Below are 144,179 nucleotides of genomic sequence, written 5' to 3' on the forward strand. Positions count from 1 at the left end.
AAGGGTGGATACAGCCTGATCCCACCCATCCTGCATCCAAGTTTATTGTGCAAGCTTAGAACAGTGTTCTGTTCTTGATTAACTGTCTAGAGAAAAAAACAGCCTCTCCCATCCTGATTCAAGCATGGACCAAAGGTCTGCAGAGTGTTACATACAGGGCCCCTGGAGAATATAAATAGGTGAACAGAGAGTAATTTTCTTCTTCTATAATATATCTTGCCATAGAGAACAGTGGAAAAACACATTTTGACCTTCAGTACGTCTTGGAATTTAAACTAACTGACCTTGATATTGCCATAGAAGGAGGAGAGAAGTAGAAAATTCAGCCTGTATTCAGTACGGACCAAGCCAGGCAAATCCTCGAAACCTCATAAACAAATCCTTCCTAGAAATGTATGCATCCTTTAAGCTTTGTTTTGTTTCCTTGTATTAGTGTGAAATTAATAACAAACTCTAAAATACTAGAATAAATTGGATTCTATATTTGGAAAGTAAGGTACACATGTCAAGGGAGTTGCCTGTGAGGAAACTAGCTGACATCTAACCTGTTAAAAGTTGTGTGAAAAAAAAGGGACTATTTGATCTGTATTCAATGTGGAAACTGAAATTCTATAAGGATCTGCAGCACAATAAAAGGAATGGGTAACATTGTAATAGTCTGAATACAAGCAGGTCTGTGATTTGATGGAGGTTTTAATTAATCTTGCACATTCACACCAAAGACATTGCAGCTCCAGCTTCAGCTTTCACCCTGGGCTGACCCTGGGAGAGCCCAGCATCCTGAGCTTGGATGATGTTACACCCCTGCACTCCTATCAGCACTGCAGTGCCTCTGTCTGGCCCTCAGTGCCTTTGGGAGAGACTGGACACAGCAACCCTGATGATGCCCAGGGGATCAGAAACCAGAATGGTGGAGAGGAAGGACTCAAATGCGGGAAGAAGAATATATAGAAACAAATCTCCACTGAACTTCAACAATATCGAATACTGTATCAGGAGGCTGCAGTTCTTACCCATTATCCCACCCAACAAGAGCACTACCACTCCCAGAAGAGCATTAAGAGCTGTTGTGGAGCAGCAAGTAGGGCTGGAAACACTGCATCCAAGGCATGAACAGATCAACAGCAGAAGAAGGGAGCAGCTGCAGCTTTAACTCATTGCCACAGCAACCCCAGCACCCTGCTGTCTGGATGAAGTCACTGCCAGCTCCTGATATGCCACTTGGGGACAAAAGAGACACAAAAAGATGCTGAGCTATCAGACAAGAAACATGAAGACCATGATTTGTGGATGTTCAAAAAATTGCTATATGATTTTTTCATGTCATGACTACTAGGATCTTGAGTCTGTAGGAGGTGAGCACTCACAGGGTGGATTCAGCAAGGGGTGAAGGAACTTTGTTCTCTCCCTAGTGTGCTGAGGGGCCATCCAACTGGAGGAGGCTGTGGAGGTTTCATCTCCTGCTCCCAGCTCCAGGCAGGGGTGCCCAGGTTAGGACAGGTTGCTCAACCCCATCCATCAGGGAGCTGAGAATAGTCAGGAAGGAGATGTGGGCAGCCAGCGCTTCACCTCTTCCTGAGGAGGTTTCTCATTTCCAGTGGAGTCAATCTCACTGCAGCTTGGGTCCTCTGCCTCTTGTCTTTGTGCACTCGAGGGAGAGTCTGGCTCTGTGCTCTCCAGACCCCACATCTGCTTGGCACCACGGTGCAGTGCACAAGAGTTCATCTGTCAGTACAAAAACTGACAATCTTTGGGGTGTTTAATTTGTTCTCTAATGACTCTGGGGTACTGGTGACAAGCAGGTTGAAGAGCACCCTCAGTCCAAATCTTACCAATGCTGACCCTTCAAGTAAAAAAAGAAAAAAAGAGACCAAATCAAACCAAACCAAGAAACCCAACTGCTCAGTTTCTCAACAGCCCTCCTTTGTTAGGGTGAGGAAGCTGAAGCTCTGGATGTGGATCATTTGAAGGAGCCATGGAGTGGGGGGATGAGTGAGCAGCTGAGGAGAACCCAGCATGGGCTGCTTGGGCCAGAGTGACTGACACTGTCCCCACTCAACAGTGCTACTCGTTGGAGGAGCAGAGATTCAATTGCTGTCAATGTACAAGAATAATTTGCTCCTTTTTGCACTGCACAATTATTTCATGTCCATTTCCCCAGCCTCCCTTGGGCTGGGAAATAAAACTGCAGTGTATTCCCATTAGTCCTAACATCCACCTTCATTTTTCTCCTGCCCTCCTGTGAATCTCTGTGTGTAGGCATGGTTCTGGTAACAGGTACAGCTAACTCCCTGTTTGCTGAGTTAGCAAACAAGTGCTTCAGGTAGCCCTAAGTGAGCAATTTCAAAGTAATATGTGTAAATTTTGAAGGCTAAGGTATCTTGATTCTTACAGTCAAAGTTATGTTTTCATTTTCAATAATGCTTCCATAAAATCCCTACATGTCCACGATGGGTATGAAGTAAAGCATAAGAAAAAGTTCCAGAGTGGGAATATTTTAAAATATAGATGCATATAGAGGCTTGGTGTATTTTGGGGTTTTTTTCAAATTGGATATCAAAACATTGAAACTATTACATTCTAAGATGTCCCCTATTTTACACAGTCCAAACTAGTACACGGTTTCATTTTAAAGCTGGAGAGGAGGGTATTTTCTATCATCAGCACAATGGGAGAAATATAATTTGCACTCACTTTCTGGTGTATTTCACAGGCAGAGGCTCACCCCACAGAAGGAGAAGGAGCAGAAGAAGCTCTGAGCTGGGTCATGGCGAATTCCTTTCCCCAAGCCACAGCAGCTTTGAGCATCGTTTCTCTGAAGCCACAGCTCGAGAGAGGCAGCAGCTGCCCCTCACCCTCCTTCTGCCTGGGCCCAGCCAGCTCCAAGTTCTCTCAAGTACCTGTAAGTACCAGCAGCCAGTGTTTCCCAGCAACTCGTGGGAAAAATTCTGTAGGTAAGAAGGAACAAAAGAAAAAAAACCTCACCCCCAACAGTGTGCAAGTCACAGAGTGCAGGGGAAGTGTGTGGAATTAGCTATTGATGTGGTTTTTTGTACATCCAAATATTCACATAAATATATGTATAAAAAGGGAAACATCTTTCATTGCATTATATGCCCAGCCTGGCTTAGATTCAAATCAGAGTCATTTAGAAAAGGAAAAATTTGCTGTTCTATACACACTTCCTGTTTTTTTAAATTAACCTGTATTTGCTTCACGTTAGGAGAAAAAAAGAGGTTGAGACCAAATAAGAAATTTTTCTTAAATCAGTAGGTAAGAAATACAAACTTAAGTTATTTTCAACATTTTGAATTACATTCTGCCTAAGCTGAGGTTCCATGAACAAAGTCTTAGCCTTACCCCATTTGAAATGGATGTAATATTAAACCTCAGATAGGAAGGATTATCTTGAAAGCCTCATGTCACAATTGGCTAAAGGAAGTAAGTGTTGCAGATCAGTGACTTACTGGACAAGAGGGGTCCAACATGAAAGGGAGCTGCTGCCTTGCTAAGATTCCGTGTCTCTTTAGGAGACCTCTCCAGCCTGGACAGCACTGCAGGTGAGCCTGCTCCTCCTTTTACTGTCAAATTAACTTCTATTTAATATTCAAAGCCCTCCCTGTACATTAGTATTTGCAATCTTTTACAGACTCACTCCTACCAGTACACACCAGTTCTCCTCCGTTACCACTCACTTTAATGTCAAGCAGGAGTTTCTGCAGAGCTAATTCCAGCTCTGACATGGAAGGGAGATGATTAAATACTGTTGCTTGTGCTGTTTTTTTCACAATAAATTCTGGGCTTGCACTGACAAACCAATTAATTTCATTCTGCTCTGGAGAAAAAATAAAAAAGTAAACAACCGAACTTGGGGACACAAAGAAAATAGATTGACCCCTGGCTGTTACCATTTAAAATTGGACAATGCTCTCAGTCACATGGTGTGATTCTTGGGGTTGTTCTGTGCAGGGCCAGGACTTGGTGTGAGGGATTTGTGTTCTCAGCTTACAGCACAGTCAGGATTTCATTTTGCTGCACTATGGTATGGGGAAAACATGAAGAGGTCAGGGACTTGTCCTCAACACTGACATCTCTCTACAGCACCCTGATGTCTACATTGATATCTCCATCTACAGGAGCAGCACCACACCAGTTTTGGGGTGTTTCAAACTCCCCATCACCCTCTCAGCTGCTGCTACAACTTTCTGCTATAATTCACTCATGCAGCCAGCACCTCTTCAGGGTTTGAGGTGGCATCACTGTGGCAGCTTGTATGAAACACCATGTGTCCATTTGAGCAGTGGATTTGAAAATAAATTATGTGTCTCGAGACACAGGAAGCCAGGCTACATGATTATTTCTCTTTATTACCCTTATAATGTTGGAAAAACTATTTTATTAGTAAGCAACTGCCTGTCCTATGGGGAAAGTACAGTGCTGTCTTGAAGCTTATACACAAAATCTATGTTTCTTCATAGAAAGCTGCACATTCCACTTAGATTTTTCTTGAGAATAAGGCATGCTGGGTTAAAAACGAGAGACTGATTATGTATAATAGCAGGTAACAGAATAAAATGGTAATAAAAAACAAATCAAAAGCCCTGAAAACTGTATAATGTATTACTGCCAAGCAATTGATTTGTAAGATGTGGCCCCATAGATTTCTGGGTCCAGCTCTGCTGCTACATCTCCCTTGTGACCTGAAGAAAGTAATTTCTCTCTGAGTGTGGGCTTTTGTCTTTTACATTTTGTCTAAGTACTTACATTGTACTAACCAGAACTAAACTTGAGGTTAGTAAACAAGGTTTTTTAGTTTTTTTTTTTCCATTACAGTGAAGTAGCAGCAAAGCAGAGATAAGACTGCATAAAAATATTGTATTTCCTGTGGGCTAGGAATAAGAGTTCTAGCCTTTCTCTCAAAAAATCCAGAACAAAGGGAAGAAAAAACGCACAAGGAGTTGAAATGTTCTGTGCTATTGCAGCTTATAGTGAAGAATTATGTTTAGAAATATACAAAAACTATAAAACCAATTTCTTTTAAATGGATTAGTAAGGTTCCATATTTTATAAAAATGCTTTACAAAAAAGTGTATGCACTGCAGAAGAATCCCAAGCACTTGTGGTAAAAATATAACTAACAAACCATAAAATGCATCCATATAAAATAAGGATGATACAAATGTATTTACGTCTTTACAAAGCCATTGAATTTTGTTTCATGCATATTGATCTTTGGAGACTAGACTGAACATTCCCTTTAGTAACAATAAATCATCCCCAAATCATTCAGCCCCTCATGGTGAAGGAGCTAAGAGGCCTGCCTTGCTCTATGGGGATTTTGCTAATTATTTAAATGTTCGACCAGAACAACTGATTTATAGGGATTTGTGGTTTAACATAGTCTATGTCATGTTCAGCTACAAGCTGTAAATATGCCACTAATGGGAAATTGTGATGCTGGCAACAACAGGACACCTCTTCCATCAGAAAGATGAACAGCTTATAGGGCCATGATATTTATCTCCAGAAAATAGTGATGTACAAAGGAATTGTACTTTAAAGAGATGCAGGTGGAGCTAATAAGGGAAAATATGTATCACGTTTTTTATGGAGAAAAAGAGCTTCAGGAAAAAGTTGTTTAAGGATGAACTCTCCTGTGAAAACACACCTTGTAAGTGGATTACCAAAATGGTGCAATTTTTCTTACTGAGAGTGTTTTGTTCTTAAAGTCCTTCTTATTACTCTTCAAACTTCATGAAATTACATTTATGGATAAAGAACATTCTCTAAAAACGCAGCTTGCTGTCCCCTGTGGCCATCATCCTTTCATTCTGAATCCTGGGAAGTTTCTTCTGGACCCCCTCACTCATGGCACTGTTACCAACCAACAGCCAGAGAGGAAAATAGAGCCCAAGAAAAACAAGTGATGCAAAGAAAACCACCCACTGACTGTAATGCAATTCACGTTTCTTCAGAAGGCATAAACCTTTTACAGCTTTTTTGAAACCTTAGTTTTAACTTCTTAGTACCCAGGAAGAGTGAGGAGCTTAATGTATGCCCAAGCAAAGACAGTTCAGGCTGTCACTGATCACTAATACAAGTAACCAGTACAGAACTCTGGCATTAACTGGAAAGTTCTTTTTGGAATCCTCCTTTGGCAACTCCATTAGCAAATTCAGGCCACCTATCTAAGAGATGGTAAGAAAGGGAAAATAATTTGTGAAATGGCCATTTAAGAAATACATTTAGATAGATTGTTGAAAATTGACTGAATAAATCAAAAAGATGCTCTGAAAAATCTGACCACATCTAAAAAGCAATTTGCATGTATTCCACAGGTTCATCAACATGGATTATGTATTCAAGGGCTGTATATGCCATCAAGATTAGCAATGCAAAGAGAAGGGCTCCTTTTGAATTTACTTACTCCTGAAGGAGATACTTTCCCCTTTTCATCACTCACTGTGGCACATTCTGTTTCTCTGTGCAGGCAGACAGCTAAAGAAGAAAAAGAACAGCAGAAATCACAACAAATCAGGAGCTCTACTTTTCACTCCTTGCTGCTTGGCCACGTGCTCTCCTCTCTCCAGTGCCATTATTTCCCATTCCTGCATCAGTGCTATTTTCCTTCCTCTCCCTCTCACTGAACCTGCTGCTAGTTCTGGTTGTTCCTCAGTGTTTCTCCTGGAGTGAAGTCCTAATAGTGACTGCCTGTGTCCCACAAAAACATCTTTGGTGTCCTTCCCACTGGGTCAGCAACGCTCAGTGAAAGCCACTAACTCAAAAATTAGGAAAAGAGACAAAAAAGTTTCTGTTCTCTGTCTGGAAGATCTCAAGAAATGGTCCATAGAGGTAATAGTTGATCTGTTATAATAAGATACCATAATATCCATCTCAGTGCTCTGAGCACCCATGCCACATCACAGGGAACTTTTCTGTGATACACTCTAAAATATCAGCCTAGACAACAGTGCATTTCTGAGGCTGGATGTTTAGTGGGGTTTGCAGACATATTCCAATACCAAAATTATTCTGTCTCCCAGTGTTTTCCGCTGATTTTTGAAACTAGGTGTTCAGAATGGACTTTATTTAAAATGCCTTGTTAATGGAAACACATTAAAAACAAGGCATTATTAGAAAAACAAACCAAACCAAACAAAAATCAAAGACAAAAAACCACCGGAACCAAAATAAAAACAAAACAAACAACACTCCCCCCACCCCTCCATATTAAAATTACAAATATCCAATCCCTCTACATACTCTTAAACTGCATTCTGCAGAGGTGAGAAGGCTCAAACTGACCCCAGCAGTTTCCCTGTTCTGAGCAGTTCTGGATGTGCAAAACATATGTGTGTATGACCTGATATCCCACAAAATTACCTTCAAGATGACTAACCAGTGGAAAAAAACCCTAAGAGCTGAATCTGCAGATGAATGCAAGACCCCTCCTAAATCTGTGGCTCTTTTGGAACAAACCAGTTCTTGTGCCCTGAAGTTTCAGACCTAGAGAAGTTAATTCTAACCTGCATTCTTCCTGGATGAATGACATGTCCTCTAAAATAAACCTGGTCAAAATGACCTCACTCTTTCCCCTAAGTTTAGACAAACTGTGTCCAGCAAATATGTACAGATCCTGTAAGGCTTCTGATTTCTAAAATCAGTTTGTGACTCATGCAGACACTCGCACCAGGCACACGCTGAAAGAGAGCCGTGCAGAGCACAGCAGCAAAAAAGGCCTCTAAAAATATTCAGACCTCTGCCTTGGATATATTTATGTAGAAGCTGCAATGAGCAGGCTTTCTTGTGTGCTTTGATGTGCACAGTTCTCATGCACCAGCCACCAGAAGAGGCTTTGCTGGGGTTGTTTAAAGATGATATTTCAAGGTGGAGATATGTCAGATGCCTGAAGCTGTGTTCTGTGTCTCCATAAGCCCCCTCAGGCTTATGGCTGAGAACATTTCCTCCCTCTAGAAAACACTGAGAAACATCTTCCTGAAAATCCCTGGCTTTCTCTCTTCAATGAAAAGGAGACGTTGCCCTTTATACAGCAGGATGGGGACGTGGCCGCTATTATAACCACAATCATACCCAATCCACGCATTGCCAGTGGAACCAGAAGCAAGGCTAATGTATGTATAGCTCTGGATTTATTCTCAGAGAATCACCCTTCCGTGTTTGCCCTTTGGTGGGAACATCATTCAGCTCAAGAAATGCATCTGAATTTTATGAGCTTTCCTGGATATGTACCTTGGACTGAAATCAGCTTTCACTCCCTGGCGTTATTTATAGCCCAGTCACAGTAAATAGTGACTGCAAGTAGGATGGGAAAGGAAGGAAAACAACATCACTAAAATACACGGTTCTGCTAACTCCGGGAATGGGTTGGTGGATCTCTTTTCTCTCCTACTGACAGAGCATCCTGGCTTGGCTCATCTCCTCTGCAGCCACATTTTCCTGCTTTCCTTGAAACCTATTGTCAGTCTGTTAGCAAGCAGTAACTACTTTTGGATGGTTTCTTCTCACACCTCTGTGTGATGGCCACCTGTCACAGCACAAGTAAAAGCTTTCTAATTCTCCAAACCTGCCAACTAACCTTCTTGAGCTTTATAGAGCTGTGAGGGACAAGCTGTACCCACTTGCAAACAAGCAAAATGGCAAAGCTTGACTTAGTCGCCTTCAACTTCCCAGCTGGAAGGATCCTCCTCTGGGCTCTCTTGTGACAGCAGAGGTGGAAAACCACCCAGGAGAGGAGAGGGAGATGCTGATACAGGAAGCCAGAGGAGAGATTCCAAGAGAACAGGAGATGGACCAACCCCAGATGGAGGGCTGGGAAGTGTCAGCCAGGTCATGGCCCTCCAGGCACAGTCCTTGGCTTGGCCCATGCTCCAGTGACGTGGCAGAGCTGCCCAGGTGAGCAGGAGGGAGCAGGAGGGAGCAGGAGGGAGCAGGAGGGAGCAGGGACAGCTTTCTGCTGGCTCCTGCAAACACCCGGTGCGCACGACAGGACAGAGCAGGGAATTTTGGTGCACCCAGTCTGTGACACCTGGCTGAATGTTCCTGCCTATTGCCTTGTAAAAGTGATTTGGAAAAGGATGCAACACTTAGAGGCCCTTTTCTTTGCAGTCTCCCACAGTAACACTCAGCCATGCTCCTCTCTTGCACAGACTATTTATTCTTCCTCTTATCAGTGTTCTCTCATTTGAAATAAAGGCCACTAAGATGGAAAATGTGTTTGCTCTTTGCTCACAAAGAAACAGGCAAGGTGCATTTCAAAAAGGTCTATGAGCATCAGAGGGAAAAAGTAATTTATTGTGGGATACAAAGGCAAAGGAAGAAATCCTGGCTGGTTTATTGTAGTCATGTATTCAGCTGAAATTCATGGGATATAAAGAAAACTCAATTACAAGTTATTTTCTTTAAAGACTTTGAGACAAAGACAGGAAAACTCCTCCTCCCATTTTTCACTGCAATTACAGTAATAAAGATGACCATAGCTTTTTTTTTCTTTAATTCACCTGCTATCCATACCCCTGTACTCTTGAAAGGGTTTAGTATAAGATACATCCAAGATCAAAACGAAGTTACAGCCTTTATCTTCTCTTTCAGAAAAGGGGAAATTTGGGCTAAAATCCATCTCTGCTTTGCTCAGAGCTCTCATCATAGCATTTATGGTGTTACTCTAAACAGCCTCTCAGAGATCTGTGCCATGTTTTCTAATGTTCCTCTAAGTGCCATTGCACAGCCTGTTACTCCAGAGCTCAAATTCACTGTAATACAGCTGGCTGTGTGATTTTTCAAAGCAAAATAATCCGTATTTGCTGACCTGCTGAGCAGTCGTGTGCAAGTTTTGGTTTTTTCTCCAAATTTTCTTTAAAATAATGAAGCTCCTCCTCTGTCCAAAGGCCAGACTGACTTCATCCACCTCAAAAATGTGACATTAGCTTTCCTATTCTGCCCTAAGTTCCCTCTAACCAGCATAATAGATATATTCAAAATTCCAAAGGCTTTTTTTGGAAGATTCATTCCATGTCTTTAATATACATTTCCATTTTCCTTATCCTGATAATCACCAAAACTTTAAAATTACTTGCTTAATGTTCTCCATATTTCTGGCAAAGACAATTATAAAACAGCTGTGGATGGAGGGGCTTGTTTAGGATACTGACATAATTTCTGATACTACCTACATGGCTGATATTTTCAACAGCACTTAGCTGTTTTTAAGTCTGTACTCTTTTGACTCTCTGCAGCTAAAATATCCACTAAGCCTGATCTTGAATCTCTTGTGTGTTTTTCCCACTCTTCTCACAAAAGTATCTGTCATTTCTGCCTAACTTACTGTTCCCTGCTTTTTTATTAAAGCCAGAGTGGAAATAGCAGCAGTAGAATGAGCCAAACATGGATTTGAAAGTGGTGTTATAACACAAGAAAATTCAGCCCTCATTCAGCACCCTTTGCAACAATTTAAAGAAAAAGAAAAAGGAACTGCTATTCATTCAAAATGGATAATGAAATCTTGGGCTCCTCAGCATTACAGTTTGACATGGAGTCAACTACTAGACCATGTAAATTGCCTGTGTTGGCTTTTCCTATTAATGCATAAATCACCACCTTCACACAGAACAAATCCAATAAATCCACAAAGAAGCACAGCACAGTGCTGAGTGACCTTGGTGTCACTATTGCACCTACATGCAATAATGCAAAAGGTTTCCATTCACTCATATACATGCTCATCAAAGGGAGCACCATGGAGTTCAGCCTTTGGGAAAACTTACTACATAACTAAATTCATAAAATTAATGAAAGAAAATTAAATGAAGAGTGGAAAAGCTCAGAGAAAAAAATGGGAAATCTTTACCATTCTGGTATTAACATCAAGGGTACTGCTGATTTTCATGAAAACATATTTTATACTCTGAAATGCTAGGAGTCATTCCTTACCGATAAATCCATTTTATTCAAAGAGATTCCCAAGACTGAAATCCTTCTTAATGCAACGGAGTGTTTGATTTCAATATCTTGCATTGATAAGTGTCATGTCCAAAAGCAAATCAGTGAACACAGACGAATTACATGGTTCACTTTAGGCTTCAGTTCCATGAGAGCACTGTTTGAAGTCAGCTCTGTGCTTATTGCTTTGTAACTTTGAAGACTTTTTTCTTCTTGTGCAAAATGTACATGCTTTTCTTATCTAAATACTTTACTATTTCTAAAGTTGCTTGCAAAGTAGCTTTTCCTGCTGAAATACTTTGGCCAAGTCGAAACCAGGGCAACCAGGACACACTTTCCTAACCTGATTGTCTCCCATATATTTGGCAATCTTCTTTACAAGCTGTGTTTGTTGGTGATTTTTTTTTAATATCCTTCAGAAGGGAAACATAATTCTGGGTCTAGTCATCTCCACAGAGATTTGTTATCAGCTCCCTGGTGTGCTCGCTCTGAGCAAGCAGCTCTGTCGATGCTGACATGAGCAAAGAATAATGTCCCAGGCTAACAGAGATATAACACATTGTTTGTGAGCTCCCTTCTGCATGTGTGGGTCAGCCTCATCAATCACTTCTGTGGGTGACAGCAGCAGAAATAATTAGAGGAGGTCTTTCTAAGATGGAATCCAAGTCCATATTTACTGCAATGGGATAATACATGGGGGAAAAAATACCATGCCCTGTATGATTTCTAAGGAAACAGGGATACTTTCTGTAACCAAATTATTCAAAACCAGGCAGGGGTTGTGCAGGAAAGCAGGACCACTGCCAGCCTTTCCCTGTAGCAGCAGGGGAGTTGGGCAACCCAAGGAGAAAATGTTTTTACACTCTGCAGAAAGCTCTGGCTCCAATGAATGTGTTTGCCCCGAAATACTTAGGTTTCATCAAATCACCTTTTTTTTTTTTTTTTTCTGTGAAAATCACTCTGAGGGAAATGTTATTCTTTTTCTGTTTCATGCCACGCAGCCATGTTGTTTAGGATCTTCACACTCAGGAATTATTTTAGTCCCTCACCATATGAAATGTTTCCTGTTTAAAACAAAGTGGGCTGATAAGAAGAAGGCAGTAGAATATTAACATAAGTATATAATAGTCTGTAAAGAGATATATTAGGTAACAAAGGGTAGTTACAATTAACATATGACTGAGTTTTATGTAATTAGGAAGTAACATGAAAATATGTCTCCTAAGGTAATGCGATGAAACACACAAGCTCCTTTCCTAACAAAATTTTCCTTGCCCTTATAACTTGCAATATCACAAAAAAAATCTCCTAACCAGGACACAGGCTAAGCATTCATCAAAGTCTGGTTTACAAAGCAGAGCAGCTAAAAGTTGAGGTCCCCGTTCATATCTCACTTGTTATGCTCACAAAAATATGATAACACTCCTCTGAAGAGAAATGTCAGAAATCTGCCTGCTTGCTTTTTTGCTCACACTGCTAACGTCAGAGTGAGCCCTGAAATCTGTCTTTCCCCTTGTCATTTTTCATTCTTAATGCAGAGAAGTGCACTGAAGCTCTGGGAGAAACTTAAAAGCTGAGAAATTAAATAATGCTGAGGCACTTTTCCAATGAAAGCAATAATGAATTCAGAAAAAAAGTGAAGGTCCGTATCTTGAAATGCTGTAAAAATATTGTATAGTATATCATAATTACAATAGTGTAATAAAAGTGCACTGCCTATTGATTTGAAACTACTTCAAAACGTTTTCTGTTCCAGTGAAACAGTAAAAGCTGTTGCAAAATTATCACTTGGAAGGCCTGTAAAATAGAAGTACTATTTTCTTATTCTTCGCCAAAAACCTGCATATGCCAGCGCTGCCATGAGGCACATTTTGTAGAAATATGAAGTTGTGCACAAGCTCCAACAACCCAGGAGTCTCCCCTGAAGTGGCATTTGCTTAGTCTGGGTCCCATTTCTCCAGCTGCAAGCTGAAAGCCCACAGCATCCAGAACTTGGGGGCAGGGAGGCTAAAAAAGTACCAAATACAGTGTGTCTTATTCTCCTCATAAACACGAGAAGCATCAGACACATTCCCTTTTCTACATCCACACGTGAGAAGAGTCCTGGGAGGTAAAACAAGAACAAACATGAACATTTTAGGTACAATCCATTCTGTTTCAATTTGGCTTTTTATGCTATTGATAATAACTAGCAATACCTAAGCCCTTCCATGCTGTATTGTCATTTGAAGTTACTGCCTTCCTTGAAAAAGCACACACAGTGTTTTCATAAGCAATACACTGCAGATACATTTTTGGCTGTGGTGTGTGTTTTTATTGGGAAAACAGCCCCTTGAAGAACACCTTGCTTTCTGAATAGAGCCTACTGAATTTCAGATGGTGCTCAGATTTTTGTACAAATCTGTTCTACAGCCAGAGAGCAGTCTCCAAGGAAATGTTTGATTCTGTACCAGTGAGTTCTGTACTTGCAGAGAAGGGATCTGCTGTGTCTGAGGAATGAAGTGGTCAAGCACAATGATGGTCCTTCAGGTGATGTTTTAAGCATTTGGAGCTTGGTCACTTTTGATTTTAAATATATGGAAGATATATAAAATATTCTGTGGTAGGCAGATTAATAAACTCATAGTAGCTTATGCAGCAAAATTCTGTGCTAGCTGTTATTTTTTCAACTCTGGTGGCTCTGTGCCCAGATGTATTTTGGTGCTGCTGGGAGGTGATAAAGGCAAGCATTACCAAGTCCTTTCAAGTCTTGACTAAACCACAACCCCCCAGAAATGAATTATTATGATTTAATTCCAGTATATGATAGCACTTAAGTCATGGGATTGGTGTTAGATCGATGCATAATGCAAGTTTATTTAAAGGAGTGGAAGCAGACCAGATTATTTAAAAGACACTGACTGCCAGGGCTGAATATAAATTTTTCCAAATGTCTTCATCTGTTAACAGAGCTGTAATCAGAAGCACAAGGAAATACTAGTTTTGTTGTGTATTATGAATGACAGAGGAGTTGCTGTTTACCAGCATGGGAGCTGATCTCCTACCCCAGCAGAAGCAGTGGGAGATGCTGCTGCAGACATCACGGATGGACAGTTTGCTATAAATATGGAACTCTGTATTTATAAACTGCAGACCACACTGACTCATTTAGCTGAGCATCTTTTGGTTTCTTTACCAAATTGCTGAGGTACAAATAATTTGATCCACAGACATCACTGGATCTCTTCCTTGGTGTTTGTTTAATCAGACATGTTTCCTCTGATTGAAAGTGGCAGTTTTGGTCTGGAGAAACATTGTTTGAGCTGCTCTTAATCAGAAGTGCACAGCTCAGACCTGCAGATGTGGAACAAGTATCCTGCCTGATACTGCATTTTGTAGACATGAGCTGAACCATGGGAATGAAGAGGCTGAACAACGAGGTGAACTGAATCCATCTGACCCTAAAGAATTCCTGCATTCAAGAACACGTTTTAAGAGAGGGATGACAAAACAGTTTTGGATTTTTTAGAGCAGGATATTCTGTAAATAACATACTAAAGATCTTTGGAGATGTTTTGATTTTACTATAGAGACCAAGAATTCTCATGTGATGTGTATCAGAGTATTGGCATCTTTTTTTCAATACATCTGATTTCAGATGGACCTTTTGGCCTTTATTCCACAGCTTGCAGTGGAATAGTTTCACTGTGTATAAATACTTTATTTTCACCAAGTCATTTGCTACAATGGGGAAAGCATTTCTATTGCTTCCTTGCCACTCTACAATTTATTTCATCCTCTCTAGCTTTCTCCTACAGTTCTGCAGAATATACTATGGGTATTCCTCTACAGGAGTGTGCAATTTTTAATGATTTTTTTATTATTATTATTATGTTGCCCTTCCATGAAAAAATGGGGAATGAAGAGGGATTTCCTTCTCACATCTTTTGCACCTTCTCAAAAGAGCTGCCATATGCACTCCTCCTTCCTGCACCAGGGAAGGAAATATTTGGCAGGAGCAGCAACAGGAAGCACACTAGGTCCCTTTTTTTGTGAAAGCAAATGGAGGATTGGCAAAAGATAGGACAGGGTGCTAAAAAAATTAACAGCTTCCAGGGCAAACTCCAGAGTTTGTACAACTGCCAAATGTTTTATGGCAGCACTAGCAGTGTTGGGATACCAGCTGAAAGTCAGTGGTTTGTTATAAATGTTCCATCAGGAGAATGTTTAACAGTGCCTTCTGCTTTGCCCCAGTTGTTTTAATGAAAAACACCAATGAGAAGCGTGTCATTGATATCTATAGATTGTTGTCATCATCACAGCAGTGATGCTCTACAAGGCACCATCATTGCTCCAGTGCATCTATTATCAATGGCTGGTGCTGGTATCTCTACTGATGGCATTTAATAACACAGAAAGAAGTCCAGGCTTCATTGACTTAATTTTCCCCTTGGAGAGCACTAACGGTTTTGGCATTTTCAATTCATTGCAAAAGCGGCTTTCCTCCTTTTTGATGAAGTTACTCAAAATGCTTCACCCATGAATTGCAGAACTCTCCATTAACCAAAATTGCTTTAAACATTGGAGGGAGCTCCTGAAGTGTGAATATTTTTCTGAAGGACACTGACATTGGGAAAACCATAGGAGCACCTCTCCTATGATGAAAGGCTGAGAGAACTGGGTTTGCTCAACCTAAAAACGAGAAAGCTTTGAGGTGATCCAGTCGTGGCCTTCCAGTACCTGAACAGAGCCAACAAGAAAGCTGGAAAGAAAGTATTTAAAAGGTCCTGTAGTGACAGGACCAAGGAGGAATGCCTTCAAACTGGGAGCAGGTTTAGATTAGCTATTAGGAAGAAATTCTTTACTGTGAGAGTGGTGAGGCCCTGGCACTGGTTTCCCAGAGAAGTTGTGGATGCCCCACCCTGGAAGTGTTCAAGACCATGTTGGGTAGAGCTCTGAGCAACCTGGCCTAGTGAAAGGTGTCTCTGCCCATGCAGGGGGGTGGGTATTAGATGATCTTTAAGACCTCTTCCAACCCACACCATTCTATGATTCTAATTCACGTTGCTTCATTTTAGGAACTCCACACTCTCCACATCCTGACACATGATGTGTGAATTGATCCTAATCCACTGGCTGCTTTCATTTTCAATTTTTTTGTTTCTTAGTCTTTCTTTGAAAGATCTTTTATTAATGAAGACCAACTGAAGGAAAACAAAATATTTTTTTCCCTCCAAGATTCACGTGATTCATTGAAAATAAGGTTAAAACTTCTTTTCTTGATATTGATTCTTTAGCGCTAGTTCCTGGTTTTTTGGTTTGTTGTTTTTTTTTTTTCTGATGATCATCTAATCCATCTTCCTCTGGGCAATACACTATTTCTGGCTCCTAAAATAAACTTCAACTTTCTCTCTGTTTATTTGGCTGCTGTTTTTGCTGACTTGGAATTTCATTAACAGCTGTTCAACCTATCCCTTGAAACAGTTGTTCAGCTGAGATACAAATTGATAACTGTCTTCCTAAAAATGAATGCACTTCAACAAAATGGATCCTTTTGTACACTTTAAGTCTGGTTCTGCGTTTAATACAAATATCAGATCTGATCTCTGATTCTACCTTTGGCTGCATGACACCGATTTGTGAGCTAAATCCAGGTGGAGAGGACAAAATGTGGACATTGCTTTCAGAAGAACAGTACAGAATTTAACTCTACTGAAGCAAGTCTGGGATTAGAGGTGAGTTTGAGAGGGAAGGAAAACCTTCCTACTACAGAATCATTCTGGAAATGAGGGTATACTTTGCCAGGGCATGACAAACAGCCCTGCCAGCCAGGAGCTGAGAATGTAGCAGAGAGAAAACCACACTGGTTTTGCTCAGTCTCCATTTTTACACCCAAAATCCTGCATGCAGCAATGATACCAGTGAGGAGCAAGGCTATGATCCTGCCTGGTGTTTTGGATGGAGTCCTTGCAAACACCGATGGTGAGAAGCTGAAGTGATTGGTGAGGCCACCACCAGGCATGTTCATCTATTTTACACTTTGCCTTATTGTTTCTCACCTCTCTGTTATTCCTGTGGCTGTGCTTGGCCCTCACTGAGACCAGCTCACGAAGGTAAAGTCACACTGGTGTCAAGACAAAGCCACAAAGCTCAGTACCTGGCTCTGTTATCAAATACTTCTGAGTGTATTCACATCTTATAACAATATCAAAGATCTGGAAATGTTAAAAAAGAAAAAGGGCAAATATTGCAAGTAGTTTATGATGTTGTCCTGCAGTTTTGAACATTTTGAGGAAAAGGGAAATAATCTTTTTTAAAAAGAGAGAAGATTCATTGAACATCAATATTCATAATGGTATCTTGGCTTGAATGCTCTTGTCTCATGGCTAATTTATGATCCACTGCTGGCAATCAATAAACACTGCTGCCATACTCCTGCCTCTGGGGACACCCACTTTCCTCCCCAGCCACTTGGTGTTTGTGCTTGTGGAACCCCCCAGTGCCAGAAATGCCCTCAGTGGGCTCAGCCCCAGCCTGGTCACACCAAGGAAAGGAAAAGCATCACACTGATGGGCACACTGACTGTACTGGCTTGAAATGCATCCTTCATTAAGTTACATAAGCAGAGAGATCATGTAGGAGGACTGGAAATAATAAGCTGTTAGGATGATTTGCTGAAGCTACTCTTCACCTCAGCTCCCACGGAAACACAGAAATAAAAGTCCAATTTCCTCCATAGACAAGAGATTACTGAGGGCAGAAAAATTACAGAATGAAAAAGAAACATTTCCCTTTGGTATTTGCTGCCAATGAAAGTGATGCTGAAGAAGATACAGACTTATAGACACACGGATGTAAGGTCAAAATTAGGTGAAAACTTCAGTCGGCAAAGAGACAATGTAGCACCTGTCTGCAAGCTGTGAGGCTGGGAAGAGCATGCCCAGTTTCTACAAATAAGATGGAATAGGAAAAGTTGAAAATCCTCTTCTTTAAACAACTAAGGAGAAATTTGAGAACTATACATTTAATAAATTAGAAATCATTTTTAAACTTTATAAGGAGCACATATTTAAAGTATATCTATAATATCTGTTCAGAGCTTCCAAATAGTGATATCTACCAATTGCTTAAAATTAGGGTTAGCTTAATATTGATATTCACATGCTCAAATATGTTAATTTTTTTGAAAGATATATTGACCAGTCCAATTTCTATATAAAGACTAAAGGGCAACTGATAATGTCATACTCCATTTGCTGACCATTCCATTCTTGGAGAGATATAGCAGAGCCAGAGAGCTACATCCTAAATTTTATTAACTGTGAAAGACATGATTTATTTTGTGGTGTAATAGAAGCATCAGTGATAACAATGCCTCAGAGAAAGCCACATTGTGAATGCCTCCTGCTGTCTTCTCCTTGGTGCAGATAGGTTTATTTATGTAAGACCTCACAATTGGAATTGGAGTAAGAATTGGAATTTCTTCTGCCTTTACTCTAAATTTAGAGTTAATTTAGACATTGCAAACTGCATTTACTGTGGTATTCCCTGGATAACAAAGTGAAGTGAACAGATGTGCTGTGGATAGTGAAAGGGTAGCGGGGCTAAGTCTGGCCAGGAACTGAGCTAGGAATTGCCCACCCTTCAGACTTGAACCTTGTTGGAAACTCAGCTACCGCACCCCAGCAATGATCCTGTTCCTTATCAAATTGTGCTTCTGTGTTCCTTACATTGCCTTTACCTACTTTATCCATTAGACAGCCTGAGAAGAACACCACTCTAAATAGCTGCCAAACTTGAAATCGCAGCAATTTAACAAAACTTTAACAAAATCAGCTAGAACCCTCTTAAGGCCAGGTCAGGATTCTCACCACACTCCCAGCTGTGTGTGAGGTTTTCCCCACGCTGTGTGACCCTACAAGGTCCAGCATCGTGTCTCACACAACCAGACTCACTCCAAGCATCACTTCTGGGCGTGGCACTATAATTTTCTCCTAGATTAGCTGCTCAATGGGCAGGGCAGCAGGGCTGCTCACCTTGGCAGCTTCACAAAATTAAACACGTGACCAAAATGCTTTATCATCTTCCTGGCAAACAACAAGCATCAGAGCAAATTTAGAACCTAGAGTGCCTTCCAGCTGAATGGCATTGCCATTTTATCAGGGCTGGGGATCAGACAATAATTTCTCCTCAATAACTTCATTAATTTGTCCCAAGTCATAAGCTTTTGCCAGCTCATCCTTAGCTGATTCATCAAATTCACACAGAAGAGCCTGAGTTAATGTTGCTCTGTTTTTACCATCATAGCAATACCACTGTCAGGGGTCATCTACCTTTTGTGTTGCCACCTCAGCTGCTTTGGGAGGGACTGAAAGGTAGCTCCAGGACAGAAGAGGAGGGGATTATGGAGACTCCTGCATTGAATCAGTCAGAATATGACCACAGCACTGTACTAAATTCAAGAATGTCCCAGATACTTTGTATGCACTTATACAGCACTATCTAATTCCAACGACCGTTTTTATTTCATACATTTACCCCGTCTTTCTTGGCGCATACCAGGAACAAAGACCATGGTCTTAAATTAATTTTACTTTGATGGGGGAAGGTCCGAGCAGATGTTGAAAGCAGAGTATTTTTCTTTGATGTTGTAAGGTCCTGAAACTTCTGAGCAAGGTTTAGCTGCAGAATCCTTGGGAAAAGGATTGATTTCGGTGAATATTTCAAGTTTTAATGGTAGTGAAAGAGATGGTATTCCATTCTTTTTCCATCATAAATCACATTTATTGTCACCTGGAAACTGCCTTGTGTTTCTCTGGCAGGAATTTACTCAGTAGTCTGGGAGCAGCACCTGGCACTGCAGAGCTCATCTGAACTGTGCTGACAAAAAAGCCCTTGGAAACAGGTGTCAGTGCAGGGTGCTGCACCCTGTCAGGCTACAAAACCACTGCTCTTCCTGGGAAGTGTAATTTTCCCTTCATGCAAATGTATCGAGATAAGTAGCACAGCAAACCACCATTTGCAGTTTCAGCTGACACATTTCAGCAGCACCAGCTCGTGGTCCATTCCCTATTCCTCCCACACAGCAGCTTTCCTGGCGATAACCCTTCCCACATCTACCTAACTTTACCTAATTGAACGTATTTAGGACAAGCACACAGGGACTGGAAGTTCCAGGTCCCTCCTGTGGGCACCTAGAAGCTGCAATCTTTTTTGGGAAGATGCCAGGGAGAGTGGTGCCTTCTGGTCACTTTGTTCCCAGAAAGATTTTGGACTTGGCTTTGAACCAGTGGTGGTGGGACACCACATGACAAATGCTTCCCAACAGGAATGTGGCAGGAATGCAGAAAATCCTGCTGCAGTCCTGAGGACTGAAAGTGCTCCAGGACTTGTCCCCGTGGGAGGAAATGGTGTTTATTGAGTTAGCTACTGCTTATAAAATGCTGTTCATGTTCGTGTCATCAAACCTCTAGTGATAAAATGCACCATGAGATAAATTCTCATGGAGCCAAGAGTAATAAAGTTCTTTGGCTTGTCCAACTGACTGAAAAACTTTTTCTCTCCCATCTGCTCTTCACTAAGTGGGAAAAATCAGTACAATTCCTGAGAGGGGTTTGAGTCCTCCCAACTTTCTCCATTTCAGCCGGCTGATGATATCTCTGCAATATACTCTTTGGGTTGCTTTCTTCTGAATGAGGTTACTTGTTTACCTGGTGTGTTTATAGACTATTAGATCTTCTCTCATTCCTGTTCTTCTACGCTAAGCAAAGCACGCTTTTAATCTTTTCCTGTGCTGCATTTTCACTCACTTCCCTACATCACCTTGGAAGATCTCTGGGCTTGCTCCAGTGTCAATCATCAGTTTTGCAAACTGATGAAGAGGATGCCCAAAGCATCCACAGGAGGACTTTGTCAATGGTTTTGTAAAATTGCTGAAACAGAGATGAGACTGTCCATCTTATTATATAGAGGAATTCTGAGAGGATCAACATGTCCTGCTGTGTGCTCCCAAAGACGAGTGCCTTTTCCCTGCACTCCAGCTGGAAACCAAGCCTGCACTTTATACCCTTACCTTCTAGCAAAGAGTCTGGGAAGACATTGAATTTTAGCTGCACCTCCTGTGGGTGTGGGGCACTTCTGTCCACTTGCAGAAGACTCACAGTCTCAATGGAGAAACCCTCCATAAATATAGTAGCATATCAGCACTTCACAGCTCTTCAGCACATAAATATCTCAGACAGATTTGAGTATCAGAGAAATGTCACTTTTGCAAACAGGTCTTGGCTAATCCCTCCACTGTAGCTAACACACCCAGAGTACAGTATCCTCTCAGATTACCATTATCCATTGAAGTTTCACTGGAATGGGCCAATAATAAATTGCATGGACTAATTTTTAAAAATACTTTTCCAGAATCTTCCTCGTTTTCGACAGCACAGAAGAGCTTGATGGAGGTTGGATCTGCTTCCCAACAGTCACAATTTGCTCTTTCCTTGAGCAATTAATCTTCTTTGGTGGAGCCCCTTTTTTATTTCCATGTTCTTAAAAATCCTGATTCTTACTGTCCAGAAGAAGCAAGATAACTGAAAAATATGCCTAAGCTATGAAACTTCATTAAATTTTTCACATGACAATGATATTGAACATTATTAGAGGCAAGAAAGTAAATAACAAAAAAAGAACTGATATTGTTTGGATATTCTTCCATTATTTTTTCTTAATGTCATGCCAGCATTCAGACATCAGCACTCCTGAGCTGCTCTGTTGGATACATTGGCTTTTTCTGTTGTCAGCTGGTAAGGAGAGACACCTGCATAAGAAAAACACCATCAAATTATACTTTTTGTCAGGCCAGCAGGATGATTCAAATTTTTACTTCTAAAGGAATCCTGAGCCATCCCAGTTCTGGCTTCTGGCACTACTTTCAACAGCCAATTGAAAAACAAAGTTACAATTCATTGTCTGAGTGAAGACGAGTTTTTTCTCTTCTTGTGGCCGCAGAATGATTGTGCTGCCTGTGAGAGCCATCCTGGCTCCCAGAGAAAGTGAGCCATCACCAGATCCTGCCCTCAGGCAGTGTCCAAGCTGGACACAGTCCCTGCATCCAGCAGAGCAGCTGTGTGTCACAACCGCAGCATGAGACAGCCAGGGTTACAATTTTTGGTGTCTCTGAATGTTGTTGCAATGTGGAAGTGAAAGCAGGAGCTAAGTGTCCCCCCCGCGGCCCGTGCTGGTTTTGCTGGGACAAAGACATTGCTCCTCTGTGAATTGCTGATGAGGTCTGGTCAGCATTTTTGCATTCATGGCATGGGACATAAAAAGTGTTCTTCTCTCCTTATATCAGCTACATAGCTATAACAGCATATCTTATACTTACTTACACACATCAAAGTTCTTTGCATTGAGAAACATCTAGAACTCCTGTGTCTCCTGTGGCTGTTGCATTCCAATTGAGGACCATCTGTTTCCCCTCTGTAAAAACCTCGTGGGCTCTTTTCTTTAATTGCACATCATTGTTTTAACTGTAAACAGAGTTCAACCCTGCAGGCTGAAGTTTGAATTACTCCAAAGAGTAAAGCTGGCTCTCCAATCACCAGTATCACTTCCAGCCCAGCATGGCTGCAGCTCCTGATGGATGTGGGTGACAGCAAAGTGACCCTGCAGAGTTTCAAATCTCAGAGTAAGGCCACATGCAAGGGATGGGGACAGCAGAGGGGGTGGCTCAAAATGCTCACATGATTTGTGCCACCATCACAAGCAAGCTGTGGTCCTCGCTCCTTCCATCTCCAATCCCAGCACCCCTAGGAGAGCAAATGCCTAACCCTGGGATAATCCCACTAATAGGCTGGGCTTTGCACTGATTTGGAAATGGACTTGTTGCCATTTCAGAAGCTAGGAAATTGCAGCAGCAATAATTTTTTCCTAGCAACTTCGCAAGGAGGGATGTGTGAATCTCCTGGTTTTGCCTCTGAAACAAACAGGGAGAGGGCAATCAAACACCAATTTGAACCTGATTTTTCAGCGTGAGCTGCTAAAAAGTTATCTAAGTGGCAAACCATCAATAGAAGTAAGGCAGAGGAAGAAACAGGAAGAAGGAAATAATGACGTGCTGTCTGAATTCTGAAAAACAATTTAGGTAACTATGCTTCCTCAACAATACATGCAATTTCTTCATGAGCACTTTGGAAAGCTGTGGTATGATGTGTGCTCATGGGTGTCAACATGTCTATTATTTTGACAAGGAATTCACCTAATTGACTGCATCATATTGATCTGGGAAATAAAATTCTGGTGTTGTTTTACCACTGGCTCAATTTCGGCTGGAATGATTTGGACCCTGCTCTCAGTAGCACTGAACAAGCACTGCTGGAGAGCAGCCAGACTTGGTCTGAGCTCCTGTTAGGTACAGAGACTGGCAGCCCAATGTATGCTAACTGCAATTGGAAGGAATAGCAATAATAATAATAATAATAATAATAATAATAATAATAATAATAATAATAATAATAATAATAATAATAATAATATCATGTTTTTGCTGGAAGGCATCACACTGTGACAGAATATGATTCCAGAGAACAACCCAAGGTCATGGAAAAAGTATCAGAGCTCTTCCTCCCTTTCCTCAATGGATGAATGCAAAACTATGTATGTGGTGTAGTAAGAAGAGCAGGCTAACATAGCAAAATAATATTTTTTTTAAATTAAAGGTAAAAAATAAAATTAAAAAAAAAAAAGAAAGAAAGAAAAGAAGGAGAAGAAAAAAAAGAAAATGAAGAGAACTCACCTATCAGCATTAATATACAGCAACAAAAAAATCAGCCAGCCAAAAAGTCAAAGAACACAATGTATAATTCCAAGCCAATCACTTCCCAACTGCTCTATGCTTCATTATCCATAACTCAGTAGTTCACACGACACCCTGAACTTACCTCTTAGAAAAGATAAAATAAAGAGGCACATCACATGGTCTATTTACAAAACTGTTCTGACCCGTGACAGGTTGGCTGGAGGGACAGACACATAATTTCTCAGGGGATGTTTGATGATGCCAGAGTGGTTGCCTCACGCTTACCCCTTGTGAAATGTATGGAGTGATGTGAGTTTGTTCCAGCTGCTGAATCCCTTGCACAGCTGGCACTGACCGGATCAGCAGAGCATGTGGAACAGCATAACTGGGAGAAATGGATCTTTTGCCACCACACATGCCAGGCAAGAGCAGTGGCAGTGTGGAAAAAACTCCAGCTGTTACTCTCCATGCTACTCCTGCTCCAGGCATCAGCATAAGACTAGACCTTCACAGCCCATCCGTCTGCTGTGGCACTTGAGTGCTGAAAGTTAAACATTAAAATTCAAAAGTGCAAAGAAATCCTCCATGTGTATCTTGGCTGTATTCAGGAGTATCAATACTTTATCCGCTTGTGTCTGCTGAGCTGGGAAATATTGACACGCAAAGCCAGATTAAACATTTCCCCACTTCAACAGTCTTCAGGCAGCTGAGAGAGCAGGAAATAAAGGCAGCTGAGACACACTCTCCTTTTAGCAGCTCAAGCTCAATTCCTCTGGATTTCACAGCAGGTTTCCTCTCTCTAGCTATTTAACAGGCATGCTTGATAAAATCCAGTCATTCCAGGTACACTGCACACACCACTGCCTGCTCTATAACCCTGAACCACACCGAACCTGCTGCTGCTGTAGCAGCCACAGGAATTTAGAAATGTCTGTATAAAAAGAAGAGCACATACCGAATACTAAAGCCTTGAAGCTGTGAGTCCGTCCTGTTGCTTTTATAGGACAGCACATTTCTCTGAGCTCCCTTTTATGTTCCTGTGATTCACCATGATGCTGATAAATGTGTCCTTGTTACCTGTCTGCGTTATACATCGCAAAAAAATTTATGGTCTCTTGCCATCTGTTTCAATTAAGAAATTTATATATAGATCTGGGTGCCTTACCCAGTAAAATACCTTTGGATTGAGAATTTTATACTCTGATAATGGGCCAGATCTCCAGTTGGCATTCATCCACATGCTTCCAGTAGTGTCACTTGATTTACAGCAGCCAAGTAGTCAGGTAGGTAACATCACAACAATAAATTCAAAATGTTATTCATCTCAGGAAATCGTTTCAATTGCAACACTACTGACTGATGCTTGCAGCAGATTACAAAATAATCTTCAACTCCTGTTCGTGTTGAAACTAATTATTTTAGTGAGACATTTTTGCAGCTCCAGCAAATACGTTTAGCTCTATTCACTCAACACAGAATGCAGATAATGGCTCCAATATATCAAATATACGTTTCCATTTTGTATGGATATAAGAGATGTGCCAATCACAGATTTCTGAGAAGGACTTTTTGAGGTCACTCCCTTGGCAGTAGAGTATTCATGAAGTTAAAACAAATGAAACTAGAACAATTTAACATGTGACAGCTCTACAGATAATTGCAAACTCCTCTACCTCAATCAAAAATTACCACTTCAGCCAAAAGGGGATAAAATCTGCATAATTTAACATCAGCTACACCACTAGTGCCACCTACAGCATCCAGCTCAGAGAAACCACCCAGACCATCAGCTGGCTCAGGTGTGCATACATTTCTAGACCATTTTTATTTGGCGTCTAACTGGTCAAGAAGACATTTTCATAGAAAAAATACGTATTTGTGCAACACAAGCACTAAACTACTTATTGGCAACATGCAATTCAGACACATAGCTCAAAAAATAGATGCCTCTGGCAAATGCCAATGGCACATTAAGAAATCATGTACATCCAGTCCTGACAGATGAATAGCTTTTATTTGTTGCATCTATTTTGTTTTGTTTGTGCTAGAATATTTTAAATATTTGAAATGATGTCGTTTTCCCTTCTCCTGCTTGTTGAGCTATGGAGCAGCTCTTCCATCAGTTACCTACAGCTGCCTGAGGTCCTTTCAGCTTCAGCATGGCTGCATCCCTGCAATTCAGAAGTGCTGCACTGATGGCTAGCCCTTGGCACATAAGCTCATGGAAAAACACCTTTATTCCAGGCTGGCTAGTATTTTGGCACTGGGACCAGTTCCCACAGTTCTGTAAGCATTAAACTTCAATGACGCTTGTCATTCCCAAGATTATTTCCCGGTTTGGCTGATAGATTTTCTGCAGGGCTTGCAATGCAATCTGCAAACACTCCTGTCCTTTCCATGTCATTTTTATAAGGATCCCAAGGGAAATGTCGTGTCACCTCCTCTCTGGATTTTGTGCTGCGTCGTTTCCTGGTCACTGCACACCTGCTGAAGGCTTTGATGTCTGTTCCTCCAAAAGGCTGACTGCAGCTATAAATCCTGGTGAGGTGAAGAGAAACAGACTCGTCCGTACAGCTCTAAGTCTTGGAAAACAGTGATTATAAAAAATAGAAATTTTTCCTTAAAACACACGAGAGCTTGTAGACAAGATCATACTAGGTGATCAAGGAATTAATTGATTTCTTTTAATAAGGAATACTTCTGTACCTCACATTTAACTACTTTCTTCTATAAATAACCACCTGTTGTTTACCTTTCCCTATTTCTCTTATTTTTTGACACTTCACAGGAAGCGCCTCAAAATATGTGAAAAAATAGCTCACTTCCACCCTTACTTTTTAAATAGACAACACTGCTGAGGCTCAGGCTCAGCAAACCAGTGTGTTTATTCTTGTACGATTGGAAGCAGAGAAGCAAAGGGAGCCCTTGGTAGGACTGTGTCCCCAAGAGCTGTGTCCCTGCTTTTCCATCCAAGCCCTGAGAGGTTCTGGCTGCAGCCAGGGCCATCCCCCAAGCCCAGCTCTCATTCAGAGAGGATTATTGATGCAGCAAAGCCTGTGGGTCTGCATGTCCTGCACCAGAGTAACACAGGAGATGGGCGATTCGTTTGAAGGACAGTCTGCTGAAGTCAGAGTGCAGGTGGCTGAGCACAGGATGTTTGTCACCTGGCAGGTGCGTTCCTGCCTGGCTCACGGTCTGACCACAGCACCACAGGGACAGTGAATTACAAGCACAAGCTTCTCTGTCTCTTTCTGCACAACTCAAGCAGCTCTGTGCCACAGCACCACCCCGTGAGCCCTCTCAGCCACCACGAACTAGCCTCACCTCTGACACAAATCCTGCTCTCTCTCTTTTTAACAGGATGTGGAACCAGCCACCATCTGCCTTTTGCCCTTCTCATTCTCCTTGCGGCCCCTCCACTTCAGGCAGACACGCTTCCTGAGCTCACATCATGGCTGGCAGCTTCAAATAAGGACCTGCTTCAGCTGAATGGAACTTAGATAAAGAATTTTCTTCTGCTGCATCCAGAGAGTGATGCAGAAGCACATGGCCCAGCCCATCTCCTGGGAAAGCCCACTGCTAGTGGCACCAGGGCACCTCTGCAGCAAATACCAAGTGCCACTGCAGTTTGTTCCAAATTTGAGCTCAGGCTGGCTAAACCCAGCTCTGCACTTATCTAAAAATAGAATTTTAAAATCAGAAGTCAGACTTGGCCGCAATTAGATACTGGTTTGTGATGCAAAACCAAATGAATGGAGGATTGAGAGAGATGGGTAACTGGTGTGTACTTGACACGTGGGTTTAGGCTTTGGCAGGAGATCTACCTGGAATTGCAGCATCTCCAGAAGCTCCTCTGACAGCCCTGCTCTCGGCTGGGCTCGCTGGACAAGCAGCTCTGCTGTAGTCTCCTGCCTCAAGGGTTGGCTATCCCAGCTTAAAGACTATGAACAGAATAAATAATGTGAGACACAGGGACAGCTAAAACAGGGCTCCTGGCTGTTGCTAAAGCATCAAATTAAAATTGCACACTACAGCTGATCTGGGTATAATGATCCTACACAAAGCTGATGGCTACTGTCTGTAAGGGAGTGGTAAATTTGTGTGTGAAGCCACAGAGGGCTAAATTATAATCCCTTCATGCAAATATGGATTCTAATTCATCAGTGGGCACGTGGGGGTTCAAAAGCATCACTCAGTGTGAGGCAGCACTTGTAAAGGGAAATGGGAAGAATGGTAAATCTGACATGTTCTGCCTTTGCACCAGAGATCAATTTTCCCTGTTCTTCTGTCCCCTTAGTAATTAAAACAATTCTTAGAGATAGACTGATGACTGTCTGGCTGTCTTCCCTGACGCCTTCCTCTGCCTCTCTTGCTTGTTGAGAAGGTTCAAAACACCTTGGGCTGTTCCTTTGTTTATCACGGACTCAAACGTTGGTTTTCATTAATCCGGGTGGGAGCCAGAGCGATTGCTCCTCCTCCAAGCTGCCTTCCTGCTCCACGGTTTGCTAGAAAAACTCTTGTCCCCTGAGCATGGTTTCACCACTCAGCTGCTCCTAAAAGTTTTTGTGCTCCAAACGATTTTGTAAATTGTGCTGATGAGTTCAAATCCCACCATGGCCCATTAATGGTGACTCTAATGGATGTTGGCAGATTCAGTGAGAAATCCAAACATATTCAGATTAAGAGCTGACGGTACTTAGGCTTGGTGAGAAATGTTTGTTCCCTCGCAGTTTCAGAAGGTTTGTGTGGTGAAGAAGAGCAAGTTCATGGCAGAGCAGAGCTAATGCAGTCCATAAGTGACAGCTCATGACATTGATTTTAATATCTCAATAGCTATGACTATCTGCAAAAAAAAAAAAAAAAAAAGAAAAAAAAAGAAAAAAATTCGTCCAGCTGCCTCGAACCTTATTTCAATCTTCAGAGGCTTCCCATCCTTATTTGGAGCTGCTGGCATTTCCCAGGAGTTAACTACACCCTGGGTATAGGGCTCAGGAGAATCGGAGTGTGAATCTCCATTTGGTTTGGAATCTCAAAGCATTTTGCAGTCCACGTAGCTCAGAGCAGAAATTTGTAATGCACAAGAGAGCCTGTGCACATCACTGCAGAAAACAAGTGATTCACGAGTGCAGAAAATATTTGGAGAGGATGAGAAGATCCACAGAGGACGGGGCATGTCTCTGCAGACTATGCACAGCCCAAGGGATGAGTGGCAACACTTAAGACCCAGTAGCCACACATGCTAGAATTCTCCCTTCCACTGTCTGCCACAGCTCCAACTGTTTGGGGTTACACTGCTCTTCATTTTAGTGATCTGAATGTGAAGCAGATTTGAGGAAATAGATAGCACTAATAAAAAGACAAGAGTGACCTTTTAAAATGAGTAACTACATTTAATTTTAAATGTTTGCATCTCAGTTGGCTGGGATTAAGAATATTTATTTCCACTGGAACTGCATGCAACAGAAATACCAAAAATAGGTGCATTATGTGAGTAAATGTATTGAGAAACTCTGACCAGGGAAGAGCAATTACACATCCCCTTGGAGACATCAAAAATACAATAAACTGCAATGAAACATCTGCCCAGCTATGTTAAAACAAAAAACTGTAAAAGCTATTCTCATAATTATTTTTAACACTGTAAAATTATACATGACCATGAGGGATTGTATTTTATCAAATACATAGTGAAATAATCCTGTAACAAACATGCAGAACAATTACAGCCCTTTTCCCTCTCTCCTCATCACATAGTTTAAAGGTGTGGTATCACAGACTATTATCATGTCCCCAAAGGCATATTAATACATTGCAAATTTTCACATCAGTGATTTTTAGGTCTCCTCCAGGAATATGCAGGAGTTGCCAAGGAGTTGGGCTGTTTTCACAGAACATTTTTTGCACACCATTCTGTTAAGGATGCAAAGCTTAACAACAGACCCCATAGGGCTGGGATATCTTTAAATGGACACAAGACTGCACCAGTCTCAGAAACTTCAAACAGATAAATCTTAGCTGAAACAGCATAATCAATACAGCCCAAATCCTATGCCATTCCTAAGTACTGAGGCTCTTTTTTTATATTGCTGGAACTGTTTTCCTGCTGAATTAGGGAATATTTATGGTTCTTCCTCCAACTGCAAATCAAAAGCTATAAATAGCTGCTTGCCCCAACATATGTGAAAGGAGGGTTCATAGCTGCTGTTCCATATCATCTCTAAACCCCCAAGCACTAAATGTAAATTAGAAATATTAACACTGAGAAATAGAAGGGTTTTCTTGACACAAGCAGAAATATTTCTTCATCTTCTGTGCTTTAGATTCATAGATTTTTGAGGCCAGGAGGGAGGATGAGGCCAACTAGTTGAAAAATGCTGCTAATTTTCCTGAAAAAAAGCATGTAAAAATCAGATGCTGAGTCAGCAGGACTTGGGCATTTTAGAAAACTTTTTCTGCAGAGGTAAAGAGCAGCTGCAGGTCATCCTGACTATGTCTAATGCTGGTCTAGTTGCCAACTACACCCTGGACATGGAAAAGAAACACAGTAGCTCAGCATCCCAGGATTTGCAAATCATATATAAACACAAAGCCAGGGGTCTGCCACCTCAAAAAATGCAGTGGGGCCACCAATTTATTTTTTTTTTTTAACCCAAAGACTGCAGTATTCTCAAGGCAACACAAACCTCAAAACCACAAGGCTACAGAGACTCTCCAGCTGGTATGTTCCCTACAGCATAATAAATGGGGATTGCTTTTCCTGCACACAAGAGAGGTTTCAACAACAGGAATGAAGTGCACCATGACAGCAAGCTGAGGAACCATCTGTATCCTGACTTCCCAGCTCCCAGGCAGGAGCTCTCACCACTGCTCTGGCTCCTGGAGGCACACTGATGGTAGCTAACATACACCTGAGTAAGGCTGCAGAGATTTTATCTTCTGGCATGATTTCTACCACTTAAAATACTGTGGAAAACTTGAGCAGTCTGGAAATAAATTGGCTGTGCAAAACTAAAATGCTAAATTCACTGTCCTGAATTATGGATGGATAACCAGCCACAAAAAAAACATTGTCGGCAGCTGCACTGGAATTATGTCTGAGCACACCCTCTCTTCCAAAATATAAAACTCAGATCCTGTTCAGATTAGAGGGATCATTTTAAGTACTGAATACATGTCTATTATTCTGCATTAAAAGATAGTTGGCTTTTTTCCTCAGTGATTCATAATTATTATAAAATTCATTTTCCTGTTCTAGCATCATACAGCTACTTTGCACCAATTCTCTGAGGGACAATACCACTGCCAGGGAAGCCCTTAGGCCCCTTTTATGCTGATACACAGTTTTGGGCAGGCTCATATATATTTCCATATTTATCTCACTGTGTCCCCACACTCTTGCCACACCCAGCTCTACTCTGCACATGTAATGTAGAGCAGTTATTTGCACAGGGTCTTGTAGTGCTTAATGTCACCTTCCTGATTTGGGCAGAGCAATCCTTGCAGTGTAATAGCATCACTGGATCAGACCCAAGTGCCCCTGCTGGTAGCTGGTGGGATGTTTAAGGGGATGGAAAAAGAAGCAGGAGCATGTTCAGCAAAATTCCATGAAAGCACTGGCTCTGGGGCTCCTGAACATGGCTGTGTGTGAGCATCTCTGTTGTCAGCAGGTCCCGGCAGACATCCAGACATCTGATTTCTCCTGGAAGCCGTTTGAATGACAGGCCTCCAGTGGCTGGTGGCAATGAGTTCTGCCACTGAACCACATGGAGTAATACTTCATTATTTTAATTTTAAGCCTGCCACCCAGCAGCTTTGTGGGGTGCCTCATGACATTGATCTGCAAGGGTCAGCAAATGAACCTTCCCCATCTTTCTGATGCTGAGAAGCCATAGCTTGCTTAATTACTCCTGTCTGGGATGCCATTCATTAGATTATTACCCTTCTCCAAACCTTTCTAGCTTTACTTTACTTGTAGTGGAACTTGGAAAACCACACAGCCCTTGAGAAGCAGCCTTTCCCCTTGAAAGGACATTTAAAACCAGTTAACACCGTCAGGAGTTAACACCTTCTGCTTCTCGTAAGCTGTGCTCAATAAAAAAATGCTTGAAAATGAATGGGTTGTGACAATCGAGGCCCAGTATCAGTATCAGCTGTTCCTGATGTTTTGTGCTTGGCTTTCCACATTGCCTTCACACTGACAGAGGCAGGAGCTATGAGCTACAAGGCCTGTAGGGTCTCTCTCCACTTGAAATCCTGGTTAGCCATGTGCTCACCAAATCTCTCTCAATTTAGTGCAGCAGTGATTGCATGCACATGGGTTTTATTAGAGCCTGGAAAACAAACACACTAACAGGGACTGCAGTGATACTGCTCTACCCAGCACAGGCTGAGGTACAACCAAGCTGGTTTGAGGTCTCACACCTCACTCCTACTTTTTTTCTTTGCAGCAATGAGGCAGGGACTGTGATGCAGTAAACAGGAATCAGTTGCAATACCTATGGAGAAGACTGGTACCAGATAAAACTCTTGATCTCTCTTTTCTTCTCAAAGTCTTCATCAAAATCAGAAGATCTTAGAGGTTTTTGAGGTGTGCAGTGTTTGAAGAACAATTAGGTTGTTGTTCTTGCAGAGCAGGTTTTTTTCTACCTAAAATAACAGGTCAATTTTACTTATCAGTGCAAATAAAATTGATGCTGTCACTTAAAAATAGATTCCTCTTTTCATTTCAGATCTCTGGGAATGGCAAAGAGAGAAAAGTTGGAGATGGAAGATAGACACTGGTGGTCAAAGTGAAAATAAACAGTTGTACCTGATGCATGAGAGTATGAGAAGGACAGTCTGTGTTCTACCAAGTATTTTGAAACCTGTGAGGCTTGGTGGTTTACCCATCAGAAAGAAAAACTGGCCACTGGGTTAAGCAGTTTTGGGTTAGTTGCTGTTGTGCTGCGCAGTCAGTATGGGAGATGGAGACAGAAACTAAAACTGAGATTTCCTCTGCTTTTAGTTCTGTTGTCCTGAATGCCAGCTCATTTTCTGGCGTTCACCATCAATTCACACACCAAGGGAGGTATTTCTAATATTGTTTTCTAGTTTGTGCAAAGTAGGGAGCTGGGTAGTAACCCACAAAAGGCTGGCTACCTGACCATCCAAACCTTACACTAATTAAACATTTTAACAAAAGCATCAGCATCCACTGCTTACAGGTTACATAACTTTTTTAATTAATCAGTACTCAACCCCCTCTTTGCTAGTTCCTATCTCTCATTTCTCATGCTAATTAGTCTGCATGCACAGTTCTTCCCTCCATTTGAGCCTGGGCTCCGTTTTGAGTGGGTGGTCAGTGGCTTGGTGGTGGTGGTCTCCCACTGCCAGAATTACCTTTCCCCCCGTTCCTGCTCAGTTCTGCTGACTTCACTCCTGGTGGCTCTGGTCCAGACAGCCCATTCATCTTGGGATTGTCTTCTCTTTCCCTTAAAACAAAAGATTAGCCAAGTGCACAAGGTTCACAATGCAATTGCTTAATCATAACTGTCCAGCTATTGCTACTGATTAATAACTAAAAAATAAAAAAATTATCAAGTTTGGATCAGATCTTGAATGGCTCAAATCTTGAGGAGCTTCATATCAGTGATGCATGACAGATCTGACTGTCAGCAAAGGAAATAGTTATGTAATTGGTTTTATTCGTTATTGATAATTGGAACTGTGTTTAACTCTTCTATAGACCAATATCATGGTCACCACCATAGGGACTCACGTGATGGATGAGTGAAGACTGCAGAGACAGCAACACTCCTGTGCTTTTCAGCCGTGGTTAGACCTTAGATGGGTCCTCCAGAATCCTCTGTGGATATGCAGTAATGGACAGAGCCCCAAGGAGATTCAATTTAAAAAAAACAAAGACCCAAACCCAAGCAAAGCCAGCACTATGAGCTGCCCTGGCCCACTGCCAGCACCTCACCTTCTCCTTCCCAGCCCTTCCACCCAAGGACTAGGAGTGAATATGATGTTTTACTCCTATTTAGTGCCCAATTAGACCACAGCAAATGCACCTCCATTAAGAAGTGCTCACTGCTGTTTGCAAAGTACATTAGCATACACCAAGACACTAGATTAAAGTGGGTCCATTTCTCCAGCAGAAAAAGTTTTGTTACACTTTGCTTAATCTTTGGCCAGATATCATAGAAGTACCAAAGCTTAAAAGCCCTACTAGAACAGATCCACAGGTTGTGCAATACCATGGTTAATTAGTGTTTGCAAAGCACTTTCTGGAGCTAAAAATAGCCAACTACGATCAATATTATCTACTGCGCTTTCTTTCATCAAGTCCTTGCCAATAATCCTCTCAGTTTTATTTTGGGGTTAAATTCAGCACTTCTGTTCTGCTGGGGACAGCCCAGCAATTACTGCTTTTCAGCTCAGTCCTTCCAGGTTTGGTTTGATTTTCTCTGGGCTTTGTTTTATAGCTGGCTTCACTCTGTATTAAAAGGGCAGCTGAAGATGATGACCTTTCCCAGGCTTATTCATATTTAAGATAGTGGGAAGGAGTGACTGAGAAAGGCATTTAATTAATAGGACTTCATGCAGGACTGAGAACAAAGCTGGAACATAAGAGCAAGTGCAAACCCAGACACAAAATAAAGATGAATGAAGTACAGAATAAAATTACTAAAGATAAATATGATCTCTTTTCCAGAAAAGAGCTTGATGTTAGTTTTTTTCTCAAACCATGATGCACAACGCCTCATTTTTGTGTGTTTGATGAAGACATTCATGAAGAAATATTAGTTATGGCAGAGAAGAGGAGACTCAGCATGAGAGAAGGGACGCACTTAAAGAGAAAATGTTAAAACATTCAGGAAAAAAGAATCTTTTGGAATGAAGAAAGGATCTGCTGAAGTTTTTTGTGGCTCAAGCTTAGAATTTTTTTTTTTAAATGCAATACTGCCTCTCCAAAAAGAAGAATAAAGAAAAAAGAGCTGGTGAGAAAGAGCTTGCTTCAGTTGCTGACAGGACTTGCTGTCAAGAATGGGAATATGCTACAGGAAGAAACAGATAATTTTGAGAAATACAGTCTAAGATCTTAATTTAATTGTACAGCACAACCCAAAGAGGAGGATAATACACTTAGGAACTGCTAACAGAATTTTCTCATTTAATAAAGGTTATCATCAGTGGGAAGTCATGAGAAAGGGAAAGACATGAACATTATGAAAGTACCAATGAGCAAGCATAAGAAACCTTTGTGAAGATTCTTTCAAGAACATTTCTAGCCTTCAAATTGCTTAGAGGGTATGAAAATTTAACTCTCCAGTGCTTATAAATCAGAATAACTTTTTTTTAATATCTCATTATCTTTCTGGTGATTCATTCATGTGTCACACCCTTTATATATTGATTGTGTAGTTAATACACCCTTCTCTTTGTTAACTTCAGTTTGGAAATTGAGATAAATTTACTGTTAAGTAACTGAAGGGAGAGAATTAAGAAAAATGGGAAAATCTTGAAGGAAAAAAAAAAAGAAGAAAAGATCAGCTAGCAGGTCAGGTCTACATTTTTACTCAGCCTGTGTGAACCACATAAGAGTGATTCAAAAGAGTGAATGAATCAAAAAAGTGCAGGTGACCACACTGTTACATTGTCTTCTTTTGAGCTCTTGAGATTAAATTGCTCCTCTGAGTTTTGAATTTTGCTTACGGAAGTGATTTAAGTGTATTTTTTACATTCCTCACCAACTACCTTGTTCTGAGTGTTGTAAATGAGCAGAACTTGCTGTTCTAGTAAACAAAACACTCTAGAATTTAATTTTGAAGTTTTCCGCCACAGCCAGTCAAGGGGCTGTCCAAGTCATAATGAATATGAAGCAATAAAGTTGAAGTGTCTGTCACGGTTTAACCTCAGATGGCAGCTAAGCAATAGCAGCAGTAGGCAGCTGCCTGCTCACTCCATGCCCTCTGGCCTGATGTGGTGGGGAGGAGAATGAGAAAAAGGTAAAACCTGTGGGTTGAGATTATTTCAATTATTAAACTGTTTTAAAGTAAATTACATTAATAACAACATTTAAAGTTATGACCAAAAGTAGATAACAAAGAGAGGAATAAACCCCAAGTAAACCAAGTGAAGCACAGTAAAATTGCTCACCACCTGCTGAACAGCGCCCCTGAGTGTGTTAACAACATTATTTTCATCCTAAATACAAAACAGTAGTGTACCAGCTGCTAAGAATAATTAACTCTATCCCAGCTGAAGGCAGGCCACTGCTATTCCTTTGTTAGGTCAATCCAGCTTGACGTGGGTCCTTCACCTGCTTTTACTGGGTTTGGTGTTTGTGCAAAAGGCAAGCTGGAAGCCTCTGCCTGCCTGGGGACAGTGGGGCTGGGGCAGCACAGCCACGGGAGGTGGCAGCAGCACTTTGCCCGTGGCTGATGGATGATGATGCACCCCTGTGACTCAGGAGAGGGGGGTGAGAGGCAGGAGAGGCACTTTCCAGAGCAGCATCTCCTGACCCTGGGCTGGGGGAGAGCCAGCACAGGCACATCAAACACAGTCCTCCTCCGTGAGAAGCTGTGGTCAGACTGCCAGCTCTTGCAAGTCGCCAGGTGTTCACCCCACACTAACAGAGGGTGCTGCAGAAGCAAATACAAGCAGCCAGAAAGCTAATCGATAGGAAGAAATTTTATCTGCATTTGTTTTGGGAATTATCTGGGCTCCCATGAAGCACGAGGTTTCTCTACACCTCTGACAGATAGTTATCAAACTGTCTCATACACAGTCAACACCATCACAGAAGCAAACATACACAATCTAAGAGCCATTTCTATTTAGTTCATAATTTTATTTTTGGAACAAAATTAGAACTTTGTCAGCCTGAAAACAGCACAATAAAACCAAGATCATTACTCTTTCCCTGCTTGGTGAAAGCTTTATGGCTCACACAGCATGTCTAATCCTTTATGTCCTGTCACTATGATGCATCCAGTGAATAATCTCCCTTTCTCCTCTATAATTCACTTGACAACCAAATAATGTATTTTTTAAATCACACTATTTCTTAAGCAGTGTTTTGTCTCCCTTATGCCCACCATACATTTGCAGTTAAAACCTCTTCTCTGTTACAATACCTTCTTTCCCCACCCAAATACTCCCCTGCCTCCCCAACACTGCCAATCAGCCACTTGTCTACATTCAAAAAGCACTTTTGCTGGCAGCCTTGCTGCTTGCTCCAGCTTCTTCTCCCGGGGCAGGACATGCCTTCTCCAGAAACTCTGTCTGCAGACTGACACCTGCAGCCTAATGGCACTGAGGAAAAAAAACATAATAATTCTCTTTCTTGTGTAGCCCAAGTGTTCAGCAGAACTGAATACCTGCAGGATACAGTGACCAGGAGTGAAGAGTAGACTAGAAGTTTAAAAGAAGAATATTCAAGTCCTCTCAGAGAACTAACAGCTTTCTTCTACTACAGGTACTGGAGTAACTAAGAGGGGAGGGATTGGTTTGAGATTTTGTGGGCCAGTTGCAAAGAGAACAATTCCTGTGAAGATTGCTTTTAATCAGTCACTTGGCAAAGTGTCCCAAGGATGAGCAAGATTTATTACCTTCACCTTGAGGCTGATATATAAATGGTCTTAGTTATCTGCAGCACACAGATTTGTAACAGTGGGATTTAAAGGGTCGTACATCCCACTTCCCATCATCTCCATTAACAACATAAAGTTTGGCAGGAAAATTCCAAAAATTAGTAAAGACTAAAATATACTGGTGAGGCAGGGGTGTCCTAAATTAAATGAAACAGAGAGACAAAAATTACAGAAAGCTGTACCAAAACCTGCTTTGAGTATAGGGGAGAAGCAACCCTGCCCACAAATCATCTTCACAAGACCACACACACATCAGCTGGGCAAGTTAATAGCAGTGTAATCACAAATAATTCTAAATAGTATAAGATGTCAGTTTTTAAAATGCACTGTTATCTGGGGTCGCTTTGGGTGAGAAAGGAAACAAGATAAAAAACAAAGAGAAATGGATCAAATTTAGGAAGGAAATTTTTGACTATTGAGAAGATTTCTTGATACTGAAGTAGCCAGGTCTGAGGCTTTAGTCAGGTTCATTTATATTGAAATGAGCAGATATGGAGCATCCAACACATTTGCAGGTGGAGCAATGTATCCAGTGGGAGCAGAGCTGCAGTGGGTCACACCTCTGGGACTCCAGATGGAGGCTCACAGCTGACTCCTACTCTGTGCATGCACACCTTTCGTTGCACTAAATGGTACATTTTTACATTTTTACTGTCTTAAATCAACTTTTTGAATGTTGATTTCTTCTCTAGCTGGAGAGGCAGTGTCTCACTACAAAAAATTCAAACAATAACTTTCATACAGACCCTGACAGAACTGAGCCTTTTCTCAAGCACAGGAGGCTTCTGAGACACAGCACAAGTTCAGCTCTCCACAGGTTCTTCTTCACCACCACAGCTGCAAGAGACAGTGCTGCCTTGAAGGAAAACACACCTGAGAGACCAACAGCCCTTCATCCTCCCTAACTGTGATTCAGCAGCTCCACCTCAAAAGCATGTTAGAATGGAGACAAGGGGAAAGAAGAGAAAGAAAGAAAAATGTATTGGAAATTTACTGTAACACATCTACATTAATATTACCTGGAATATACACATACATAGAACCCACTTTCATGCTTAGGGCCCTTTAATAAAGCTCTAGAAATTGTGTGTTAGAGTGCATGAAAGTGTTACCAAAGGCTCCTTAGTCCTGAAGGGAGCATGCATTAAATAAAGTTATATGTGCTTCCTTTATCTTATACTACAATTGGAATCCAAATCATTCAGTTCTATCACAAATGTTCCAAGAGCTGATATTCCTTTTAAGGTTCTATTTAATTTTTAAAGTACATTTCTTTTTTTTTTTTTTAATATTTCCTAAAAATATCCATAAAGTCCAGTCCTACAATGCTCAGCAGAAGAAGGCAGGTAAAGGAAACCTTTTTATTTCTTTTAATGAATCTGAGGAGGGCTGGCATACATTTCCTGAATGCCTGAAAAAGACAAAGATTAATGAGAAAGGGACGACAAATAAATCATAAGTCTTGTATTTTATAAATAAATGACAAAGTTTTGAAGAACATTTTAATTCTTCGTTTCAGCAACAAGATTGATTCCCACCTCCTTCTGGAGAACTGACCCCTTGAGTTGAGTGGGGATTTTTTTTCTGCAGGGAAGATTGAACAGAAGGAAGAAGGGGAAGAGAGGAGAAAAGAGGAGAAAGTGAAATAGATTCCAGGTTTAATTTCCAAAAATTGTCATTGACCTTGACAAAAAAGGGATTGAGAAGGTGCTGTCAAGTGAATTTCTTTTCTGTTCCCCTGCTTGAGACATTTCCCTGACTCATTAAAAGCCCTGTGGACACCATTTGTCTGACAAGGAGGCAGAGTAGCTCCTCCCAGCAGCTGTTTGGGGTTGTGGACAAGAGAGATGCCCCAGACCAGAGATGCTCTGCAGAGGGGTCCCCAAAGCCATGACCCAGCCTGCAAAGTGGCACAGGGGGGTGATGAGGGATTGAATCCCCCTTACCCAAAACAAGGCACACAGGGGGAGCAGCTGTGTGGGGCAGAGCTCCAGGCACCAGACGGACATGGACACCTAGGGCTGCCCCTGTGCTGCCACCCTGAGCCCACCACCATCCCCTTGGCTGGCACTGCAGGCAGGATGCTGGATATAAGGTCTCTGAGCACCCAAAGAAACCAGCACAACAGCCTTACACACCTCTGTGTCACATCACTCCAGTATTTCTAAGAATAAAAGACTGGGAAAACCACTCTGTTTCCATTTTTACATTTTAGAGACTTTCTTGTGAACAGCTCTCCTTTCTCCCACTGCAGTGCTGTACACGAGAAATAGGGAAGCAGGGCACAGGATGGCACTGGTGAGAAAAGGCTCCTGCTGTGATCTTTGTGGAAACCAGACAGGTTTAGATGGATTATTAGCACCTAAAATATTTCAGCCAACATGTATTTCATCTGAGGGTCCCTTCAAGGTTTGTGCAACCACCTGGAAGCTGCAATCAGGCACTCTGCTTAAACACAGCCACAGCTGACCTTGACAAAGTTTCCAAGTGCACAAAGTTTCTGCTGGCCTGTGACCATGGTCATAGGTGCAACTGGAAGAAGTTCATTCACAATCTCCTCCAGGACAATGCTGCAAGGGCAGCTCCACTGCCACCTTTGTGCTGCACCTCCCAACAGATGCTGTTTCTTTAACAATTTTCCTCTCCATTTCTGAATGGCTCCAGTCACCCTTGTAAGCTGAGACCAATCTGCCAGTCTGTGTCCTCAGGTTGTCTCTTGGCTTTCTCCCTCATTTTTCAGTGTCTTTTATTCCTTCTTGTAGTTTAAGTGTCTTATACATAGCAATTTATATATTGGACAGCAAGGCATCTAACAGTTTCCCTTTTTCTCCACTGTTTCCTTATTTATACAATGGCCTTTTCCGTGGTTGCAATGCAACTTCTATAGCTCTTTTTTTTAAACTTCTAATGTTTACAGAGACAGAATGCATTATTGTACCCGTAACTGTTTTTTAAACAAAGTGTTTTATATTACTGGCAAACAGATGCTGTAACACTGAAAATCAGAGTCATAGAATATTCTGAGTAGGAAGGGATCCACAGGGATCATGAAAGTCCAGCTCCTGGCCCTGCACAGGACACCCCAAGAGTCACACCATGTACCTGAGAGCATTGTCCAAATATTTCTTGAGCTCTGTCAGGCTTGGTGCTGTGACCACTGCCCTGGGGAGCCTGTTCCAGTGCCCAGCCACCCTCTGGGTGAAAAACCTTTTCCTGATATCCAACCTAAACCTCCCTGACACAGGTTCATACCATTCCCTCAGGTAATTAATCCTTCACTCCCTTTCTTGAAGAGGAAGCAGGGGGAAAAACAGAGGAATTATTTTGCACCTGGAAAACAGCTTTGCCCGGAGGATTTTCTAAAGATTTTCCATGCCTCCCTTGTAATTCCTGGTGGCCCCTCTGCTTTTTTCCAAAAACTCTGTTCTAGTTTATGGTGTGAAGCCATGTCTGTGACCCAGCCTTACCGTGGACAGCCTGGCAAGAGTTTGGACATCAGCCAGAAACAAGGATTTTGTGTTTCTGACATCTCTCCCTGTGCATCCTATTTCCTCTCTTTATTTTGCCTTGTTTTCTCTATTTCTTAGACACAGGTCTAGACTGAAATTGGGAAGAGCTCCACTCTACAAAAGTACAGTCACGATATGGAGGAATCTAATGTGAGATTTAGATCTAGGAAACTCTAAATATTCTGTCATGTTCAAAAATAAAACCAGAAAGTGTCTGTATTATAAATGCTTTCACAAAGAACAAATAGTAAGCACTAAACAAGAACTAATATCTGGAAACTAGAGCCAGGTAAATCTGAATTAGAAACTAGGTGTGCATTTTAAAACTTCCAGTCTGATTAATCACTGCAACTTACTGAAGTCTTTCCAAAAGGCAGGCTTGAGTTAGACTAAATGTCTTGGGCTCCCCAGAAAAATAATTGGATTAAATTCTACTTTCACTTGATGATCAGAATATCCCCTCTGGTCCTAAGTGACAATGTCTGCTTTAGTTGAGGCAGATAGAACAGAGCTTTCATCAAGACAACTTCAACATTTCATTGTTGTATTGAACGATTGGGGTGTTTGCTTGCCTTTTTTGCCAGCTGCATGTTGACTTTTTTAGGATCTAAGTTCCTATGGCAGGCAGTAGATCTTCTTTCACAAAGCTATCCAAATTGTGTGGCCGTCCTTAGGGCTATGAGAACTGCTGTAAGTCAGAGGAAAAAAGTTTTGATTAAGATTCTGAACTTCCAGCCCTATGGGATGAAGGAAAGCCATGTGACTTTTATATTGCACATTGGTCATTAGGAAAAGTGTTTCCAGTTCATTCTGCAAGCAATCTCCAGCAAAATTGTGTAGCTGCTCAAAACAATTTTACAAAATCACTGACACAGACATTTCTTCATATTTCAAGACATTTTATTGGTCCTGTTACACTGGGACTTACTTCTCTCTACAGTGCCCAAGAGGCAGTTTTCAGTCAGTAATTGCTATTTTCTTGGTCCCTTCTCCAACTACATCAAATAAAATTACAGTTTTATTTCCCAGGTTCTGTACAAGCAGGACAGTTTACAACTCAGCTGAAGCAAATCTAGTTGCTTAGTTCCACTTCAACGTTTAACAAGAAAATCTTTTCCCTAAAGCAGTCATTACTTATTAGGGACAGGTTTATTCTGTTTTTGAGAGGTCAACACGTCTTTTGTCCTTAAAATATTCCCCAGAAGAGGGGGGATTCTTAGATGACCAGATATCTCCCAGTGGATAAGAAGTTCTGTTATTATTTCTGAAAAAATAATAGCATTATAAGACTCTATGTTATGTTCTCAAGTACTGAGACACCTTGAGTTTTCCATTGAGCTTAAAAACCTCAAAGACCTGACCATGTTTTAAGGCTTGATGCAAGAAGCACACACTCAGCAGTTCATTAGTTTTCTGTTAGTTATCAGACTGTGAAGGAATTCAGATGTGCTCAGTAAAGATGGAGGAGAAATCTCTGATCCCTCCTACTGTCACATCATTTTGCTGATTTTGGTGGAACTGTTTTTAATTAATTAAGTGAAAGAAGCCCCTTTAAAATTTATGGTTCCCACCATAAATTTTCACTTGATTCCTCATAAATAATGTCTCTAGACCTCATTCATAATAATAAAAATATATAGTGCACTGATTATAACTGTTGGGATTTATATGCATTAAAACCTCAATTTAAAGACATACTAAGGGGGAAAAAAAAGGCAGTAATACTATTTTTCATAGATTTCCAAAGAGGTTGCCAAGGCAAGGTTCAGGAGCAAATCATCCACCTCACTGTCCATCATGATGATGATTCAGATGGTCACCACAGTTATTTTTAAAACAAAAGCTCACTTTTCTGGTTCATGCCAAAAGTCTGAAAGGGAAGGAAATTGCAAACTCCACAACCAGCCCCATGCCTGGTCCTACATCCCATCAAACTCTTCCTGTCCTTCTAATGATAATGAGCACAGGGATGCCCAACACTTCATAAGAGGGTACCTGATGACCTAGAGGAACAACCTTTTTGCAATGTGTCTTTCAAAGCAATCACTTTGCTTAGTCTGAAGGAACATTTCACATATTTTTGCCTGACAGTTCATAAGTAGCCCATAGCATGCAAGAGCAAAAACCCTACATTAAAAATACTGGAGCCAAAGGTGGTATTTCACATATTAAGGGCTGAGGTGGCCAACTGTCTGAATGGCAAAAGCAGGACAAAATTCCATGTAAGATTCTGTGCCTGCTTCTCCCCTGGCAGGGTTCAGTTTATCATACTAGTTTATTTAACTGATAGACCATGACCTGTGCCTTTCATGCTTTCCATGCACTCAGGTTATCTTTTCAGTCTGAATGACCCTGGGTTGGAACAAGCAATGCTGAGAAAGAACAGAAGTAGGATTTCAGAGCAAGAATTCGAACAAACACTGGACTCCCGTGCTGCTGCCTGTAGCAGAGCAAAATTACTTTTTTTCTGCACACAAGCAGAACCCTCAAAGGCACAAAGCTGCCAAGGACAGAAAACCATTTTTAATGTGTTCAGTAGCTGTAAATACTATTATCTGCAAAGTTTAATGTTTAACTATTTCTTTCCCATTTGTTCAAAGGAAGAAAAATGCAGAAACTAGAAATGGAGCAAGATGGTTCCATCAGAGTGCACGTCAGGCAGCCAGCTCTGTAAATGCACTCCACATTAGCTGAGAGCTCATCTTGGGAAGGTCACTAAAAGCAGCAGTCAGCTCTCATAAAACACAACAAAACAGAACAAAAGGCCCCACCATATTTTACATTATTACAGAACATTCCTGGTGAGCCACACTCTGAGCTCCTGAACATTAAGGTTTCTGCTGCACAGGGCGATTTCCACCCCACAGCCCTTTATTGCAATCCTCCAGCCAGAGGACACTTTGTGCACAGCAGCACATTCACTGGACTGAAATAAAGCCATCCACTACCCAAGCACCATCAGTCACTTCTTCATTTCCTGTGAGCAAGGTGGTTTCATCTTGACCTGCCTTCAACCCATCTGAGTCAGAGCCCCCTTCATGTTTGTAAGGCTTGGATGAGTGTTCTTGGTGTGAGTTTCACTACCCACAAAGTTATTGGCTCCATGTTTTATAGTGAGATTAAAATTAAACTTTTTCCATGCCAGTAACGGTTCCTGTCAACACAAGGCCAAACTACCCATTTCTCTCCTGTGCACCTGCCCTTGTAAACTCTGTACAGAGAAATTCGTGCTGATGATATACCAGGCTTCTTCCCAAACAAGCACAGAACTGAAATCATACAAATCATTGCATGGTCAATGTAGTGGAGAGGGGAGGTTTGTAAAATCCAATTATAATTACAGATAGAAACGTTTCTATTTAAGATTTTTACTCCTGTTGTCAGTCAATAGTGATGAGATTTGAATAAAGAAGGCTCCATCAGATTAAAATCACTCAGTGCAGTGAAGTGATGTCTGTGCCAGGTTTTAGGCTGGAGCAGAAGATCCTCCTTCACCAGCATCCATTTACATCTCTGAGGGCTGAGCAATGCTGTGCCATTCCATCTTCTGCAGCAAATCCCTCACGGGGCAGGGGTCTGCAGGGGAACTGAAACCCCTGAAACAACCCCTGAAACCAAACAGAAATCTCTAAAGACTGCAGAAGCCTGACATTGTATTTGGCCTGAATACACTCCCAGACCAAGATAAACTTCCAGCTAGCCCAATCTTTGGGATGAAGTGGAATATAAATTTTAGGGCATGAAGACAAGCCTCCTGTCTTCCCCAGTGCCCTCACTCACTGTAGTTGGTCCCCTCTCCCCTGCCCCACTCAGCAGCTCCTCAGGTACCTTCTGTTGGTGAACATTCCCTTGCAGTGCTGTGCTCTGAACATGCAAACAGAACCCTCTGATGCAGGGGATGGGTGTGCCTAACCTAAACTGTTGAAGATGACTTACTCTGCAGATGTCACTGGGAACTGTTCACGTGTTTTGGAATTAAGTCTGTGATTAATGAATGTGATGAATGGTTTTGCTGGATAAAGGACTGAGCTCCTGGATGAAGCCTGAAATTTGGCAGATTTTTACTGTTGCAAATAAACAATGCCAACAGCAAGAGGAGGTTTTCAGACTCTTTTACTGGGAATTGACTTAAAATAGATTTATTCAGCAGGACAGAGAAAGCACTGCATCACTAGCCATTTGGGAAAATACTGCTTCACAAACAGATATGGGATGATATTGAAATTCCAGTTATTCAATGCTGAAATTTTAGTCAAAAAAGCCAGTACCACTTTGGGCTCAGTTAGAATTTTCTTTATTAGTTTTTAATTTCAAAGTTAACTGTCATCATAAAGCAGGAACACAATTTTGCTGTGGATTTCCCTGGGGATCCTTGACTTTAGTCAGCTATGCTCAAAAAGAAGAGGGTACAGGACTTTCCACTGCATATGTGGGAGCAGGCAGGAAGTAGAATTACAAATCACACCTGGGCAATCTTTAGCCCCAGGTCTCCCAAAAGATGCATCAAAAAATGCTGTGAAAGCAACCCACTTGCCTTTGAGAAATTGCTGAACTGTTAGTGCACTGTAGATGCAAGCAGGCAGAATTTCTTATAACCTATGGCCCCATTTATATCCCTTTTTCTTTCACCAGTGTCTCTATTTATTTTTTGCAGTTACCTGTTTTCTTTGAGGGTGAAGGGACAGCAATCATTACTTGCTGTCTTTTACATTTGATTTGTTTTCATGGATCCAGAATAATTTCTTCCTTGCAGAGTGCTAAGGTAAAAACTGTGTAACAATTAAGGTAAAAGGTGAGGTTTGATTGAGTTTCCAGTGTCACAATGTTGTTCTCAATAATATTGACAATGCTGAAGGCCATAATCCATTAATACCAGGGAATTTAATATCAGAGTCAAGGAGCTAGCTTATAGCTATCACACCTCTGCTGGGAAATGATACTGAAAGGGGCTTTATTGCAGAAGATTTGACAATTACAGAGGCAGTGGAAGAGGTAAATGCAGTTTCTAGCAAAGCTTTGCTGCTGCATAGAAGACAAGTTTGTGCATGAGTACCAGATAGGAGCCATGGGTATGTGGATGTAGTTTCATGTTACCAGGCAGTAAACAATAAATCTCTTTTCCATGTCTCAATCTCCTAGCAGCAGCAATTGAAAGGGCAGTTGACAAAGACTCAAGTTTCTTCCTAGTAGAAATTAATCTTCTAATTCTTCCGAGCTGTCTTCTCATCAAGAAAATAGTGATTAAAAATGCAGGGAAAAGAGCACAAAATAGGAGATCAATCTGCAGTGATAAGAAACTAAAGGTCAACGTGAAAAAGTGTAGATGTGCCTCTCCTAAAAATCACAATGTGATCATTCAGCAAACATCATTCCCCGACTTCTGGGCTCTCCCGTTGTGTTCCACTGAGCTAGCACAGCCCCATGGACTGAATGTGACAGCTTCCCTTCTCAAGAACATTTGCACCTACCTTTCTTAAAATTTTTTTTGGCCTCTTTTTGTTCAGAAAAGGGCCAGAGTGTGACATTTAACAAAAGACCTATCTAATATCCTTTTTTTCCCCCTTTGTTATATTTTCACACTTCTTAAGCAAGCAAGGAAAAAAACCCCCAACATATTTCCAGTGGATCTGAAAGACAAATCATTACTTTAAATGTACAGAGCAGGGTCTGCCTTGAAATGAACAACCAAGGCAATTGCTGTATTTTAAAAGCTCCCCAAGTTGCAAGCTTAATATGAAGCAGTTCTCAGCAGAATGTCTTTTACTGCCTTTCCAAATAACAGCCAACCATAAGTATAGATCTTCTGGATATTCTCAGAGTAAAAGATCAATTGCAGAACAGGCAGCTTGATGTTTGCAATCTGTCTTTTAGTAAACATTTCTCTTCCTCCTCCTCAGTTGGAAAATTCCTGCTGGGTTCTGAACACAGAGACCTTGAGGAGCTTTCATGTTAGTAAATTATAACAGACGTAACTTTCTTTTTTTTTTTTTTCCTCACTGATAAGGATGTTCTAGCAAAATCACCCCTAGCCTTTCTTCCTAAATGCATTTCTCAGCCAGCTTACAAAAGTTACTTGAGTTCCAAAAGTCAATATTGCTATAAAAAGAGTGTGGAAATGCAACACCCCTTTTAGTGGAAAGAAATACTGCGTGTGACTGAGGTCTGTATGTTATCCAGCTTAAAATACCTGATGATATTTTGGAGCACTTTAGCCATTAACTTCAGCTAGTATTGTAGACACCACTTTATATAACACACTTTAGACTCCACCTTACAGGCAGTCCTCATTTTCACTCTCATTAATCCTATTGGAAGACTGTTTAGAAATTTGATAATTTTAAATAGCTAGGAGCATTCTCAAATGTTCTCTCAGTGCGTTCATAGGCAATACATACCCATTTGCTTTTGGGCCAATGTTATTCTTCAGCTTAAACATACCTTTTATTTCCCTGACCTTCATCCCTCTGATTCATGTACAAGCAAGTCCCCAGAAATTCAGTGATACTTAAATATGATGCAGCCTAAGGTCAGGCAGTCCCTGGGACTCACGACTTCTACAACTGTCAAATAATGAATTTCTGGGCTACATCTCTATCAGCTATACACTTCCAGTGTGTGTGTGTGTGTGTGTGTGTGTGTGTGTGTGTGTGTGTGAGACCTGGGCATACACTGAGAGCTCATAATTATTCAACACTCAACTTATAAAATCCAGGCACTCGTCTCCTCGATCATTTCCAGATGATTTATAGATTTATTTTGTTGTTAGGCTGAATCCCATGACACAGGCTGCAGTTAAGGTGATGATTTATGTTCTCTTGTATTGCAAGAGCCCCTTTAAACTTCAGCACTTGATCAGATGGGAGAATTTGCTTCATGGGATTAATACACAACAGTACCACTGACCAGTGTAGTGCACAGCATTCTTCAGGAGCAGACTTGCACAGCTCCAGAGACGCTCCATACTTGCCAAATGTACTCAGTCCAGAGCCAAAGGAATGTTCTGCAATCGCAAACCAAGGCAAATCGTGACTGGGTCACCATGAGTCCAACCCTTGGGAAGTGTCATCAGAATTTTGTTTATCTGAATCATGAGTTAAATCAGGAAAGCCCAATTTTAGGAAGACTAAACTCTGACAAATGTAATGTTCCCTTACTTGAGGGTAATCATGATATAGATGTGATCCCACAGGTACATCCCACAAAGTCCAGCCAGCTGGTTCATCCCACAGCACAGACCCTGTTCCAGCAAGTCCTCACCAGCTCAAACAGAACATCTCAGTATGTCCAAGACCCACCAACAGTCCTCAGGCGACACTGAGAGGTCTTTTCTTCTGCTGGAAAATATTCCAAATCATCTAGGATCCTCTCCAGATTGCATTCTCTTGGATGAACAAGTGTCTAACATGTGACAATTGTCTTTTAGCACAGAGAGATAAATTTAGTGGTTGGGATGAAAGTCAGAAACATGGTTTGTAAGGACAAAGTAAAAATAAAACTAACATATTTTGCTTGGAAAACAAGTCATTTTCCTCCCTATTTCAATTCCCAACAGTATTTGGATCATTGTTACTCATGAGGAAGGAAGCAGGAAGGAAATTTCCTCTAGAAAAGTGAACATTCCTTTTCTAATAATATTTCATACTGGAGAAGGATCTCCCTCATTCAGTGCATACCAGTTCTCTAAAGCAAAAAAGCTCTGAAAGCAGTGCACTGAAATCATATAAAATAAATAATAACCTGTGATTTCTTGCCTGAGATTGTTCTGCTGCTTTCCCCAGCCCACAAAAAAGCAGCTATTTGATTTCTGAGTTATACACTGCCTGTTGTTTGTCAGCAAGAAAAATTCAGAGCACTAAAAATGCTTACTGCTTTGAGAGCAATAATAAAATGTGTGCTTGCCTTCAGATTAGCTATCAGTGTTTTCTCTTGGAGAGAATGAGAGAAATATAGAGGTGAAATTCTATGTTGTTATGTATAAAATAGTCTTTAAAGAAGTGTCTGGGGAGTTATATTGTATTGATATTAATGTGTCTTATGAAGCTAAATCCCTGCTCACTACTTAGAAAAGATATGAAATCTAGAATCTTGATCATAAAACACAAATTAAATCAACACAGTCTACTTCAGAGAGCATGAATATATTTCACTTCATTAGAAATTAATAAGCCACACTGGCATTTGGACAGAAATGAAGCCTGCTTGCTAGAACACATTTTTTTCTACAGCATTTTCCCCTTACATCATTAACAGCATGACAAGGTCTCCCCAGTACCATGGTTCTCACACCAGCAAGATTCTCTTTTATTTCCTTCATGGATGGTGGGAAGCTTCCCATGATTTCTTTGCATCTGCAATGGAGCTGTGATAACGCATCAAAATAAAAGCCATTCTATTCTGGAATATTTCTCAACCTAGGGAGAGAAACAGGACCAAGGTCAGAAGGGTAATTAAGACAACTGGAAGAGAAATTATTGGACCAAGGTGATGCAATGTATCAGCTTTTAACTGGTGAGAAATCCATGTTTTCTAAGCCTGACTCAGAATGGCCTGGCTGTTGGACCAGGAGTCAGGAGCTGTGGATGGCATATGGGCTGGACCTGACACAGAGTCACTGCAAAATGGGAATGGCTCCATGCTGAGACACAGCCAAGAGTCCCAGGGACACCAGCAGCAAATCCCATGTCTTCTAAACCTCTGTTAGCCCATTGGACTTCTGATTAAGAAATTTAAAATATACTTTGGCAAGTGCTACTTGAAAACTTTCCAGCCTCTGCACTAGACCATGCTTAACTCAAAGTCAACACACCTGAAGGGCCAGCAAGGGGACTGTGCAGCCAGAAGGAAATCTTTTGAGAGGACTCTAAGCCTGAGCTTCCAGAAAGCTTTTAAAGTCTGTGCTCCTTTTTAGTCTCCACCCCTTCCTCCTGCACTTCTCCCAGCTGCAGAGCTACAGAGGTGATCTCATACACAGAGTGCTCCCAGAGTTACCACTATTTACTCCACTTCTGAAGTGTCCACTCTCAGGCACCTGTCATCCCACTATTTCCTTGGGTTCACCTCATTCCTTACCTAAGCTCTTTCTGACCTGAAGCATGCCATGTCCTTTGGTTTCAATATCATATGTTCTTCATTGTGCATTTTTATTTCTTATGTTTCCACTGATGCATTTCCACTGATAAGTGCTTGTTAAATGCTAAATCAATACCCCAGTGCTCTAAAACCAAAGTGAGAGCAGTGGCCACACTAGACCTACAATGCATTAAAGCCACTGTAACAAGTTTAATCACTTTGCATCACTTTGATTGCATCTTTGTGAAATGACTGCAAAACGCTGCCAAACAGCTTCATTTCATTTCCCCCTAGTGCCCAGGTGAATATGGGCAGTGGCCATCTCTAAAAATAGGAAAATGGGAGGCTGAAAATAGGAGAATGGGAAGCTGAAGTTCATTTCCAGGCTAAGAAGACCAGAGATTAAAAGTACTCTGGTCCTGAATGTTTTCCCTGGCACATTTTTGCATGCTCAGTGGCAGAGCAATTGTCTTCCTTTCATAAGATGCACAAAGAATGTTTTGGTTTTACATATGAAACACCATTTACGTGGTCATAAATAACAGAAAATCTTAATCTGGAAATGTCCTTTAAAACCCTCTACATAGCAAACTGTATTTTTACTTTTTTTAAAATTTTTTTAATATACATTTCCCAGTGGCTTACTGCATTTGAAGCAAGAATGGACAGCTGTAAAATAGAGCCCTCCTCACCATGACATTCTCTTCACCTTCTGCTTCCGAGCAGGAGCTTAGAATTTGTTCTAAAGATATGTTGCTTTCCTTCTATGTGCCTGATACCTGCACAGGAATCAAAGCAAAGTCTTCAGCTGTACACTTCCACTCCAGACATCCTTGAGAACAAGCCAAGTTGTGTCAAGTTGCTTAGTCACAAGTGGAACCTGTTTATGAAAAGCTTACCGTGGTAAATGACCTCAGAGGAACATCAGCCAGCACCTACCTGAAAGAAACAAGAGGGACAAATCCAGGGCAGAAGGGACATTTTTAACCTGTTTGGTGGTAACTGACAGGTGTAATCAGCACACAATTGCTCTCTGATACTTCTCACCCTAGAAAGAAAATCTAACAGGCCAAAGGGGTTGCCAATATTTTCTTCGGTGTTGTGATCAAATGCTGCCTGTCCTGAACTTCTGTAAAGCCTCAGCCTGATGGAGTGAGTGTCAGCTTAGCTGGTTTCATTTCGGTGCCACTGGCTGGAGAGATTTGCAGGAGCTGCAGCCACAGGCTCTGTCAAATACATACAATACATTTTCAAATGGCATGAAAAAGGTGTTTGCCATTTCACAACTTTGATTCATAACTTCTTCATGCTGTCCTTGGCTTTTATGTCAACAGGATAAAGTAGACTTTCCTGCTTTGAAACGCTGTCCGCCCAGCAGCCCCATTTCCAGACCCACATTCCTGTGCTTTCCTTTGAGTGTGGAGGGAGGGTGGGTAGTGTCCTTTGCCACGTTCACCAGCCTAGCTGGGTTAAACACTCACCTGCCAAGTGCAGAAAGGGATGTGAAATGTAAGGAGGCCCCATCCCCATGAATTGTTTCCTCAGCAGCATCACGAGATTTAGGGCTGCCGGCTCCCAGACAGACATTCCTCCTCCACTTTTCACCACGCTCTGCTGCAGCAAGGCAAGTGCTTCTGGGAACAGGCTGGAGACTGGATCCCAGCTGAAAGTAGCCCTTCAAAAATAGCAATTTTTAAACTGAATCATTTTCCAAATCACACTCTAAAATTACTTCCCTTCCTGGCAAGCTCCCTGCAGCTCATCCGTACACAGGCAAGCATGGACTTAGAGGATGCAGATTTCTCAGGAGCTGCACCAATCCCATTCTGCAGGTTTCTGCATCCATCCATCCATGCATCTGTCTGTCCATCCCTCCGCTCTGTACTGTGAAGCTCAACCACAGAATACAGGGGCAACATCTCTAACCTTAACAGAGAGATTTACAAAGAGCTCTTCTTCTCTCCTCCAAATTATTGTCAAGACAAATGGCAGGTTACAGAACCTCCTATCTGGCCTTTCAGTGCTTTCAAAAACTGAGCTGTTCACTTGGAGAGCTGAAGGATGCTGACCTCTCTTCAAAGGCCAGGCCCTGGTTAGGCTGAACAAGGTGAGATCCAAAGAAAATCTGGTAACTGGTTTGTTGCCTAATAGTCTACATGAATTCAACATGAATTGTGCATTCAGAAATTACCCTTTGCAGAGTTTCTGAAATATTGCAGAGCTGCATCTTCCTGATTAGTAGAATAGTAGCTTTCCATTATTAAAATGTATTAAAAATCTCTTGCATGCCAAGCCACTGACTGAGATTTCCCTGCGCAAAGCAATAATAGAAAACAAATTAGCAAAACTAAGGCAGGAAGACCATAAGCCACCAGAGTGGAAGGTTTTCCCATAAAACATGAGATTTCATACCAAAAATTGTGAGGAAAGTAAGTCATGTGAACACTGAGCTGCCTGCACAAGACACAGAGTGCGGCTTCCATTGGCAGCACAAGCAAGTGAAAACACACTAAAGTGCTCAGGATGCTCGGAGCACTAGACAGAATCAAGCCTTCTGAAATTGGCTATTCATCAGATTTAAATTGAATGTAATTGGCAGCTCTAATTAGATCATTCTCTCTCTGAGTGAGAGCAGTCAAAGTGAGAAAGTAGTATTTAGATCACTGAGCCTCAGGAAAAATAAAAACCAAAGACCATTGCATATTCATAAATTAGCAGGAAGAAGGAAGAATCTCTGATTCAGACAGCAATTGCTTCCTGTTTCTCTTAAACCTGTGGAAATATTCTCCTAGTAAAACCATGTCTTTGGTTAACAATACTGTTTCCCTACATCCCTTAGTATCCCCTAGCAGTTGGACCTAGCAAACCAAAACCTGCGCTGGCTGACTCCTACATCTCACCCTGACTTGATTTTGAGTTCGGGAGTACAAGAAATGGTTCCCAAAGGATTCTTGAGTTTATCTCATCAGCTTTTTTGGCGCTGCTCCCATGAAAGCCAGAGTGCCTCTGGCAGAGCAGTGAAGGCTTACAGAGCCCAGCTACCTGTTTTGTGCCAAGACTCCACATGGACCACCTGCTAACCAACACATAAAATGTCTTAGTTTTCAACCAAATTGTCTGCAACAGGCAACTCATGGCTTCAAGACCTACTTATTGCTAAAAGCCTGCCTGTTTTCTCTCTCCCCTCCCTGAAAGTTCACCCTGATACAGAGAGAAGACATGAGAACACAAAAGGCCATTTGGGTCATGGGACTGGTCTTTTGCTTCAAAACCTAAAAAGTGCCTGGAGAGGGTGAGGAGACACTAGTAACATCTGAGGTTCCATGGAAACACACAGTCATCCCCAAATACTTTGTAGTTAGTATGCTTTTCATTGTCTCAATCTGTCATCACACTAAGTCAGGTCCTGGGAAGAACGCTCTATCCTAAAGTATCCAGATTTCTAACTTAAAAATTGGGCATGTTCATTTCTGTTACGCATTGTGACTGAAACCTTTGCTCACAATGCTACCAAGGTTCTGATTGCATCAACTACTAATTACCTAATCCATTTAATTACAAGGAGATACCAAAGAGACTGTCCCCTGAAATCCAGTAGGGGGTACAAGTGCAGAAGAGCACCCTCTCATTGCCTGCGCAGCTCATCAAGCACCCAGACTCACCATAAGGCCACTCACTGAAAAATTATTTCCTTGGTACATGTTACAGACAAAAACTAATTTATACAGCCCATATTGGGCATACATTTCATGTATGGCATGTTTACCTTCAGATGGTATGAGACACTTCCAAATAACTACTTGAGACATTTCCATGCCAATGTAGTGGTAAAAAGCTCCTGAATTATGTACTTGATGTTTTTTCTTGGCAAATATTTGCTGTAATAGTCGGTGGGAACGTGTGTGAGTGAAGCTTGTACTGGAACCGAGAACACAAATGTGGAGGTCTCAGTATCCCTGAAGTCGAGAAAAGTGGTCCTGCTAATTTGCTCGTAAGTCACAGTCAAAACACGGTTGAGAATTTGGAGGATTTTACCCACCAAAACGAAACAAAACAAAACAAAACCCCAAACAAACAAACAAAATCTCCACAAACTATTCCTTTTAAAGGAGTAACAGTAATTGGTCTTTTTCAGGTTTAAAATAGCATTTTAAACTTTATTCTTTAATAAAGAGATGTGATGTTTAGCAGTACGACCTATTTGCAGACAATGGTTTAATTAAACATTTAATGAGCCCATCTCATTTCTTTGCACGAGCTTCACTTTAAACTGCAAAGCTAATAATGTAAACACCACATTTTGGTTATTAAAATAATTGCTTTCACAAACACTGACCTCCTGACAAACCAAATGGCTGGTGCCATGCATACAATACTCCCACAGCCCAGGGATCTAATTTTAGCACAAAGCCCAATTTACAGCTGACCATCAGCTTTTAAAAATTTTCTAGGCAAATTGTTTTAAAGACAGTGATGTTTTCACCAAATCCCTCAAGATCTAATTCAATTATTCAAGAAAATTTAGAAAAAACACCCTTCATTTAACCATGTAACAGCCTTTTAGAGAGTTACCCAAGCAGAGGAGCAGCAGCAGCTTCAGGATGTTTCCTCAAACTCTCATATCTGGATCAGAGGCACCAAAACCATGACCTTCCTTTAAGCCACGGCTCTGGAGGATTTTTTTTATCTAGTTAGTGGAGTCTTTCTAGGAGCTAGTTACTTTGGAAAGGACCAAACATTTTCAGTGGGACTTTAATAAAACTAAAAAAAACACTTTTCCCCCCTAGCTTTATAACCAGAAAAACCTGAAGTATTTCTGCAAAATGGTGACAAATTTTCAAGACTCCAAGTAAAAAACTCTTACTAAAATGAGTTGTCAAAACATTTTGAAAATCTGTCAACAGCTCGAATTCTTAGAAACCATGATTCGGTGATGCTGGAAATACAATCTTGTCCATGCTGAAGCAGCTAAACCACGTCCCTTGCTGCTTCAGCTGAGCTTTTTTCTTCATGGAAAGTTACTGGTAGGCTTTCATATCTATGATGTGATTCCTCAGGCTAATCAGCATCCCACCAGCATCATCCTTTCCCAGGCAGGACACTTCCAGAGAGGCCACCACAGACTCCAGAGCCAGTCAGCTTCTACTGCTTGGGAACTGTCCTGTCACCCAAGGAAATGGCCAATTTTTCACTCCCCATCTAGGAGCCAACCATCCCCCATGAGGGGACAATGCATGGCATGGTGAGGTATGAGTTACACAAACTTTGCTAACTGGCTTCTCACTAAAAACATCAGGGGTCTCTCACAGTAGATGAAATTGCTGAGGGCTCCAGAGAACCGAACTCTCGTTTTTTAATGTTCCCAACAAGAAAGTCAAAAGCAGCAACAAAAACAACCAACCAAACAAATAACCCCAGTCTTACTTCCCCTGCAAACACAAAAGCACCAGGAATCTAAACTGTGATACCCATCTGCAGCAACAAATTTCCTGCAAATTCAGGTAAACTAGCTTAGCTTTGTATCATCTGACACAGTGGATCGTGTCTAATAATTCCCGGATTACCACAGTGGAAATTATTTCTAACTATAGTCATTGGCACTAAATGGCCCATCTCTGACCTATTAAGCCCTTGACCATCCATGGGAGACTTTGACTCATTTCAATCGTCTTTTGATTAGGTCTGATACACCTTCACAATGTTTTTCTGCTTTTTGTGTCCTTGAGATCTGCTATTGCTTTCCACAGCTATTGCGTTCGTGATTTATGGGTTTAATTTTTAAATTTTTATTCAGTTTTAGGGACACAACTGATACTTTGAAATAGGAGCCACTTTTTTTCTTAAGGGTTGCATGTGGTATTGGTTGCCTTGAGCACAACGGCAGATTGGAAATCTTCTTTGGTACTTCTAGACACTTTCCTTTCACCTCTACGGAACAAAATGCTTCAGCACAAAAGCAATAATGGCAAAATCCCTAAGTTCAGACATGTTAGTGGCTATCAAAACATGATACTTTGATTACAGTACTTTGTAAACTAATTAATTTCATTTTATATGTAGCCTGTTCCTAGGAAGCATAAGTGTAAACCCAAGCTATTTTCTTCACCTGACAAGTATGAATAGTCTGTTAGAAAGTGAGGAAGTTCTCCTGCTATGGATGTGGCCAAGAGAGAACTGCCAATAACGTGAAATCTCATGGCAAAGCAAAATCTCTCAGATCCAAAATAAGAAATAAATGTGTGAAGCTATGGAGAGGTTCTAGTGATGGGAAACAGCCCTTTGCTAAAAGACATCATGTAGCTACCAAGAGGCAGCAAATATTTTCCTGTAGATGAAAAGAAAAAAAAAAAAATAGAACCTAGGCTAAAATAAACCGTAAACCAGGGCACAAGCTCCCATCCCAGTGAGACTGACACTGGCAACTGTAAATTATGGGGAGCATTTCTTCCTCCAAGCCCAGATCTTTCCTACACATGTTATCAACCCCTACAGGGTTTGCAGGACTGGCATCACTCCCATCCTCTTTGCAATACCTTATCAGTGAGACTTCTCATTTTATTTTAAAAATACGAATGTAATTATTTACTTCAAGTCTCCCAGGAAAGGACTGCAGTTCTTACTGCAACATAACAGACAAGAAAGGCTACAGTGTTTGCCAAGGCAAACAGCGAAGACAGAATCCAACATCTTAGGCGGGGGAAAAAATCACCTTTCAGACACTAGCTAGGATTAAATGGGCATTTGGCAACGAATCCAAAATGTATCATTTTCTTGAGTCTACCTCTGTGGAGTCAGATCAGAAACAACGATCTAGAAAGGTCTGAAATTGAGTAATTAGCGCTCCACCGACACCACCAACTCCCTCACAAACACCGTGTTGGCACGGGGCGCAGAGGAAAGGTTTTGAATCCAAGCCACCCCCGCAGCGGCCAAGGCGCATCCCACACATGGCGAGGGACCGGCGCGTTCGCCGCGTCCCCCGTGCCCGGCCGGTCCCGCGACGGGAGCGGAGAAGCGGAGACAAGCGGGGAGAAGCGGGGAGAAGCGGAGAGCGGCGGGCAGGGCAGGGCAGGGCAGGGCGGCCCCGTCCCGCCCCATCCCTCCCCCGGGCCGGGCGCGGCGGCCCCCCGGGGGCGCGGCAGCGGCGGCTCCAGCGGCCCGGCCCGGGCGGGCGGCGGCAGCGGGGCTGCGGGAGCCTCCCCGCCGGGGATGCGGCTCCCCGGGGGACGCGCCGCACGCTCCCGCCCTCCGCCCGCCGTCGACCGGGCGCCGCGCGGAGCCTCCGCCTCCGCCTCCCCGCGGCGTCTCCCCCGCGGCGGGGCCGCCGCCGCCGCCGCCCCGCATGGCCAGAGCGAGCCGGCCGGTGCGCGCCGCCCAGCCCGCGCCGCAGCAGCCCGCGGCCCCGGGGCCGAGGGCGGGCGGGCGAGGCCAACGGCCCCGGGGCGCCGCCGTCGCCAGGCGGGCGGGCAGCCCCGCCGGGGGATGACTCAGAGCCGCGGCCCCTGCAGCGAAGCCGCCGCCGCCGCCGCCGCCGCGCCGGGCTCCGCGCAGCGCCGCCCCATGCCCGCGCGCCCCGCCGGGGGCCGCCCGCCGCCCGCCGCGCCCGCCGCGCCGCGCACCGGATGATGCCCCCGCGGGGGGCGGTGGGCTCCTGCCGCCGGCGGCGCCTGGCGCCCTTCAACGAGGACAACGGGCGCTTCTTGCTGCTGGCCGCCCTCATCACGGCGTACCTGAGCGCCGGCGCCACCGTCTTCTCGGCCCTCGAGAGCCCGTCGGAGGCGGCGGCGCAGCTCCGCTGGAACCGGACCCTCCACAACTTCAGCCGCATCTTCAACATCAGCCTGCCCGAGCTGCGCGCCTTCCTGCGGAGCTACGAGGCGGCCATGGCCGCGGGCATCCGCGTCGACGCCCTGCGGCCCCGCTGGGACTTCCCCGGCGCCTTCTACTTCGTGGGCACCGTCGTCTCCACCATAGGTGAGCGCCGCCCCGACGGACCCGCGGCGCAGACCCGCCCGTCCGGGGGATGCCGCGGCCCCGGCCCCGTCGTTATAGCGACCGAAGTTTGGGGAGAGGCGCCGCCGCGTTGCTGTGGCAACCGGGGCTTCGCAGCGCGTCCGGGTCCCTCTGTCCCCGCTGCCCTCCCGTCCCGGGCACCGTCCCGGTCCCACCGCCCCCCCTCTCTCTGCACGGAGCCGGAGACCGGCGCTGCTCCCGCCCCGTTCGCAGGAGCGCCGGCCGTCGCGGCTGCGGGAGCCCCGTCCCTCCCCAGCAAACTTGTGCTGCCGGCGGCTGGGCCGCTTCGTTCCGCCGGCCCGAGGGAGCGAACGGGACCGGCGGCTGCCGGGATGCGCCCGCCGGGAGAATGGCTCGGTGCTGGGAGAGGCGGCGCGGGGACCGGCAGCAGCGGGCAGGTGGAGATGCTGAGCGAGAGCCAGGCTTTCGCCGCGCCCGGCCACTCAGCTTGGTACCGGCTTTAACTGCTGGCAAACTTTGGATGTGGATGTGTCTTAAAGACTCAAGGCACACCAAGTCGTGTGTCTTCCAGCTGTAGCACAATACAGTGTTCTCAGTGTATCTCTGCAGCCGGCTGCAGTTTTTTACGTCCCGTTGGTGTTTAGGAAGAGCAGCGCTTTGTAAAGCAAATTATGAGTTTTAGTGGGAGGATTTTTTTTTTTAACTCTGTGGCTATCTACTACTTTTGGACTATTGCTTGAAAAACCCTGTCCCTGAACACAAGATCTTAGCGGTCTTAACTCTGCCGGTTTTTAAGTTATGTTAGAAGCCAGGTGTCTTCTGAGCATAAATGTCATGTTTTCCCTTTATTGTAGAGGAAGAAACTCACAGCTCATTATTGCTTTTACGTTCAATAGGTATGGAAAATGTTTTATCAATAGTGACTAATCCATATAATGGTGTCGGGATGGTGAGTACAGCAGTGTTGCCAGGTATTGTTACTTTTTGCATTGAAGAATCCAGTTAACTTTTGCTTTGCAATTATATTTGGTAGCCCAGTCATTAAAACATAAAATAGATCATTTTGACTGATCAGAATGAAGGAAAAAGCCAATGTTTTAACAAACCCATTCTTTCATTACACCTGCTGTGGGAAACAGAAATCTTCAGGTGATGTGTAAACGCATTGCTTCCCTGCCAACTCTGGCTTTCCCTCTCTGAGGTTATTGAAATGTAAAATGTTTCCTCTTGCTTTGCATTTCCAGCTCCACTTCATTGCCCCATCTGCAGTCATTTGTACCTGGGCAGGGGAACTGAGGAACTCAGCAGGGGGTTTTGCCCTGTGTAAATGGCAGAACCAAGAGTTGTGCTTCTCATATTCCTGTAGCCCCAACCGAGGGCAGTGCTCTCTCCTTAGAGTCAATAATGTCACATCTCACATGCTGAGGTGGAGGCTGAAGACTGTTTTGGTTTTTTTCTAATGTGCAGCAAAGGCTGGATTCTGACAAGTGTTTCCCAAATCGTACCTTCTCTTGGAATGCTCCCTGCCAGTGCATACTCCTGGATTACTTACAGTGCTTGGTGTGGGTTCAGAGAGCCGTAGAGCAAGGCTTTGCTGGGAGTGAGGAGATGCAGCAGAAGGTGTCTGGAAGCGAGGCCGAGTTGTGCCTGTGGGCACAGCAAAGGCTGTGGCAGAGCTGCTGTGCTGGGGTGCCAAACTGCACAGCCTGGCAGGAGCAGTACCAGCATCCCGAGGCTGCTGCGCTCCATCCGGGCATGGCTTTTACCAGCTACGTGTACAGCTCCTGCAGATGAAGAGGAGCTGCTGCCTCCACCTCAGTTCTTCTCTTCGTGTGCCTCTTCAAGCTGCTGCAGCTTGTAGAGGCAAAGCCCACAGCGAGCTCAGCTGCAGCAGGGTTTCTTCCACCACACAGTTGTATTCGGTTATTTTTGGCAGTTCCGCCCAGCAAAAGCAGGAAACCCCAATGAATTAACTAGTTGTTCCACTAAAACACAACGCTGTGCTCTCAGTCAAACCGGCACAAATCTGTCTGGCTTGTGGTCCCTGCACGGGAGAAACCAAATGGCAGGACAGCCAGATGTCACCTGGGTGAGCAGTTCCAAAGCCATTCTTTCAAGGTGTGTTTTTCCCTCCCAGCCAGTTCATTTATGTACCTACCCACCTGGATTACCTTTGATTCCACTATCAGCTCACATACCACGTTATCCTGGCTCTGAGCAATTTGATTTGCTTTTGTGTCGTGCTTAATTGACAAGAACGCTGTTTTTACCCAACCTTGCCAAGAACTACCAGACAAGCAGAGTCAAAACAGCTTGCCTTCCTCAACAGATTCATCAGCTACATGTGTCAAAGCAACTTTATTACTCCAGCTAAACACACCACTATCCTAGCGAGGTGATGGAAAGCTTCTTTACTGCTTAACAAACAGCAAGCATACTTGGGTATGGGTAAATCACCCACAGGTTACTCAGCTTCTCATCTGTAGAAGATTCCAACTTGCAGGAATCTAGCTATGTCTTTCCAAGCCCTTGCTCTGTTCTCAACAGTTTTAATAAAACTACCAGATCTTTCACATTAAGCATTGAAATACAGTCATCCAGGGACATGGCTGCAAGTTCTCCTGGAGTTTGTGTAAGCTGAGCTGAGAAAGACTCCAGTTCTTCATCCGTCTGTGAACACAAGAGTTAGGAATAGCCAGGTTGGGAGAGAGCTGTTCCATCCATGCTCCTTGAGCAGGACCTTTGCAGAGACAAGCAGCTGCCATCTCTTAGGTGCCTCCTTGGCTGTAGCTCTGCAAGTCCTTAATTCTTCAGGGACACAATCAGTCTAGGTGAGAAACATTTAATGGGGTCTTTAGGAAGTGGGAGTTGAAATTCTAATTTTAAAGCATTTTCCTGAATAGCCCACAAAGTGTGTCTTACTCTTGATAGCACTCTGGACACTCAGTTTTTATTACTGTATTGTTTGTGCTTGAATAATGAAATGTGGAGTCTGTTTTCATTAGACACATCTGGATTTTCACAGCTATGTAAGAAAATCATTTGGTCTAATTTCTGATTGCTTGCTGTTGGACTACACCATCTATTCAGTCATTATTTTGCATTCTGAAAGGTACTGGGTTTCTAGGCAATTATTATGATTTCTTTAAGGAGCAGCTAGGTGAAATTTATTCTTGGTTCTTTGGTGTAACTGACTGTAGACTTTGGTTTTCAGTTGAATTTTTTCCTTCCCTCCACAAATGCAAACCACCTATAGTACCCAGCACTTTCTTAAAGACTGGAAACAAAAGTATAACTCAGACCAGATTTCTTCCTGGTAAAATGTTACAGATGCAGGCATAATCAGTCCTAGCTTTCCCCATATTCTGGTAGCAGTGACTTACTCTGCCTAGCACACCAGGCAACTCTGGAATGCCTGAAGGTCTGGATTTCTGACTCAATCTATGAGTCTAGACTTTGTACCCAGATTTTTTTCCTCTCTTATGTGTTAGAATAAACCTTTACTAAACAGGTGCCTGTATAGTAAAACATTTTGAAACATAGACCCATTAAAATTGGATTCTAAGCTTCTTATCTGTAAGTATATGTTTCAAAAATCAAGTGATAGAAGATACTAGAAATCCATATCAGGCATTAAAAAATGAGGTCAACTGAAGTACTCTGACATACCAAAATGATTTTTCGACATAATGTTTTTTAATAGCACCTTTACTGTGGGCAGATGATTTTGAGATGGAACATATCTGGGTTAAGTGTGCTTGAGAAGTTCTCCTGGGAAGAAGAGATGCAGGAATCTTCGCTCTGTGCAGCTGTGCAGAGGTTACAGGTGTTGGGGGCACAGTGTGTAGGAGTGAGAAGGACTGTTCATACTTGCCTTATTCCTGAGGTATCCTGTTAAATGACTCAATATTCCTGTGGACTGACTCCTCCACCCAAAGGGATGGGGCATGCTCTGCTCTTAAGAGACACAGCATTCTGTGTTTTCTGCCATCTCCCTGGCTTTGGCAGCTGTTCTCTCCTTGCTTAGGATGCCAGCTAGGTCAGACCTTCTCTCTGGGTCCTCTGTAGGGACCAAGCATACTCGGGAGCATTTCTGCTTGTGCTCCACAACCTAAGCACCATAACCACTCACTTTTGAAATATCCTCTGGCTCTGTATCATAGTCTCGTGAGAATATCTGTCAGTCCAGATGTTCTGGGGGTGATAATTTAATGGAAGTGATCTGCAAAGCACATTTGGACAGGTCAGTAAGCACAGGTGAGACGCTGGACTGCACTGCCAGGAGCCAGGGGCTGAGCCTGTGAGAGCAGACACTACAGAGGATAATTTGGGAAGAAATCCCACAAATAACCAAGATGGTCTGAAGGTTTAAGGGGTACATGTATTTGTCCCATCTTCTTCATTGTTGTATTCCAGGATGTGAATCAGAGCTGCAGCCACAGGAGGTTCTGGCTCTGCTCTCCCTGAATGCAGCCTCGCTGTCTATAGGGCCAACCCTACCAAAAGGTGACAGCCAAACCAAGGTGTGCACCTGATAAGCAGCAGTGTTACCTTCCCAGGGCTCTGCAGTTCTCTGGGGTTTGTACAGACAGCTTTTGCAGAGGTTTCAGGTTAGGGGGGAGTTGCCTCCAGAGTTGACCTTCTTAAAGTCAAGAAATAATCAAACAAAACCGAATGAGAAAGCAGCTGGAAGAGCCAGTAGTGTTATTAAGCTGCAGTGTCAGGTTATTTGTCTTTGCCATCCTATACACATCCTGCAGGCAGAATGAGAGTGTGCTTCAGGCAGATCTGATTCCTTTGGTGCATGTCATATTTTGATCAATGTGCTGGTGGATTTCTGAGAGTTATTTTCTCACTCGGGTAATCTCGATAAAGAACAGAGAGCAAGAGGCTCAGAGGGCAGCAGGTCAATGGTCAGCATATTTCTGTGGAGAGTTCTGATCCTACACTGATTTTCCTCAGATGAAGAACTGTCACCATAGCAATGTTTTCTGCTTGCCATAGCTGCATGGGAGTATTAACTTCTTTGGGTACTCCTAATACCTAAGTGTGTGGGCATAGGTTGGGTGCTCCAAGCAGAAAAGTCACCTAAATCACCGCTTGCTTTCTTGTAGTTGAGAGCAGCAACACAAAGCTTTACTTGGAATACATCCATGTAATTGCACAGGTGACTTGAGGAGACCCCACTGAAGGGTCATGATTAAATCATTTTGATCCTAAATTTGTTGGGATTTTATTCAAGCAGGCAAGAGGGAGGAACCCAAATACATGAAATAAAACCCTTTCTGAAATAAAAAAAGATTGTGAAAAATACTATTTTAATTTCAGTTCTTCTTAGGGCTTGCCTGCCCCTTTAGGGTTATGCCAACCACAGAAAATTAAGCTTTCACTGTGCTTTGGTCATGTAAACTGAATGATCTCTACAAAGCATTTCAGTTCAGATCAGTTAATCTAAGCATTTCAGGTGTTTCTTTAATATTAAGCCCTAGCTAAATGTTTCAAAACATTAACATCAGTAACTGATGGAGAAGTCAAGGACAAAGACTTCTCAAAGATTTCACTTCTTTTTCACTTCTTTTTTTCACTTCTTTTCGCCATGGCTGTGGAGTTTGAGGTGCTCAGCTGGAGCACTGAAATGTAAGGTCTCCAAATTAAATGTCAAGCATCACAGCTTCATAAAGCAGTCATCCAAAAACCAAATTTTGCCCAGCACTACATGAGATGTGGACCAGCATCTCAGAAGTCAAGGGAGATTTTATACTGACTTACGAGGTGCTGGTTTGGGTTCTAAACAAAGACCAGCTGGAGTTTGTAATCATGGATTCTCCGTTTTTGCAGCCTTCAGGGTGCCTCTAGCTTTGGTCATTGAAGGAGCAATGTCTGCTTAGCAAACACGTACCTGCTGCTTAGCAGAACATTGCATTTGCTCTTCAGTTACAGTCCTGCAAATACCTCTCTTTTAGTTTCCTAAGCATTTAAAGAGCTTGTAGATGTGATTGCAAACTAGACACTGATGTGCCAAAGCACCCCTTTGACAGCTCTCCATCCACGTGTGGCTCCAGCCAGTCCGTCTCTATTACCAAGCAACCTCTCTGTAAACCAGCTATCATGCCTGTGGTAGCTGCAAGGGATCATAATTACTGGGCTTGTCAGCTGCCCTGTTTGCTGCAGGCTCATAAAGCCAAATCCTACTTGAAACTCTATGGCCTGTGTTCCTGTGAAGCCCTGCCCGTCCCTGGAATCTTCCCCCTCACTTTGTTCTCCTTGGGATATTCCCCTTTCCTTCTCATAAAGCTTATCTACTGCTGCCTGCTCACCTGCCTTTCCCAGCCTGAACTTCTCCAGCTTTTTCTGCCTTCCCCCAATTAGTTTGCTCTTCTCTACTGGTGATTTGTTTGCTTGATTAACTCTCGAATATTTGTTTGATGTCTTTACAGTCTTCCATGTTAAGAACTACCAAAGAAGTCAGAAGTAAAGCTTTAGAGTTTCTCTCTGCTCCTCATCACGCTCGTCCCCTTTCCCTGGTGTTAATCCTGCTATTGACCCTCATTTCTTTTTCAGTTTGTTTCTTCCTTTTCTGATTGTCTTCAGTTTGACACAGATCATAGGCACGTCATCATATTTTCTCACTTGTACCACAGGGTCATCTTTGCCAGCACACTGCCTTGTTTTTATGCAAGCTTTAACTGCTCTTCATTGTGGAGAGAAGAGGAAAACAATTACAGGGTAGTTCTGTTGACAATTAACTTTATGTAACATTACCTACTGCTGGCGGTGTGCTGGAAAATACAATGTCATTTCTTTATTTTAATGAATGCAGGATTACCTTATCTTTGAAGCTGTTAAGTCAAGGAGAATTTTGCCTCTTGCCATAGTAGTATCAGGGTTAGAGCAACAGAAAAACAGCTCGGAACATTTCATATGCAATTTTTAGACTGAAACAGCTTGGTAATATTGAAAACATAGCCTTTGGCCATGATCTGAATAAGCCTTGCTTACCTATATCAAAAGACTCTGTTTTCATAGTGTGTCAGCACCAAGTGCTTATCTGAGGGCATTTTGGGAAAAGATATTTAAGGACAAAAATTAGGGTTCATGCAGGTGAACATTTGAAATGTGAAAGTCCTCCTGAGCACAATAAATGTTTGAAGTGATAATAAAAACCTTTTGCGAATAGAAACGCTCTATTATAATCCAAGGGGCAATTTCATAGCAATCCAGACAAATAAAACACCTCCTCAGTAGCCTGCTTCTGCTGAAGTCAATAGCAGGCCAGTCTGCAGAGCCTTAGGAAATCCTACCATATAGGTACTTTATTGGCACACCAGGTTTATAAAACAAATGCACTTGTTATTACCATGTAAAATACATCCCCTGAGCTCAATGGGTCCGTTGATGGCACTGGCTGGTACACCTAGACATGAGAAGGTTTCAGTGCAATCTTTCTTGAATCAAATGAGAAGCAGAATGAAAATTAAATCTAATTGCATTAGACGAGGCAAAGCATTAGCAGCCTTTACAAGTAATTAAAGCTTTGGAGTGGGATAAGATAAGAAATTGAATGGTTTGATGTTAACATATGGGATTACTTATTGTGAGTGAGGCAGTGCTATTGCTCGTGTTTAAAAATCCATGGTAGGTGCATGAAAAAAGCAGTAATACCTTGAAAACAGCTGTAGCCCCACAGCAAGTCCTCACTGGATTTTAACCTTTCTGAGCTTGCTCCATTGCAGCTTCTTCCCTTCAGAAATTATTGGCCAAATGTTTCCCAGTCGTTCTCAAGTCTTACACAGGCACATTTAATCACGGCAGAAACTGCAGCTAGAAAAAATTCGCCCATGTGAGAGCTGAGTGTAGAACTAATTCAGTAAATTTCAGTTAAAGGCAGCTAAAATGCCTTTGGTTATTCATCATTACATGTTCTGTCATCTTGTTGCCCAGCCTGAGCTTTGTGCAAGGAATACATTTCTCTCCTGAGGTCAAACAAAAAACAGAGTGTCACTCATGCTCAATGTGCGTGCAGTCAGGTCTGCTTTATGCCCAGTGGAAATAGGAGGGAGTGATGGCAGTGTAAAGGTCTTGAATCCAAGTTGTGAGTTTCATGAGAAAGGCAGAAACAAGCTGTTTGATATGATGATTTGTTCGTTTTCAAAAACTGCTACTGGCAGAGCTGAGAGGACCAGGAAAATCTCAGATAAACTCAAAAGCTCAGAATTGTCTTGGTAATGCTGCAGAGTTGTTCAGTATCATTAAAAATAGTCAAGGGAAATGCATACTAAGGAGGGAAGAGTTAAATGAAGAAGTAGAAAATGGGAAATAACTGGTTAGTCAGCAGTCCTGTCACCCTCTATTTCTGTTACAGTAACTTAAAATCGGGTCTTTGTGCCTTCATGAATGAATTGGAAGAGCTGCCCGAGCAAAAAGATATGTGAGAATTTGCTTCTTTGCTTTCAGCTGAAACATCTTTAAAAAAGGGACCTATGAAGGTATATTTAAACCACTAAGAAGTCCAGAGAGGTTTATCAGAGTTTTTCTCATTAAATTGTAACTGTAGAAGTTTGTACAAAGATTTGAAAAAAAAAAAAAGGCTTAACAGTGGAAAGGATGTTTTAATGTTTAGGGCCTTTTTATCCTTTGGGTACATCTCTATAGGCAAACTCTTTGTAAAGCAGAGTAGCTGAGACAACTATCAAGAAACAGATGTTCTCTGAACACCTACCTACACAGACACCAGTGGCAGAAGAAAAATATGCCACAAGTCTGTGGTTTAATCCAGTCAGAAGTACAACCATTGAACAGCCTTTCCCATCTCTAAGGCTCAGAATGCCCATGAGTGACATCTTCTTTTATCAGACTTCTTATGTGAAATTTATTGTGAAATCACTTGTGAAATTTAGATAATGCCGTTTCTTAGCCCGAAAGGAGAAGTACTGTGAGATGTACTGGCACTGAAGTGACAGTACGTGTGCAAGTGTTCTTTAGAAGCCAATAATATCTCAAGAATGTAACAAAATTTGGATGCCATTCTTTTTCACTTGGAGTTCAGAAAAAAAAAATGGCTTAACCTTGGGTGTACATAGACATCTGAAATGCAGCTGCAAGTTTCAGTAAACAGCAAAAGCATGTGTGGATGGTTTGGAATGACAGGGCATAAGCTTTTCTCTGTTAGGATGTTGCTTAGATACATGATTATCCACACAAAAAAACATTCTCAAAAAATACAGGGAAATAAGAATGGAAGCAGCTTTAAAGGATGAAAAATTATGATTGCAATGGAATTCTACTTTTGAAACAGTGTTCACCTAGAATCATCAGCTGCATGAAGACTTTAGGAAGGTCAGAGGAGGTGGCAGTGTACAGCTTCAGATTTTGGACACGTTAAGAGTGAGAAGGAATTGATTCTTGGGGTCCATGAGCTTCACTATCATCTATACCCATGGTTACTTAGACACACTTCATATATTTCTTGGTTATCATGCTTTTGTTTTCAGTGTATTTATAAAAACAGTTACTCTAAATGTTTCCTCTGTGTGATGGTCTTTCAGAAACCCTGTGTTTTAGGTGATACAGGGCAGTGCAGTAAGCCAAGGCAGATGCTTCTTCACACAACCTGGATTATGAGCAGGGGTTTGATACACCCCCTGACAGCTCTTAATGCAAGAGTGTGAAGACCCTAAGCCTGTAGTGCAAAGGGGGGTTTTTTTCACGGTAATACAACTTTGTCAAACAACTGTGGAGCATGTGGGATATATTTTTCCATTATTAACACAACCACCATTTCAGAAAAGATTATAGCAAAATGGTTTTCCCCAGCTGTTAGGATAAGAAAAGAAAACAAGCCAGAGGCAGGACCCTGCAATCATCAGGTGTGGAGGCAGCCACAGGAAGCAGCCCTTAGCTACTGTAGATCAGTGTACAAGGAGACAGGCTGACACCAAAAGAAAGAACATTCTGCTCTCGTCCATGTTTTCTGGAAGTCCTTTTTGTGAGGTGGTTTAGGACTAATTTAGGCAACACTAACCAATATTCTTTCTGTTTTAACAAGCCATTAGAGTGCTTTGGCTGTGCCAAGGGGCAAAGTAACTGACAAGACAGGAAGGCACTTAGTAGCATCTTGCTGAAGATTTGTCTAAGAAAGGCAGCATAAAATGAAGAAAATAATTTCAGTCTTGATTTTTATGACTGTAAACCATAAACTGGCCCCAAGAGTTTAGCAGACAAGAAGATTATATTATTTATAAGAACAATAAAACCTTAAGTATTGAAAGAATGTTTATGAACAATATGTTAATAGAGAAGGGAGATTGTCATGCCACAGGACACGTCCATCCCTTTACAGTCAATTCAGCAAGAATAGTGCCAGTTTGTAGGTCCTGAGTTTCTTTTTCTCTGTGTAGTTTGAATTCCTTTTCCTGATTTTCATCCTTCTTTGAGCTTTGTTCTCCACCATCTACTTTTAGGAGAGGCTCCCTCTCCCTCATTCGAAACCATGTTCTGTTGCAGTAGGATTAGCCAGAAAACTGAACATAAGCTTGCCAAAGATTTTGAGCCTCAAGCCTGTGACTCTCCCCATGTATTCCCTCTTCAGGGGGGCCTGCTTATCAAGACCTTGGGCCAGAGCTGCTGCTCAGCTGGCTACACTGATGGCTTGGCTCAAGTCAGTCCCCATTTGCTTGTACAAGGTGTATAAAGAGCAGCTGGCCCCAGCCAGGGAGCCATAAAACTGATTTAGAGACACTTCTCCTTCTTCCTTGACTTGGTTCTCTGCCAATGCAACTTTTGGCAGACCTCCTTCTATATTTATTGGGTTTTGTCTTTAGGATAATGGCACGTAGTAGTGAGCAGGGGTGGACTTGTTTAGTTGGTCTTTGGTGTGCACTTCCTTTGCAGGCTATACACAGAAAGGGAAACATGCAGTAAAGCTGAGAAAAAAAGCTTGCCTACTTGTGCTGAGTGAGAAGAGCAAGAATACTGCTGCTGGTGGTGAAGCTGAAGCCCCAGCGTTTATCTTTTTAAGGGCCATGTATCACTCAAACATGCAAAAGTTAGGCCACTTGAGCTGATAAATGTGCCCACTGAGTACCCACTAGAGACTGAAGATCTTTCTTGGAAAGCACAACTTGAAGGTGTCAGCTTAGAAAAAGACACTTGGGAAACCTGCTGTGAGGAGAAGTTAAACATCCACGAGCAGCCAGGTTTTGAGGAGGTTATTCCTCTCTCCTTCCCTGAGGTTTCTTTGGGGTCACCCCCAGTGCCTTGGTCAAGGCACAGTACCTCATCGAGGTGGTAACAGTTGAGGGTTCTGAGATGAAACTTTGCCTTTTTTCCTCTCAGTCCAGCATATCCTTCACCCTAAATACATTACTCAGGCTGCATCACACGTGACAACTTCTCCTTAGGTTGTGGGGTCCCCTTGTCACCCCCCTGACATTGCCAGGTATCAGACCTGCATGGCAGCACCTCTGCATGCAAGTACTCTGTGTCTGGGGTCACTCTTCACATTCCCATTTTCAGGGGATTTCATGAGACAGGTTTTCTTGCAGCTTATCCTTCAGTTGGCTGCCTAGCCCCCTTTACAGCAGAAGAGGTCCTTCATCACCATCTCCCATAGAAAATTTCCTCTTCACAGCACGTTGAATCCCAGCATCACAGCCCCCAGCACCTCTGGGTACCTCCACAGCACTTTCCATCACACCACTCTCTCCAAGGAGCCTCTTACACATCATTCCCATGAGAGAGCCTCTCAGGACATCCTGCTGGTCTCCAGGGATGCCTGTGGGAATTGCACTCCCCTTGCCTATGTGCTGAAAGGATCAGGTGCCAGAGAAGCAGGGGAGCCCCAGCACCCCTGCCTTGATGGAGCTGCCCTGCTACTTCCCAGCTGTGGCACAAGGTGCTCCTGCCCAACCCTGTCTCCTGTCCTCACCCAAGTCACAGTTGGCAATAATTTTGGCTTCATCTTTGTCATTCACTTCTACAGACTTCCCTCTTAGTCTCTTTTTATACCTTTCACATGTACTTGGCAACTTAAAAACTATTTATTATTTCACCTTTTGATTGTATAATGTAATTGCTACAAATTTAGTCTCTTTTTTTTTTCCCCTAAGGGAAGCTTATCTTATTTTAGGCATACAATTCTTTTTAAACCCAACATACATTAAAGAGGAATGAATATGTGGCCATGACCTTTTAGCCTGTGGTTTAAAGCATGGCCAGCAGAGAAATGCCAAGGGTGATTGATTCTGGTGCTCACTGTTGTAAGGAGTCACAGCTCTTTGGATAACCAATAACCCAATCACCATTGTGTGTAAATACAATAAAATCAGTACTGCAGAAAGCTTGTAAATAATTGTCTGAAACTCTTTGAAACTCCTTAAAGTTCAATTAATCATCTCCTGGCTCTGTTCTGCCAGCGTGGCTCCTTTTGAGTAGCAGTTCTCTCAAACACCTGACTGATGTTTCACAGGTGGAAATGAAACAAGGAGCACCAGCAGAGACATGGGTGGTTTTTAACTACATTCATTAGGCTTATCATGGTGCTCTTTCTTGGATAATGGATAGATGGAATGATTATGGAGCATGGTAACTCAGTATTTTCTCCATGCAATATCTGCCCCAGTACATGGGTCACCAAGGACTGCAAGCTTGTGTATGATAGAGGTTAGGCCAGCCCTAAAAACTGCAGTTGTATCCCGTTTATTCAGAAATAGCAAGGGTCCAACTTAAAGGGCCTTAATTCACACGGTGGTGGACAGATCACTGCTGTTCAGGAGGTGTTTGCAGATAGTAATCTGAATAAGATCAAATGAGATTTCACAGCAACTTTTATATTAAAGGCTTTGCAGTAGAAAAGCTCTAAAAAATTTACTGTTTGAGCCCAAAGGGGGGTATTTTAGTGAAGCAGGTTGAGAAAGATGTTAAAGGGAAAGTAAGTCTCATTTGTAGTCTGAAAATGCGGAGCTGGTTGGAAGAACTGACTTGTAGTATTCCCACTCCCTGGGTAAAAGCTCTGGATGCAGCAGTTTTCTCAGCTCTGAGCTGTGACCCTGTATCCAAGGCAACTGTTGCTGGATGTTAGGTGGTAAGGAGCTAGAGAATAAATGAGAGGCAGTTGTAAAATATACAGGTATGATTCTCAGGGGAAATAATGATGGAATGCTAACAGATGGGAAAGGATGGAAGGAAGCACCAGAACCCAAACATGGGATTCAGACTAGGATGTTTAGTTCTTATATACGTGTATAGTATGGTTTATGTGTTGGGGAAGACCAGCCAGGACTATTGGAGAGCTATGAAGCAAAGCAAGTGTGGAGAAGACAGGAAGCAGGAAAACATGAAAATTGGTATCTCTTTGTTTCTCTGTCTGTGTTCTGTAACCTCCATCTCTTAGCCTTTATGTTGCCAGAACTTCTTTCCCTCTGGAAGCAGCATTCTGGTTATGGTTGTTTCTCTTGTTTATCTCTGGGGAACCGTCTGTTTAAAAGGTTACTTTCAACCATTTTAGTTTCTTTTTATTTCCTTAAGTATAATACATGACGGTTATATAGTGGTATAGAGGTGATGCTACTCTGATGATCTAAGTGCTGTTTCACTCTGGGATTTCAAATTACTGCTCCAGTGTGCTGACCAGCTGTGTGAGTGAAGTCTGTGGCAGGACACCTGCATAAGAAGAACTGGGGTGGCTGAAAAAGGCAGGGACACATTATGCCCTTTCTTGTGTTGTTTTTTGTGTCTTTCTTGTGTTCAGTTTTTGAAGTGACCAAAACTTTATTGCATCTCTGGGTAAATATGTCTTTACTGCTAAACTGTCACGCCCTTTAATCTTAAAATATGATAAGACAAGGTAATTGCCAAAGTAATTTGACTGAGAGGAGAGCTCACAAGTACTAAAGCTGCTATTCCTTTGTCTTCTGGCATCAACCATCTCTTACTCATAAGAAAGTGGGTAAAAGAAAAGAAAGCAAGAGCAACAGGAAGCATATGTCACAAGTTTGCCCATCTGTTCTACCTCTTGAATCCATCCCTAGCTTAAGTAATTTAAAACTCCAGATGAGCAGAATTGTAACCACAAAGCTGTTATGCAAGTCAGGATGAGGGTCTCATTAAATGCCAGCACTTAACCATGAGAGGCTGCTGAAGAAAGTTTATATCAGCTCATCTCCACTGGTTTTCTTTGGGGAGGAGAAATATAAACCAGCTGACATTAATGCTGCCATAGAGTATCTGAAGTGGTGGGGCAGAACTGGTATGAGGGAGGTTCAGACATTGTATCTGAGCCACACAAAGTTAACCCCAAGGCACCTGTAAAATATATCTCAGGGGCATGAAAAACACAAAGTCCTGTTGTTCTTTTTTCCTTGCACTGTTGGAAGCATAGGCAGTTCTGGATGAGTTTGCTTCATCCAGCCATCATGGTGTTCTTAGCCCTGGGCGAGGGCTGAGCCCAGAGATGAGGTACAGAACATACCAGGACCAACTCCTCAGGCTGGGGTGACAGCAGGGGACAAACACAGCTGGCAGAGGAAGACCCTGCTTGGAGAGCCCGTGACTGATCCCTCAGCCAGCTGGTGACCTAAGGGATGTGTTTTAGTGGTGCCTTGGCAGTGCTGGGGTAACAGTTGGACTCAATGGTCTTAAAGGTATTTTCCAACCTAAATGATTCAGTGTTTGCCTGGCCTCATTTTTTGCCTGTTTTATGTATTTCTTAGCATTCTCATTGCTGTGATGTGCCCTTTCACCTTGTCTAGCTACATACTGAATTTTGGTAGCATTTTGCTTCAGAAAATTTTGATGAAACAAACAGCCTCAAAAATACAAAACTTCACCACTTCTCTTGAAGGATCACCAGGAAATACTAAAAGGCTTCAGCACATTTACAGCTTGATCCAAACTGTCGCTATCTTTCTTTTTTTTCCTAATTAATAAGTGTGTCTAGCCATATGTGTGACAATAAACCCATTTATTTTGATGGTAACGTTCACATGCTTGCTGTGAAGCACATGCTCAAGTGCTTTGCTGACAAGGCACAGGCGAACAGATGCCTTCTCCATAACGAGTTGGCTGTGTATCCCTAGCTGGCAACCACAACAGCTCCCCAGCTCCTGCTGAGGACCAGGCACTTTTGGATATTCATCATTAAATGAGAAGACTCCTGCTAGCAGCCAGCCCCATCCAGAGAACAGGTCCACCCCACAGGGAAGAAGGAGCTTCACAGAGGCCATGGCAGGCTTTGTGAGGTCTGCTCAAAGGTGGTCTTGTTAATGCTACAAAATGGAGAGGTGGTGGGTCCAGAAAGCAAAATGTAATGTCCTCTTTGGAAATATTTTCTGGTAAATATTTTGCAAGTTTTTCACTGGCTTTTACACAAAATACTCTTTTTACAATGATGCTTTTGATCATAAAATCATAGAATGGTTTGGGTTGGAAGGGACTTGAAAGGTCATATATTCACATGGGCAAGGACATCTTTCATTAGATCAGGTTACTCAAATTATGAGGCATAGGATGACTTGTTGTCACACAGCTGTTTCTGAGCCTGCCAAATCTGTTGTGAAAGTAGGACCACCTCTTTCCTCATGCTGTGTTTATGTCACTGAAAAGATACATCTGAGTTTACTTGTCGTGAGAATTTACATTCTTCTATCAACCAATGGGAAATTCTCTATCAACAAAGTTGGAAAGGACCACAGATAAAGTACCCAGAAAAATTCAGCCATTGTGAAAATAGATAAATAGATTTTGATCAACAATCTCAACTCATTATATAGAGGCAGTATTATCCTGTTGCTGTTTATAAAGGTATGTCATGTTAATAAACTGCATTTAATTATTTCATTTTGGTCTGTAATGATTTCATATTGCTCTGCTTTTTCTTAACAAACTTCTGTTTGTATAGTTTGGTGTTGATATTTACCCCCTTGGATATGTTACTTGCTCGATATTTTCGTGGGAAAATACAGCAATGAAATTTCAGAATGTGAATTTTTCACAAAACTTTATATTAGATGTGGTTATTGGACATAAGCAATCACCTCAGTCCTGTCAATATGTTTTTTGCCTGAGCCACCAAATGTTTTCACATGGAAGAATAGCAGAAGAAAGCCAATACCTGCAGAACTGAGTTTCAGAAGAATGTTCCTGAGATAGGGCGTGAAATATATGTAATCTTTTTCATAAGATAACTGGTATCAGCAAATAACATGGAATAAGCTTACTGTATTTATTTGCATGCAAATTTAAGTTCACTTTTGTTGTTACTTAACAATCTGTTAGCTACAAGGCATTACTGCTTACTTATAAAACTTTGTGTATGAGTGTTATAATAATAAGTAGTATTACAATAAGAAATTCATATAAAGAAGAGTTGAATTAATATTGTTGCTGGATCTTCACAGAGTTTGTATACTCTGATTTTTCTGTTCATCTGTGCGGCAGTTTTTCCCTGCTGTAATTATCCATGTGCAGGTTCCCAATGCCCCCAGTCTGCCAAGCAGCTCTGCTGTGTGATGGCTTTTCCTTCCCTCTGTGATGATACCAGGTGGGCTAGTCACAGCTGGGATTTGGAAAAGACTTAAAAGTGCTGTTATTTTTAAAATAATATTCAGTTATTTGGGATGTGTTGATTTGGGTTTTTTTCCTGTTATACAACCTGAAAACTTCCATCTTCTCAGTGGGAATGGTATAATCAGACCCCTATAACAAAAATGTTACACTGGGTTACAGCTTGTGAACAGAGACCTTAAACTTTCCATCGGGTCGTGATGGCTGACACGTGTGGGAGCAGGAAAATGGCCTCTTCCCCTCATCCCACCTTGAAAAGGTTTGGGCTCAGTGAGTCTTCCACCTGCATTTTGAGTTGTGTTGCTCTGTTAATACAGATGATAATCCTTTCATCTTGAATGGATTTTTTTTTTTTTTAGGTTTAGTAATCTTGAATTTTTGATGCCTTCTTCGTTCTTTACCAAACTCGGTTTTGTGTTGGCCTAAGCTGACTTAGAGATAGCGCTCCTGTTGTCCAGAGAGAGGGAGGTCTTATTAAGGCACATATATCTTGAGCTTACTCATGAAAACCTGTGTTATTAATGTTGCCCGTTTATCTCCACACTGTAGGTTTTGGGATGACCACACCAGCAACCGTGGCCGGAAAATTATTCCTCATCTTTTACGGCCTTTTTGGGTGTGCCGGCACTATCCTCTTCTTCAACCTCTTCTTGGAGCGCATCATCTGCCTGCTGGCGTTTATCATGAGGGCGTGCTATGAGAGACAGCTGAGAAGAAGTGGTCTCCTGCCTCCCAACGTGCGGAGGGGGCCAGCTGTGTCCGGGGTGGGTCGGCTCGTGGGCTGGAAGCCGTCCGTTTACCACGTGATGCTGATCCTGGGAATTTTTGCTATTACCCTTTCCTGCTGCGCCTCCGCCATGTACACGGCAGTGGAAGGGTGGAACTACGTTGACTCCTTGTATTACTGCTTTGTCACCTTCAGCACCATCGGCTTTGGAGATTTGGTAAGCAACCAAAAGGCTACGTACCAACATCAGGGATTATACAGATTCGGGAACTTCATGTTTATATTACTGGGGGTATGTTGCATATACTCCCTTTTTAATGTCATCTCAATCGTAATCAAACAAATTTTGAACTGGGTGTTGAAAAAATTCGAATGCAGATGTTGCCCAAAGTGCCATAAATCCAGTACCCGCCTCAGCCGTCGCAACGCCATCACCCCGGGAGCCCGCCTGCGCCGCCACAACGTCACCGTGGACGCCGACGGACAGTACGACAGTGACACCGAGGGCAGGAGGCTCTCTGGAGAGATGATCTCCATGAGGGAGCTCACAGCCTCCAACAAAGTCTCCCTGGCCATTTTGCAGAAGCAGTTGTCCGAGACAGCCAACGGCTACCCCAGGAATGTCTGTATCAATACAAGACAGAACGGCTTCTCTGCAGGGGTTGGGGCTCTGGCCATCATGAACAACCGCTTGGCAGAAACAAGTGATTCTAGGTAGAGTTTTTGGAATTCCTTACGTTTCTTAAATGAAAATAAAATGGCGGTTAGGGTGGAATTACCACTGTAAGCTACTGGAAAGTTTTACATTTCAGAGACAGCCTTGGTATTCGTTGGGTGTTCAGCGTTTTACTTTCTGGGGGTTTTATAAGTTTTCTCTAATATGCAGTGAGATCTTTACCATTATGTTACAATTTTCCCCTAAGGGAGTTTTAAATGAGACTTGGATGTCTTTGATGCAGAATCTGGTGCAATTTATAGAGGGATGATGTGCATAGTTAGGATGGTGTCAAAACCAGCATGTTCTTCTTCAGAATAGAGCCTGAACCCAAACTCTGTGTTAGTTAAAGGCAGAAAGCAGGCAAGTTGGGCTCCAGATTCAAACATGGGGTTGGCAAGTTTTGGCTAACCAGTATCTCACAGTTTGCTGAAGTCTGGATCTGGTCCTGAGCCTTGTTACTCAATGCTCTTCAGCAATTCCTCGTAGCAGGTCTCAATATGACATACACACAGGTGACTGTCGTCACACCAGCTTTGGGATGAGTGTGCTTCCCTTCAATAATCCCACTGACTTCTGTGGCAGAGGATGGAATGGGCTGAACTCCCCTCCTACAAATGATGGGGTTTAGCCAGGCTTGTCTGAAAGACCACCTGCCACCTAACTCTTAAAAGTCAGGGGATTATCAAGGACCGTGTTCAAGTGTGCAAAACTGTTCTTACATACTGAATAACAGAAAGCAGGAAATTGTCATCTTCAGGAACTGACTTTAGTGCAAGAGAAGCTGGTGTGCACCTCTGGTGTCAAATGTTTGCGTCACCTCGAAAATGCTTACTTCATTACTTTCTCCTTGAAATAAGTCACTAAAATGAATGTAGGCTCTCTGTTGTCCTAAATTTGCATCTTTTACTTCTGCAGTATTGTTGCAGACATTAATGCCAGTCATTTTCCTGCAGTCCTTTGAGGGCCCCAACCCTGTACTTGTTTCCCACAAATCTGACTGTGCAGGTTGTACAGAAGAGCATTGCTTTGGAGTTCCCCCAGAAGCTTACTTCCCCCAAAATGTTGATACCAAGTTATAAATTGGCCTTTGGCTGTTGCTGCTACCATCTTAAGTCGTATTTAACCTGTGCTAGCCCAAACCATTGAAGAGCCAAAAGCAAACCTGGTCTAGAGTGTGTAGTTTAGCCTGACAAGTGGATGCAGAGGATCTGCTGCAAACCTCTTCCAAAAATACATGCACAGCTCTGGATCATTTCTCTAAATTCTCTCTACTACACTATGAAGATAATAAAAAGGCTTCTGCTGATTCCAAGCAAGAAACAAAACTTAAGCTTATAATCTGAGAAGCCTTCTCCTGGAAACTTACTGGAAAGAGTTGTAGGCAAGACCATGAGTAGTGGGTTGGTCACTGAATAAACTGAACAAGCTGACGAACAAAAACTAGGAATATTAGAAATATTTGAAAATATTTCCATGAAGTTTTATATAGATATTTTTCTCTATCTACTTTGTTTTGCATGGGTTTGGAGTAGCCATCATTTTTGCTTTCTTTTAAATTTCTAGCAGTGCAAAATGTTTCGGAATTTACCCTTGGACAACCAACTTTAAATTTGAGGTTTTGCACACCTGAGCCTGCCAGCTGAGTTATGGCAATGAATGTATCTTTTTTCCTAACGAAAAGGAATCAGATCTGCAGATAAACCATCACACATGGGTCTGTATCACACTGTAAATGTCACAGCTTTTATCAAGATGTGTTTGGCCAGAAACAAGCAGTGATGATTGTAATGTGTTTCCAGCTGGCACAGACTCACACTTAAGATCCTGTTGTATGGTCGGGGCTGCATGCAAGAGGCAGGAGCTTACTTGGTGGTAGAGAGACTCCTCGAGGTCCATCTGTCAGTGTGCCTTGCTGTCTGTGCACTCATCCTCTAAGGAGACAGGAAGAGGTGTTTGGTGCTCCTTTGGAAGCCCACTGAAGGATAAATTGAGGCAGGATGTACAGGGACAGGTCATGGTCTGGAAAAGACTGACTGCTGGAAGACCCAGTTCAGGCAGGTGCCTTCCAGAGATGCAAGGGAAACAGCACAGGCAGGGAACCAAAAAAAATGAAAATTTGTTATTTCCACTTGGGATTACCCCCACAGGTAAATCTCTTTACTATGATGATTTATGTGTTTGTTTATCAGAAGTGTGAATGGAACCCTGCTCTTTTTTGCAGCCTAAACTCTCTTAGTATTGTATCTTGGTGCATTTGTCATCATGGGGACTATTACTCATTAGAATTATTACATAAATCAGGGCAGACAGGCTCTGTCCCAAAGGACTTAGGAGTTTGAACAGATGGGGCCCCAAGCTACAGCAGAATTACCTTTTAATCATTTTGCTCATAAAAACAGAATTACCTGTTTATTATTTTGCACAAATGTACCAGCTTTCTGTGAGCTCGAGAACTCTTATTTTTATGGTAACAAATTTGCAAATTAAGGGTTTGTTTTTTTCCCAATGAGTTGTTTTAAAGGATAAATATTATAACTATGATTAGGATCCTGTTTAAACTGTAAATTTATGATTTGTTTTCAAACTGCTTATTCCAGCCTGGTAAATAAGTAATATGAAATTGTACGTACCTCCTCTGTACTTTTTCTGAGTCCAGGCAAAGGCAGACACACAGTCTGCTGTAACACAACTGAAATATTTCCAAGTCTTTCTGGTACCATCAGTCACAGGGGTGCCTTTGCAGGTCCCTTTGCAGTTCCTATTAACTCCGGAGGAAGTTGGACCAGCTCCAAGATCTGGGCATCTCAAGGGATTTGAACATCAGATTGCTGCTCTGTTCACTTAGATCTAATGTTTACTTACACCCAAGGTCCTTGATAATCTCCATTTTGCTTCTCTTTAGCCTCAGAGGCATAGAAAGTGCATGCCCAGTTATTTACCAGTGGCCCTGTTGCTTTCAGGTCACATATCCTTAGAAGCTGACATAAGCCAGCCACAGGGACCTAACAAAAAATCCCCACCTGTAAAAATCCCCAAACCCATCTGGTCAGCAAAGCTCATTTTATAAGAGGGTCAGAGCACAGTTACTGACCTGGATCTCACTGGGAAGGATCTGCCAAAAGGTGGCCTTACAGTTCCTTCATATTCAGTAGGAGAAGTATTTTTCAAGGATGCATGGAAACCAAATCTCTACTCTTCAGCCTGCCAGCCCTACCTGGGCACCCATCAGCCCTGTGCATGAGAACACAAGCCAGGAGCACATAGGAGGCTTGAGATCAGTCTTTGCTAGTCCCGTGTGCTCTTCCTTTAGGTTTTTGGTTTTTTTCAATAAATGAAAACTCCTCTTCAGACTTGCCAGGCTTGGGCACCTAACTGCTCTTTTATTGTGCATGGTCCAGCTCGGATTTCCCAGGGCAGCCTGCTCCATTCATGAATTAACCCCTAGACGTGCACCAGTTGCACCAAGTGCAATTCCTCCTGGTATTTCATTTTCACAGACAAAGCAGATACCAGCAATACCTGGACACAGACTGAAGCACAAGAAATCAGAAGGAAACAGGAGGAACAGAGTGAGAAAGTGAAAGCACACTGCACTAGATTGCACTTTCTTTTCAGGTAACTTGGGAGTTGTATTACATTCTTGAAGTGGGTTAGTTTTTTCCAAATTTAATTATGGATAGCATTGAAAGAATGCAGTTGAGTTAGGTTTTAAAAGTTCAGCTTCCCTGATACACCCCCTCTGCATCACCCTGTAGAACAGCAGAAGTAACTCTTCACTGACACAAGGACATCCCAGCTGCCTGCTGAGCCTACAGGCAGCACAGACCTGAGCTCAGACCCTGTCCCCCCGATTGGTCTTTTGCTGCCTGAGCCCAGGGAATAACATTCAGGAGCAGCAGAAAGCTGCAGGAATTAGGATTTCTCTGTGAGCTGGCCCCTAGTGAGAACAGCAATGGCATGGGTGTGAGCTGCTCGGACAAAGGAGATACCACGTTCACCTGGCACCTGCACTAATACCTGGCAGATGAAAATTAAAACTTAGGTGAAAATTAATGAGAAACAGTGACCAAATTGAAGTGACATCTTCTCTTAAGCCTGGAGGTCAGAGCAGAACAGTCGCAAGGAATAATTCCTTGTGAAACCTGTGGCATTTGGCAAGTCACTACATTGACCTCTCAGGGTCTGCCTTCCGTGTGTGTGTCTTGGACAACATTTGGAGTCGCACCAAGATGTCATCTGGTTTTCACTGGTTTCTTCCCATCTGCAAACACAGTTCTCATTTTGAAAGGATTGAAATGGCTCTTGATTTCCTTGCAGTGCAAAGGACATCCTTCAGAGCAATCTCAGTGACCTTGGCCACAGACAGCAGTGTCTGAGGGACAGGGCTGTGCTTTGCCTCCCTGCAGAAGCAACATTGCACAGCAATGCATACAAAGGTTTTTTAGGCAGTTACCAGCTCTGATTGCAACCTGGATTACTGGTGGAAGACAAGAATCCCACTGGGATTCTCACATGGTGAAGAGCTCTCTGGGACTGCCCTGTGCTGTGCTCAGGTGACCCAGAAATGGCTCTCTTGGTGTAGTGCTGCTGTCCCAGCACAGCATCAGCCCTGGCCCTCAGTCTTTTCTCCTCCCCAGCTTTCTGGGTGAAAATTTGAGTATACTATGACCATTTACCCATATTTCAGTCATGCCTTGCTGCTGAAAGACTTTAGCAGCAGTGGAGGTCATATCACCAGGCATGTAGGCTCAGTATAAACCTGATGGCCTGTGTGGGATGAATTTATGACTATATGGAAATTAGCTGTAGCAATGAGACCATTCTCACATTTTAGTATTTTTCTAGCCTTTAACTTGAAAAATATTCAGTGGCAAATCATTGCAGTGAATGTTCAGAGCTAATCTCAACAAAATCGTGCTTTGCTGATTGCTAGCATAGCAAATCTGTGGGTATGGCTGCTGCTCTAATTGGATTACTAATGTGCCTTTCCAAACCAACACACGTCTGCAGTGTTACATTTAAATAATACAATAAATGCTGTCTTACATAATAAATTCAATTAGGAAAAATTACTACTTGACTCACACAAAACAACTAATGAAGGGTGCATTGCATATTGTACAACAAATATGCAATTTCTTTTTTTTTTTTTTGTGAATATGTCCATATTTGAGCTCAAATTATGCTTTCATGAATGCTAGGAAAAGAGAAGCACAACATTGTGGAAAATAAGGAAAGTATGGAAAATTCCACTGAGATTGACACAAAGGCTATGCATGTTAGCACATACACAGTAAGTGGTTCATTATGCATAATAAATGCATTGTGTAGCAATGGCTCTGAGGAAGGACTACTTTGATTCACATGGCCACAGTCTGAATGCAGCTACCAATAAAGACACATACCTTTTTTCTTTCTCTGTTTGCTAAATGGGTGACATTCGCCCTCTAATTACAATATTTCTTTAAACCCTCAAAAAGAAAATGCAATTGCCCTACTTTTTGCATAGGCAAAAAGAGGTCTAAGGTCAAATCCAAACTTTCAACTCTAAGGATCCAGAGTGGTGTAGTTTAGCTTTGAAGTGGGACTGCAGATGTGCAGTCTTCAAATGCATTGTGTTTTGTCCTTCCCTGGGAAAAAAAAAAAAAAAGAGGGAGTAAATACAGATACAGTTTATTGCAGACTACCCAGAAATGTTTGGCGATATAGGATGAAGGGAAAAAAAATACAGCAAGTGTGCTGTTATTGAGGAATGAAACATGTGGGGAAAGGGAAAAGCTTAGAAGGGTTCTCCAGCAAATCCAGCAGAAAACCAAAGACTTGCTTTGCATTTGCTCGTGTGTTTATTCCTCGTCACACAACGCTGTGACACTGTCACCCCCCAAGGAGCTCCTGTGGCATCGTGGACTCAGCTACCTCGTCTGGAACGTGGAGAGAGGTATTTTGTGAGACACAGAGGGGAAAGGGACCACACACAGTCACCATCTTCATTCAGCACTGATGTTAGGAAGTCAATGGCCCAGCGTTTACTGGGAAAGCAGTCATGCTGGTCCCTTGCAGTGGTGATCAGTATTTTGGGTGTATCAGAGGTGCAGATTCCCATGCCTCCAAGTCCTCTTAGTCCCAAGGCCATGTCAAGCCCAGGTGTGTCCAGCTTCCAAGCCCAGACTTGGCATGAGGATCTAGCTGGGTTTGAAGGTGTGTAATATCCCAATATCCCATCATCCATATCCCAAGTGTTTTCAGGACCAGACCTTCAGCAGGTGATGCTTTTTCAAACCTGAGGAACACAGACTTGTCCCCATATTCCTTTTGTACTTTGCAGACAGTAAGAGTACTTTTTAAAGCCAGTGAGTCAATGCAAAATGAATGCTTTTATAATAACATACTTAAACAATGTGAAAAAATTACTAGTATTTCTGACAATGTGCAAATCAAACACCAGGTTTTCTCAATGGGTATAATTTCCAATTCCATGCAAAGTAAAATTATATACAGGAAATTTTTGCTCATACTAACATCCATGGGCTGCACAGGCAGTGCAAGAATTCAGTTCCAGTTTTATTGTAAAACCTCAGTATCTGAAAGCACAACATCTAAAAAATGGTTTGGGGATTGTTTGTGGGGGGAATTTGTGTGTGTAAACTTTGTTTATTTACAAAAATAAAAATGTTATAGTTCTACAAATACAAACCCATTTTTAGCTCACTAGAATACTACTTTGTTGGATACACTCAGCAAAAATATTCGTTCCAAATTTTCAGCCAATTAAATTACTCGAGTTTCGAGATAACCTGTTGAAAAGTATTCCTGTTTATTTTGTTTCTTTTTGAAAGGGCACAGCTTGGTAGATACTTAAGCTGAGCTGGCATTGCTATTTCCTACTACAAACCTTAAAATTTTACTTCTGCAACTAATTCCTCTGGTTTTGGTATTTGCTCATTTCTGCATTGAATTCTAGAAGGAATGACCAGCTCTGTGCTGTTTTCTGGTTGGTATCACTTTCCTTTTTGCATTGACTGCAAATAGCTGAAATATTAACACCAGCAAATGTTCCCAGACACACCAAAATTAGTCAATTTTCTGAACGTTTTTCTTTTTAAAATTGGTTTGTAAAATCTAAAATCTGATTGTAAATTACATCATGGTTGGAATTAGCAAACTGAATATTTTTTCTACCAACAGAATTGCTTGACATTAATTCTGTGAAGAATGCTAGTGATTCCATTTTGTGCAAAAAGACCTGCCTATTTCATTTCCCCATTTTATCTAATTTGTTTCCAATTCTTAAAAGTCAGAAGTATGTACATTCCACTTGGAAAATGCCCTATGCTGTACATTTGCTCCTATGAATAGAGCTTGTGGAGGGATTGAAACCAAACCTGCCTGATTGCTGCAAACAGAATTGCATGTGTAAACCTTCAAAACCTGAATATTTGTACCTGTTTGGCCATTGCAAAGCATGGGCATGCTAATGCAATTACAATTCAAGCAAAGAAACATAAATCACAGGGCTCAACTGGCTGCTAACCCCTTTTATCAAAAAGGCCACACAGCTACAGGGTCAAAGGTGATGGATGGACTCTTGATACACAACAGTGTTATTTTGGAGATTGGTTTGGTGGCTGGGAGTTGGCACTGGGGTGGTTAAAGCAGCTTGGCTGGGTGGATCCAGGCAGTTCCCTTTGCTGAGCCTCAGGAGATGTTTGCCAATACTAAAAAAAGTAAAAAAGATAATGGACATAGCATCGAGTCTCTTTGGAGAAGCACAGGAAAGTGCTATAACCTGTACTAGGCAGTTTCTGGCCACCTTTGAACCCTTGGTTGTTCCTGAAACTGGAATGTTTGGGACACAGGTGCAGCTGTTGACTCCATTTGCTCTTTGCAGTGCCTGTTGCACTGGCAAAGCAGCAATCCTACTGTGATCCTTCTCTCCTCATAAAATGGATAGAGAGATTTGTTTAGACTTTCCATAAGATGATAGCATATATAAATATTACAAGATGAATCAATTACCGAGTCTGGCTATATTTGCTAAGAGATTTTTATCAGTAAGAACAAGAAGTTGTCTTAACAGTGCAGCGAATCAACAAAAGTAAGTGGTGCTCTGAACAGAAAGGAAGGTGCTAAAATATACACTTGGACCCCAAAGCTCAGGCATGTGTCACCAAAATTATCATTCTTTTCCAATGCTCAATGCACCTGCGTCTTTTGGAAAAAAGCCTTGATTTCTGCCATCACCAGGGAATGCAAGGCTTTTGTTTTCTTTAAGAAAGCAAAATGTATCTGAGGACATGCCTTGGTCTGCACAGCACTCGGGGGTAGACTTGCCTCCATCCCTGAATTTAAGCATGTCCATGGTCCATGAATACTGGTCCAGCCCCCAGCAGAAAATGGACAAAATGGCCCTGCCTTGGGGTGCCTGTGGTTTTTGGAGAGTAGTTGAATGTCATGGCAAACCACAGCTGCCTCCTCCAGCCAAACCCTCGCCAGGATGGGATCCATCCCACGGCCAGCCCCTGGTCTGCAGCCAGGGATTGTACTGCCAGGAGAGTGGTGCAAATCATCAGCAGTGTGCTCTTATCCCTGCCTTCCTAATGGGCTAAAAACAGTGGAAAACAGAGAGATCATTTTCTATTTTAATGATCGAAAGGGTGTTGCCCTTTATTCACAGCCTACGCACAAGATGTTATAATTTTCAATTTTCCTGCACTGCTCACTCGGTCCATTTGGCAGCTGACCTTCAAGTGGTCGTGGCTTTTCAAAAAAAGAGGAGGAAAAAACCCAAACAGAAAACTCAAACACCCATTATCAGCATTTCAGACAAGCAAAATAATCATGAGTGAGGTGGTAAGGATCTCATATGCAAAAGCTGTGAGCAGAGCTGCCTCTGTTTGCAGCAGCTAGATGTTTTCATGGCAGTGGGAGAAGTTTGAGTTCAGGAGAGCATTAGCTGGATGTTTGAGGCACTGGACGTTGCCCTGCAAACAGCTGCAGCACCAAAATGGCACTTCTGGAACAAATTTCTGCAGCTGTTTCTACACTGTTGGGGACAATTCACATCCCTGCTGCTGAAATGAGAGGATGGCAGCAAGTGTTACACAAGCAATTTACTGTCAGTGGTGCACATGGGTATTAGCCAGGGACATTTCTAACTATCAGGAGGAATTTCGGGTGAGTGTTGGTCAGACAAAAAGGACATTTAGCCGAGCAGCAGCAGCAGGTCCCAGTGCCTGACATCACTCAACATATCCTGAAAGAGTCGAAGAGAGACGCAGAGATTACCTAAATAAGCCAAAAGAGATGGTAGGGTCTAAGAAGCAAGTGTTCCCGTGGCTTGAATCTGGAGTAACTTGGTTGAATTGCAGGTAGTAAATAGCCTAATGAAACAGATGTAATGACTTAAATGCCTGCAGAATTCAAAAGGAGATGCATGTATTTTTCCATCACAATTTTGGTTATGTTAACCAAGTTAAGAGGTGAAATGAAGAAACATAATTTCCTGAAAGCTGTTGATTGGAACGCATTGATTTTTTACTCCCTTTCAGATAATGCTTCCTTGCAAAACATTAAGCTGGAATAAATTTCAAGATTGAAATCTGTTTAAACAAGTGGCAGTTTTAAAAATGCTTTAATCCTGGGTTGACAGGAACTTAGCCTCCAACTCTTACCATAATTGTGAGTGCTCTTAATCAGTCCCACTTTTGATATCAGCTCAGGATTTTCCCATTGTAAGATCTTTGAATGAAGAGAACTAAAAGCCATATACAAAGCCAATCAAACACGGATCGTGTTTCTACTGGTTTGTTATATACAGTTTGCAAACAAAAATGGGTATTTTGGGCTTGGCACCCCTTTGTTCACAGGAACGTGGTTATGGATCCAGAAGGCAGAGACAGCTGAGGTACAGCTGCTTTTCAGAGCATTGGCAGAGGATGTGTAGAGCTGGTGGTTAAGTAAACTGTGGAAGAACCCACTGGTGGTGTCCAGGGAACATTTCTGTGTGTTTTTAATGCCGTGAAACATGATCAAGTATGAATTCTCTACATCTTGGGAGGATGTCAAATTCCAGGTGACATTTGGAATGTTGCAATTAAGCTACTACAAGGACTTTTGAAATAAACAGGAGAAAAAATGTTGTCTGGGATGTGTATGCAAGTACTCTTGTCTTTTCTTCTGAGCATGGGGAGTGGAGGTGAGGCAGAAGCACCTCCTGGGTGAGAGACCCCCTTGGAAATGTATGGAGACCTCAGAGCTGTATATGGAGACCCCCAACTCTCCAGATGCTGGGTGAACTGTGTATGGTGGAGCAGAGGCAGGTGGGATAACAACTGGTGGGATGTCCTTCCCATGTACCCTATGGTCATCTGCTAAATTCTGCAGCTGAGTGATCCTTTGCTTTGCAATAAAACAGAGAGCAGATGGAAACTGTTTGCTCTGTAAACAGTTACAAGGAACTCCCAATATATCCCCTCTCCACAACTTCCATTCAAATCAATAGAAGCCATCTGTCCAAGGTATTAAGATAAATCTTGGGAATTTTGATATTGACTAGAAAGGCACTTAAAAGATCAATCACACAGCAAACAGACAAATGTCCTTGCCTCCATCAAATACGGAGGCTTGCTAATCTTGCTAGATAACGTGGACCCAGAGGGCAAATCTTTCTGGTTTATAAACCTAGGTAAAGCCCCTATTGCTGTCCCCATCTCCTCAGGTAAATAAAACAAGCCCCAGCAGGAGCTGGAGCTGGGCATAGGCTGTGGATGGCACCTGCTGCTGCAGTGTCCAGCTAGACACAAAAACCTGTGAGGGTTGGTGTGACAGCCCCTGCCTGCCCAAACTCACACACAGCTTATTTTACTGGCAGAAAGAATAAGGGCGGAAAAGTTGAAGCCACCAAAATTATGCTGGGCCCAGCAGCGAAGGGGACAGGGAAATTTTTGTTGCTGTTTAGCACTCATTTCACTGATGTTGGGTGTCCTCAAAATTGCTATGCTGGGAGTCCAATTCCCCTGGGATTTATTCAGGGTCTCTCGTGCTTCAAAGAAGTTAAGATTTTCAGACTGTTTCAAATTCTTCACAATTCCAGCCGTAAATCTACTAATCTACTAATGTGGTAGATATTAATAATTAGAGAAAATCAGAAAATATCTTATTTATTTTTTAATAATTACCCTTTTTACACCACTATATTTTGCTGTTACTGTTCAAGTGCCTTCCTGGTTTGCAAATATATCCCTGAGGAGCCACCATCTACCTCAGCTCGTTTTCTAATGGGAAAAAAAAACTCACTGAGCTCTGGTCTTCAAGAAGGCAACAAAGCAAACGAGTGGAAGAGAAAACTCACCTGGAAGAGCAGTACCAGCAGCTCCCACAGCTGCTCTTGTGGTCTCTCAAGTGGCTTGTCCTGGTGTAGGCAGAAGGTCCCTGTGAAAGCTTACAGTTTTGGTGCATATCAGGAGGTGGAAGAAGGCAGCAAGTCCAATTGGAAATGATTTCCCTTATTTCTGCTGCTGATGGGAAGCTCATCCATGCTGCCCTCAGGTAAGCCTGGGTTGGCTTGCTCAGACATTTGGTGGATACAGGGCTGCCAGTGCCCAGCCATGACATGCATCTGTCTCCAGGCGCCCAAAACCCCCTCCAGAGGCAGGAATGTAAAAATAGCCCTTAATCCAATTTATTACAGCAGGATCCAGCCCTCACATAAGGGCTGCATTTATATTTTCATTACTGGGATGATGGGGCTCCCTCGAGTTCCCAAATGTGTCGCTGGGATTTTATCCCATGCTCATGCCAGTACCGGCTCGGTGTCCAGGCTGCCTGCTGGCATGTCACTGCTGTGCCACACTGGCTTCCCTCCTTGCTAGCATTCCCCACAGTGGGCACATGTCCATTTCTGACACTCCCATCCTGTTCCCAGCTCACTGAGACATGGCAGGAGGCACTGCCTTAATTTTGAGAGGAGTGAATGTGCCGGGCAGAGCCCTGCATGGGGCTGGTGTTTGAGGGATGAGGCAATTACAGGTAACCCATTAGATCTTGTGCACTGAGATTTGGGGGCTTATTGAGTATTGGGATGTCACCAAGTGACACAGAAAGACACCCACACTCACTGACTCCGAGGAATCAAGCAGGAAAATAACCACTTTATTTACATTTCATGTCTATTTATAGAATTCCAACATTGACCATGGATTGGACAGTGAGGATAATACCTCCTGACCCCCTAGGTCCCATCAACAGTCCATCAATTCTCTCTTCCTCCAAAGAGGAATGCAAAACATTCGTCATTTACAAGAGCAGAGTGTGAAAAACTGCAAGGAATTATCTGTCAATAAGCAGAAGGCTGAACACAAGGGCAACATTGGGATTTTCAGTGCAATTGGGATTTTGGGATTTTTCAGACACTGAGCTGCAAACTTCATCAAGTTGAGATGGCTGCTGTTGTTTTTTTTCTGGGACTAGGTTTCATTGTCCTTCCATCTCCAGTGCCCACTGATCACACACACTCCCAGAAACACACTGACACCTTCAAGGTTCTGCAATGAATCCAGAGAATGAAACTGGTGAAGGGTTTAGAGGGTAAATCCCATGAGGAGTGACTGGGGGAGCTGGGGGTGTTCAGCCTGGAGAAGAGGAAGCTCAGGGGTGACCTTATCACTCTCTACAGCTCCCTGAAAGGAGGCTGTGGCCAGGTGTGGGTTGATCTCTTCTCCCAGGCAACCAGTAATAGGAGTAGAGGACACAGCCTCAAGTTGTGCTGGGGAGGTTCATGTTGGACATCGGGAAGAATTTCTTCATGGAGGGGTTGTCAGGCACTGGAATGGGCTGCCCAGTGAGGTGGTGGTGTCACCATCCCTGGAGGTGCTCAGGAAACAGCTGGACATGGCACTCAGTGGTGGTGTTTGGTCAAAGGTTGGACTGGATGATTTCAGAGGTCTTTACCAACCTGACTGATTCTGCAATTCTCTCTACACCATATCCAAAAAATACACTTTGTACAGCTGTTGCATTTATACAGGAAGATTATATAAAGGTTAAAATCTACCTCACCCTAGCCATGTGACCAGTTATTTTGGTGGAAATGACACTATTTGAATGAGTGTTCTAAAAAAGGTTTCACCTGAAATACCCTTGAAATGTACTGTACAAGTCGTTAAAACCCTCACTCACCATGCCCACCATTTTTCTCTTCACTTTTATCCACTTTAATAGGTCTCTTACCCCATTTATTCCTCTGCCTGCTTCCATGTCCTCTGTTTCCTTCCCACTGCTTTATTCTCCCAAACTAATACAAGAGCAGGGTGTGACCCTGTGACCTGCTGAAATCAGCACCAAAACCTCCATGGTTGAACTGATCACACATCAGCTCTAAAAATGAATCACACCCTTGCATTTGCACTAAATGTCTTTATTCCCCTTCACGCCCCAAGTGACTCCTTCAAAGGACAAAATTCTGTCACTGAGGGTAATTAAAAACAGTTCATATCCTGCTAGGATTAGAGGTTTAAAAATCTGAGTTCCAGGGAATCAAGGCATTTGCTGTTTTTGGAGGAAACGAACTCCCACAAGAAATATATAACTTAATTTTGCTGTCAGATGTTCCCACAGACTCCTCTTGAAAGTCAACTGAAGCTGTGTATATGTGCCTGAAGTCAGTTTTAAAAAAGAAATTACATTTATATTTAGTTTGTCACCCTCCAGTCATTCAAAACGGTTCATGTGGGAAGTTTATAATGCTATGATAAAACCCTTTATTTTGGAATTTATTGACATTTGAGTGTCATTTGAGATCTTCTGCATGAAAACTTCTGATTGCCTTTAACACATACATCATGTTAACACCAAGAAAGATGGTCCTGAGTGATCCAGACCTGGAGCAGTGGCAAACAACTGAGGACATTTTTCCTTTGGGCATATTGGCAGAACTAGGAGGAGCCCCCTTCCCTCACCCCAACAGCTGCAGGTGGATGCCTGTTGGGCAAAGTTTTATGTCCATATGTCCATCACCACCTAAATGTCAATCAGCTGGCAAAATACTGCATGTATGACTCCCTTGGCCAAAGAAACTATTCTTACCTTCTCATGCTCCTGGTGTACCAGAGAAAGGAATAAAAGAATGCTTGGTGGGGAGGATCCAGTGCAGCCATAACTGATGTGCCTGGCTTTGCTGTGCTAAGAGCAGCCATCTAATGGCACCTCTCTGCCTTCAGAACGATTTGGTCTCCTGCCATGCATTAAACCAAGGGCAGGCCTGTGCACTAGAGGCACGTGGATACTGACAGACGAGTTTTGTGCTGTTCCTCAGATCTTCCGTCTCCCAAAAGAGATAAATCCTCCATCCCTGCTGAGCTGTGGGCCAGTGGCCATCCCTACCCCTTCCTAAGGAAATTACATGGGACGAGTGACTCCAAGTCTCTGCATTTTTAGTACGAAATGTGGGAATTCGAGTGTCTTTCAAATAAAGGATTCCTACTAACCTGTGATGCCCTGGGAAGAAAAACTCTTCAGCCTAACACACTACTGCAGCTTAATGACATGGAAAAATAAGTGATGAAATCAACGGAGGGACAAAACCAGAAGGACTCCTCTGGGGTAAGATGAAGGAGTACTTTTGCTTTATCCAAGTGCTTCATAGTCTCCCCAGCTCACTCCTGCCTGGTCAGACAGGGTCAGAATTCTTCTGCACTCCTGGCCAGAGCTGTGTGCATGCCAGGAGCTGCAACAGCCCATGTCTCATTGCATCAACTGCATTTGCAATGCAAAATCAAACCAATTCATCTGAATTGGGCAGGGAGAGAAACACTCATCCTTGAAATCTCTGCAAATCAGGTAAAAAGCATCAGCAAGGGGAAAGGAAAAAGCCAATACGGACAAGATTATTCAAACCCAGATAATCATGTTGATTTGTACCAATATTTATTTTTATCTCTCATCTTCAAAAATGTAGGTATAATTAAACAACCTCTCATGAGCATCATGTGCTAGTACTGAAGAAGTGAAATATTCCTATGTAGATCTAATAGTTGATGGTAAATGTTAGTATATCCTTGAGATCTTCAAGATCATTACAGCAGAAATTGCCTCATATTAAAAATGGTTATAGGCAGTTACAGGCTGTATCCACAGCCCTTTAGAGGAATAAAAATGAAACATCAAGGATAATTTTTTAGTTGTCGTTTCCATCTGAAGTGCAATTACCTTTTTTCTAGCCCCTCAGAGCATTTTCAATAATGAGAAGCCTGTGGATGAATCAGATACTTTATCTTGGCTCCCTTCTGTCGCTGGTGATTTCCAAGCATCTCGTGACCAGCTGTAAGCTTCTCCACAAGCCTCTGAATGAGACATTTTTGGCATCCTCATTTCATATACATTATTTAACAGTCTCGTGAGTCTTTTCCAACACAGAATGATTCTGTGAGTCTATACCAGAAAGATACCAGAGTCAAGGACTTGTCCACCACACCATGGGAGACCTGTGCAGGAATTAACAGCAAATCCTTGGACCCCAGACCAATGTTGTAGGCAGCACATTTTTCTCCTGAAGATGATCAGAGTCCTAACCCGACAAATCTTGAGCACCTTGGCTCCAACAGAAACACAGAGTATTCAGCAGTTTCTGAATTTTTCACCAGACCAATTCCTTTGTGCACACGAAGTTGGTAAAAGCGGACACCGGGCCACTGAGAGTATTATTATAAAAGGCAATTGAAAGAGCTGAAAGCAGATGTGGCCACGTAAAAAGCTGGTGGGGACAAATCCTCCCATCGTGCAGGCATCAGAATCAGGAAGCAGGAATCAGAAAGCAGCTCAGCTCAGTGGGATTGTAACAAAACATCCATTTATCAAAGTAGTCTAAAAAAAGCATAGCTCTGGGTTTTGAAACTGCCAGTGAAAAGGCAGCTGCATCTCTCAGCAATTTTTAAAGCTACCCTAAAAATTACTTTGTTTTTGCTTTGTACCTAGGCACTGAGAAGTCAACGAGCTCACTTTTTAGGGTATCACGTCCCAGCCTAAATGCATTTTGATCTACACTGCCATACTGTAAAAAAATTACATCTAAAGTGCACATGAAAACAATTGTGAGGGATTGTTCACTCTTTTTGATTGGTTTCACCTACAAAGAGCAGAGACTACAGAGAAACCCAGAGCCACAGACAGGCTCTGCTGAAAAGTCCCCAGAAACATTAAAGCACTTTCTTGCTAGAGCACATAATTTTATTTTCCGAAGCAAATGGAAACATAACCAGTGCAAAATCCTGCCTAATGTCAGGGGTGCTCTTGCTTGCTTTTCCACAGAGGTGGTGAAGATGGGTACAGCCAGCACATACCATCAGAGAGGGCTCATACACCCTCTGAGCATCTCCACGGCAGAAAATACAACTTAGCCCAGGCAGAGGCAGCAGCCAATGCAAGTGGGGGTAACTCCCTGTGCACTGCCATGCCTGGGATTGGTGCCCACAGCCCTAAAGCCAAATGTGGGGAGACCTGGGTGGCTCTGGGGCAATTTGGGCTGCATTTGGGGGCTGTCCAGCAGCCATCTCAGCAGACCCTTCTCCCAGGGCTATTCCTGCACAACTGAGAGGAATGGGGACACCATGGGGATCTCAGCACATCAGCTGGGGTGTTTTAGCCATTTTTCACCTTCCTGCTTCTCATTTTGGTCAGACTTGCAGGACACCTCAGGATCCGAACTCTGAGCAGGGGAATGGGTGCCACCATAGTGCCCATGTCCCCTGGGCAGGGTGGTTCTTGGGCACCTGCATCAGCTGCAGTGCCACAGGGCCCCAGGCATGGCAGCAATTGTGCAGACACTGTGACACTCAGCTCCCTTGTCAGCCTGGGGCAGCATCCAGAGCACAGCCAGCATCCATCCCATTTGCTAGCAGAAGATGGTTTGGCACTGGTGCCCAAAGAAGTGCTCTTGGATGCCCTTCGAGCAAATAAATATTTAACAACTACAGCAGAGAAGATTCACAAGCCATTTTTTTAAGGAACATAATTTTATTAAAGGGTTTTAAAGAAATTGTCTTTGCCCAACAGGAGAGGACGGCTGGTGGGTTGGCAGGAGCCTGGTGTTCAGGGTGACACTGCTGCTCACAGGAGGACTTTCAGATAATCACAGAATTACAGAATCTTTAAGGTTGGGAAAGACCTGTAAGATCACTGAGTCCGATCAGTGCCAGCACTGCCGAGCCCACCACTAAACCATGTCCCTGAGTGCCACGTCTATATCATTTTTAAATACCTTCAGGGATGGTGGCTCCACCACTTCCCTGGGCAGCCTGTTCAAATTGTTGACAACCATTTCCGTGAAAAATCATATCCTGATATCCAATCTAACAATTTCCTCTCATTCTGTTTATCTGGCACATTTCCTCTCTGCCCATCAGCCCATTTGGCTCAGCAGTGGCACCATTCCCACATCTTCCACTCCTGGTGGAAATGTGGTGCTGACATGGAGGGCCTGCACAACCTGCCAGGAGACAAACAACCCCCACAAAGAAAATCATTCCAAGACACTGCTGGTACCCACAGATGCCCAGGGCCAAGGAAAAGGCTTCTCAGAGCAAGAGATGATCTTGATATGCTCGAGTCAGCACCAGTAACACCCTATATAGTCAGGTGGGGATGCATTCACTGCATTATTCAGCACTGTCAGTCATCTTTGCTCTAAAATCTTTTAAAACTCCAGAAACTGTAGCTGGGTGTTACTAGCATCATTCCTATACCCTCCAATATTTTTCTAATACCCCATTAGTGTTTAATACACCATGCTGGCAGCTCTGGGAGTCTGGGAGCATCGTCCTTCAGAGAGCTTGTTCCTGCTTGGTTCAGTGCTTTCTTGTACAGACAGAAAATTTGTTGTGGGCGGTATTAAAGCACCTGTAAAGTAGATGTTGAGACCATGAGGAGAGCTCTGAGTAGGCAATATTTGCCTTGTGAGTGTTGTGGTGCTCAGTTCAAACTGCAAAGGTTTTCTCTGTTCTGATTAGAAACCACAGGCTGTGGAGACAATCCAGGGAGAGAGAAGTGATGGGCCTCCACAATGATTTTCTTCCCCCTCTGCTGAACAAATTTAGTCATTCAAATCCCAATATATTATCAATGGACATTTCTATCTGGACAGGCTAAAGAGTTGCAAACCACTAAAAACATGGGTCAGAATAAATGCTGCTGTCCCCAGAGAGGGGCTGAGTGGGGAGGCCAGGGTGACATCCAAGTGGTTTTACTTAGGGTCCTGCTTCAAGGGGGAAGCAATGAGCCTGTCTCCTTTCAGGACATCAATGAGGATCCCTGTCCATGTGCTTTTCCACTCTGAACTGGATAAAGACCAGTATCTTTCTATATAGTTTTTCCAGCAATCTTTTTTGGCCACTCAGTCCATTTTAAGACAGGAACTGCTGACTTTCAGGGTACATTGAAGCTGAAAACTTATTTCTGCTAGGCTGGTTTCTAGCTGCTCTCTTTGAAACTTCTATAAGCAGAGCCCAGCCAGGGTTTTTCCGCAGCTCACACTCTGACATAGAGATTCACATCCTACTCCTCACAGCTTGGATGGATGTGGCTCATGGATGTTTTCAACATGGCCTGACAGAGGGTGCAGGACAGTGGGAAAAAGCATTTCTAGAAAGGTGAATTTTCAGCAGACAACCTGATGGCATCAAGCCTTCTGCCATCCAATTCCTGGAGCTGTTCTGCCTGCACACATTCAGGAGCACCAATCTTTGCAGCCACTTTCCTCCTCAGCTGGAATTGAAAGTCTTTGTCTTTTTAAAAGAAGAAATAGGACTATCTTTTGAGTGCAAACAGCTTTTGTTGGTTGGTTTGTGTGGCCTTTTTAGAGCAGCATGTGAAGGACACCCAAAAATTACAGCCTCTCCCACCTGCCCCACACTTCAGCCTTCAGGTTCAGGATCCCATTCAATTTCAAAGGGCTCAGGACTTTTTTTCACTACCCCAGGAAGTGAGGGTTGAAACATCACACACAGAGTCAGGGTGACCTCGTCCTGCTCTATTCAAATTGGTGGAAATTTTGTCACTAACTCACATAAGAGCAAAATCAAGCAGTCTGTGGTTAGTGAAGTGAAATCCTTGTGGTTTGTACCACTTCAGTTTAAGCTCATGCTCCTCATGGCTGGGCTCTTCCTCTCCTCCCTGTTTGTCTATCCAGTTCCACAGCACTAAAACCAGAGGAATTCACATTGAGCATTTGCACTGTGCTGGCTACAGCGCAAAGTAGGACTGTGTTTGGGGACACACTAAACTGCAGGAAAGGCAGAGAAGAGCATCCCTCCTTCAGCAACCAAAGGTGTCCAACACCATCCTAAAGGTGTACAAGGCACTTGACCACTACAGCCATGGGAAAGTTTTCCAAAATCCTCCTGATTGATGGTTATGGAGGTTTCTTTGAGCTCCCTGTGAAATGCATTATTGGCTGCCTGCTCTCTGCATTGCAATCTATTTTCTAGACTAAATTTCTCCATTTGGATAAAGACTCTACTTGGGCAGGCCTCATAAAAGGACTGGCCCAAAGCAGGCACAGCAGCTCAGGATTTCATGGCAGGCATCCCTCCCATGCTACTGTGTCCTCCTGGAAGGGCCAAAAAGTAAGTTTTCGGGCATTATCTGCAAGTGTCAGATTACTGCACTTGTTACCATACTCCCCCAAAAATCTCCTTGTTCACATTAAACACCTTCAAGCAGCCTGATGCCTTGCATGATATCCTTTGATAAGGGTAATAGCAAAAGAAAAATCCTAAAAATCCATGCGTCAGGATGTGTGGGAGGTGCAGCAAAGCCTTGGATGGTTTGATTTCCTCTCATGTGCACAGGATAAATAAGCATCTAGTCACCGATGAAGACCAGTTTTCATTCTTAAAAAAACAGTAAAACTGAACTTTGTAATACTAATGGGTAAAATACTCATCAGCTTTCAAAGATTCCCAGTAAGAAAATTAAACTTTTATCTACAAACTACACTCCAGAGAGAAATTAAACCATTGAGAATTACTGAGAGCACAACAGCATTAGCGTGGATTCATGGGCCAAATCAACAGCCATCTAGTCTCAGGGTAAAAAAAAGCATTTACTTCATGGAGCTCCTCTGATTCACACTGAATGAGCACCTCTTACAAGAGAGATTACATAGTTAATCCTGTGTCTCTCTACAGCAGAAAGATAAACAGCACTGCAGTTTTCTCATAACCTGTATTGTATCAAACTACATCATGCTTGAAATCCAGCCATTGCAGCACAGAAAGAGGGGCTTCTGCAAGGTTTCCCTTTCAGAAATTGATTTCCTCCACAGAGTGTAAAAAAAAAAAAAAAAAAGCGCCATTAAAACACTATTTTAGGGGAAATTGTACATCAGATGACCAGGAACATGATTCAGGTCTGTTAGAGGCAGGTTAGCTCTGCTCCAGGTCTGTGTCACTGCACTTAAAGGACACGTCCAAGCTGGGGGTCTCACAGGAACTTGCCCCACAGAACATCAAATATTTTAAGCAAACCACCCAGCCATGCAAGTGTTTCATAGTGCTGGTGGTCCACTACCTGCTTAGCAAGTGCCATTCATTTTCTGGGGCAACCTCAAACAGGTGGTTTTGGTCTCAGATTACTTTCTTTAAGTTAAAGGCAATAATGTTCACCTTCCAAAACACTTCTGGAGAAAGGACAGCCTTTCTCTCCCCAGTGCTGGGGGCCAGGGCTCCTACAGCAACCTGGGTGCCCCTAAACGGGACCAAAGGAGACCATGCCATGGACTCTGCACTGTCAGAGCTAACCCAGGTGGCTGCTCCCAGCTGGTGCAGTCACTCTTGTCATCTCAGGCTTTTGTGCCAGCCTGGAGAAGCGCAGCTTTTAAATCCTGGGGTCTACTTGAGTTTCACTGGGGATGTGCATCCACAGAGAGAGGGAACATCTCACAGAGCTCACATGCACCCCCCTGATTTCCTGTCCCTACATCACCAGCCTTGGGCTACAGTACACATCCTTTTATACAGCAGGCACAAAGTAAGCAGGCTTCTTTTTTTTACCTTTTAATGTCATTGACTGCCACCAAGGTGTAAGTGAATTGTTACAGTGCATCCCGGTGTCCCTGAATTGAATGATAAATGCCACAGCAGAATGAAGATATGAAAGATGATTTCCTGCAAGTGGAAAGGAAGCGTGAGCTTGAAAAATCTATTACTGCCCAAGCTGAAAAGAGTCAGTAGGTACAGAAACCAACACTCCTACACTGCCCTCCCAGGTCATGGCAAAAAAAGACTGCAGCCAGAGCATCTGCACTAAAATGAGCATCAGAATAATCTTGCTGGTAATTTGGGGGTTGAGCATTTATATGAAGCTTGGTTTTTATTTTACCTTCTTCATTAGCACATGAAGCCATAAGGAAACTACTTGCCATTATGTTGAGACCCTGAAAACCAAGAAAGGGACACTCAAATCAAGCAACAACCTCCAGCAGAAAGACACGAGGAAGAATTACTGCAAACATGCAGGCAGCAGGGAATTGCTTCTGAACGGCATTTCCCCAATCACCTAAACCCACAAGGCTTGCACCATGGTAACACATGCTGTCATTCCTTGCAAGGCTTGGGACCACATTCTGAGCTGCAGTTCTGATCCTTTGTAGAAGGATTTTTGTTGAACCACAGGCCCTGGGGATGAGGTGCAGCACCTGGGATGGTTTGCTGGCTCTCTTTGTCTCCCTGCAGTGCCACCCTGGCTGCACCTGCACAGGGAGAGCGGGTCCCCAGGCAGCTCTGGATGGGGTCAGGTGGGTGCAGGGAGGTTTAAAATCTTGGACTGCCTGCTGTCAGAGGCACCTGGGAGCAGCCACACAAGGGAAACCAGCAGGCATGCTGAAAAGACTGACAATCTCTGGTCTGAAGCTTGCAGTGGTGGACACTTTCCTGAAGTTTTGTGCACAAAAGGGGCAGGACAGAAGATACTTCAAAATCTCAGCATGAAAAAAAATTCATGTTCATCAGGATATAAAGCAGCATCATCAGGCAGGCACAGACACTTTCAGGAGTGCTGCCCAGCTTCCTGCCTCCCCCACAGCACAGCCCAGCAGGTTGGAGATGGGACCACACTGCCAGAATGATGTGCAGCAGCCCTCTCTGTGCAGGTCTGCTCTTTGCCATGGCAGCTGGGCCCATTGCCAGAGTCCACAGCAACTCACAGAGGGACAGTTGCCTAATTTTTGGAGAAAGAGTGAGCATATTGAAGCCACCCCCCATGCTAGTATAGCCCTGACAAGCAATGGCTTTGCAGCATGCAGCAGGATGGGTGGATCAGCAGGGGAAATGTTCTTATAGGCACAGGCTATTTATTCTCAGCTCTTCCCTCGGCTCTTGTTGTTTAGCACAGCTGTTTTCAGTTTCCCAACAGTCCCCACAAAAATGGAACAATTATTACATCCTTAAGGAAACTGCTACAGAAATCCAGCTGCTCAAACTAGGTGCCAAGGCACCTTTTTCCCACAAAGGGAAAAAGCAAACACATTTTCTCACCTCTAAGAAAGCACTACTCACTGCAGCTGCAGGAGCAAACACAACCTGTCATCTGCTTTACAGGATTGTTTCCCTCAGCTACAGGCACTGCTGCTGGGTCAGGTGATGGGGACACCAAGTCAGGAGGGTAAGTCTCAGCTGCCACTTAAAATGATCAGAAATTGTCACTTCCCTCTTTTAAGAGCAGAGGTTGGTCCCTCTCAATTTGACTGGCAAAGCAGCACAAAGTGCAGGGATGTATCTACCCCTGTTTCACCCCATGCAAATAAAAATACTGCTGGCAGCTGAGACACACATAGATAAAAGAAGCAGTGCAAGGTGCTCCCCTGTATACAGGAACAGTGCAAGAACAGAGAGGAAAGGCAACAGGCTGGGAAAGGCAGCTGCAAGGCTGAGAGAGGAACAGGAATATCTGAGAGACAACAGCTAATAGGGCTTTTTCAGCAAACAGCATCAAGAGCTAAATTATACCTGCAAGGGTTGCAGCCATCTCAGGAAGATGACAGCACCTCTCCCCTGCATTTTAAGGCTTCAGACTCCTGAGGCTGCTTCTTTTCCTTCTTCCCCGGTCAGCAAAAGGCAAAGAATTCAATGCACGACCTCACTCCACTTCAGATGCAGAGCGGCAACTGCTCTCCCTTGATTTTTCAAATAAATGTGCCCCACTGCAGAATAGCCAAGACCAATTTTCTCACTGCTTCGTAGCCAGAGAAATTGCTCAGCCTGTGTAGAGGTTGGGCGTTTGAAAACATTAAATTAATGCCATGAAAACCAGTTTAAACCACCATCATAATCTCACACCAAACTGGATGAAACTGCTCACACAACCCCAGACCTCAGCAAGGAGCTCTCCCCCAGACTTCCCTGTATCTGGAATCGTTAGACCATGAGGACTCCCAGTCACTTACAGGGTGGTTGTCAGCCCAGAACATCTACCTGCACTAAGAGCTAATGCAAAGTTGTTATGCTTGCAAAGCCAGGTCACCAAGGGGCCGGTTGTCACGAGCAGGGATCCGAAGATCTCCAAGGATTGAAAGTCTCCTCAAGGCAGTGCCAGTGCAGCTGCCAGTGGGCAAGTCAGTCACCTCAGTCCTGTTCCTGTCATTTCTGATTCCAAAACCACCTCAGCTCCAGCGGAGGAAAGGGACACAGCCACGTGATGACTGCATTATTATTTGAGATGAACAGGCACAGCTGCGAGAGATGAGTCCAGATCTGGCAGGCAGCATTCCCTGGATCTGTGACCTTGATCCCTGGAGTCATCCAACCCTGACTGGAGCCTTTGACCACACCCCAAGAGGTAAACCCCAACACTTTCTCATCAGGCTGGCTACCAAGTGCTCCTGATCAGTAGAAGGGAAGTGAAATTGTCAAAGGAAAGTTAATTCCTTCAGTGTTTGCTCATGTCCCCTTTTTTGTTTTACCCTATCTAATGTAGTTTTCTTCATAAAGAGCCTTCTAGATGAACAGTAACAGCAGAGACCAAAAAGATCGCTTGCCTGCAGCATTCAGAGCCAAGCTTTCTCAGGTGAATGAGCAAAGAGAACCCTGAATCTTTTTATTCAAAGCTAAAAGTACATAGCCCCACTGCTCCTCAACAGCCTCGTTTGTTTCTTTTGAAACTTAGATAATCTTTGCATCCCTGGCACAGCTCTGTAATAAGCAGAGAAGTTGTGGAATTTCTCCTGCCCCATAGGTACATTTCTGAACAAAAAGCTAAATTGGAACTAGCAAAAATAGCCACCCCGCCTGCTCACATGAAATCACACTACCTGTAACCCAATTTGCAAGCAGCACTGACATATGGAGACTTAACCCTGCCTGATCTTCTCTTGCCTATATCCAGCAGCAGAGGGAGGGGGAAGTGTAGTATAGAGAGAAAAACAGTTCAAAAGATTAGTTTTAAAATCTTGTTAACTTGTACCCTTCCTCCTTGTGAGTGTTGAAGGGCATAGGGCATAAGAAAAACTGAATCTTCTTTGTTGCAGATACACAAGACGCTTTCTGAAGCGCACAGAAGGTGCTGTCCAAAGCGGGTTCCACCACTCCTGAGTAACACACGAGCACCTTTCACCCTGACAAGCAAATCTGGCCACACAGGAACACCTCTCTCAGCCTCCACCTGCAATACAAAAATAAAAGCAGCCTGTCCTCAGCACACTGCAGACACACAGCACTGGTGCACTGCACCCAGCAAGGAGAGAGTGGACACCAAGAACATAAAGGGGACTGAGGGAAGCAGAGAAGTCCCATCCTCTTGCTGGTGGCAGCTCAGTGAGGAACTCCTTGGCTAAGCAGATACTTAAAAGTGCACACAGGGTCAAAGGGAAAAATACAGAAATTCCTGAAAGAGATGACCTCTGATGGTTTTATGCCTGTTCTCTTGGTCAGATGGCCACGACATTGAGCAAGGGGCATCTTTGCTCAGACCACAGGGATCTCAGCATACATAGGAAGAGGCTGTCAGTACCAGCCATTCCAGCCTCACAGGAACTGCCCATTTCTAGCAATACCTAAAGCAGTTTGATCCAACATTTTTGGATACTTTGATGGTTGAAACAATCAAAATTGCAAAAACATGCATTGTTACTTTATGCAACAGATTTTTTCATTCACCCACTTTCCCAGACCATGAATCAACTGTGCTGTTTGTAAACGCAAATCTGTTTTTGTCTTTGTAAGCAGAATGCATTTTAATTTAAAGGCCAGAAAGGTGTTATGCAGCACCCCAACTTCTCAAATAAGCCTTTAGTGCTTCTGTTAAGCAGATGTCCTGGTCTAAGTACAAGCATTATCTAACAGCAAACTGAACATCACACCTCTTTTATGACTATTTAAATGTTTAAATGCAGACCACTGCAACACATTAATCCCTGACACAAGGCTATAGCACAGCTTTAACAGCAGCACTGCTGTCCCCAGCACACATCCACTGATGCAATCTCTAAACATAGCCAGAGTTTGCTAATAACATCTTCAGCATGATTTTATTTCTATCATCTCCTGCGACAAACACCTTTTCCCATTAGTCTTTCAACGCTGACAGTTTTAAATATAGGTAGTATTCTTCAGTTACAATTTAAAATGCTAAATTTCGCGGAGAAAATAAACTTGTACCAGCATGCTTTCAAACTGCCTCAATGAGAGAAGCACATCAGATAAAAATCAATCCATTCTTACTTTGTAGACAGCCTTCACTAATCATGACCAGCTCAGATGTTCCAGTTAAAATATAACTTCACCCCAGCCTCTGCTTACATTACAAAACCACAACTCAGGCAGGAAGAGCAGGCCTGTAGTATATTTGACTCAAGCATTACCATTCACATAGCAAACAAAAAAAATCCTTTCCAGCCACCCACCTCACCGCCCCCCCTGTGCAGGTACACACGCAAAAAATTTCTGACAAACCACAGAAATATCTGGTTGGAAAAGACCAAAGATTATGGAGCTCAACCATTAACCCAGGATGGCCAAGGCCACCAGTGAACCATGTCCCTGAGTGCCACATCTATAGCTATAGTCAGCACCTCCAGGATGGTGATTCTATCACTTCTCTGGGTGGCCTGTTCCACGGTTTGACAGATAACCCTTTTGGTGAAGAAATTTTTCCCAATACCCAATCTAAAACTCCTCTGGTGAAGTTTGAGGCTGTTTCTTCTTGTCCTATCACTTGTTATGGGGGAGAAGAGACTGATCCCCACCTGGCTACACCCTCCTTCCAGGGAGATGAAGAGGGTGAGGTCTCCTCTGAACCTCCTTTGCTCCAGGCTGAACAACCCCAGCTCCCTCAGCTGCTCCACAGACTTGTGCCCCACACCCTTCCCCAGCTCCACTGCCCTTTCCTGGAGTCTCTCCAGCACCTCAATGTCTTTCCTGTAGTGAGGGCCCCAGAACTGGACACAGCACTTCAGGTGTGGCCTCACCAGTGCCAAGTACAGGGGGACAATCACTGCTGGTCCTGCTGGCCACACTGGCTGATACAGGCCAAGATGCCATTGGCCTTCTTTGGCTAACTGGACACACTTAGATGGTTTTTCTAATGTAGCATTAACACAGCATTACTAAATCTTCAGTGAATTAATTAATGTAACTGCATCACACAAAAAAGAATCATGGTCTAGGACAAAGATTGGGTGTAGGCACCACTGCTTTCCAAGGCTCCGGCAATTGTTTGACACCTTAACTGTTAAACTTTCCAGCACACTTCTGGTAAAGTATTACACATTTTGTTTGCTCAGTCAGTAACTCTCAATATGAAAAAACGAATTTATTGTGAACTTCTAAAGGATAAAACGATTCAAACTAAAGCAGGAATCTGGCATGTAATGTGCTCAGAATTTTTTACAAAATAATTACAATCCAAGAAAAAATGCCTACATAAATCAGTACAAGTATAATAAAGTATAAAAGCTACAAGACAAGAAAATTATAGTTCTTTCAACACAAAAACGCTTCAAGAGCTGTATCCTGTTCTCACACGTTTCATGATGTAACTTTCGTTCGAGATATTATTTCATTCACAAAACTGTTGCTCTTTGCCAGAACATCATTTCTCAGCTGTTGCAACTTCACTTTGATGTCTTCTTCTGACATATCTGTCAGGGGCAATGCTTTCACTTGACAAAGAAAATCCTGAATTATCTTTTCACCTTCCTGAAATGAAGAGAAGGAAAAGAAAACAGAAAAGATGTTTAGATTGCAAACAGGAATTTTCCAGATTCCCTAAAGATACAAAGTATTGTTCAGCAGCAGAAACTCAGTCAAAAATCATGGTTATTTTTGTCCTTGCTATCAAGTTCTGAACACCAAAAAAAAAAAACCCACTTATGCTGGTACCAGAAGTTCATTTTCAATGAGTGAGCAAAAAGCACCAGTTGATCAGCATAAATACAATATTTAACATTATGGTCTCCTGTAAGTTTCACATTTAATTCCAGTGTGCAGCCACATGAGGTGAAGACTGCCAGCAGTAACAGCACCAGAATGGTCAGATTACCCAAACTAGTTACTTTTAGAAGGGACTGTCAATCAAGCAATATTTCAATACGCAAAAGCAAAGGACAAATTGTAACCAAGCAACTGCAGAGTGGCCGTCACCAAGGAGAACAGATGATAATTAAGCTTTATGCATATGCTTTTACACAAACAGGCAAAGTGGAGCTTCTAAACAATCTGACTTAAATAGCAAGAACAAACATTGCAATGAAAGGTATTCAGAATCCCTGTATTGGAAACAATTGGCCCAGAATGCAGAAGTTGTCTAGTCCTCTGCATTGTAGAATTCTACTGAAAAGTTTACTTAGTTTTCCTCTTATCGTTTAAGACTGATGGAGTAGTTTTCAGTGTAGAAGTTTCCAAAAAGTAATAGCACCCTGTTCCCTCTACACATGATGTTAACCAAGGCAGACAAATTCTCTGGGTGAGACATCTAAAGCTCTGCCTTTCTATTGCCCAGAGGGTTTATGGAATATTATGTATTACTGAAACACCCAAGAATAAAACATGATGCTGTCATTTGCCACAAGTGTTTGCTATGTCAATTTAATTTACACCAACTTAGGACCATGCAGCAGGTCCAAGTAATCTAAAAAGCCCTTCAACCTGATACCTGACATAGGAAAGGTAATAGTGAAGCAACTGAGGTAGCTGGAGGTTAAAGCTTTCTGGCAGTAAAAAGCAGAATAAACCAGAGATTGTTCATTTAAAGCATCAGGTCCACTTCCTGAGCCAGGAACAACAAATGCAGTTGACCTCTGAAACTGAAAATAAAGTAACAGGTAACAGCCTTTGTCTAGAGCAAAGGCTTTTAAAACGTAGGAAGTGTTTTGGATGTGGACTAACATCTCAAGGCCTCCATACACTGGAGTAGTACAGAGGCTGCCAGAAGGCAATGCCTGTGGAACAAGGCTGACTGGTACTGACATGTGCACTGGTACATGAGGAGTTCCAGGCTGACTGCTGGGACACGGGACTAAGCTCTGGAAGCAGGTTTGTATGCATGCAGCAAGGAGGACCCAGCTACTGACAAAAACCAACACAAGCCACAAAGCAGCAGCACGTGGATTTCCCAGGAGGCTGCCACAGATGCCACTGTCAGGACTCCTAATCCAGCAACAGGACATTCTGTAAAAGCTTCCTGCAGCCTTTGTTTTCCTTCACACTGCCTCCTAACAAAGCTTCTTCAACGAAACTTCACTTTGTGACAGCTGTAAATCAGACATTCCAGGTACTGACTGCCGTGTTCTTTGATATGATCAGCTTCTGGGATGTGACAGATCTGATGGGGCATGGAAGGGCACAAAGGAGAAGGTGGGTATTCAGCTTTTCTCTGGTGTGAACAGATCAGATCAAACTGGGCTGTAAGAACTCGGCACCAATGAACACTCAGATAAGGAGGAGCAAAACCAGGTGTGACCCAACTGCAGAGCCAAGAATATTCTACAAAATGGTAAAAGCTTTATCTTAAATCTACAGTTTTAAATAAAATTCTTGCCTACATTAACTTGAAATTAGTCTAAATCAAACCCACTACCCCTGAATATCTCTTCAGCTCCTAATGAACATTGTAGCCAAGCCATTTTGCTATGGAAAAACACATTACAGGGTAATTATCCTCATGCTTTGGAGGAATATGAATCCTTAAATGATTTTGCTTCAGCTATTCAAATTTTAAAAATTATTTCTGATAGCAAACCTCTCTTTCTCCGTATAATTTCTTGGCTGGTGGTTCTCCTTCAGATTCCGTGAACCTGCCAATGTTTTGAAACTCTTCCAGCTCCAAAGCTTTCTCTCTTGCACATTCTATCACATGTTTTGGGAATGCTGCCAACTCTGCTACATGTATTCCAAAACTCTGGTCACAAACACCTGGATGCAGAGAAAAAACCCAACAGTTAAGAATTCTCAGAAGATAATACGGCTACACAGAGATTATATGGACATGCTTGTAATAGTTTTCTGTTCTGAAGAATTAAGTGCATGACATTATTTGGTTCTCCCCAACACTTTTGATTTACCTTTTCTACTAAAAATGATAACACAGAATAAAAAATATGCTCTTATTTAATTAAGCTCTATTAGAGCAGTACTTGCAGAGCTCCAAAGTGCTTCAAGATGAAATGGAAAACACTTCAGGCAGAGAGAATTTCCCTCTAGTACTTAAATGAAATTGTACAATGATTTTTATTAAAGTATTTTGACACAGTCTGTAGAATATAATAATTTGAATGTATTTAATAGGTATATCTGACATTTACTGTATACCTATATAAATACATATGTGCGTATAAATAAATATTAAAAAAGTTGTAGTCTCAATCACCCCTCTCTTCCTTTGCATCTGTACCATGTAATTCCTCAGTCTTGAAGAGTCATATTTAATTATATCAAAATCTTTCAACTGTAACTTCACACTTACTTCAATTAATACACTGTTTATAACATGTTTGAGAAAAGTCCCCATAATTGCTCAGAATACATAAATCATACACAGTTACATAAAACAATTTTCACTTCACTATCAAAAGCCCTTTGATAAAATCTATCAACTCTTATTTGTTTACATTATCATAATTCCATTTGCCCTCCCACAGACATTACTACATCCTTTTAATTCTGGTCTCCAGCAAGGAGTTCAGAATAAATTAATTACACTTGCAAAATGACAGGTTATTTTTTTTTAACAATCATCTATTAAATACTGGGTAATCAAAGAATAGATGAAGGAAAACTTAGTATTTAGACTTTTTCTGTTTTACTAACCCTGTAATCTCTCAGGTTTATTACAGGAAATTAACACATTTAAGCAGAAATTAGTCTTCTTGATTTTGTATTAAAAAGACACGCTTCCTCAGACCCAGAGATAACTCAGTTCTCAGCTCAGAGAATCCTGAGCAGACGCCTGGAGAACAGTAATTCATGTGTCTCCTCTTCTGGTGATTTTGCCACTCTTGAAGCATGAAGACATGGTTGAAAACACTGTATAAAAGTTCCTTGTCATGTTTCTCAGGTTTAGTTATACATTTCAAATGACACTGAGCTGCCTATACGTACATCCTTGATGGAGCAGTACAACAATTCCAAAAGAGAAAGAGCACAACACTAAATGCAAAAACTTAGGTGGAAGACGGATATCTAATTGGAGAACAGATATTTAAAGATGCAGATTTCATAGTGCTGTATCTCCTCTGACAGAGGTTTAAGTAGATAGATAAAAAATATTGTGTCTCCATGCTAAATAGTACTTTCAAGAAAATGGATGGAATGAAAAGACATTGCATGTACAAATAAAAGATGTGTATGACTAAAAATGGCAAAAACGATTGAAGAAAAATATGAAACTGGGCTTCTACAGTTTTTATCACAACCAGAATGGCTGAATTAATACAGGTTTTAAAAACAAAAGGAGTGGGTTGAAGGAAGAGAACTCACCCAACTGTTTGGGGAATATTTGGGGGTTTTATTGTATGAGCTGCTGTTCCAAAGGATGTAAATTAATAGGTTTTGATATAGTGTCTATTGATTCCCTCCTCGACAAATATGGTCAAAATTAGGCACCTAAAGATGACTTGTTTGCAGATTCTGTACATCACCATCTCTTGCTGCACAGAAACCCCTTGGTTTCCATGTACACTTGCAGCAGTTTATGGCTATTTTTCTTCAGTTCCAATGCCACACTAAATCACCTTTTAAGCACCAATTTGAGCAACACATTCAGAGGGCTATGAACCTTCACTTCATGGAAGGAACTCAATATGTGCTGAAGAAGATGGGAAACAGCAAACCAGGAAAGTACCACAGACACCACCTCTCCACTGGGACTGGCTGGGAACCAAGGCCACAGCAATTTGGAGTAATATTCAAGCAAAAAACTGGGTATTCCCTAGGAAAGTGCTCCCACAGAACCCATTTCTAAGGAATAAAGATCCCAAAAGGCAAGGACACAGAGTTTAAAGGTACAGGGCTGTGGCAGACAGAGCTAATTCACCCAGTTTTGAGTAGACTCTCAGCAAAGCCAGAGGAGAGCAGTACTTCTGCTCCTGCTGTGATTCCCCTTGCTCAGAGCAGTCTCCCAAGCTTTACAGAAGAGTACCCAAAACCTAACTGCAAGATTACAGCCAGAGGGGAACACAAAATTAGAATGGTCATACATGTAATTTAACGGCAAGAAATGAAGAAATTTAACGGATTTAAAACCAGAAGAAATGAGTAAGAAATAGGCAATTAGCAATGTCATAGGAATAAAACTAGCAAGGTATCAGATCCAGGATAGCCAGAGTGTTCTACAGTAATCCTGCTCTACCCATTCAAGTGTTATCTAACTCATTCCTTTGCTGTGGAACCCAGGAGAGGAAAATTAAGAAGTATGCAGAGTAAGAAAGAGTACTCTGCCCACATTTTAAATCGAAATCTCAGCCCAGAGTTTGCCAACCGGACTGAAATGCTCTAGTGAGAACAATCCAAAGTCACTGTAGAGTTCAGAACTAAATTAGAATGCCATAAATGGGCACACCTTGCAAGCCACAGTTACAGCTCTGCTTTATTCCACATCAAGTACAGACTACTACTGAAGTGAGCAAAAACAAATGATGGGGGATATAAAGAAGCAGGAATAGATGAAATTTATGGTCAATTAAAAATTGTTTCATTTTATAATGAAAGGAATAACTGGATCCACTGGAAGACTTTAAATACACCTAACTCATCTTACACTAACAAAACAGGCTACTTGTTGTTTCACTATGATGCCATTTGCTAAAAATTACCCATATAATTTTTCCTACATCAAAGTACTATATAAATTGAGCAACATAAGAGTAAGTCTTATTACAATAAAATAGACATTACTGAAAACTGTCAGCACACAGAAGGTGCACCTATTTCTTTTAAAAGAACATTTTAAGAAATATAAGTCTCTTTCATTAGAGCAGGTTAAAATGGCTGCTTTAGGAAAACAGAAAATAACCTTCTGGAACTCTTCTCTCTGCCTTTAAAAAAGAAAAAGAAAGCAACTCAAAAACATCAACTTGAGGGGTCAAAATAGCCTAGAAAGCTTAAGAAATAATCAACATCACCTACTGTGTTCACACATGGACAGAGCTCCTGTCACATACACTATGTTCAGAGAAGAATATATATATTTATAAACCCCAAGCCTGGAGTATGACGTGAATTTGGGGTGGTATTTTTCCATTAAGATTTTTCTCTCTCAGGGCAAAATGAAGTTGAGACACGGTCTTACCTTCTTTGACACGATAAAGCATTGTCAGTGTGTCATCGCTGGTCAGAGCAGTGACATGGAGGTTATTTACTGTTGGCACTTGCTGAGCAAGACCTGTGAGTTCATGGAAGTGTGTAGCAAACATGGCAAACCCACAGATTTTGCTGGCAATGTATTCTGAGATAGCCCACGCTAAGCCAAAGCCATCGTAGGTAGAAGTTCCTCTTCCCAGTTCATCAATGATTATCAGGGAGTTTTCAGTTGCTGTCCTAAAAACACAAGAATATTTGTTAATGCTTGATGGCAGCACGAACTCTGGATATTGGATATCACAAGTTATGCTGTGGATGCAGAGAATGGAAGAGGCAAAAGACCCTTCATATTTACAAATATAGTGCAGACACAACATCACACAGATCATTCCAAATTAGGTTCTTTGTCCTATTTAGACTTTGGCCTCCTGTATTGACCACTGGAATAAACAGAAGGCTACTTCAAGAACTTATGTACCAGCTAAAAAGAACTTGAGATTCTCCACTGATATTCCCCACAAAAGAAAAATCTCAAATGCATCTCTTAGTGCACCTCCTTTGCCATCAACCCCAACCAACGCAATCAAACAAAAGCACAAGACTTGCCTAAGGATTGAAGCAGTTTCCAGCATTTCAGCCATGAAAGTAGACACTCCTTTCAGCTGGCTGTCTCCTGCTCCCACCCGAGCCAGGATACAATCCACAATGGTTATTTCTGCAGACTCACACGGCACGAAACACCCAATTTGGGCCATAAGAACAATCACTCCCGTCTGCCGGATGTAGGTGGATTTTCCCCCCATGTTAGGGCCTAAAGAACAATTTGTCCAAAAATTATTTTGACAAGCATCATCTTTTTACAATTCAACAATTCTTTTAAAGGAGAACAGGCTCTAAATTGAAACAAAGAGGGTTTAAACTTATTGCTCTGTTGCTTGTTTGTCTTACTGAATGCTCCTCTTAAAAAAAAAAATCGTGATCACAGAACTTAAATGGCCTTTTTAAGTTTTGGGACTTTTTTCACAAGCATAAGCACTCATGTAAAACACGTGGTGATACCTAAAACTAATAAGCTTTAAATTAAAAATCATCAGTATTTCGTTCTGCTTAAGAATGGTCATAATTTGTTTTCACCTCAAATAACTATTAAAATTTCTCTGTAAAAATGAAACAGCTTAGTTACAGACTGGGTACAAGCTAATGCGTGACTCAGAATCAGCAAACCCAGATATTAAGTAGTTAATTGTAACTGAAATACAAATGAAATAAAAAGTTATTATACAGAAAACTGTTCATTAAACCAATTTTACACTTTCGCTAACCAGAAAAAGAAGCGTGTTACCATGCATTTATTCAGATTTTCAGTTTTTCTTTTTGATTATGTTAGAAGTGCTCATTAATCATTCTCTAATTTCAGATCTTCGCTACTCAGAACGTATGTTAAGGACATCTGGGTGGAAATTAAGATTCAATTAAATCTATAAACACTAAAAATGTTTTCGTGTGTAGTAAAATTATCTTAATTACACCAGAGAAAAGGGTAAAAAAATGGTACAGTCATTGAAACATGTTTTGCATTTAAAATCAACTTTAATACTCCACAAATAAAACACTAACAAAGAGGCTGCTTAAAATCTTGCCTACAAAAACGTGGCTACAGTACAATTGATTCCTAGTGGAATTTTCCAAATCAGTTTAGCAGGGTCAGGCTTTTCAGCTCCTGAGGTGGTCTGGCATGTGGAGTTACATTCACTAAGGCCTTACTTTAAGGAAGGACTAATTCCTTATTTTCTACTGTCCAAGCAGCCTCTCTTTTCTTCACAAATGACTCTTTGTAGATTAGTGATCACCTCCAAACAGTGCACTACAACTAAAAATCACAATAACCAATTCCATTACTGTTAGTTTGGATGATGAGAAATATGCCTGTATGTGCAGAAACATGTAGAATATTCTCAGTCAAAGGAAACATTTCACATGAACATTGCATGCAGAAAGATGAGTAACTCAGTAGCTACTTGCCCTTGATGAGAGAAATTGTTTTGACAGAATTTTATTAGGTTGCTGATTTGTTTTGCTTGTTTTTGTTTTCTTTTTTTCTTTTTAAAAAGGCACCATTACTGGAAATACTCGAGACATTTACAAAGTAAATAACAAACAAGAAAGAGAACAGAAATATTTACCAGTAATAATGTGGAACATCTGCTTGCCCTTCTCAAATGTAATGTCATTGGGGATGAAGGCCACCTCATCCTGCACTTCGATGCAGGGATGCCTGGCACCTTTCAGGACAATCCTGCCTTGTCCCTTCTCCAGAATGACAGGCCGGATGTAAGGCAGGGGCGCTCCGTTGGACACGTGGGCAAAGCTGACAATGGCATCCAGCTGAGCTATCACATCATTCATCGTCTGAATGGGCTCTGCATAACCTGGTTTACATTGAGGAGACACAAATTATCAGTGTCATTAGCCATTCTTTCCCTCTTGCTGAGAGGGTACCTTGAAGCCTACACTGACTCCATCAAGTTAATTCATCTGCAGTAACAATTTTCTTCAAGATGAAAGTCACCTCCTGGCAGATTCCAGGATGCAATCCTAAAGTTTCCATGCCTTGAATATCAAGGAGACTTCCTCAGACTAAGAAAAGGAGGAGGTGAGGCCATTTTGATTATTCTCCCTCATCTGGAAATCCAGTAGGTTTCTTTCCTGAATAACACACTGCATTCTGATGCTCATGCAAGCAAAGTCACCAGAGACACAGCACAGACAGTTCAGACACAGCAGCCGTCTATGTTTGTGTGACTGATGGGACGGAAGGCTCTGTCAGATACAGTGCCTGTGACACCAGGCTAGTTGGCCCAGCATCTCCAGTACCAGCTTTTTAAGTTTTGGTGTTTGATTTTCTTCAGTGAAAGGGATGAGGGACTGGAGTCTACAGTCCAAATTCCCCAGTGTCTCTTCTGCTTTCGGTGAAGGATAGTAAAGAATGCCCTGTAAGTAGGAGGTCTTGGAGCAAAATATATGGAAATAACTTAGGAAACCAAGAATTGTTATTGCCATATAAGTAATGACTGCTTGATCTTATATTGCATATCAATGTTCTTAGACCTCAGGTCCCACTCCTTCAGCTCTCTACTGTCCTTTACCTCTTCTGCAGTTTGGGTGAAGATGCCCAGAGTCAGGGAATTAGGTGGAGGATAGATGTGGCCTTTATGGCCTTATTTTTGTTCCAGTTATGGGATTAGCATTTCCACACACCTCATTACTGCACATCTGCAGCAATGCCAGGAAAGAGTCTAGGGACATAAGAAAATTCGTATTTCAAACTTCCAAGAGCTGTCTAAAAGCCACACCTCACTTTTCACACTAATTCTTTGGAGAATATTACAGTTTGTCTCTGTAAAAGACCCTCAAAGAAACAGCAAGTCCTCCCAGCACTCCAGAATGTGACACATCAACAGTGGCATATTCACCTGAAGCAATGTTAATGATTTCCTTAACAATTGCATCCTGAGCCTCTTCATACTCTTCCCTGTTCCTTATATATTCATCATTGATGGCGCTCAGTTTGCTGTGAACAAAACAAAAGTATTTAGAAGCTGTGATGTTCTGCCTTCACCTATAATGCCAAATTTCTGGCCTCCTCCTGTGAGTCAATACCAAGTGCCCCCACCTGCTTTAACAGCAACGCTCAGCACAAAGACCACAAAGCAACTGACCTACAATTCATCCACACCAAGACAGCTTCAAGGTTAATTCCAAGTTTAAGATCACCCATAAGGGCCAAATCAGAAATTCTAGCATCAACACATGACTCTCAAAAACATCTGTTTGTTATAGAGCTGCTATGTGATAAGGACTAGCTCTTAAAACTGAATTTCTGGCTATTTTGCTACATTTTGCTGCTAAGCAACTGTGTAATTAGCCCAGAGTCATACAACAGGCTTATCAGATCTGAAGGCACTGACTTCTTTCATTAATAAAAACCTAAGTTAATTACTGTCACTATGAACAGGTTCTGGTCTTCAAACTAAGGTAAGCTGAAATAAACACAAGAGTTTAAACAAGTTTTTATTCTTCTCAGGCTTGTCTCCTGAACAAAGAACAGGAGTCTGCAAGACTGAATAAGAAACACACCCAAGTAGTGTGCCCACACTATAGGCAGAAGTCAGTCTTGTGCTTCTAGTACCACCTACAGAAGCAACTATAACTTAACTAAGCACAGAGAAGTCTTTTTTATTAGTGATGCATGGGCTGCTTCACTAAGGGAAAGTAACAGATGACACAGTACAGGTTCTAAGTACATCTTCTCAGTTACAGAAAAGCTTAACTTCATCATACATTTAGATTCACAACATATTTAGAACCACAAAAAGCTGTTTTACATTTCAGGGATGTTTTTAAAAAATATCCTCAGTAAATTTTCAAACAAACCGCAATTAAAGTTTACACTTTGTTCATTTAAGTAAATTGGTGCGAAATACACCAACATATTGGCTGGTGTGAACCCGTATGTTTGCCCTCCTTTTCAAAGATAAGGGTTTATAACTATGGAAGTGAGTGATTAACAGAAACCAGTCACTACACCATCCCACCTAGTGGACAAGAAGCTGAACACAGGCCAGCAGTGTGCCCCTGAGGCAGAGAAGGCCAAGCCCATGCTAGCTGCATTGCTAGAGTGGACCCACAGAATGTTGATGGAAGTCATTCTTCCCCTCTATTCAGCACTCCTGAGATGACATCTCTGGTTTTGGGTTTTGTCTTCCCAACATTGAACCTGGTGCAGATGGTCACCACAAAGGTATAGAGCTGGAGCATGTGGCACACAAGGACAAGGCTCAGAGAGATGCCTGCCCAGGCTGAGAGAATCTGAGTTCAGCCTGGAGGGAAGAGGCAACAGACTCTCCTTGGAGGTGCAGAGCAAAAAAATGAGAGAGATCCTAAGATCCCAAGTTTCTGCAAGGAAAAGTCTCATTATATCTGATTAGAAAAGTTTTCATAAATATAGTAATTCAGCACTGGAACTTGTACCCCACAAGGCTGTGAAGGACATTTTAGAGGACGGGCACTTGGGCAAAGCCTTGGGCTATCCCATCTAAGCTTGAGACAGGATCTAATTTCCAAGGTGCATCTGCTTTGAGTGAGGAATAAGAAGTAGCCTTCAACCTAAGTTATTACCCAATTCTGCACATGGAACTTTCTGCTTCATTTGCTCTGTTTAAAAACACTGAAGAACAGAGAAACATCTGACGACTGATGCAGCCCTTGCTCCTGCTAAAATGCTCTAAAAGAGCTAAAATTCGACCAAAAAATATAGACTTTTCAGTTGATCTGTGTCAGAACTGCTGTCCAGACAAGGACACACTGAAACAGCCTCAATGCAATTAGCCTGAAGACCTAAATTTTTTAATAGCTCAATCAGAAGAGCCATAGAATTGAAGTTGAATACACAGGACTTACAGAAATTAGAGAGGATTTGGAACAAAGTGGGGGGAAAAAAAGGTAATCACCAACAAAATTCTGCATGTCACATTTGGTGATAAACATAAATAGCTCTTTCCCTACTGCAGCTTGTGTCTGTATAAACACTCACAGTAAAAGCAATTATGATACTTGCTGCAGCAAAAACAGAGAAATTAGCCCAAGTCACAGGACCAAAAATAGATAACAGTTGGCAACATAAATGGGGAATGCAGCTTTTAACAAACTCTATGCCAATCCTGCTCAATATTTCAATCTGTGAGCCAATTAAAAAGGTGAAAATCTGTAGGGAATCCAGTTTATCAGCATAATTATAAAGGCACAATTCTATTACTTTCAGAACAGGCTTAAAAAATTATCAGTATAATCTCATACCTGTTAGTAAATTTCACACCATTCTTCTGTGTATCAATGATTCCATATTTCGAATTGTTACGGAGAGCTTTTTCCTCCTTGCAAGTTACCCTAAAATGATGTCCAAACTGTGAATTTGCCTCCAGTTTGATATTTTTGCCAGCTTCCAGACCTTTCAGATGAAAAGAAACCAGCTGTATTATCACAAATTCTGCAGCCCGTGCTATTCCTGCTCACTAGACCTCAGCACCCAAGATTTAATTGGGTAGACTTGCTTTAGTTCTGTACAGGTATGAGAAATACCCAGACCAAACACAAATATATAGATTCATTCTCTGCTTAAAGTAACTTTAAGATGCTCTCAAACTGCATATTCTTATCAGGCTCACAATTACTGTATTGCTATGAATTCTCCAGGAAGGTGAAAAATGCAAGGACACTCTGCATTGCTGCTGTTAGCACAGCACCTGTACTCTTGTGATTATTCTACTAACACATAGTTCTGTCATAAGATTTCTCATTCCATCCCTCCACAATCTTGGTTTTCCTTCTTATCCCAGGTATCATCTTTTTACTAAAAGAAATTGAGACAAAAAAAATTGCAAGCTTTTAAAGGTGTAACCCAAAATAAGTACAGTGTTGCCAATTTTCCTTGCCATATTTGCATTACAAGTTGGTGGCTTTTTCTTAAAGTTGCTCTTTCAATGCCTGATTCATAAGCTGCACATGGAATTTTCTGCATAGGATAATCAACTCTTTAAATGTCTCATTTGCTTACGAATTACATTTTGCAAGGAACATCAAGAGAAAACTGAATGGACACTCAGGATAATACATAGAGGGGGGAAAAGTGTCAGTGCAGGTCCTCAAAGAATGTAAAACAGAACTAAACTTAGCCAAGAGTTTGATGAGTTACAGTTCTACAAAATAAGATTCTGCAACATATGTGATGATTTCTGAAATATTGTGGAATGCTGATTAAAAAAATAACAAAGGCCAAGTTATAAACCAAAAATCCGTTTACAACTGCTTGTACTGCCACAACCAAAGTCACCTCAACTCAATAATATAATAATGCAAACATCATTTAACCCTTTAACTCCTTTATACCCATTTTCATCACTTGGTTGCAAAACATTTTACAAAGGAGACACGAATCAAAGGCAGTTACAAACTCTACCTAGTTCTTTGGCTGCAGTCTTTAGTAAGGACTCCATTTTTTCTTCCAGTTCATTCATCTTCTCTCTTAATTCTGTTAAATTAGGATCAAAAGAAGCCTTGACAAGAAATTCATGACTCTCCACCTAGACAAAAATAACAAGAAAAAATTTGTATTATCATAGGCAATGAAAAAAAACATGTCCCTGATCACACACAGTAAAATGAATTTACTTAATTCACTTAATTTTTTATATACATAATGTTGTCTTGCAATGTTGTTTGTGACAGCTGGTGTCTAATTCAACTGCAAAACAAATACATCTCAAATACTTGTTTTCTCACATAATATACTTCATACCAATTTAACAGACTCCTTTCTGCTGAAATGGAGTTGTCTGCACATATATTTGCAAACAAATAACTGAACAGTAGGCAGGGCAAAAAGGGAAGTGAAAGGGAATGAAATTGTCATGTAATTTGTTTGCTGCCCTGGACTTAGGCAGCTAATCAAGACAGAGTGTAAAAGCATGGGGTTTTTCAAGACAAGAAGCCTTTAGAAACTGAAGTTTTTGAAACAGTAATTTCTGCCTCAAAAGAGGCTCTAGAGACTTAGGCAGGAACCTACATAGTATCACCAAAAAATCCTACCAATTTCAACCCAGCTCCTGAATTGAAAAGCAGATACAGTTCTTTCAAAGCTTAACATTTTAAGAGGCAAGGATGAAGCATGTTGTATTTCATCTTTTTTCTCCCTCTTCCCTGTGCTTCCACTGCCAGGTGGCTATGCACCACCAAACTTTGAAGTTGCCCTGACTTGAGGAGGAGGTTGGAGTAGATGGTTTTTCAAAGACCCCTTATGATTCTGTGATAAATAGGAATGGAAGTGACAGTTTCTCAACTTTTATTACAGCTAGGTAAATGAATAACCATATCCCACGCTTTTTGAACTTAGATGTTTCTTTTTATATTAGAATGGATTATTGACATAATTCAGTTGCCATGACAACCTATCCTTCAATTGCACTCAGAATTGCATATTTTATTTGAACTCCCTGAAAATCTAAGAGGAATTTCAAGTCAAAGTTGAAATTCTAATATTCATAGGGATAAGGTTCATTCTTCTGGTAAAACCAGTGTTGGCTTACCTATAGACATTTTCCAGTACCCTGAAGGCGGGGGGGGAACCAAATCTAACATGCCAGATTCTATGGGATTTGACTAAAAATAACTGACTTGTTTTTCTGTTTAGAAGGAGAACAAAACATTTTTAAAGTAGAACCTGAAAAGAAATTTGAAGAGCTGGACTATGAAGGGTGAAGGCTTAAACAGCTGTTAGTTTTAAAGAAAACAGTCCCAGGGCACACAAACTGCATCAACAGATGGTCTGTAACTGGTATAAAGCTATAAATTTCTTCATTACCATACATCACAAATTACAGCAACATGTCAATCAAACAAGTCTTTCCATAAACAGTAAAATGCAGCTGATGGATGCACAATACAAAGAAAGAAAAGACAGTGCTCCTGCCTTTAGAGAAAAGTATGCATGTTCAAAATTTTAAAGCCACTACAGTTTTCACAAGTTCAACAAACTGCCCTTACTACCACATCTGGCATATGTTTAGGTAGTTCTCTTATTTCTACAGTCAGCTGAGACCTTCACTTAGGATAATCCTAATTCCTGGTTAATCAAAAGAAAATCCTAAAAGACTCCCCAGGTAATAAACATATCCTGACTACATTCTAGATTTGAGACATACCACTGTAACTTAAAAAACAAAGAAGTAGAGAAATGACAGAATTACTTCTCCACTTTAAATACTGATGAGATCTTTAAAAAATGGTTTCAAGTCCACAGCATCAATGCACCCAAAGCATTTTTTCACTGGCTAGATATTTTGAGATAGTAGGTGAATGTTCCATTGAGTACCCTGATATACTAGTAACAGTCTTCATATATTTTCAAACAAATTATATACACACAGCTAAATTATCACTAGCTACTTAATATAGATGGTCAATTAAATTTAATGCGTATAGACCAGATTGCAAAGCTCAGTAAGAAACTTTAATTGCAGAGTAAACCCCACCCACACAACAATTCATACCTTTTCCATGTCCAATGTTGTTTCTATCATCTCCAAAAACTTTGAGAAGTCAGAGCAGATATCAGTGAGAGGTGTTATAAATACAGCCAACAACAACATCTGGTGAGTTCCTGTTATGAACAAAGAAGAAAAATTATCATTCACAAACTCCCACAAATTTACCAGAATTCACTTATCCAAGATAAACAACACAACTGCTTAGCTGGTTTATTTTTACAAAGATGGGCTATGACTATTTCACTGAAAAATACGTACCTCTTTCTAAAATTGGCATTATCCCATCTACATTCTGATTAAGCTTGTACCTATTCTGTCATCTTTGTTCATAACTGGGGGTATTAATTCCCTTCTACTATGAGTAAAACTGCAAACAACAGTATAAAAACAAACCTGCTGTCTGAATATTACCAATTCTTCCACATAAAAAAGTTGACATGCTTTCTGCAAAAAATGTAGGTCTTATCATCCACTCAATTCTTCTTAATAAAATATTACCTAATACTGGGAACATTTGTTAATTATAATATGGACATAGCAACTGGAGTGTGTGTTATCTGCTTTTATTTTCCAGAAAAAAAGACCACATATTATAACCAGATCTTTATAGTCACTTCTTTCCACTAGATAGGAAGGCACCAAAATTAACTGAGATGCTCTGTAGCACCAAGTCAAACTTGAACACATATTGGCTTGAAGTCCACAGAACACCAAAAGCACTGAACACAAAGAGCAGTTCACAGTTAACACACACAGAAATTGCCAAATCTGTGAAAGAAGTATTTTCTTCAGGTACACATAAGCTATAAATAAGCACCTATATCCAGCAGCCAGCTGTGGTAATGTTCTGTCAGTAAATGCATGTTTACATCTTTGCAGCCACTTCAAGTTATGGTTTAATCACAGAAAGATTAGCATTATGGACTATGTGATTTACAAAAAATGCCTCAAAATGAATCCAATACTATGAGCTTATACTCACTGAATTATGTACAGAATTATGTTGCTTGCCTATAATGCTTACAGGCAAGGCTTTGCATATTAACAGAGAAATACAGAATTGAGCTCTGGCTATTCCAGAACCTCTCAGTTTCTTACCAGACTAAGAAAAAAGCCCTAGCCTTTCATAAGAAAAAGTGACATAGAAATTTATAGAAAAATTGCCACAGAAACTTACAGAAAAATTGCCACAAAAATTTATAAAAGTCACACAGTGAGGACACAATTACCCAAGTGAATCTCTCCTCTTTCAACATTGTAGTTGAAGTAGAAAGAAAAAGGTTGGTTTGATTCCTTTTTCTCCCATGCCTTTTTGCTTCTCCAATCCCACAAACTTTTAAAGTGAATGCTCTAAACTGACTAATATCTATTAATAGAGAAAAAAATTACATATTGTTGAAAGATAACTGAACTTGCAAAAATTGAGTTTTCTGCCTACTAAAATCTTCAAAACCAAGAGATATGAAATAAAGATTGTTTTCAATTCCAGACTTCTTGCTTGGTCTCTTAATACCTTGGTTCCCTCTTGTAAGAAGACACATCTAAACCAACCAATAAAATAGAAGCAGTCAATGAAGAAGGAAGAGACTGAAGAGCAGAAAAAGTTCTATGTCCATTCTTCAGATTGGGCTTAGTAGTTCCCAGAGCTCCAGCTAATGGAATACATGGCACATACAATGAAATGATCTTCAGTATTCTTGAATCAATGAAAAATGATTGTGCTTGGACTTAAAGTAGTAATTTTAATTTCTTTTATTGAAAGGAGTAAGTAGGAAGTATCATGATGCCATTTTATTATTTAAGCTTGAAGGGTACCTCTCCGCATAGGAAAATGTCATAATCAAAAGTTAGAATCCATTGATTTATTAAGTAAATAAAATCGAATGTCAGGTCAAACTGATATACTGGAAAATTTATTTGCACTTTTAATCCAATTTTAAACCCAGTATTCAGCACTTGAAGGAAGTAAAACAGTGGAGTCAGCAAATAATGAGGATTTACAAAAGTTATATGCATATGCTTTTCTTAAAACACCTGGCATTACAAGAACATAAGCAAGAAACGCCACTGAAAAATTCTAAATTAAACTTCAACATGTCTTGCACCTGTATTCATAAGCTCATAGAAAAGATGCATAGTAAAAAAAAAAAAAAATCCTCTTTTGCACCTACTTAACATTATTAGGATGGAAACTAACCAGAGAGAAAGATTAATAGAGCTATGTACCTTCAAAAGCAGAGATGCATATTGATCACAAAGCCCATCTGTGCCCAGGTGCAGTTTTTAATTTAAACCATAATTTACTTTCTGAAGCACAGACAAGTGTTTATTACACATGTTAAAGGCTTGACTATTAGTACGGTTTAAAAATGTTGCCTGGCAATTAAAACAAAACACTAATCTTCAGACTTGAAAGAGACAGTTAGTTTGGCAGCAAAATGACACTAGTCTATCCAGGCAAAACAGAAAATCCTTATGACTAAGTGCACCAGTCATTTTGATAGTGCAATGGAAAGTGCAATAAAAGGAAAAGAACAATGGAAATTGGGATAAAATACGGTATAGATTTACTACAGACAGATAACATCCATAGAGTGCAGCATTTCAGTCTGAAATACTGAATGCCTGAGACAAAGGGGACTCTGCAGACCTAATGTGGGCTGTTCTAAAGCATTCAGTATGGTGTCACAGGAGGTGACAAGGTGCGAGATCCATGATTTATACCATGACCAGAGTGCAGATAAAGAGGACATCACCCACTTGCAAAAGATGAACAAGCTGAAAGGACATCAGTTCCTCCGGGGCTCACAAAAGCATTTATCTTTTTAAGATGTGTGAATTTATATTAATGCACAAAAGAAGGCTCCTTATAAATGTCACTAAAATATACAATATGGAAGATATCTGTAGATTATATTGGAATAAGATAAATCAGAAATAGATCAACACCTTGAAAACTGGGTTCATAGAAATGAAGTAAAATGCAACACTGAGTAAGATGACACATTGATAGATTAATGTGTTTCCACTATGAGGAAGGGAATAATCAGCAGCATATGACAAAGGATGGGAAACGGCCAAGTTTGATTACAACACAGCTGTAAGACACCAGTGCGACAGTCTGGGAAAGAACAGGATTGAAAGAAGAAGTAAGGGGTATTCAAGTCACTGTATACAGTATGGTAAAAATACACCTGAAACCCAGCATAAAATTCCTGTATCCTACATATCTACAGACTTAAAAGAGTGTTTGTTTGAGATGGCAAGGAAGATGCTTCAGCAGCTTCTTGAAGACAGAAACCTTGTAAGGACCCAAATTTCATGCCCCAGCAATTTGAGTAATGAACAACTGCTCCCTTTTGCCAGCTGGAGCAAAATGATTTGATGACTCAGAGTCCTTTCCCATCTTATGCAGACTTCTTATGGCTAAAACAGAAAAAAGTCATCTTCACTCATCACCGCCCTCCCCAGGTTTCACCACCCATAAAAACAAGGATTTCAGTAAAACACTAATTCATACTGAGGGAAAGGCAGTCACAGCTGATGACTTTGTGGTTGTTCTATATCCCCACAGCCATTCATAGGCAAGGGAGTACTGAAACTAGCACATACTCAGAATTGTCAAAAATCTTTCTGACTTTCCACCCTTTGATGAGCTAAAACATTCTGTACAGTCAGAAACAAAAATTACCAGATCCAGTCTGATTCACTCATGTACACTGAAAATTACCAGACCATTCATGTATTTTGAACAGGTGGTACAAGTACAAAGAAAAATAACACACCAACTATTTTAAACTATCTTTAATATACTGCTGGTGATTGCCCTACTAAGCCCAACTGATTCATGTGTAGAACAGGAATAATCTTTTGCAGTCTATTAACTTTTCCATATGGTGAGCCTAGCAGTTTGCCTTACACAGTTTGCTCCTCAAAACTCTAAAAATGGCATTGTTTTCCAACCCAATGGTATGACAGAGGAACTCTGTCGATCCAAATGGCAGCTAATATAAGTAAAGACAGGAAGCCAGCATTCTGAACTGACACCCCAGGATACAATGGGAATCCAAGAGCTCCGTATCAAGGCTAAAAGAAGCAGAGTCTGTCTGAAAAAGCCAAATGGACATGACTGAGGCAACTAAAGAGTGGCCCAGCTCTTAAAGAACAAAAACAAGCAGAAGAGTTACATCTATCAATTCCTTCAGTTTCAGATCTTAACTGCACTTGGAAATAACGCAGCCAGTAACCAAAAGTTGATTTAAGATCAATAATGTAGACGTTTCATTACTTGGAGCTGCAATACAGCTACAACTGTAGTACAAGAAAGTAAAGACACTAGGTAGCTTTATTTTCTACTCAAATAAAGGAAAGAAATTTTTGTAACCATGTCATTTCAAAGAACATTTGTTTTTAAGGCTTTGGTGCTTGTTTTACACAAAGGGAATTTCTAACAAATTAATGGGCTTCTACAAAAATGAGCTTTCTGGTAGGTTAGAACTGCTATTGCTAAATTGAATCACCTCCTTGTTATGTTGATTTTAGTCTGCATTTTCTTGGTAACACACAGAAAAGGGGCAAAAAAGCAGCTTTTGTACTTTCTAGACTTGTTTATCACAGCATTGTGCTTCCTACTAATGAGGATTGGAAGAAATCCTGCCAGGCTATTGTATCAAATACAGGGGCATTATGATTAAAAAAACCAAGCCATCTAAGTTATACCACTAATACTTAAACTGGGGGGATTCTGTGTTTAATTACAACCCGAAGTGGATGATAACACTATTGTATGAATGGTATCTTGTTTGCAAGATCACAATACATGTACAGTTGGTCAGGAATTCCTAGAGATAAGTCCATGTGAAAGAGTCCCAAACCATTACCCAACAGTTCAAGCATCCCAGCTACACACTAATTGGAACACATTTTCCTGCAAAGATTTGGCTATGAATATTTTTAAGTATCTGATTGGCATTTTGGAATTTCAGCTCATTTAAAATTCAAATGTGTTTAAGCTTTATTCCTGCAACAAAAGCACTCAGGAAAAAAGTAATCTTTGGAAATCTATGCTCTATTTCTTTGCATCATCAGTATACTACAAAACACTGAGAATAGATGGGGGTAGCATTACCTTCATGTTTTTCTAGTGCTTGTATAACATTAGGCACTTGATTGATAGCCTGGTACATTCGGTAACAGTCTTGTAAGTTTGCTGCTTGTCTCTGAAATTTCTTTGCCAGCCGGTTGAGGTCTGGAAAGCGACGTAACAGATCTTCTTGAAGGCACTGGCGTAGCTCTGGATCCATTACAAAAGCTTCGACCAAATTCAACCTACATAAGGAATTCATAACCATGATTAGCATGACATGATCTATAATTCTTTTATGTCACCAGTTATCTGACAGTTTCTATCTGTATCTTCTCTATGGCTGTATCCACCAGCTAACTCCCCTAGTAAAAAAAAACCCAAATGAAACAGGAGAACACAGGAGCTGAGAAAGCAAGGAGATTTAGCCTATGTCAACCTTCTGTAGTTTTGAACAGCCAGGGTTTCTAATGAACAGCACTGGAGTGCAATCGTTCCAAGTGCAAATACCAATGTCTATCCTGTCGGTAAAGCTGACTCAGAATTGACTTTGAGATTAATCCTTTCCCTACACTATCAAAAAATGTCTTCCAGAAGTCTATGGAAAAAGAGGCATTAAGCAGGAAAATAAAGCCCACTGTTGGCAGAGTTTAGCTCCCTGTGGTCAAGGCCAAGATGGACACTGTGCAAGCCAGGACCTCAGGATGGGAATCCTCACTGTTGGAAGACACCTCTGTGCACTGACTACTGCAACCTCTGCTCAGAGCAGGATCACAGCTACAGCCCCTGCCCAGCATGGTGTCCAGGCACATTCTGGGCATCCCCAAGGATGGTCCCAGTGTCAAACCCTGGAACACAGCCCTAGTGACTGACCACCATGGAGACTTCATGTCCCTGAGCCTGGCAGCTGAGTGAGTTTTCAGTCCACCACGCTGCACTGATCTAGTCCCTACTTTGTGAGATGTAACAGGAGACAGTGACAGCTCAAGTCACAATAAGCAACATTCCCTGCTCTTCCCTTATCCAACCACCTAGTCTATTTATTATAGAAGGTTATTGGGATAGCCAGCCATAATTTTCCCTCTGTAAATCCATGCCAACTACTTTCAAACTACTGTTTGCCTCATGGCAGGCATTGGGGGACTGCACTCTTACCAATGAGGGGACTGCCTGCCAGCCTAACCACCACTGACTCCCAGTCTGCCTTCCCTTACTGTTGCTCCCCAACATTTTGGTTTGTTAGCTTTTTGGGGGCTTTTTCTGTGGTTTTTTTTCTTTAATTTTAGGTATGGGGGTTTTAAAATAGTGAAATAAATATTCTTTAAGTGCTGGAAGCAAGTATAAATCTCAATAAGAAGTGACAGAGCATTAAACTGCATTTCTCCACTAGAATGTGAACGAATTTTCGTACATTTGCATCAGTTTTTGCAATTTGTTTTGGATTTTTGCATCAGTTAATATTGCCATCTCTACACATTTTGCACTTGCAGTTAAAAAAAGAAGTTGAATATTGTTAATTTTGGAATGCCGGGGAGGTCAGTGTTATTTGATCACACTTTCAGAACACCAAGGAAGAGCTCTGCCTCCTTCAGAGACCTCCACATATTACATACTGTGCTGATTTCTGGTTAATAATATCTATCAATATCTTTGCTTCAGCACAGAAGTTAATTTTATCTAGAGACATGCAAGCAAAGAAAGGACAGCTTTTACCACATTATTCCTGCTGGTTTGCTTACTGGCAGAGAAGTGCATTTGTTTCAATTACAGTAACATCTGCATTTGCAAACTGCTTTGGAAATGACAATTTTTTTGTCATTCTGACAGCAGTAATCTCTACATTACACACTGCAGTGCTCTGCAGAGTGCCAGACACTGACAACAGTACGCAGGGGTTAACACAGTCCACTGCTGCAGGTAATTAGCAAAGACAGTCAGGAAACAAAGGCTTTGGCTAAAGCAACACGAGATGTAGAAAGCCCTGGACAGGTAGTGGTACATTTCTGTACAGAAAAAATTCTAAAGGAATGTCCTGGCTTTCAAAAAGTATTCTACCCCCACACTCCAGTGAATCTTCTGTATTATACCAAAAAAAAAAAAATCAACTAAAAAGATGAGAGAAGGATCCCACCTCTACATTTATCCATTCAACTACAGCCTTAATATATAAATTTTGAGATTGACATTACTGACACATAAGGGTGCTTTACTTCCAAAAGAAACATTAAAGTTTCAGCATGTACACAGAGCTTGTCAGAAGTAGACAGGAATATACCGAAGATATTTACTGCAAGAACACAGAACAAGACTTGTATGAGAAACATCATGAAAGCCAAGCAATTTTCCATTCTGATCCCTGTTGGTGTTTCTAAGCACGATTTCTAACTTTCAGACTTCTGTCAAATGGTTTGGAGGAATAACAAGAACTACATGATCTTGTCACAGCAGATACATTGCCATGTTTATTACAAGTCCCTTCAATTTGCTGAGCAGACTTCACTTAGGACTCACATCACAAACTGTTCTCTCAGAAGAGCCAGCAGCAACCAGTGACCAAACACAGCTTTTAAAGACTAGGTATTGTTTAAATATTAGGGGAAAAAAGCAATAAAAACTGAACCGAACTAAAGACACATGATACAACTGCTTAACAGCCTAAATATGAGCCCACTAACCAGATGTCCTCCTTTCCCCCTAAGAGATTAGAGAAGGGACCAACTTGCCAACATGAACCTCCCCACAGGAACCAAGCAGCTTGGTCATTTTTAGTCCTGTAATCTGGAAAAAATACCTTTGGCAGAAATAAAACGGGATTGACTGTAAACTTCTCCATTTACTATACCCATGTACTCCTACTGTTACTTTCCCTGGTCTTTAGCAGTTATAGTCATGGCAAACACACAAGAGGTTGTACTGTCCCGATGTTATGTCTTCTCACTTCCCAGGTATTATGCAAGATTTGTAAACTTATTCGTTATTTCTCCTTTAACAAAATACCACCACACCATCAACCCACAAAGAGGAACTTGTTGCAAATACTTTCAAGTTTTAGTATGAGGAAAGTTGCATTAATTTCTTGTTTAAAACCACCTTACTTCACTTCAAAAATCCCAATATTGCTTCACTTAAAAAAAGCACCAGGAAAAAAGCAAGACACATTCAGAAAGTTTATCTATTATCAATGTGAATTTTAATCCAGAAAAATACTACTCCTGCCTGCAGCAGGAAACAAGATTTTTCTGGGTTTATCCAACCTGCTTAAACTACTGACTACTCCATGATTTCAACTTTTAAATTTTAAGTATAAAAACTACTTTTTTTTTCTTGTTTTGATGACCAATTTCATACACTCAAAAATGTGCAAAATTCAAGTTCACCATCAACATCAGATCCTACCTTGCCCTCTCATGGCTTATGTTCGATTTAAAATCGGAGAACTTCGATTCTCTTCCAAGAGATCCTTAGAAAATCAATAATCCTAGCATATGGATATATACACAGAATCACTTCTGAAAACTTGATAAATTTTGCACAGTTGTTATAAGTCATTCAAGAACATCTCAAGCACGACTTCTGTAGTCTTAGCCTGTAGATTATCTTTACCAGGATCTAGATTTTTTCCCCACTTGTGCCTTTTGCAAACCCTTCACGAACAAACCCTTCACTTTCATCCCATGACTCCCTCAGCTTGTTCTACAGCCTCTTGGATAAGACCTGTCAGAGGTATTTCAAAAGCTCTAATTTATTTTTTTCACTCCTCTTTTGTCCACAACGACAAGTTTAAAGAGTTCTCAGATCAGCATGAACAATTTTGCTCTGCCAAAACCATGGTAATTAGACTAACATTTCATGACCTTCCTGGTACTGTTCTATCTCCCCCTTACATTTGCCAACCACAAAGATACATCTGACAGGTTTGTGTTCACACCACATTTTGGATAACAATTTCCTGTTGGTAAGAATACATACAAGTTTGCTGAATAGAAAGGTAATGCAACCATAAGCCATGAATACTGCTCACAAGTAATAATGAAATCAAATGACAGGCTGTTTTTAATATAAAGTTCAGCTGAGGGGGGGAAAAAAAGGAAATACAAAAAGAAAAAAATTTTTAAAATCCAAGAAAGTGTAATCAAACAACAGCTGACAACACTAGATACTCGTTTCTGCCACACAGCCAAAAGGAAAGGAAAATAGGGCAAAACTTTCCACCACAGATCTAAGGCAGCACAGTCAAGATAACAGAAACAATTATAAGTAGTAAAACCACACTAGAACATAAAGGAAATCTCTGTTTCGAGGCAGTTATTTAAACTCGGAAATAAAACCGCAAAAACAGCACACAAGACTGTAGCTAATGTAACTGAAAATCAACACAAGTGCTTATCTTGAATTTGGAAACAGTAACCACCTTTTATTCCTGCTGTGCATAACCATGGCTTTTTACAAGCTTTGAATTCTGTGCCCTAACAAGAATCATTAGGCTTAGCGTGCTCTGGGAGACAGAGAGGAAAAAACCCACTCATCTCCAGGTTTCTGCTGGATACTCCAGAATCCAACTCAAAACATTCCAACTTTTCCCCAGTTTTACAGTTAATAAGAGGCATCTCTTGAACCAACTACTCACAAAAAGCCAACGTACCACACACACACACAAGAAAAAGACAAGAAAAATCTGCTTTCCATCTAATATATGTCACACACTTTCCCAAGTCTCAACACACTGCTTCCATTCCACTGATGCCTGCATAACATTTGACATCAGAAGAGATTGCTTCTTCCCTTGCTACACCTATGCAGCATTTTTCATCACCACTTTAAGGTGCCTCAACACAGACTGTGTCAGGAGGGTTTATTTATATTTCTAGCTTTTTACACAGCTAAATATCAAAGTTTAAGTTAATAGGAAAACATTAATCATGCCAGATTTGCATATAGATTTTATAAAAAAAGAAAACAGAATATTTATAATGCCTGAGCAGCCAGCACCACTAAAAAAAAAAAAAACAAACCAAAAAACCCCAAAAAACAGCTACAAAAAAAAGAAAATAAGCACTAAAAAAACCAATGAGCAATAGGATTAGTTATAAAACACCTAAGGTTTTTATCTCTCCTCCACCACAACCAACATCCTACAAAACGCTAGACAGCTCTGCATCTCTCTGTGCATATAGAAAAGAAAACACTTTCCTCAAGCACCTCTGCTCAGAAAAAGGACATTGAGGATTTTTTTTATCATTTTATGAAACTGGGATCCATATGTAATCACTAATACATACTTAATAATGAGTATAATATATTTAGGTATTACTTCAGGGTAGTGACTTTAAATCTCAATTACTCACAGGTGTTTTCAGAAGAAACTGCTAACTAAAAATTCCACATAACCCAAGGAAAAAAGTGTCAACACTGAAATAAATTATGAATGCACTCTCTTACAAGAGAAGCTGACTTACTTTTTAAGACTTTAAATCTTGCAACTCCCCTGACTATCTAACAGCTGAGTCTTCTGAAGAGCATACATTTGTATTCTCTGCCTGCTAAAGGATTTCTTTGACTTCAGATTAAGATCAACTCTCCTGTCCAACTGTTCTACTTGATTATGCAAAATTTTAATCAAGAAATGCCACTTACAAAAGCAGCATATTAAGGACTGCTTTAAAATATATTGAGACTTTTATCTCACCACAAGTTTCAGAATATGCACAGTTGTATCAGTTTAACATGTTTCCATGTTTTCTTTATACAAAGGAAAGTGAAAAAACACCTCATATACCATCATTTTGTTTCCCTTATGTTTCTTTCCAACTCAGATCTCTTAATCCAATGTAGCCAAAGCAAATCCTCCCTGGATATACTTAACCTAGACATATAAAATGATACCCACACCACCTTACCTGTTCTAATTGGGTTGTCTTTTTCACACAGGTTGCTGTAGTTGATAAATACTGGCTTTTTTTTTTTTTCCAACCAGAAATATGCAAGGCACTGCCCTAAGCTCCCTTGATAAACTTCTCCTGGCGATCAAGTCATTCCCTAGAAAATCATCTCTCTCCCAAAAACCAGCCATAATCCAGTTTACCACCTCAGGTAAGCAGTAGAAACCTTAAATTTACAAAGCTCTTTTCATGCCAAAGAACTTGAGCATGCTTCACAGTCTTTGAAGTATCTGAAGTCTGAAGGCAGACACCTAAGATTGGCACATGGGAGCCTAAATACAGAAATCTCAACCTGATACTGAGAATTACTTGAGTAATTCAGCACACAGCAGCATAAAAATCACACTGACCATCCCAGGTCATTTTGTCTCAGACAATCAGAGCTATTGCATGCATTTATATAAACAACATCCACAATGTCTCAGACAAGCACAAAGAAATAACAATGCAAAATAGCTAGGCAACCCACGCATGCTTTTGGAAGTGCTTAGTTATGCACAAAAGACTTTTTAAAATGAAACTAGAGTGGTCTTTGCAAACAATTAGAAATAAATGTAGCACAAACCCTGAGGAATAAAGAATCAGGAACTTCAGAGAGACTAATACCATCAGAAGCGATTTTATTTTAGTCATACATCATAGGCTTAGGATCACTGATCTCAATCCCCACTTAGCTCACACCACAGCCTTTGCACAGCCAGAAGTTGCTCTGGTTTCTGGCAGCAAGTCTCCAGCTGATGGCAACATTTACCCAAGCCACAGGAATAGCCTTGGAAAGTACTCACCACAAGCACCAGTTCTTCCAGTACTTTGAAAATACTAGATTTGAATCCAGGTTTTGATTCACCAAGAACTCAGAATGTTGCTTTCTGGATGAGTTGTACACACACCTCTCCAGCACTTCTTACATATGAGACAGAATATCCCAAGCAAGGGGTCAAAATCTTACTGCTGTTTTAACAAAATTGTACCAATTTGGCCATACAGTATCATTCAGGCTCCAAAATCTTGTGTCTGAGTATCACAAACTGTTCACCTGAACAAGCTCTCCTCCAGCTCTCCCAAATTTGCATGGATACACAAGGGCCTATAATTCAGAAGCAGACAACCCAGGCAAGATGCCCAGGTGAGAGGCTTGTACCCAGGCAGTCAAGAGTTCTTCCTACTGTCTGCCAAAAAAAGAGCAGCCTGCATCTTCAGTGGGATTCCCCTCCACACTTAATGGCTCAAGTTCTCTTTCCTAGCCACCCTTACCCAAACCTTGTCATTGTGAGCACAAAGTTAGTTTTGTTTCCTCAGTTAACATGCTACAAATGTTTCTGTATTATCAAATTACTTCACAGCTTCCCTCCCTGAAAACCACTGCCACAATCTAAGCACCCCCCAAAAAGCTAAACTAAAAGTTGCTCACAAATGAAAACTTTGAAGACAACAGTGAAAAAGTACAACAGTGAACATTCTTCCTCAATTCAGAATATGAAGTGCGTTACAGTTTTATGTGAGGCATGTAAAATTACAGGCTTTTAACAAATAAGAGGATATTGTATAATACAGGAGATTAACAGAAACAGCAAGCCAGGAACAAAGAGCCCCAGGGGGATGCATTTCACAGTTCACCTGTAATGTCTGTGTTCTTACAAGGACAATGCTGTCACCCCAGTAAGATTACAGCATTCCCTGGACTGATGATCTCCCTAGCTTCTCAGCAGATTTTGCAATCATTCACAGTTCTAGACCCAAACAGGTTTCAAAACTTCTCCTCTGCCAAAACAGCTGGAAAGCTGTCCTGCTCTTTGCAAAGACAAGCCACGGAGCATGGAGGAACAAAACCCGGCAGTGTGGGAAAGGCAGCTGTGGGTACCCCAGCTGGACACTGAGGGTGATGCTCCCAGCTGCAGCCCCCTCCTTAAACACACACCTTCATTTGCTGTGGCTGTGTTTGCTTTTCACCTCTGGCTCCCCTGAACCACCTCACCCTGGGGTGACCCTGCCAGCTGTGGACAAGCCCAGCTGTGTCCTGATGTTGGCCTACAGTGGCTAGGAAATTATGCCCTCCAGCCCCAATCCCAGCAATACGTGCAAGCTGGTGGAAAGCAGCACTGCCACCACCAGACATGTGAAGTAGGGCTGCTACCCACTGCTCTTCTAGCTGCCATACCCTCTCCCTTAAGTTTTAAATGAACTAAACCACGGGATCTGCAGGCAGGTATCTGAAGCCCTCAGAATGTATTTAGCACTAGCCACTGGCTTTCACTCCATTATAACAGTGCAGTTCTTCAGAACCCGCTGCTATTGTCTTTTAATCTTAAATGTAACTTGAAGAGACCACGAATATCCTATTTTTCACAGCCCTGTTTTGAAGTATAATCCCTTGTAATACAGAGTCCCACGTCTGAAGAGCAGCTTTAGACCCTAGGAGATCCACAGAAATCAAACCTGCACACACTTTCCAGAGCTCTGGGTACAGAGTGTGCTACTAAGCAGCTGGACAGATCAGGCTTCCTGCTGTCAAACCTGTAATAATAAGCAATGTAAGAGAAAGCCACATTCAAATATCAGTCTCGTGCCTTTTCTAGTTTTCCTAATTAGTCCCTAAACCATCCTACCATGATAACAATAATGGATATTTCTAACTTCAGGACTGTCCATTAACAGATAAATCTTGTAATTCAAATAAATGCAGTCTTCCAAATAAACAGAGTTCACACTCCTCTACATCAGTTATACTTATATAACATAAAATTAATATGGATCAGGGAAGCAACAGACTCTCTACCACCCTACATGAACTTCTGAACATACTATTTGAGTATTATGCCAAAGGCTAGAGAGCAAATTAAAGCCCTGGGATTCTATCAGGGGTACCAGGCACAAAGTAACTATTTTTTATAAAAATCAAGCAATGATTTGAAAGTTGTATATATTGACTATGAGGCAAGCAAATAAGATCAGAATAAAAAACAAAACAGGATTATCGGGAAAAGCAGTTAAAGTAACATTGTATTTTTTTCCTCCCAAGATACTTACCCAAGTCTGATGTTACCAATAACGCATTATTTTTGCACAAGTGCTTATGAAATTTCTGACCTCAGCAGATCAAGCAAAGAAAAGAAGCAAACAATTCTTCAGCAGAAAAATAAAATATTTGGTCTTAACTCTTGTCAGAAAAGTACTACTTCATACAATTAAGACTTTGCTCCTGAAGCAGACTGCTGCAACAGCAATATTTTTAGACCCTGAGGGAAGAGAGTGCCTGGCATCATACTGAAGAACATGCAAATAAAGCAGCACCACACCAGCAGAGCTGTGCTTGGCCTCCTCTAGCCAGAACTAAGGAGGAAGTGCAGGACTGTGAGGCAGGCATAGAAACTCCCTACGAAAAGAGAAGGAAAGGAACCATCTTTCCTTCATTTAGAAGGCAAGGCTGGCAGCACTCCTCCCGGAACCACCACCCTTCCCATGGCCAGGAGGTACAGGCTGTCAGCTGTGCTTCACAGGAGTACAGAGGGGGACCTGCAGGAGCATTTCTGCAGGCAGGAGGTGACCAGAGTGTGCCAGGGCTCCCAGTGTTTCTCTCCAGGTAAGGCTGAAGGACACCTCTGCCCTGCAGCAGCGACACTGCTGAGTCATCTCCCTCTCACCACCTCCGGCTGAAGGTTCACATCAGGGCTGGGACTATTCCACATTCCCGTGGCAGACCAGCCCTGGATCTACAAAACTCATCACCTGGAAATATCAGAACATTTAAAACAAGAAATATTGCTCCTGTCTAGGTTCTAAAGAAACTTTCATACACCTGTTCATCCAAACTACACCTATACAGTCACCACAATTACAGTTCAAACAAGAACTAGAAGTCTTTTATTTCCCATTCCTTAGCCTGGGTATATTACATACAGTAACAGTCACTATCCAAGTGATAGACAAGGAAATTAAATCATTACTTTCTTTTCCCAAAAGCTGCATTTCCCAAATAAGAATAAAGTACTTTTCAATTATTACCAAGAACTGCCACTCAAACTAGTTTTATGGAACAGCACCATTTAGACTTGATTCCCCTCTCCTCCTCTCACGGTTAAGGAATAACAAAATTATTACCCTTAATGAATTAAACAGCTCCACAGACGAGAAAGTGGCATGAAAAGGGCAAATTCTCATCTTATAGCAACACACTACTTCACAGAATGATAAACAGTTTTCCCGACTTTTAAACATTCATGTTTATAGAAGAAAAAAAAAACAGAGTATCTACCAGCAAAGTTGAATTTTGAATATTCAACATAGCATATCCTTTCCCACCTCAAACCCCATCACAATCTTGCTGGACTAAGCTGTCTCTTACCCTCAAGGAACTGTACAGACAAAAGTGGTATGAGGATAGCTCATAAAACAAGAAGTATCTCCCAAAATCTTGGTCAGAGATATTTCTTTTGTCTTCCCAATGTTTATTTCCATATATATAGTCTTTTTCATAAAATTTTCATTGTCTGTTTTCTGTATGAGCTAAAAATATTCAAATAGCATCTTCACAGCAAATTTGTCAGGAAAGCAGCAGGGTTATTGAGCAACAGTAGTGCACAGCTCCATTTCACAGATTCACTGCTCCAATCCAAGGATAGGCAGGCATCCCTTCTATCCTCCTGTAGCAAGCTTGGCAATCTAACTCGCAACACAAATCAACTGGCATAATCTCTAAAACAGTCAAAGTACCAACAGAAAGCAACCTCAAGTCAGATTATTAAATCTCAACAAATCCTGGCTTCTGGTATTTGTTGAGCTGCGCTTAGGACGTTCATGATAATAGCAGCTCATGGCCCAGCTGCAGAGAAGCAAAAGGATTAATTTTTGATGACAACTTTCCTCACTTATTCATGGACCAGTGTTCATCAGATGAAGAAGCCAAATCAAACTGATCTTTAGCTGTGGGACCCCCCCCCCCAAAAAAAAATTTTTACAAAACGGAAGTAGGAGATATGGAGTGCTCCTTTTGGCAACTGCTGAATTTTTCTGGATTATTTGCTATCCAACATGACACCCTTAATTGTTTAAGCATGATAAACTCCCCATCAAAAGATGAACAAGTCAGCTACAGGAACACCAGTGCCAATTACAAGCGAACAGGTGGCAGTCCACAGTCAGGGAAGCATGAATGAACCTTTTGATTTAAAGTGGTTACAGACAGTGTGAGCCATCCATGAAACAGCTCAGAGCCATGGTGCACGAGAGTCAAAAACAAATGAAAAACTTTCCCACTAAATCTTGAAGACCAAAGAAACCTTACATACAGAACAGACAGTGTAAGCAAGTGTCAAGTACCTGAAGGCAAAACGATCCTAATTTGAATAAAGACTAGAAAAACACAGTATTTAAGGCTTTGAGACAAAACAACAACTGCCCTTTAAGAGCTCCTAATAAACCTCCATTTCTTATACGGTAACAAAGAACAATGAAGAGGATGGATGAAGAACTCACCAAATACTACTCAGCCATAGGCACCTTCATTAACCCCACACAATGAAACTGCTCCACCCAAAACCTTCCAGAGAAAAGCAAGATGGAAAGCAGCAGAGGCTGTTTCCCAGCTTAATGCCTTAAACCATGGAGGTTTTGCCCATCTTGCTTTTAATTAAATATGGCATTTTGGGATCCAGTGACAAAACTGTATTACTGCATGGTCTTCAAAGACTGGAGTCAGCTGAGGAAAGTTATTTTCATCATTATTTTTTGTGCTTTATTCTCTACAAGTTTCTATACATTATTAAAATTAAAAGGTTACATTTATTACACTACTCCATCAACATTAACACCCTTTTAAATTGCTAACCTGTTCATTTCTTTAATCTTGTGCAAACTAAGAGCATACTGAACTTAGCTGTCGAGAAACAAGTATTTCTTCATTTGCATTCATTCTGTACTGAGGAAACTCAAAACGGTATGTCAATAAAACATTAAAACATTAAAGACTCTTCCAATCCTCATACAAGGTAAATGAAATTAAATTACAAGTCAAGACAAAATTTTCTTGCCAAGAGCTTCCATTGCAGTGTCCTAACATGCCACCTTTCTACTGTTTTTGGAAATAAATTAAACAAAGCAGAAACAATAATGTGGTGACTGTTCTTTCACAGAGAATATACCATATGCCTGTATCCAGTGTTCAAGAGTGACTACCAAGGACACTGCTCCAAACCTGAGAGCTTTGCACCTCTGCATAGTAAGATTCCATACAGTCCTAAATACTTAAAACAGAGATTCTAAGCAAAATTTAACTATGGCAGTAAGTGCCATCCACCTCATTTTGGCAGGATGAGAGCCAAAGAACAGTATGGCAGCTACAGATTCACATTTCCCTAAATAAATAGCAGCTTCATCGTGTCTTACAAGTCTGAAAACCAGTCTGACATTTCAATCAAATCTTAGTTTAATTTTCATTTCTGTTGAGCCTCAAAATTCAGACACAAAAGAATGACTGAAAGCTTAATCCTTCTATTTTTTCTGCACCTAGTGAGGACTTGTCAGGAAGAAGTGGGCGAGCTGGAAGTATCAACTAGGAGATACTATGACTACCTGCTCCAGTGCTGCACCACACAATGCCACCTATAATTTACAGATTTGCAACACTGATTGCTGATCCCTGACCCAGAAGACAAATGATCTGGATAATACGCAGAATACAAACACCAACATTGTCTTTCCCACACCTGAAAGTGTCATGAAAGGAGACTTTCAGCTCCTCAGACAAGAAAACTAAAAATAAATCTCTTGCAACACAACAGTCTAAACCTTTAAAAAGGTTTTGAGTGTCTGGGATTTTGATGGCAACTCCTTCCTAGGGACATGGCCTGTGTGACATGTGCTTGACTAGCAGAACTCTTGTTAAATGTCTCTAGACAGCATTCAGTGTCAACCTCAGTTTTAACAAAGAAATCCAAATGAACATAGAGGTAAATTAATAGTTTTGAAAGCAGTAAACATAGGTGAAGAGGCTTCAAGCTCCAAACATTTCTCTAGGGAACTTAGTGATGGTAACTTCTGGAATGACAAAGGTGATGTTTTTCTAACATTTCTAGAGGCTTACTGGAAGCCCGAACCAGTTTCAAGTCACTGGAATGACAACTTCTTTCATGGGAAGTGTTTATTGCATCATGATCTCCATGACAATAAGAATGCATGTTTCTGTCTTCAAATCTGTTCAGATTCAATCTGTATTTCAGAAGCTTCCCTAGAAGCATTAGGAGGACTCCCAGTGCCTAAAATGCACTTTAAAGAGGTCAATTAGACAAACCTCCAAGCTTATCACATCTCCCCCTCCCTTAATGAGGGCACAGGCCACCACATGCTCCTAATTCAGCTGCCTGGAATCAGTCTGTGGCTGTGGAGAGGTCCTGACCTGTACTCTGAAGCACTGAAGGTCTGCAGAGCTGCTAACCAGAACGACAAAAGCAACAAAGCCCATCTGCAATGCTTTGCAGGGAGGGACAGCTGCAGGTTAGAAATAAACAAAAAAGTAGTGAAAACTTACTGCAGAACAACTCACATTGGAATTGCAGGCCTCTGGTCACAGCCCTTGCTCAAAACAAGGCTAACTTCAGTCAAACACTGAGCAAGAACAGAGATCCCTCCACCTCTCTGAGTGCACATTCCAGAGTTTGACCATCCTCATACCTCACCCAAGGTGCCCCAAGACAGCCAGGGCCTTTGACTATTATGTTTCTTCTTCTTGTCTCAACGCAAGTTAGGGTTGGGTTTTCTTTATTTTTTAAACAAACTGCTACTTTAATAATCATGATGCATGAAAATGCTCTACACCCTTCAAGTCACTTATTCACCTCAAGCTTCCCAAATCTATTACTACTCTACCACAAACAGGATTCGTATCTACAATGTGGCCTCCATGCACCATGATATTTAGAAACACAGAAAGAAAGCCCAAAATAGGCTTGGATAGGAGCAAGTGATGTTTGAGTACAGCCTTTAACTCCTCTGAGACCCCTGCATCTCTTCCACCATGGGACTCAAGCACATATAAGAGGATCAACCACAGTATATATAAAGGACTAAAAAGGTGAACTGGAATCTTTTATTTATGGTGTGTATAAATGTCAGATAGAGTTTATTCCAAATACAGAAAAAAAATTAAATATATTCAGTATGAACTCTCTTCTCAGGACATAACAGAAAAAGTACTATTTTATACTGTGTCACATTTCTCAGACTTTCCAGCACCTGAAGAACAAACATGGCATACTGAAGCTGCCTGCTGTATTGCAGTCAATTTGGTTATGCAATTAATATTTGTATTTGCACATGCTGGCGGCTCTGCGACTACATTTTAATTTCTAATATGCTGACTATGAGACAATGAGCAAGAACCTAATGTGCTTGCTTTCTGAACATACCACATAGGAGAAATAGGGCTGTACTGTGTATACTTATTACTGATAATTATTTTTTTAATCAAGGAAAACCTGCCAGATACTGGCAGAACCCCAAGTCTTACAGGATAGGCAGCTATCAGGAGCCTCTGTTTTCTCAGTTCTCATCAGGAGCTGCCCCTGTCAGTAAACACCATTTTATCTGAAGCATGTGCATCATGCACTTTAATTTGTGCTGTTACTGTATCAATAGTTAATATGGACTACTGATGCAACTCTGTGTTCCATTTATCCATACAGGTTAACAACATTCTGCAGATTACAAACTACAGAAAGAAATGGATTCCTTTATCTCCAAAAGACGACTTGCACCACCTGCAGGTCTTAGCAGAGGGTTACAACAGTCTAACTTGTGGGAAAAAAAAAAAAAAAAAAAAAAAGGTAAGACTTTCAGACACCAATTTTATACTATTGGGACAACAGTTAAGTCAACTACCTCCTGCATAAGCAGAACAAGAGACTTCCTTCAAAACACTGAAGCCACTGAACATCAGTGCAGCTTGGGCAGTTCTGCTTGGTTTGAGGAGTTTTGCATTGATTAGTGTTAAATGGGGTCCTTCAGCATGGCACACTTCAAGCTAAGAAACAATCAGTAGCTCCCTTTGGAGACAAAGGAGATGTAAAGGAACAACAGTCCAGGTATTTCCTTCTAAAGATACCTTATGTTCTAAACTGTGGTTTGCAAGCCTTAAAACAGCCACAATATACGGTGAAGTCTTCAGAAAACAACTTGGCAACTGCATATCTTTCAAAAGATATTTGAATCTGTCAGTACATCTCACCAGCCCCACTAACAGCTTCTCTTATCATACTTGTTCCTTGGGATTAAAAAAAGAACAGTCCTACACCCTTTGAAAAGCATGAAGTTTGGGAGGATGAAGCTTACAAGTAAATTATATTGCTTTTATCTCAGAGAATTGAATTCATCTAAGTAGTACTTGAAAGCAAGACCATTCTGACAGAATGCAGCAGAATAAAGTGAAAAGGTGTCTCTATAGTATTTCAGTGCCCATTAGTAGAGGTTAAAGCAAAGTACTTTAAACAAATTGCAGCTCCAGGGACTCTGCAACTGAGCAAGATACAGGAAGTTATCAGTGGATTTCTTTCAAATTCCTAACACTTGGATATACTGACCTTTACAAGCTCCACTAAGAGCTTAACTCCATTTAATTACTCCCCTCCTCCTTTAAATATACCTTTTCCTACATGCAGCCAACATTAGCCACACAGAATCGCAAACCAAAACACAGAGGTGATAGTAACTCTACAAAACAGGTAAAGTTACATTTTCTGCATACAACTCAAACCCAGTTTTATAAAGAAAATGCTGTCTATTCCAAACTTGGAAGATTTCTGATGTACACTAATAAGCAAATGTGTCACATATAAGTTAGAATTTCTAATGTTTACTTCGGCATAAAATAATTACAAGATGGGAGTTCTAACTTTAAAAATGTTAAAAACAACACAATCATAAAATTAAGTTTGGCTCAAATCTTAGGATCCAAAACTGACAGATACAGATGATCTCGAGTACTTAGTCAAGACCTAACAATGAAAGCCTTTGTAACACATGCAAGAGTAAGAGCATTCTGTAAACCTGGGAACAAATATTTCAGTGTCACATTAACAACGTTTCTAAGTGGGTTCTGATCAAGTTACTATACACTATTCTGCAAATTATTAGGAAAAGCAGAAAAACTTGTTGAAGAGAAGCAGAATAATTCAGTCTCCAGAAGTCTAGAAAGAAAACTATTATCCTGCTTTTGGCTGTGATAGTTTATTTTTTCTCAGTAGCTAATAAAGTGCTGTGTTTTGGATTTTGTTTCTCCTCCCCATTCCACTAGGGAGGTGAACAGGCAGCTCTGTGCTTAGCTGCCAGCTGGACTTAAACCACAACAACTATGCTTCGCATAACTTATTTAAATATTATCATGTCCAAGCCAAGATTTCTTTTTTTGGTAGGTAGTAGGGATCTGTGCCCAACAGCATAAACAGACATACCTGCAATGCCTTACCTGAAATACGAGCCTCAGAGAATCAATCAAAATTAAATTCAATTTTCCAGCCTCTTTTGCTTTGTCAAGTTAAACTTTAATACACATTTTGTAATGCATTCACCTGCTGATTGCTACAGTTACATGGAATTTTGTTTTGGATCATAAGAATACAGCTATATTTAGCAGTGGTTTAAAAAATGTGTAACTTCTATTTGCATGGTGAACATACTCAAGACAAATAAACACAATAGGAACACAGCCTTTGCAGTTTTCCTTTCTGAAGGATTGAGAATTATCTGTACGTTCTCAGCACAGATTTACCAGATTCTCTAAGGCTTCTTATCAAATGATACTGTTATCTACTGGCAGGGCAGCCACACGGTAACAGAGGGCAGGATGAAAGGGCAAGAAAGAAAAATATCCCACAATATCTAGGCATGATTACAGTGACATACTGCAACCAAAAGTAGCTTTCTTCTGGGAACAGGAAGACGTCACAACTGCTTAATTGTCTGGGTGTTTTGCTGACCTTTTTTTTTTAACTGGTAAACATCAAAATATTATTATACAGACTGAGCATTTGCATATGAACAACAGTCAGTAAGTGGCTGCTGCACTGCCTTAGCCTGTAGCACAGCATCATTCAGATCATCTAAACATACTGTACCTCCACTTTAAAATGTATAATTGTAAAAAACATTTAACAGTAACCTGGCAATTTGCATCCCAAGGAAAAATATATTCTGCTCTAACTACAATGCACTACAGAGTAGCACACAAAAGACTCCAACCACCACTACTTCTTGGTTGTAGCATTCTGTGCTTAAAAAGAAAGGGCCTTATATAAAATAGTTATTAACATGTTTAAGTCTATTAAACACTTAATACTGTTACCTTTCCTCAATTCTGGTCTTGTCCATAAGTGGTTGTTTGATCCACTGATTAACTAGTCTTTGTCCTTGAGGGGTTCTGCATTTATTCAGTAAACCAGCTAGAGACTGCGTAGTATTTGCATTTTCCACAGAACTCTGGAAAGAATTAAAAAAATAGATAAAGGGAAAGAAAAAAAAAACAGTTCGTGAAGTTTAGTTACACCCACTGAATGACACCCAGCTACTTAGGAACAGAACATTTTTTTTTCCTATTGTCCTGGGGTACAATGCAAAAATGTGTATTCTATCACCATCTGTTGAAATGTGGGAGGGGTGGTGATCCTTATCTCTGTGGGAGATATCCTCTGCTGATGTGCCATCTGATAAGATCGGGGGATGATCATCGGGGGATGATCATCGGGGGATGATCATCGGGGGATGATCATCGGGGGATGATCATCGGGGGATGATCATCGGGGGATGATCATCGGGGGATGATCATCGGGGGATGATCATCGGGGGATGATCATCGTTACCTTTTCACAACCCATCCTTCCTCCAGAAGATATATTCTGCTAATGGGCCATTAAGTCCTATTGTGTGACTGATAAGATTACATCATCCCATTGGGAGATGCCCCAGCCAGGGGCAGGAGCCAAGCACCTAGTAAAAAACTGGGGTTTGGGACGCGAAGGCAGACCTTTCCACTGGATCCCAGAGGAAAGTCGGACCTTTTCCACATCATCGCTGGACCTTCGGAGGAAAACTGCAGGAGCACTGCTTCAACAGAACCACATCTGTCATCCAGGAGGACTGCAGCCACCATTTATACGGACTGCTACCAACACCCTGACTGACAGGGTGTCAGGTTGTATTTCTGACTGTGTCGGTGGTTGTTTCTTTTATATTATTGCATGTATTTTATTTTTTCTCTTTTCTCCTATTAAATTGTATTACTAACTTGGAGTCTCGCACTGCTTTTACTTTCAAACCAACACACCTATTAAACTTGGCACCCACCAAAAATGGTAAATGAAACAATGTAGCATTAAAACACACTCCGGTCTCTAGAATATAGCACGCAAGGAATAGGTTTGTCTATTTTGGAACCAATCCTGACTGAACAGCAAAGTTAAAAGCGTACCTAGTCATGGGGCAGTTTGCACTTTGAGTAGCAAAAGTGGAAATGCATCTACATATTTGCTAGTTTGCTCTTCTTAAGGTCAAAAAATAGGGGCCCTGTCCCTCACAAAAAAGCAGGAAGAAACAGGACTTAAGTTCAAGTGGTTTAGTTTGAGAACTTTGAGGCTTTCTGGGGAGGGAACAACACAACAGAATCAGGCAATGGGGAAGAACAGTTACTTGAATTCTCCCAAGCTTCCCCAAATCAACTCTGCAGTGATATAAACACCACTAACTTAGCTCTGGTCAAATTACAGTTCATTACCTATAATTCAGGTTTAATATTAGCTGACTCTAGACAGTCTTTTGGGCATTTTTTTTTTTTTTGCTGTTTGGTTTGGTTTTCGCACAAACAGCTACGAAGCAAAAATTTTGGTTAATATCTAACAAACAAGCTTGTTTCAACTCTTGACTTTGAAATTAAAATCTCAACCCTCTCTACATAAGAAAAGTTGCCATTAAAACAGCATGCAAGCATTCAACCAGCAGCAGATCTGGATGCTCCTGTATGCAGAACAATAGGAAATGAATGCCGTGAGAAGGAATACTGAGACATTCAGCCTCTGCAATAACTAACATCTAAAGTGTATGGGTCTATTTTCAGTGTTCTGGACAGTATTACATACTAAAAACTTCTGAATTTAACAATGTGTCACAGAATACATAGATGTATTATACACAAATTATCTACTTCAGCACATCCAATGTTTAAGGTACAGTCATTCCATATCATCAACTGCATCTGCTGCACCATAAGAACTTTACCTACACACTTCACAGAACAACTTAAAATTACAAAATAGTTTGACTTTGCTTTACTGCTGTCCAAAAAACCTCTAGAAACACACCCTACCATGCAGGCAGCTTCCAGCTACATGGAAAATCCTCTTTTCCAAGGCCCACAACAGCCCCTGAAGACAGAGCACCATATTTCCTATCACAAAACACGTAACACCTGCAAGGACTTGTAAAGGAAGGTAGCTAAAACAGAACTTTCTAGAACACCCTCCATAAAGCTTGAAAAGAAATGTAATTTTTGCTTCATTCCCTAGAGAGGCGCACAGCGGCAGGAAATAAAAATAAAAAAAAAATAAAAATTCAGAACATCTCTCTTCAGGGCTAACCAGCTCAGATGCTGAATATATGCTCTGTTTTCCTTCAGAAATTCCTCCAAAGTAAACAGGGCCATAATCTGAGATTTCTTCCTATAAATCTGAAATGCAAGCAGATTAGATCCTAGCTAAGATCATTAAATAGGGCTTACTAAGGTGAAAACAGAGGAGAAAAGCTGATACAACACACCACTTTGAGTCTACATTTTCCTCTAACTACAGAAATGGGCAAAGTAGAAAAACAGACTTGGCAGGAGATAAGAAGGGGTCTGTCAACCTGTCTGGATTTGCAGAAAATGTGTGTAAAAAAGGTAAAACTGAGATCAAAACATGACAGTTAGCATGACATGGTGCATTCAGAATGTTCTCCAGTACTATCTTGTTCACTGCCAGCCCTCCCTTCCTGACACCACTGGCATTACTCCTGCCACGTGTTACATGTTCCACTAACACCATCTCATTCAGGTTTGTATTCTTTTCCCAATACAGCACTAGTGTAGTCACTTCCTACCTCCTTGATGATCTTCTCTCCCCTTCTATGTTGAAAATAAACTAACAAGAAACAAAAATTTAAAAGGTGGTAAGAGCATCTAAATGTTTAAAACACACATTGCAGGGGAGTAGCTGAGAAGGAAGCCAAAACGCAGAAGTTGCCATTAATCAGGATCTAGAGAATTGCAAGTGGGCAGTCAGGCTCATTGTCAAGCAGCTAAGTAATTAAGTATATTGTAACCCAGTTACTAAATCAAGTATGTATTTCTTACCTGGAAAAGGTTGAGGGCTTGTACAGCTGCATTGTCTAGAACCATGTATTGACTAAGATCAAAAGTAGTCAGTTCAAACTGTCCAAAATTAGACTCATCTGACAGCAACTCCAAAAACTTGATAACGGCTGACAAAGACGAAACAGCAACCTGAAATTTTTTTTTTAAAAAACACATCACGTTCTAGTTAGAAACAGTCCTGAATCCAAGAGGGTTCGATAAATGCTCCTAGAAAATTACACCTGGGGAAGATTTTGAGCCATGTCAATTCTGGCAGGGCTATGAGAGATTCATCCTGTTTGACAAGACTTCATTTCCATAGGGGCGTTCTATCACACTGCAGCGTCTTTCTAGGCAGGTGCAAGAACAACACACAAGCCATCTGCATAAGCTGATAAACAAAATGTGAAGTTGCACACCTTGCCAGCTTTCCAAAGCTGTTATCAGGATGTTTCCAGCTCAGGAACACAAACAAGTTATACTGCAGATAAATGAGATATGCTGGATCATCTCAGGATATGGTTTCAGGGTTAGTTTTCAGCCAGAACAAGCATCGGATCTGACTCACTGCACGGCATTGCTATGTGCCAGCACAAAAGAGAGTCAGCAGCATGACTGACTTGTTCAGCTGCAACACACTTCAAACAACTCTCATCTGTTATGAAATGACACATTAAGGAAGGATAATTCTGAACCTTACACCTGCAGTGAGCATCAGCAGTGAAGGGCATTTTAAAACTTGTTTATCTCAACAAATTGCCTCTTGTTTGCAGCTAAGAACAAGTATGCAGGCACTAAATCATATACTTAAGCCATAAAACAACACAAAAATATTATCATAAACATTACTCTGTTTTCAAGTATCAATTTTCCTGTCATGCAAAATAACCAGAGTATTGTATTTCAGTCCTTAGGCTAGATAGATTATGAACAGGAGGCACCTCTTCGGCAGACTATTTCCTTGCCAGAGCTTCTGCTTCAAAGAGCTAAGTAAA

General features: G+C 41.6%; 2 protein-coding genes and 2 long non-coding RNA genes across 5 annotated transcripts in view; 1 reads left to right on the plus strand and 3 right to left on the minus strand.

The window, feature by feature from the left end:
- Positions 1–25,031: 25,031 nt before the first annotated feature.
- LOC148224193 (uncharacterized) lies at positions 25,032–28,560 on the minus strand. Its single transcript, XR_015802161.1, has 2 exons — positions 27,550–28,560; positions 25,032–26,263 (listed from the first exon to the last, which is right to left on the minus strand). It is a non-coding gene; the product is annotated as an uncharacterized LOC148224193 (long non-coding RNA).
- A 61-nt stretch (positions 28,561–28,621) lies between these two features.
- Positions 28,622–57,747, minus strand: LOC148224194 (uncharacterized). Its single transcript, XR_015802160.1, has 5 exons — positions 57,671–57,747; positions 50,633–51,615; positions 33,104–49,282; positions 32,221–32,371; positions 28,622–30,111 (listed from the first exon to the last, which is right to left on the minus strand). It is a non-coding gene; the product is annotated as an uncharacterized LOC148224194 (long non-coding RNA).
- Positions 57,563–86,077, plus strand: KCNK12 (potassium two pore domain channel subfamily K member 12). Of its 2 annotated transcripts, none has more exons than XM_014877488.2 (2): positions 57,563–57,914; positions 75,024–86,077. In XM_014877488.2, the coding sequence occupies exons 1-2, from the start codon at positions 57,563–57,565 to the stop codon at positions 75,917–75,919; spliced, it is 1,248 nt and encodes a 415-aa protein (XP_014732974.2). In that variant the 3' UTR covers positions 75,920–86,077. The 2 variants fall into 2 exon arrangements, with proteins under 2 accessions (XP_014732974.2, XP_088017171.1); XM_088161045.1 differs by lacking the exon at positions 57,563–57,914 and adding an exon at positions 70,738–71,257.
- Positions 86,078–102,691: 16,614 nt separating this feature from the next.
- The window catches only part of MSH2 (mutS homolog 2), a 45,326-nt gene continuing 3,838 nt past the window's right edge, over positions 102,692–144,179 (minus strand). The window contains exons 5-16 of the mRNA XM_014877461.2: positions 143,185–143,334; positions 140,149–140,282; positions 122,926–123,125; positions 117,801–117,910; positions 115,712–115,835; positions 114,553–114,703; positions 112,170–112,267; positions 110,880–111,125; positions 109,303–109,507; positions 108,686–108,933; positions 105,140–105,312; positions 102,692–103,098 (exon numbers count right to left, since the gene is read on the minus strand). Coding sequence (XP_014732947.1) covers positions 102,928–103,098; positions 105,140–105,312; positions 108,686–108,933; positions 109,303–109,507; positions 110,880–111,125; positions 112,170–112,267; positions 114,553–114,703; positions 115,712–115,835; positions 117,801–117,910; positions 122,926–123,125; positions 140,149–140,282; positions 143,185–143,334 — 2,010 coding nt within the window. The 3' untranslated portion in view covers positions 102,692–102,927. The remainder of the gene's footprint in view (positions 103,099–105,139; positions 105,313–108,685; positions 108,934–109,302; positions 109,508–110,879; positions 111,126–112,169; positions 112,268–114,552; positions 114,704–115,711; positions 115,836–117,800; positions 117,911–122,925; positions 123,126–140,148; positions 140,283–143,184; positions 143,335–144,179) is intronic.

Source organism: Sturnus vulgaris, chromosome 3 (assembly GCF_052056855.1).
Source record: "Sturnus vulgaris isolate bStuVul1 chromosome 3, bStuVul1.hap1, whole genome shotgun sequence".
NCBI lineage: Eukaryota > Metazoa > Chordata > Aves > Passeriformes > Sturnidae > Sturnus > Sturnus vulgaris.

Coding starts and splice junctions, on each gene's coding strand:
- KCNK12 (XM_014877488.2), top strand. CDS start 57,563: ATGATGCCCCCGCGGGGGGCGGTGGGCTCCTGCCGCCGGCGGCGCCTG. Junction 57,915..75,023: donor CACCGTCGTCTCCACCATAG/GTGAGCGCCGCC, acceptor TCCACACTGTAG/GTTTTGGGATGACCACACCA.